The following is a 144179-nucleotide window of genomic DNA, read 5'->3' as shown; positions in this document are numbered from 1 at the left end:
TCCTTCTCTGCCTCTCAGATCTCGCTCCTGAGGACTGCAGTGAAGCGGCGCAGGCGCGCATGTGCGAGATCTGAGAGGCAGAGAAGGAGGTACTAGGATACAAGGGCGGGCCAGACGGGTGAAAGAGGCGTGTTTGCGCTACCGCTCTGATAGTCTTGGAGACAGGGAGGGCTGGGCAGGCAGGGAGAGCTGACCAATCCAAGCAGGCTTTGTATACAACAACCAGCCAATCGCCGGTAAGGTACATCGCTTGCCGTGATTGGCTGGTTGTTGTATACTGGGTACCACATACAGTACAGCACCAGTATCTGTACCTGTTCATACAGTATAGCACCAGTACATACAGTACAGTATACAAATGTCCAACAGTCAAAACCCCATCACGGCTCCACCAGCAAGAAGAAAGAAATATGAAGCCAGTTTCAAACTTAAAGTTGTAAACTTTGCCATGGAACATAATAACTGCGCTGCTGCAAGACAATATGGAGTAACAGAAAAGATGGTTCGGGACTGGAAAGCAAATGAAAAAGCATTAAAGAGTATGCCAAGGGGTAAGTGTGCATTAAGAAGAGGCATTCCACATTGGCCAGAACTCGAAAAACATGTAGCAGACATGGTGAATGAGCATCGCCAAAACGGTTATGTAGTGACACGAAATAAAATACATTTGTTTGCACTTCAGTGGGCCAAATCTAACCCAGATCACAGCAACAGATTTAAGGCCACTGTATCCTGGTGTACTAGATTCATGGGAAGGCATACTGAGTACTGAGGGGTACTGAGACAAAGGATGAAAATTGCCCCAAAATTACCTGCAGATCTTGATAGCAAAGTAAATAGTTTCCATCGATACGTAATACAACAGCGCACTAAACATGGCTATGCGTTAAGTAGTATTGGAAATATGGATGAAACTCCAATGAATTTTGATATGGTTAGAAATAAAACTGTCCATCAAACAGGTGAAAAAACAATTTTAATTAAAACAACAGGACATGAGAAGTCCAGTTTTACAGTGGTACTAGGATGCACAGCTGATGGCGCCAAACTGAGACCAATGATTATTTTTAAAAGAAAAACAATGCCGAAATTCAAGTTCCCTGTTGGTTGTTTTATACATGTGAATGAAAAAGGCTGGATGGATGAAGAAGGGGTAAAGCTATGGCTTGATAATGTATGGAGCAGGCGACCAGGTGGACTTATTCAAAAATGTAGTCTACTGGTGTGGGATATGTTCAGGGCTCATTTAACTCCCAGCACCAAGCAAATGCTTGCAAGACTAAACACAGATGCGGCAGTTATTCCTGCAGGATTGACATCGTTGGTACAGCCACTGGATGTGTGCCTAAACAAGCCATTTAAAGATCGCATTCAAGAACAGTGGAATGAATGGATGGTTAGCGGCGAAAAGTCGTTCACAAAAGGAGGAAACATGCGTGCTCCACAGTTGGATGTTTTGTGCAAGTTTGTCATAAAAGCCTGGAATGATATTGATGCAGAAACAGTAATCAAGTCTTTCAAGAAGTGTGGCATATCAAATTCATTAGATGGTATGGAAGACGACTACTTGTGGCAAGATGAAGAGGAAGCCGAAGCTGAGACCACACCATCTGATACGGAATTCGATCCATACGATGACTGCCTTACAAATGTATCACAAGATGTCATTGATGTACTTATGATATCAGATGACGAACAGGAGGATTTTGAAGGCTTTTAAAGGGAAACTGTCACGCCAGCAAAACCTGTAAAAATACCGTAGCTTGCAGTTATGATGGGCGTTGCTAACTCGCCAGGGACTTGCCCGGCACTTGCTCTCTCTCTCTTGTTTGTTATCTTCCTCCTATCATCATCAGTTCCAGTTTGGTTGACAGCTTAGAAAACAAACAGCATGGCAGCTCCCATGGGTTTATTGTCTTATCCTTCCTTTCAGTTTTAGAGTGAATTAGGAAAAGTTTAATCCACTTCCACTGTTTTATGTTTACATGTTTGATGACAAACAGCCTTACGTTTATAAGTGACAGTTTTCCTGCTAAGTACCTGCATGTCATAAGCATTTGAATTAAAATTACCATATTGAAATCAAATCTGATATTTTTTTAATTTTTTTTTGGTGTGCGTTGGAAGAGGGGTAGTCTTATACGGCGAGTATATCCCAAACTCTATATTTTAACTGGAAAAGTTGTGGGTCGTCTTATACGCCCAGTCGTCTTATACGCCGGAAAATACGGTAGTTTAAAATAGAGACTCCAGTAATGGAGGTTACAGGGTGATGTAATAGAATGGGAATTTCCCTCTCCTGGGCTCATAGTGGTCCATTGCATATGATGTAATAATTTTACTCTTTGTGATGCAATGGTAAATTCCACTTCCTGTGGAGGATGACTAAGCAAAACTCCATAGAAATACTCTCAGACAGGAAATAGCTAGGGGTCATCCAGAGATCAGCTTGAGAAAACTCCATAGGAATACATTGGAGCCCATAGAAGTGAATGGGGCTTCTGACACATGTAGGTACATGTGACTAGGGTGTGACATCAAAAAGCTGAAAGCTGATTGACTGAGCCTAGGTGGCCAAACAGTTTATAAGGGCCAGAGCCAGCAGGCTAAAGCTCTGTAGGGGACAGGGACCAGCAAGAGAATGGAGCTCTGCCAGATACCTGCAAGGAAGAAAGCACTTATGGACCACCACCAGCAGCAGAACCCAGCAAAGAAACAGCTGCTTAAAAGACAGCTACCGCAGCAGCAGCAGCACACGCAGGGTTCCAGGGTTGCCCTGGCAACGGCCGCTTCTGCTTCTGACCAGCAGGAGGCCTCTGCAGCAGCAACCAACAGGCCTCCTCTCTCCTGCTTGAGAAGCCACTTTACCTCAAGAGGAGGCAGCAGTAAGCACCTCAGCAGCCAGTAGTCCACAACTTGACAAGGAACAACACTCCCCCAAAATTGACCGAGCAGAAGGACCAATTCCTGGACGGTTCACAGGGATTTTAGAGAAGCCTCTGTAAGTTAAATCTTTTTCTATTTAACATCCCAGAGCGTATGGGTTTCAAGTGTAAATAAAAGTGGATGCCTGTGGTCTGAATGAGATCTCCCTACCCATCTAATAATTGCCTGAGCAGCACTTGTTGGATGCTTAGTTTTAGTATTGAATGTTAATTGAGATGTTTAATTATTATATTATTTTAAGGTATAGAGTATTAAGTAAATTATTATATTGTTATATTTCAAACTGCAATTGTAGTACTGTCTTTATTTGCTGCACTGCTTCAATTTTTTATTTTAACCTATTGCTTCTATCTCTTCTCTTTTATTGTAACTGTGCACTTCTAAATATACATTATTTTTGTTTCCAAAGAATATTATTGTTTGTTGCCTATTCTTGATTGGAGGGCCGTATCCATGTCTTTCAGCGGAAAGGTAGCTAGTTGAGGCTTTCCCTGGAAACTCCTTAGGGTGGGCCACAACCTTAAATACCGGAATAGATAAATTAAGAATAAAGGATTAAATTAAAAGTAGTGTTTTTAGGACTTAATAGAATTAGATTCAAATCTTCCGGTAACAAAAGAAGCTACCTCTACAAATAGTTCAGGAATGGTACCAGGAGAAAATTACTGTAGATAATTTTCTTTAAACTAAAGGATAAGCTAAAACTAAATACATATATAGGGTCTTTGGCAATAATATACTGCCTACTCTTACTGGGGAATGGCTGACTGACTAGCTGCAAGTCACTTCCTTCACTAATTATTTTTTAATACTAAGCACCATTTTTATTTATGGGCAACATCACTGTGAACAATACACAATATTAGATTTTTCTTTTCAAAGGCACAGATTTTGCATTGCATTATGACATCTGATGATTTTGCAGGTGGGAACCATTGTCTCCATATAGGAAGATGCAAAACACACCTTTACAAATGTAGTAAATAGATTTGCTCTAACTGGATCAACTGAACACACTGCTGCCACAACAACTCAGCGCCATTTTCAAATAGTTCTATTTGGTTCCTTGTAGAGCAATCTTTTTATACAACTGTTTGGGAAATCAGAAGTGTTCTTTAGAATCTGTATCCTTCTATCCTCATGCGTACTTTTTTTTTTCTAAAGGAAAACTATTGATTTATTCCATCCGATAGTTGTGGAGATTAAGGAAGAGGGGAACACGCATCAGGGCCCCAAGAGTGCCCTGCGTAATCGCTACTTCCCACCACCCAACACAGATGTAAAGAGGTTGAGTAGTGTCCGCAAAAGAAACCAAAACAACTAATTATTCCTCAAAGAAAATTTTTAATTACTTTCAACTATGAAGGCAACACAGACAAAATAAGAAAAGCAAGATTAAAGACCAGCACTGAATAAGGATTAATATAAATGGCAAGTTATACTGAAGACAAGCACAAGTACATGTAAAGTTATTATTCATTAGCTATTTACTACTATCTTAACACTATAGTATTGATTCAACTTGAGATCAATTCTGCCCAAGCAACCAGACTTCTTCACTCCAAAACCTTACCCTACATTTTCCCGAGAATACGTTACCCTTCAGTCGACCGCTTTCTGCACTGGCCAGGCACAGATAGTCGGTGAAGCGCAAGTCCATTCGGTTCAGGGTGTGTTTGTGAGCCCGACCAAAGAGATCTTTTTTAGGTCAACACACACACACCTGCGTCTTTGCACCTTTTTATACATTACTTGTTGGCAGTGTTTTAAAGCAGGTCAACCAATTAAGGTGGTCAAATGTTTTAGTGTGTTAGTTTGCGGTTGTTTTGATCTTATGAACTGTGCACCTGTGCCCAGCTCATCTTTTCTTTATGTGGCCTGTTGTCCTAATTGTGGTCAATTTGCTAGATTCAAAAACATTCGAGTCAGCTTAAAAAAGTATCTGGTTGCAGTACATAGTAACCACAAGTCCATATCTAATTTCAGAGAGCTTTCTTTTTGCTCAATCTTAGTCTATAAAGCTTCCTAGCTAGGTTTTGCTTATGCTTGTAGGATTTTATTGCACTCGCTCTTTGCAGCTCCCGGATGTTTTAGGCCTAACACTGACAATACTGTTCATTTTAAGCTTGACAATACTCTTGTTTGAATTATTCATAATAGTTACATAGTAAATTGCTTACGGATTTTGTAATTGATTCTGTTAGCATTCTTCTTGCCAGGGAAAGCACACATAACCTTGTAGGTGGTTTCAACAATTTCAAAGCTTTAGGGTAAGAATTTCAAAGAGGCCCAGCATTATCCTGTCTAACAGACTTAGATGCAAATCCCTAAGTGTGCAAATGCCTAGTGGAAATGACATTTTCAAAACCATTGATTAATGTGAGCAGCAACTAGAGTGGGTCAAATAACTAATTGTTCAGTTCAGTGGCAGTTTTGAAAAGTAAAAAAAAAATCAGTTCTGGTTGAACCGAATTTGAAATTTTTCAGAATTTTTGGAGAATTGAAAAAAGGTTTGAATCTCTGCTCTGCAATAGACCCAAAACAAACATGGATCTCCCACATTCCAGGTGAATGCCTGACCTACTGGGGTACCGGTTTTAAGGGGGGAAGAAGTCAGTGCCACTTCTACCTCCACTTCCTCTTCCAACCATTTCAGAATGACCAAAACTAGTCAGATCAAATTTGTGAATAGTTTCAGGTCAATCAAATCTACATTTTTTTTTCTTGAATAAACTTTTTTCTGAAAAAAATATCTCCCAGTTCCAACAGCAAGTTACCGAACTGTCCAGCTTCAGGAGAGTGGGAGACAAGGTTTCCCACTTATGTTATCTGTCTCAGAGATCTCTCGCAGTCTAGCACAATGTTGCAACAGTAGTACACATGACACAAAACGCTGGTGCAAACTAAGTTTGTCGAACACCTTACGTCCAGAGATCACCTTCACTCCCTTCTCCCTCTGGTACAGGACTGGAAGCATGCTGGACCCCTGGGTCCAAGTTGGCTGAGTCAAAAGCCTATACATAATGATACATCAGTCTCCTCCATTCAATTATTTCTTTATCTGGGCCTGTAATTCATGGAGCTGTTTGATTAATTATTCAAATTAATAAATCTTATCATTTTTGTTCCTCTCCTCTGGACTCTCTCCAGTTATTTCACATCTATCCTAAAGTGTGTTGCCCACAATTGGACACAATACTCTAGCTAAGGCCTCACCAGTGCCAAGTAGAGCGAGACAATTTCTTTCAGTTTCTTACATAAACACTCCTGTTAACACACCCAAAATATTAGCCATTTTCACAACTGAATCACATTGCTGACTAATATACAATTTGTGATCCATTACAACCTCCAAAAACCTAAGTATCGAAACATAACGGGCACTTGTAATAGTGCAACACACACTGACTGCAAAGCTTTTATGGAAGCCAAAGCAAATTACACTCAAATTTCTCCCAGGAACATCACCACCAAATTATATAAACACTTGCGCAATCTCACCATGGAGAAAGATCATTCACTCAGTGCAGTCTACTCCATTTCTGGTCAGCTAATCAACACAAAAGCTGAGTGCATGCCACGCTGAAGTGAATATTTCAGCCAACTGCTAAATGCACCAACAATTTCTTTGGTCCCTGACATTAAGGCCATTGTTGAGCTGACCCACTCCACACAAGATGATCCTGGTGAATTCACTATTAACAAAATACACAGTGATAAAGAAGCTTAAGGGAAATAAGGCTGCAAGAATCTTTGAAATTCCTGTGGAATTGTTAAAAAACACATGACCAGTTATTTTTTTGTGGCTGAAGATGCTGTTCAATATTATCTGGAGAATAGAGTTGGTCACATCCATATCTAGCAAAAAAAGCATAATTTTACCACTTTGGAAACATAAAGGCAGAAAATGTAAGTATCATGGCATTCTTCTTCTATCCATCACAGCCGCTGATATCTTAAAGAGCAAGAGAGGACCACAACAAGCTGGCTTCACTCCTGGCCATTCCACGACAGAGCAGATCTTCACATTGTTCCATCTTATCAAGAAGGTATAAGAATTCAAGAGCCCCATTGAGATTGTATTTACAGATATCAAATCTGCATTTGATTCTCTTGACCAGAAATTAAGTACATTTATTTTACACATATGCCTTGATGATAAAAACTTCACCAGTCAATTTTGCAGATGCCATAGCTCTAGTTGTTGAAGTAGCAGATAAGATAGTTGTGTCACTTGACGCCCCGGAAAGCTCAGTGGCAAAAGTTGGCCTGAACATTAATTGAGGTAAAACTTCTGGTCAGAGATTTTGCACATGCTGCAGATTCCAGGAACTTCATGGGTGACCACCCAGTTAAGATTGTCAGTGATTTCACCTACCTTGGCTTTCTTGTCAATAACAAGGGCAGGATCGAGAGAGAACTTGAAGCCCACACTGCAAAAGGTTCTTCAGTAATGGAGGCCTCACCAAGAACATCTTTCACAAACCAAATACCATAAATAAAGAGAAGAAGCTAAGGATATATAATGCTTTGGTGCTTGGTGCTTTTTGAGGTGTTTTTTCTACCTGTCTTAAGAGAGGCTGCCAATCAAGAATTTTCCAATATTTGAAATGCCACCATCTTCTCTTACTGTAAAAGAGGTTGAATCCAATATTCTGACCTATGGACTGAAACATGGCACCTCCTTGTCAAAGACTGAAAGGAAGCTGGATACCATTCAACTGAAGCATCTCTGAATGACTGAAAAACATCAAATGGAACAAATTCAAGTCAAACTAAGAGATCCATTTTCTAACTAAACAGGTCCCGTACTGTCTCAAACGGTCACCCAGCACTCTCTAAGGTGATAGGTCATCTGCTCAACATTCCTACCAACTTCCACATGAAAATCATCTTTGACTTTCCATCAATAAAAGCAGGATGGAAGAGACCCCCTGGAAGATCAAAAAAGTGACAACTGGATGGCATCAACAGACATCTGTCCCTCACAGGCATCCTACCCCAGATTTGGCTCAGGACAGAACATCATGTAGGAGCATAATGCAGTCAGTGGCCTCTACACTGTCCATGCAAAAGCATCAAAACTAACCAAACACCAAGTGCTTTTGCAGTGCTTTGTAAATAAAATATTAAAACATGTTTAAATTTCAATTTCATGTTTAAATCATGATATATGATATATTTTATCACACCTCATTACAATGTATTACTGATATGCTATGATAAATTGGAATTAGAAACCTGATAGTAATAAGCAACCTACAATCTAGCTCCGTAAATAAGTGCATTAGGCTGTCTCAACTAAATGCTGCTCAAAGAGAAAAAGGCCTTTCTATAATTCCAGGGAAATTGTGTTCTGTTCTCTCCTCTCCCCCCAAACCCACCCCACTAAAGCCCTTCTTTCCAATTAGGGTCTCAGGAACCTTGCTTTTAGGGAGACCCCATCCTAATCATATTCCCATATACATTTTAGTATATAGGGGTGTAGTATTTCCCTCCCAAAGTTTTGGACCAATTTGTGTCAGTCATTCTTTAGGCAGACAATATGCTTTTGCTGCCCCAAACTCCTGTAGGTTTGAAGTACATGTTGGAGGATTTCAGCTCTTTTTGCCAGCAGGAACACCTGATCAGAAAACTAAACTAATTCCCCTAGCCACAGACTAGGCTCTATAAATGGAAGGTGGATATATTGAACCAGTCAGGTTTTTCCCCTATCTGGGTACTCATTTCACATATAATGGCCAATGGCATAAGAGAAGGTATATAGAGGAAATAAAGAAGAGAGTTTTAAGTTCTATTCAAATAATATTTCATTGGGTCCATGGGGGAAATTTAACAACTCTGGCTCTCAGAGTTTTCAAGGCTAAAGTCCATGGAAAGACCTGAGGGTGTTAGAATGCAAAACAAATTTTTAAGGAGAATATTCACCCTCCCAAATAGCTGCTTTACTTAGGGCAGAGACAGGGGAGAGTGCAATTTCAACTAAAGCTCACTGCCTTTATACTGATTATTGGCTGCATATTCAGCATATGAATCTACAGCATCTTCCAAGGTTATGTCTGGAGGAACAGCTTAACAAGACACTCCCTACCATTCCCCTTGCTTTTGCAAATCCGTAGTTCTTCATATTCCTTGGGCTTCTTAGAACTTGACCTGGCTTGGGTGTGAAATCTCTAATCAAGCTTAGAGCAGTAGATATTTGCAAACAACCAGACATGACAGTTGTCCATACAATAAATATGTCTCCTTGGCTTTCTCATTTAAAGGGTATTCATAATTACAATAAATATTTTGAATAATATGTTAAGGAGGGCTTATGTAAACAGCCTATTTGAAAGGGAGTTATGCTGGTATTGAGAGACATAATTGTCTTTGTCCATGGCAGTCTGGCTAGTTGAAGATTTTCCACACTATATACTTTTTTTTGTAACCTGTACTGTCACTTGAGAAATAAATACCCCAGTTCCTGTCTTAGATGCCATTTACTGCATCAAAAAACAGAATACCTATTATCAAGTGAAAATGTCTTGATTATATTGGCTGTATTTGCCTGGTCAGCAACAAAAGCAAGAAAAAAGTATGTGAAAGACCTCTTATGATCTTGATGAAATATTGTCATTTAACCCTTGTTACTTTATTTTTGTATATAGTTTCAGAGAGGGGGAAGGGTGATTTTAGGAGACAAGTTAATCTCATGTTTTTAGTATTTGTATTTTTAAAATTTGTATCCATTTTTTTTAGCTGTGTTGATTTTAAAACATGGATTTATCTTTTATATGTTATGATCTAAGGCTAAGAAATTTGATTCCCATATTAGTTTATATGGGTATAAGGCTTTGAAATGAGGCTACCTTATTTAGCAATTATCTCCAGGCTGATTTGCAAGCTGCCATCACTCCTATAAACAGATTCCATTTACTTGCATAACTGGCTTGAATTATAACAGATCAATTAGCTGCTGCAAAAAAGGTGCTTTGTCTGGGACAAATGGTTTCTGGGCAGGGAGTTTTATGGGTTGAGAAAATTACTGCACTATTTTGTTTAATTTGTTTGAACATTTAATGGGACATCAAAGGTGCCTGAAGATTTTGGAAAGACATTTAAGATTAAAAAAACCAACAATTCAAATAAATAAATAATACACTTTGGAACACTGCTGCTATTCACAAAGCTTTTGGACCTGACACACAAGGATTAATTTTCAGGCTTTTATTGCTTTGTCAAAATCTTAAAATTTCTCAGCTGTTCTTATTTAATATTTAAAGTAGGGATTTATTTTTAAAAATCTGATACCCCTGCAAAGTAAATTCCTGATTGTGAATGTAAAAAATGTCTGCTGTTGAGATTGCATTCTTGTTCTCCCTGTTATGTACTGACCTAAAGAGAATTTTAATACAAGCCATAACTGACTTTTATTTTACACAGTTACTTGAAACAAGACAAGATTAATAGATTTTAAGGCTAAAAAGGACCTTTATGACCATCTAATCTGACCTCCTGCATAACACAGGCAATAGAACTTCACCTGGTAATTTCTGCATCAAGCCCATATAAGGGAATAGAAAAGTAAGTGGAAAAAATGAGGATGTATTAAATGACAGATGAGGGAGAGGGAAAAATCAGAAGTCAGCTCATGATTCTGAGCAGCAGCAGCAGGACAAACATCAAATTGGGTATGTGGATCAAGAACTTGAGAGGTAATGTCTGATCCTAATCACTTGGCTACACCAAATAGGAATTCCCTCATTCAGTTTTCATCTTTCTGACAGTTCATTAAACAAGACAAACAGATCGCTCCATTTACATCATTCTTTTTATAATGGTTAGAAATTTCTTGTTTAATTAAAATACTTTATTTTCACAAATACAATTCTCTGAGTCTTTTCTATGCTGACAGCCCACACACGACCTTACACACCATGTGCACAATTAACATAGAGCTTATGTTGTGTTTAGATCCTTGTGCTGATCCTCTACACTGGGATGAATGTCAGTCAAATGTATACTGTGTTTCTCAGCATTTCTGTGAACATACAAAAACTCTACTCCAGACTGAATCAATCAAAAAGGCAGTAGCAGGATATGAGAAGCAAAGCAGTGTTTTTAAACGCTTAAGTGTAAGTAAAAATCAAGCCACAGAAGGAAGTTACAAGATTGCAAAGTGCATTGCAAAAACCAGAAAGCCGTTTACAGATGGGGAATATATAAAAAGCTTTTTTCAGCAGTTTGGTGGTTTTGTTCAATGATTTGCCAAATAAAGATGAGATCGTATCTAGAATAAAAGAACTGCCTGTCTCTGCCAGAACAGTTGAGAGATGCGTAGGCGAAATGGCAGAAAATATTAACGAAAAGCAGACAACTGCATTAAAAGACACAGCAGTGTTCGGCACTGCAGTTGATGAGAGTGTGGATATAAACGAAGTTCCATGTTTGGCAGTTGTTGCAAGTTATTATGCTTCCGATGAAATCCAAGAGGAACTTTGTTGACTAAAACCACTGCATGGCACAACAAAAGGGGAAGATTAGCAGAAACGTTTGTAAACCATTTTGAAAGACTGAGGAGTTGACATCAGAAAAATATTTTGTGTGACAACAGATGGTGCTCCTGCCATAGTCAGAAAACAGAAGGGATTTGTAAAGTTACTTGAAGATCAAATTGGCCACCTGACAGTCAAATTTCCCTGTATCATTCATCAAGAAAACCTGTGTGCTAACATTTCTAATTCAGAGCTTAATAATGTGATGAATTCAGTGGAGCAAATTGTGAATTTCTTGCTGCTTGATCTGCTTTGACTCATAGACAGTTTCAAGCACTGCTAGAAGAGATGGACAGTGCTTATAACTACATTCCACTTCATAGAAATATTCGGTGGCTAAGTCGTGGCAAAGTTTTGGTGTGCTTTGTAAATTGTTTTGATGCAATCAAGGCCTTTTTGTTGGAAAAAGGAAAAAACTACCCCGAACTGCATGATGACAAATGTAAGTGACTGTGTAAGTTTATGTTTCTAACTGACATCACCACTCACCTAAACGAACTCAACCTCCGTCTCCAGAGTGCTGGGCAAATGGTTCTCAAGCTTTATGAAACCTGGAAGGCATTTGTTGTAATAATAGCAGTTTTTTCTCGAGATATTCGAACTTCGACTTTCTGCTACTTCTAACACATAAAAGAGCTATTGACACGTTGCACTGTCAGCGTCGATGAGATTGGAATGTACATGCAAGAACTGGAATCAGAATTTTCTGACAGATTTCAAGATTTCCAGTGATTTGGCCCAATGCTTTCTTTTCTAATTAAACCTGAAAAGTTCAACGAAAGCGATTTGGATTTGTCTGTATTTCAGTGGATGGGTGTTCAGGATTTCGAAATGCAGCTCATTCAGTTAAAAAGCTCAGAATTGTGGGCATCAAAGTTTGGAGATTTGCGGAGTGCACTTGAAGCTACCGAGAGAGCTCACGGGGCCTCTATTGTGACCTGCTGGATGTCCCTGCCAGTGAAATTTAACTGTTTGAAGAAAATTGTGTTTGCAATGCTTTCAGCATTTGGATCCCCATGCCTGTGCAAACAGGTATTTTCACACATGAAATCTGTCCTCTGTCCCTCTCGGAGCCAGTTAACAACTGATCACTCAGAAGCCTGTGTGCAGCTTAAAGTATCCAAATACGTGCCAAACATTAGAAAACTCAGCAAGGAAAAGCAAGGGCAAGGATCACACTAAACTGTTAAGATCTGCATTTTAATTTAATTTTAAATGAAGCTTCATAAACATTTTAAAAACCTTATTTACTTTACATACAACAATAGTTTAGTTATATATATAGAGGGAGACCTCTGGCTGCTTCCCCCAATCAGCCTAGCATTTCTCCACCACAGTCCTCTCCAGGGCTGCTTTAACCCCCTCAGGTCAGGAGCGGGGTGACCACCCTGCTACAGACCTCCTGAGGAGGTCTCTTCCAACCTTAATATTCTATGATTCTGTGATAAAAGAGAAGAGATAGAAGTAAAAATAATAAAATAAAATAGTAAATGTTACAGATACAATGTAAAGGAAGCAGAACGATAAATAAAAGCACCACACAGCAATAACAATTCCATTTAACTCTATAGCATATACTCTAACAATATCCATTACATAAACATTCACTTAATACTCTATAGCAGGGGTGGGCAACCTTTCAGAAGTGGTGTGCCAAGTCTTCATTTATTCACTCTAATTTAAGGGTCTGTGTGCCTGGAGAGGGCTGTGGCGGAGAAATGCTAGGCTGATTGGGGGAAGCAGCAAGGGGTGGGGCCATGTCCCAATCAGGCCACAGCTGGCCCTATAAGAGGGCTGAGGCCAGAGACTAAAAGACACTCTCTCTAGCTCCCTAGAGAGAGAAGGACCTGGCTGTCTGGGAAGCTGAGGAGGGTACCTAGGGTGGAGAAGTGCTGGGGAAGGGCAGAGGGAGCTGGGGAGCTCCAGCCTAGCAAAGCCCCAGACTGCAGACCGAGTTAAGGGCCCACAAAAGGGTACAAGGGCTGCAGAGGGGCAGCCTAGGACTAGGAAGAGGGTCCAACCCCACCTTGCCGGTCTGCCCCAATGAGCGGGGGAACTAAATGGAGACTGGCAGTAGCCACTGATGCAAGGTGGGGATAGGGGGTTGGGGGTTCCCCTGGGAGGGGAGACCCAGAATGAGGGGTACTGCAGTGGGCAGAACCCCTGGGCAAAGGGCACCGGGGTCTGGGAAGCACATGGGGCCAGCGGCAGGCGAGACACCGACCTGCATAGGGCACTCTGGGCTGGAAGAGCTAATTCCCAGGACGACCAGCAGGAGGTGCCACACCGGTGAGTCGTTGCCCCGCCACAAGGTCATCTAGTCCAATCCCCTGCTCAAAGCAGGACCAACACCAACTAAATCATCCCAGCCAACACTTTGTCAAGCCGAGCCTTAAAAACCTCTAAGGGTGAAGATTCCACCACCTCACATTCCAGTGCTTCACCACCCTCCCAGAGAAATAGTGTTTCCTGATATCCAACCTAGATCTCCCCCCACTGCAACTTGAGACCATTGCTTCTTGTTCTGTCATCTGCCGCCACTGAGAACAACCTAGCTCCATCCTCTTTGGAACCCCCCTCAGGTAGTTGAAGGCTGCTATCAAATCCCCTCTCTTTTATCTGTCCCCCTCAGCTTAGTGTCATCTGTGAACTTGCTGAGGGTGCCATTAATCCCATCATCCACATCATTAATAAAGATGTTGAACAAAACCGGCCCCAGGACTGACCCCTGGGGCACTCTGCTTGATACTGGCTGCCAACTAGACGTCGAGTCGTTGATCACTACCGTTGAGCCCGACAATCTAGGCAGCTTTCTATCCACCTTATAGTCCATTCATCCAATCCATACTTCTTTAACTTGCTGGCAAGAATACTGTGGGAAATGTAGCAAAAGCTTTGCTAAAGTCAAGATATATCACATCCACCTCTTTCCCCATATCTACAGAGCCAGTTATCTCATTATAGAAGGCAATCAGGTTGGTCAGGCATGACTTGCCCTTGGTGAATCCATGTTGACTGTTCCTGGTCACCTTCCTCTCCTCCAAGTGCTTCAAAATGGATTCCTTGAGGACCTGCTCCATGATTTTACCAGGGACTGAAGTGAGGCTGACCGGACTGTAGTTCCCTGGGTTCTCTTTCTTCCCTTTTTAAAATATGGGCACTATATTTGCCTTTTTCCAATCGCCCAGGACCTCCCCTGATCACTACCAATTTTCAAAGATAATGGTCAGTGGCTCTGCAATTACATCAGTCAACTCCTTCAGCACTCTTGGATGCATTAGATCTGGACCCATGGACTTGTGAATGTCCAGCTTTTCTAAATAGTCCTTAACCTGTTATTTCACCACTGAGGGCTGCTCACCTTTTCCCCATACTGTGTGCCCCGCACAGCAGTCTGGGAGCTGACCTTGTCTGTGAAGACCGAGACAAAAAAAGCATTGAGTACTTCAGCTTTTTCCACATCATCTGTCACTATGTTGCCTCCCCTATTCAGTAAGGGTCCCACACTTTCCCTGACCTTCTTCTTGTTGCTAACATACCTGTAGAAACCCTTCTTGTTACCCTTCACATCCCTTGCTAGCTGCAACTCCAATTGTGCCTTGGCCTTCCTAATTGCACCCTGCATGCTCTAGCAATATTTTTATACTCCTCCCTAGTCATCTGTCCAAATTTCCACTTCCTGTAAGCTTCCTTTTTGAATTTAAGCTCACCAAAGATTTCACTGTTAAGCCAAGTTGGTCACCTGCCAAATTTGCTAATCTTTCTGCACAATTTTATTGTAACCTCTCACTTCTAAATAAATATTATTTTTATTTTCGAAGAATTTACTGCTTGCTGCCTATTCTTGATCAGAGGGCTGTATCCGTGTCCTTCAAGGAGAAAGTTAGCTGACCTTGGTTAGCGGCTTTTCTCTGGAAAATCCATAGGGCGGGCCACAATCTTTAATACTGGAATAGGCAAACTGAAAATAGAGTTTTAAATTAAAAAGAGAGTTGGGTTCAAATCTTCCGATAACAGTACTATCTCTGAAAAACAGCATTGCCCTACACAAATCCATAAGTATGGTGAGAAAGAGAATGCATGCACCTCTGGAAAACGTTTCCTTCCCCAAAATTATTTCACTGCCTGGACAAATCAAAATGGTCAGGTGTATTTCCTGTAGTTTGAAAGGAGAAGTTATGACAAAGTTACAGCATATAAAATAGCAAATGGTATGATGATAGCAATGTAAGTACAAAATCAAAAAGATTACCAATTATCACACTTCATGGCATAAACTGATCACCGTGTGTGGTCAGGAAGAAACTATGGCATAGCACAATTTAGTGTATTATGAGAGGATACGTCTTCCTCAGAAATATTTAGCATTAGCCATAGCAGAGAGATTACAGTACTACAGTAGGTTATTATTTGTACTGTGGTAGCATGTAGGAGCCCTATCAGAGATAAGGAATCCAAATGTGCTAGTCACTGTATAAACATAAAAAAAAGAGCATCCTTGCCCCGAATGGTGTGCAATATAATGGAACTACTAGTTTAATTCCAGTATGGCAGTGCACCTGTTCACATCACATCCCTGCTTCTCAGACGGTTTTGTCAATCTTTTTAAAATTCTGTTAAATTACTTATACCTGTCATACTAAAAACCTCTGACTTGACATACTTTCATATAAAAGTACAATGAAATTGAATTATTTTACCATTAAATAGATTAACCTTTTGAATGTAGTGATTTACAAGCTTACATAAAATTTTATCGTTACTCATCTTCACTATACCATTCTCTTTTAGGTTAAAATATTCCCTACAGTAATGTAGGGAAAGTGACAAAAGCATAGTCCAGGGGATATGGTGCAGAAGTTTGAGAATGTGTAGACCCGTGTTCTATTGCTGCTTATGCCACAGATTGGTAAGTTCTTTATCTTGGAGCCACGTTGATGAAACCATTGATAATTCACATGGACAATACCTATTTTTAAAAAAGATCTAGCATCTGCGTAAGCAAACATAGCAGAAATGATAAATTTTTAAGTGTTTTCTTGGAAGAATAGGTAACCCTTTAGACTATACCACCATACTGTACTATTTGGGGAGACTTTTTGTTATATATCCAATCTGGCAGTACTGTGATTCCACTCTGTCCATCAGGGATTAGTGGGAATGTAGCGAGAGATTTTTGCCTCTGGCTGACTGAATTACCTTATAAACATCTTAAATAAAAGCTTGCAGAAAAACCTGAGAAGGGGTTTCCAATTTGGCGAAATTATAACTCTTAATTAGACAATTAAAGAGTGGTGATAGTATCAGGACCCTTTGAAATGCATAAAACAGTAATTAATTTTAAGATTAAAGTTTTAATTAAAAAAGAATTAATAGTAGTTTAAAATGAGAAAATCCAGTAATGGCAGATATAGGAATGATGCAATGTAGGTACATTGTTGCATCGTTTCCAGATGATGCAATAGAGGTACAGTGTGCATCATTTCTGGATGATGCACTAGAGATACAGTATTGTATCACTTCTAGTGGGGAATGACTCAGCAGAAAAGCCCTTCCATAGGGATACATAAAAGTTCCTGTCACATGTAGGTACATGTAGAAGTTTGAGAATGTGTAGACCCGTGGTACACGTGACTGGGTGGGGCTAGGGGGTGGAGGAAAGAAAATCTGGAAGCTGATTGGCTGAGCCTGGGAGACAAAGCAGTATATAAGGCTGACAGCTAGCGGGCTGACCTTGTAGTGGGATTGGAATGTTGAAGGAGAGCAGAAACTGTGAGATACCTGCAAGGAAGAAGCCCCACCTGAGACGTAGTGGCAGCAGCAATAGAACTCTACGGAAGAGAACCTACCTGCAAAGGAGCAACAGAAGCAGCAGCAGCAGCAGCAACCATAGAATTCCAAGGTTGCCACGGACAACGGCTGCTCCAGCAACCCAGCCAGCAGGGGGCTGCAGCAGCAGCTACTCCAACAGCCAAGCAGGTTCTGTCTCTGCCACTGGAGGACAACTTTTACCTCAGCAGCAGTGAGAGGCTACCTCATCAGCAGTGAGGGAAGGAGCAGACTGAATTGGACAATGCCCTTACTGACAGAACAGAAGGCTAGTTTGATCTGGGGAGCATTCTGTATAACAGAGACAAGCACCCTGGTAATATCCTGGAAATTCCTTTAGGGTGGATCACTACCTTAGTTACCGTGTTGGATAATTTGTAAATTAAGGTTTTAAATTAAAAGCATTATTTTTAGGTAGCATCATGGGCTTAATATAATTGGATCTAAATCTTCCAGTAACAGTAAATTTAAAGGAAGAAGAAAATGGAGAAGAAAGTAAGAGGGAACTAGGACTGAAACTTGAATTTCATGTGCATTTAAGTATCTCAAACTCCCACTCTCTTCCAGAATGCTGCACACATTAGAAAATCATTATTCCAGAGCAGTCAGTCAAATTGAATTGGTGTTCAGGTGACAGGGTTTGAAGAGGATGCATAAGAGACATCAACTGTTAAGAAGAAATCAAAACAAGAATTTCCTTTCAAGATTGGTGGTTATCAGATCCTGAATTTAAAAACCAGATTGCAAAAATAATGAGCAAGGGATTGCCTGCTACACATTGCATCCAGTTCCATTTTCTGTAAGGGGGAAAAAATGAAGGTGCTGGTACAATCAGAAAGCACATCGAAAAACAAATTGCTGCTTAGTGAAAACCTCAGAAGTGAAAATATATACCATTCCAATTTCTAAGGGTCCTCATGAGACATATATTAATATACACAAACACTGAAACACACACCCAGAAATGAGCATGAGAGAATTCTATGAAATAGCAAACATCCCATCAGTCCTGGGATCAGTTGATGATGTCTGTTAACACAGGAATTCAAGAGAAGATGCATATGCCTACATGAATAGAAGCGGCTCTATTCATTGAACATGATGGCTGTCTGCAATGTATTTCTGATAATCACAGACATGGTGGCCAGGTGCCCAGGATTATATCATGTCTCTTACACCTAGTCAATATCCAGCCTTGTTGTCCAGGCACTTCATTGCTTGCATGATGATCGTGGGGACTGGCTGATGGTATGAAATGCTTCTTATCCCTATTCTGAAATAACGTTGCCTCTGGATCCCCATTCCACTATGAGCACAGTCCATTCCACCAGTCACTCTCCTCTTTTCCTGGACTAACCCTCATAAATGTTGACTTGTACTGTCATTTCACTTTACATTTGACCTTCACAGAGGACATAGGATACTGTCATTGCACTGCCTCCAAAATATGATATAACATGAACCATCACTGAAAGAGCCTTTGACATATTGAGCATACATTTGGCCTTATCAAGATTCATTTCTGAGCCTTACAATGCTGTGAAAACCAACTGTTGCTGGCATCCACAAAGAAGTTTCAGGTATTTGGTTGCTGTGCCATGCTCCACAACCCAGATGGGGCCCATCATATATCCCTCTTCGAGGACGCCAGAGTGCTTCTCAGATGAAGAGGTTGAAGATGATATGGATGAGGCATCTGTGCCTGGGCCTGTGGATACACATTGGTCCTTGGACATGAAGGCACATGTGGTGGAGACTTTCTTCATGTAGGGAATTGCATGCACCTGATCCATGCTCAGTTCCCTATAGTATCATTTTGCCTGGACATAGATTGGCTCTGTTACACTTGTGCTCACACACAGGTGAGCCAACTATTGGGAAGGAAGGCAGTGCAAGTCATGGATGTGATCACAGTAAAACACCAAAATATCCTCAATTTGAGAGAGCAGGGAGAACAGTCACTGTGGGCCCTGGCCAGCACTATGACAGATTATAAAGACATATTTCAAGGAGATGGACACCCAGATGGCAAACTAAAGTTAGAAATAGACCCCAATGTGAAGCCTGTGAGTCTACCAAAATGTAGAGTTCCATTAGCTTTGGCAGAACCACTGAAGAAGGAACTGGCAAGCTTGCAAAGAAGAGGCATCATTACACCTGTTGAAACTAGCCCAAAGTGGATCATCAGCCTTGCAGTGATAAGAAAACCTTCAGGTAAACTGAGGATCTCCAGTGAACAGAGCACTGAATAAAAGTCCCTACCCTTTACCAACAACCGGGGACATATAGCCCGATTTTCCAGGGCAGAAGTGTTCACTGTTTGTGATGTCAAGAATGGGCTCTAACTTCTGATAGATTGAGCCAGATACGCCATCCAGCCACTTGACAACCTTTGCTACACCTTTTGGCAGGTACTTCTGGATACAAACAGCCTGACCCCAGAGGTGTTTCGGTGTAAACTGAACCAGGTACTAAAGGACTTCCAGGCATTATGACTGAGGCTAATGACATTCTTATTGTAGGTGAAGGAGATATCAAGGAAGAGACAATCCAAGGCTATATACCAAGCTGCAACAATGCCTAAACAGGTGCCAGAAGCGGGATATTAGGATGAATGCAGATAAGCTGAAGAGAACTGAGCTCTTCAAACCCTGTCCCCTAAATCATACATCTGTTGACCTCCAAGGGATTCCAGTCTGATCCTGAAAAACAGAGCCACTAGGCAAAGCAAAGGATGTGAAGGAAGTCCAGCAATGTGTAGGGATGTCTATCTTTCCAGATTCTGCTCACATATATCAGAAACCTGTGAACTTTTGAGACTTTTAATATACAATGATGCAGCATGGGAATCTTTGGGCCAGAGACCCAAGAATAGGCATTTGAAAGAGTAAAGAAAATCATTAATGAGGCACCGGTCCTAAAGTACTATAATTCTGCAGAGCTGCTAGAGCTACAGTGTGATGTCTCAGGAGGAAGAATAGGAGCAGCACTGATGCAAAGCCTGTAGCCCACAGCCTTTGGAAACAGAGCCCTGACAAACACAAAGTGGATATGCTCATAAAGAAAAGAAGCCACTTACTCACTGGGCTCTTTGCAGCAGACTGATTCTATCAGTTCATCTTTGGGGATCTTGGGTGCAGTCTGATCAAACTCTGAGACATCATCATAAAGAAGATACTGCTGAGTACAGCCAACTGACTGCAATGCATGTTATTGAGACTCTAGTGCTATGATTGGAGGATAAAGTACTGGTGGCATATAACCTGCCAGAGTATAACACAGATAGCTCTGTGAAACAGGAGACAAGAGTCTATCAACATGCTACCATACCTTCACATCTTTGATGGGAGGCTCCAGGCAATCCAACAAAGGACCAACCAGGATGAAGTGCTACAGGCAGCAAAATGACAAACTCCAGGGTTGGCCATAACACAAAGAGCAAGTGCCACAGGAAGTTACCCTATACTATCAGGCAAGATACAAACTGTGGGTGCAATACAGAATTTTGTTTAAAGGGTAACAATCCCATCAGATTTAAGACCCAACACGAGACAGATACACACTTCACACCAGGCCTGAGATGAGCCAATAAGTGTATTATGATGTTGGAAGGTATTAATGGCTGTCATCAATCACAGACCTGTTAAAGCTGATGGGTGTACTGAGCACTCTTTAACCAGGCTAAATGGAAGGAGCAATTAAATGTCCCTTTGTCTAGTGACAGTTGAAACTATACAAGCCCCTGCCCAATGTGCTACCTGGAATAGCAAGGCCTGAACAGAAGCTAAGCCATGTGGGCTGAGGGGTTTAGCTGGGAACTGATTGTAAACACCAGGGCTGGGGCATTGATTGGTTACAGCTGTGTGTGAGACAGAGGGCAACCAGACAGCTAAAAGAAAACCAACCGACAGGGAGAGAAACAGTGGTGAGCATGTCTCTGTGAGGAAGCCAATTATAAGGAGGATTTTTCAGCTGCTTTCTGTATGTTGAAAAGGCTGTTCAGCACTAGGTGCTGTCCAACATCAATGGTGCTGATCTGTCACCATCAACTGAAGCAGAGAAAAGAACGAGATTTGGGCTTATGTAAATTAGCAAAATGGGAGTGGTGACAGTGAAACAATAAGGTGTATATAAGTATGTAATCTGTTTGGTAATTATAAGAATTTAAATAATTAATAAAGATAGTTTTAAGCAGTCACAGTGGGGGAAACAAAATGGTAACCACAAGGAATCAGTGGTGAAAACCAAAATAGTGACCTTAGAATGTTCAGCCAATGACAGGCAGGCAGACTGGGGTGAAACAAAGATCAGTCAGGTAAAACACAAGTCTTCAAACAGGTCCAGTTCTAAAGGTGCAGGTTTTCAATCAGGTCCATATTCTAAAGGGCTCAGTGCTGATTAGTGGGTCAACTGTATATAAGCCAGAGTGCTGACAGCTTTCTAAGTCAGCCTAAAGCAAGCGGAAATTGGCTTGTTTCTGGAATTAATTGGCTTATCATTTCTTTAAGTAGCTTGTTGCTTGTTTTGGGGATTTTACAGGAGGTGGCTGCTGCCTTTTTTTTTTTTTTTTTAATTTCCTGCAGTAGAGCGTGATTGACTCCCGGCCCATTAGCTTAAAAAAAAAAAAGAAACAAAGAAACAAAGCTTTAATGGTGATTATGCAGGTTACAATCTGCTTTAAAAAAAAGAAAAAGAAAGAAACAAAGCTTTAATGGTGATTATCCAGGTTACAATCTGCTTAAAAAACAAACAAACAAACAAAAAAACGCTTTAAGAGCTGCGAGCTTCTGGGTTTTTTTTCCTTTCACTTTTGGGCAGTTTGGAACTTGTTCCTCCTGAGTGTCGGATTGCTGCATGTGCTTGCTTCTTGCATACCCTGCAGTGCCTACTCTCCCTCCACTGACCTCCTGCCTCGACTATTATGTAAAGGGGGGTTGGCTGGTTTGGTACAGGGGGGGTTTGTGATCAGGGCCGGCTCCAGGCACCAGCTGAGCAAGCTGGTGCTTGGGGCGGCAGATTGTTGGAGTCGGCATTCCCCCCAATCCTAGGGCGGCATGGCCGCTTTTTTTTGTTTTTTGTTCTTGTTCTGCTCCGGCCGCCTTGTAAGGGGCGGCGGCACCGAGAACCAGAGCAGTCCTCTTCCTTCCCTCCCCACCGACCGGAGCGGAGCCCTCGCAGCAGGAGGTGGCGCGGCAGGAGGTGGCGCAGCGGGAGGGGCTGCATGGCAGCACCCCTGCTGTAGCCCTGGCTGCCGCCTTCTCTCTCTCCCACCCACTCCCCCCTCCCGGACAGTCCCCCTGCACCCGCACTCTGGCTGCACCGCAGGTTTTTGTTTTTTTTTTTTGCTTTGCCGTTCTGACCACCCCGTTTTTTTTTTTTTTTGCTTGGGGCGGCCAAAAAGCCAAAGCCGGCCCTGTTTGTGATTTGTTTGGGTACGGGGGGGTATGGATAGCAGTTGCATGTGCTTGCTTGCTACTCACTGCGTGCTGCATGCCCCCCGACTACTCCATGTGGCTGGCTGCCTTGGCCACCTGGACTAGTAAGTACAGGGTGGTTGATTGGTCTGGTACAGGGGGGTTGTAGTACTGAAAAAATACTTTTATTTCTATCTACTGTATCAATGTCCAATATTGTTTGTTGGTACAGGGATTGGCTTGTTTTGAAAGGCAATACAGCTTTTATTATCTTGTGAGACTTGGCAACCACTCATTGGAATGAGAGGAAGGTGCACTGGAGCGAAAGGAAGAAACAGATCAGAAGAAGAAAAGTCACTAAAAGAGCTAAAAATCAGAGAAGAAAGAAGGCAGAAGTAGCAGCAACACCAGGGTTTGACAGATCAGAAAGACCCTTTCAGAGGGAGTCAAGACATCAGAAGAAATAAGCTTAATGATTTTTAGCCTTCAATTGAAGCATGTATTTGTATGCATATGCCTGATTTAATAAAGCTAGATGTCAGTCTGTATATGTTTAATACCTTGCTATCAGCATTCTGCATGTGACTGTCCATTGCATGCAGAATTTAACCAATCAAAACTTTGTCAATTGTATAGTATCATAATATTGGGTATTTGAATATTATATTGAATATTTGAATATGTATATGTTGATAGAGTTTGTTGGTATTCTAATTCATGCTGTTATGTTTAGTTTATTCTTTCAGTATATGCATTAGACTTATTGTATTAGGGAATATTGTGTTAAATAAAGGTTATTTTGTTTTTGAAGAAATTACTGACTGAGTGTTAAACCTTTGAGAGGAAGACTGAATCCATGTCCTCCCAATTGGGTCATTAGAGTAGAAAGGCCATTGTGGGGTGCCTTTGGTCTGAATTTTGAGGTAGCACCAAGGGAGAGCTTCTTTTGTGTGCAGAGGGTATTGTGATCAACAGGAGACTCTACAGCCTTATAAAATCCCAACCCAACCCTGGGAAAAGGTTGGAACAGGCCTGTTCACTTTCAATGACAGGAAATACATTGTCACTGTATTTTACTACTCCTGTTTCTCATTTGTCAGATGCTTTCACAATAAATCTTTTAAAAATTGTTTCTGCAATGGCCTTCAGAAGATTCAGTTTCTATGGTTCCTTTTACTGAGACCAGAAGAAATTGTTATAAAATATATCCATCTGTAGTATTAAAACAGCTTGAGATTCAACCCTGCTCCCATTGACCTCAGAGAGCTGATGGAAGCATATGTGATTTCCACAAGAGGAGATTTCAGTGCCAACTGCACTGTGAAAAGGACAGACTTTGGCAAGTGTGGCACTTCCTTCCCTAGGTACCCAGGGTTGTGAAGCACCTCACCAATACCTGCTCTTAATGCGAGGAACTCTTGCCTGTGCCTTCTACAGATCAGCTCCCTGAAACTACCAGCCTCTGGCAACACAAGCTGCCTTCTAGGTTTCTGCAAGCATCACTTTCTCTGTATAGGTTACTGGCAGGCACACACCAAGCCACGAGTCCTCTGGGTGTCCCTCTGGAGTGCTCAGCTCTTAGATCCACTATTCTAAAAAGAATAGTACACAATCATAACACATTTTCTCTAGACTAATGTTAACTAACTTGGCATTCCCCATCTCCTCCAAGATAGCTTACCCCAAGTTCTTTCCTCTGCATTTTCAAACAGTCTGGTTTAGGGCTGCCAAGCAATTAAAAAAATTAATTGTGCTATTAAACAATAGAATACCATTTATTTAAATATTTGTGGATGTTTTCTACATTTTCAAATATTGATTTCAATTACAACACAGAATACAAAGTGTACAGTGCTCACTTTATTTTTGATTACAAATATTTGCACTGTAAAAAACAAAAGTAATCAATTCACCTAATACAAGCACTGTAATGCAATATCTTTATCATGAAATTTGAACTTACAAATGTAGAATTATTTACAAAAAAACTGCATTCAAAAATAAAACAATGTAAAATTTTAGAGCCTGCAAGTTCACTCAGTCCTACATCTTGTTCAGCCAATTGGTCAGATAAACAAGTTTGTTTACGTTTGCAGGAGATAATGCTGTCTGCTTCTTGTTTACAATGTCACCTGAAAGTGAAAACAGGTGTTCACATGGCACTGTTGTAGCCAACTTTGCAAGATATTTACATGCCAGATGTGCTAAAGATTCCTATGTCCCTTCATGCTTCAACCACCATTCCAGGGGACATATGTCGAAGCTGATGATGGGTTCTGCTCGATAACCATCCAAAGCAGTGCGGACTGATGCATGTTCATTTTCATTATCTGAGTCAGATGCCACCAGCAGAAGGTTGATTTTCTTTTTTGGTGGTTCGGGTTCTGTAGTTTTTGCATCGGACTGTTGCTCTTTTAAAACTTCTGAAAACATGCTTCACACCTCATCCCTCTCAGATTTTGGAAGGCACTTCAGAATCTTAAACCTTGGGTCAAGTGCTGTAACTCTCTTTAGAAATCTCACATCAGTACTTTCTTTGCATTTTATTAAATCTGCAGTGAAAGTGTTCTTAAAATGACCAACGTGTGCTGGGTCATCACCCGAGACTTCTAAAACATTAAATATATGTCAGAATGCGGGTAAAACAGAGCAGGGGACATACAATTCTCCCCCAAGAAGTTCAGTCACAAATTTAATTAATGCATTATTTTTTTAACAAGTGTCATCAGCATGGAACATGTACTCTGGAATGGTAGCCGAAGCATGAAGGGGCATATGAATGTTTAGCATATCTGGCATGTAAATCCCTTGCAATGCTGGCTACAAAAGTGCCATGTTCTCACTTTCTGATGACATCATAAATAAGAAGAGGGCAGCATTATCTCCTGTAAATGTAAACAAACTTATTTGTCTTAGCGATTGGCTGAACAAGAAGTAGGACTAAATGGACTTGTAGGCGCTAAAATTTTACATGGTTTTGTTTTTGAGTGCGGTTATGTAACCAAAAAAAAATCTACATTTGTATGTTGCACTTTCATGACAAAGAGATTGCACTACAGTACTTGCCTGAGGTGAATTGAAAAATGCTATTTCTTTTATCATTTTTACAGTGCAAATATTTATAATCAAAAATATATATACAAATACAACATAAAATACAATATATATGAAAACGTAGAAAAACATCCAAAATATTTAATAAATTTCAATTTTATTCTGTTTACAGTGCAATTAAAACTGTGATTAATCACAATTAATTTTTCTGAGTTAATCGCGTGAGTTAACTGCCATTAATCGACAGTCCTAGTTTGGTTGCTACCCCTTTCATAATTACAAGTCTGCCAGAAGCATGTTCTCACAGATCGAAGAAATAATTGGGAGTTCAATCTGCACCCCCTACTAATAATCCCCAAATCCTTGTTTTAGTTTGGAAACAGGATAAACCTCCAGCAGCTTGTTTCTGCTTATGTGCTTCCTTCAAGTTGATTTCATATTCTTCTATTAGCATTTAATTCAGTATTTAAATGTGCCTGCATTGTAAATCTTAGAATACGTCATTCACATGTACTTCCTGTTTAGTGAAACCATTCTGAGGCATGTCACTTTACATGCTTTAAAAAACATAATTTATGTACAGATACATAACTCCTTAAATATCATCCATACATCTTGTAGAGATTAAGAGGGTGGACCTGTATGACACACGCTTTCATGAGATCTTATATGGTATTCTTTTGGTGAAACCAGGAGAGCCCTGTACCCTTATATATTCCAGGTCCTTCTGAGAATTGACATCCAGAGGTTCTAGGGTCACAAAGTGTCTAAACATATCCTGACACCCCAACAGCCCTCTCTTAAAAAAAGAGACATGATAGTGTTTTGAGGTATCTGCACATTATAAACCAACCATCCGATATGTTCAGCAACATGGGGATTTTCCATGTATACAGCCCAAATGAAGTCTCCAGATCCACAATAGCCATTGTGCAAACTGGTGCCACCCATCAACTATTTTCTTCTCTTCCACTGAGCTGCACCAGCAAATTCAACTTCTTTTGACAGCTCTGAATCACCACCTCTTAGCTTATGCTGCCATCCTCAGAGGGAGAAACACACTTTCTAGAACCTCCCCAATAGAGAAAATATTTAAACTCCCCAGACAGAAGAAAGATCTATTGGCCCCTGCAGACTACGTGTATGGATGGCACAAAGCTGCATCCTGTTAATGTGCACCTAGCAGGAAGTACATTGCAGAAGTCAGGAGGGCACAACAAATTGCATACACAGATATGAAACTACACTTGTCAGTTGTGCTGGTAATATATCTAAAATTCTAACCAAAGGTAACAAATTGCTTGCTGATATCCCTAGTCTGGTTTAATATGTAGAAGTATTTTGCTATCCTTTTTGAGATCAGAACTGCAAAATTATACTCATGTTGTAAAGTATTATAAATTACATTTTATATTTTCAAAAAGATGTTTGACATGTATCTTCTAAATGAATGAAATAAGGTGGATGAGGCAATATCTTATATTGGACCAACTTGTGGTGAAAGAGACACGCTTTTGAGCTAACACAGTTCTTCAGGTCTGGGAAAGGTATTCAGACCCTCACCCCTAAAGGCTAGGTGGAAAAGACTGTTTGGCATAAAGCATTAACCGGTTTTAAAAGATCATGCAAGGTGAAGTGGGCAGTTAACACATCTGCAGTCAAAAGGCAAAGGAAGGTTAGTGTGTTTCAGATTGTTGTAATGAGCCATAAACTCATTTTATTAAAGTTCATGATTTTTATTGTCCAACACTGAATTTATGCTCCCAAGATCATCTTTTGAAGGTGCTGTGCAGGTTTCATTTGAGGATGAGAACAGAATAATCACACATAGAATGATCATTCTGTGAAAACGCTTCACCCAAGGGGGATATGGTGCTTCTGTCTTTTATCAGTGATTGACTGAAAAGTTCTATCTACCTCAAAAGCTCGTTTTACTCACCAACATAAATTGGTCTAATACAAGATATTACCTTACTCACTTCGTCTAATATCCTGGGGCCAATAGGCCTACTACAATACTGCAGATATCTAAACCTGTTTCCCTGCCCTACAGAACGGCTGGCTGTGATCAGAGACTGACACACACACCCCGCCCTAGGCTGGTTTCCTTCCTCAGCCCATTGCTCCCCCAGGCCGCGCGCGGACCTATAGCAGTGGCTTATTTGGGAAGCTTTTTCCTACGGCTTAGGCCTTCCCCCAGAACACGGCCGTTGTCCCTCCCGATCTCGGATATAAGGACCCAACCTCCTCCCCTCTGAAGCCGGCCGGCCCGCTCCAGAGCTCTCAGGGAGCATTCAGTTCGGGGGCCCCCGCCCCCTGCGCTGCGGCTACAAGGACCCGGCCGGCCGGCCGACATCCATCCATCCATCCGGCCGGCCGCCCACACACGCTCTGCAGCACATCCTCTCCCTGCTCTACTAAACTGAGATGCCTGCGCAAGCGCGGGTCTCCCCTTGATATAGTCACTGCAGCGCATGCGCGTCGCTGCTCTCTCAGTCACTTCCGGTCCTTCCCATATGTTTCCGGGTCACACTCCCGCTTCAGCTTGAATTGAAGTCGGTTCAGTTTCACTCTCAGCTCGGTTAGTTCTGTTCCCGGGGGCCCTGCTCGCCCGCCGGGGGCGCGTTCTTGTCTAGTAGCAGGGTTCCTGTTCTCCGTGAGTGCAGTCCCCGCGGCTGGGCCGTGGACCGGGCCGGACCGGGCCGGCGCTGGGAGGGGTGATGGGGTCAGAGGGGAAGCGGTAGGTGGCTGGAGCTGTGGGGGGAGAGAAGGAGGAAGGATCGGTCTAAGATCGAGCGGTGCTGGGGTGGGTAATGGAAGGAGTTATTGGGGGGGGGTGAGGGCGGTAACTTTGGTCGGAGGGGGCTGTGGTGGGTCGCAGGGGGAATGGGGATGTTGGTCTGGGACCGAGGGAAGTGTGGGTGTAGTTGGGTAATGGGGGGATATTGGTCGGGGGAGGAGGGCTGTAGTTGGGGTGTGAGGCTATGGTGCCATGGGAGTACAGGCCTAGGTACCCAGCTTACATTGCTGAATAAGACAATGTTCCTTTCTTTGAGGCTAAAGATTCCAGTTTGGGTACAAACTGATTTTTTGGGGGGAGGGAATAGACTTTTAAAATTTAAATCAGGTTTTTTATTTAAATAATTAGATTTTTCTTGTTAAAAATCTGTTTAAAATGAAATTTGAATTTAATGTAAAATTATGTTAAGGCCTAAACTAATCATGATCTCTTAAAACACTTAAATAAATAAAAAACTATGCTGAATCCACGGGTTTCTATCAAAAACTTAGTTAAAGGCTTCCTGTCTGTATAAAAGAAGAGTGAGGGAGGAAAACATTTATTTTGAGGTCCAACTTCATAAATATGGCATAATAGGCCACGTACTGTATGAAGGGCTTCATCTTGTAGGGGACCCAGGAACTGTACTATTGGGTGCAAGAGACCTGCAAAGGCATAACAGGCATTGGAACCTGGTCTGTCTCTCCAGAGACCATCTTGTATCTCATCAGGGTCATTCACTGAACTCACCTTGGTGGTTTCATACTCCCATTTTATAGCTTCTCACTACCTGAGCTCTGATTGACTCAATTATCAAGTTATGAATATTTATAATTCCACCCATTGTGGAAAGTTTCCAGCTCATGGAAAAACACTGATTTTCCTGGTAACTGCCAGCCCTTGCTTTTGGGTGGTTCTGGGTATTCAAGTAAATGGCCTTCCTCTGTCTCCTTGCATACATACACAGCGATACAAACAGAAATTCACTAATTTCTCAACCACCTCTCTCTGTCTCTAAACAAATAAAATATTGCAGTGCAAAAGCAGAATTTGTGGAAGTGCTAAACCAGCTTTTGACAGAAGTAGCCTCTTCTCCAGGCACAGAATGAATTAATTAGTCCAAATGAAGAAAATATTCTAAGCAGGGAGACATGTCTTTCTCTTCCAGTCTATGAATAAAAATAAGGAGGGAGGGGATGAGAACTATTAGTTTTAAAAGTTTGAAGGACAGCCTAAGTAATTTAGGATACTGTTTCATTTTCAAGACAACAGATGGTCCTGTGGCACCTTTAAGACTAACAGAAGTTGTCAAGGCTGCTTCCCCACTCTGAACTTTAGGATACAAATGTGGGGGCCTGCATGAAAACTTCTAAGCTTAATTACCAGCTTAGATCTGGTCCACTGCCACCACTCCCAAAGTGCTAATTCCCTTCCCTGGGTAGCCTTGAGAGACTTGTCACTAATTCCCTGGTGGATCAAGATCCAAACCCCTTGGATCTTAAAACAAGGAGAAATCAATCAGGTTCTTAAAAAGAAGGCTTTTAATTAAAGAAAAAGGTAAAAATCATCTCTGCAAAATCAGGATGGAAAATAACTTTACAGGGTAATCAAACTTAAAGAGCCCAGAGGAATCCCCTCTAGTCTTAGGTTCAAAGTTACAGCAAACAGAGATGAAACACTCTAGCAAAAAGGTACATTTACAAGTTGAGAAAACAAAGATTAAAAACTAACACGCCTTGCCTGGCTATTTACTTACAAGTTTGAAATATGAGAGACTTGTTCAGAAAGATTTGGAGAACCTGGATTGATGTCTGGTCCCTCTCAGTCCCAAAAGCAAAAAAACCCCAAAACAAAGAGCACAAACAAAAGTCTTCCCACCAAGATTTGAAAGTATCTTGTCCCCTTATTGGTCCTTTGGGTCAGGTGTCAGCCAGGTTACCTGAGCTTCTTAACCCTTTACAGGTAAAAGGATTTTGGAGTCTCTGGCCAGGAGGGATTTTATAGTACTGTACACAGGAGGGATGTTACCTTTCCCTTTATAGTTATGGCAGAAGTATTGGAGCATAAGCTTTCGTGGGTGAATGTCTTGTGTCTGATGAAGTGGGCATTCACCCACGAAAACTTATGCTCCAATACTTCTGTTAGTCTTAAAGGTGCCACAGGACCCTCTGTTGCTTTTTAAAGATTCAGACTAACACGGCTACCCCTCTGATACTTTCATTTTCAAGAGACTTAGGCATCTAGGAACTTAAGCTCACGTAACTTTCAATTAGGACAGTGGTTTTCAAACTGTGGTCCGTGGACCCCCTGGGGTCTGCAGACTATGTCTAAGATTTCCAAATGATTCTGCATCTCCATTCAAAAATTCTTAGGGGTTCACAAATGAAAAAAGGTTGAAAATCACTGACTTAGGCATATTTGAACATTTGCTTGGGCTGATGTGAAATCCGTATAATATACAGTCTACAGCCAGGACTGGCCTTGTGGGTGAGCGACTGCCTAGGTGCCGTGGTCAAGAGACAAAGAGCTGGAGCGCATGGGGTTTGAGGCTACGGAATGGAGCTCGGGGCAATGTTGGGGGAGGCGGCGGGGCTTGGGAACCAGGGGGGGAAGCCCGGTGAAGCAGCAGGGCTGATGGGTACATGCTGTACTATCTCTGACAGCTCACAGCCTGACTGTTAAGTGAATGCAAGTGCCATAGGTACCAAAATACAAGTTTGCCCAGGTGCCATTTTCCCTAGTCATGTCTATCGTTAATCCCTCTGTTCCTTTAATAAATTATTTAGTTGTTAAATGTGTTTTGATAAGAGAAGTTTATGTATCCAAAATATAAGTTGGTTTTGTTTAATAAAAATAAATTGTATATGATGTGTGGGTTTAATTACATTCCAGTTACCATCCTAATGCAGCTTGACACATATTACGAGCATAAAGTTAATTATCAAGTAAAAAAGCAATATATCCATTTTCTAACTCTAAAAATGTACAGTTAAGAATCTGAAAATATTAAGCTATATAATTGCTTAAATGTACATAGTTATAGTATATCCTCCTGAGGTAACAAAAAGATATATAAAATTAGTATAAAGATTTTATTTAGTTTTAAATCAACATATTTTGATTATATTGAATATAATTATATCAACCAGTGCAAATGCACCTTTCATTAGAAAATAATTGACATACAAATGGAAAAGATTTTTTTTTTTAAATGGAGGCTTTCCGCTTGATTTAAAGTGCTGATTTAAATCAATCCACCCTGAAGGATTCCAGTCTGCCAGGTGTGTTTCCGTATTACGCTGTGGTTTGCCAACCGTGGTTCCTGCTCCACAAAGGTCTTGAACTTTCTTGAGTTTTATGTTGAAGGAGGGGTTAACTTTCTGTGTATGTGTTACTTCAGCCATCTCTTGGTTTGGTACAAACAGGACTGACTAATTGACTAAGTGAATTTACTAAGAAGTTTTGGTACCTCATTGTCACAAGCAATGTATGTTTTCATGAGTACTAATGAGTGGCTGGCGGGAATTGATGGTGTGAGTATAAACATTTCTTCCTATCTGGTCACTAATCTATCGGTGGTATTCATTGATATTATAAAACTTAAAAAGAAATAGTAAACATTTTGGTATTTTCTGTCGGTGACCTATATTGTTGCACGCATAGAAAATTCTACATCACTACCTACCTATGTTACTTGAACAATCTCATTTTCTATTCACCATTTCTAGTGTGATACATATATAGAGATCAATATAGGTAGTTCCTGGTTTAGGGATATGTGATTGGAAGGGGCCTCTTGGGTCTTTGAGTCTAGTCTCTTGCTCTCATAGGCAATCCTGTTATATAATCCCATTCATAAATATATCAAGCTCCATTTTACAACTAGCTAAGTTGTTTGTGCCCCCTTCATTAGAGTGCTTTTCCAGAACCTCACAGTTCATATGTACTCTTGTGCCAACATTGCTGTTAAATATCTCTTCTCCCTCAATGATGTGTTTATAGACCATAATCATACCTCCTCTCAGCCTTCGTTTTTTGCTAAAAAGCCCAAGCTCTTTTGGTCATCTTCAGAAGATAGGTTCTTCATTCCCCTGATCTTCCTTAGTAGCCTTTCTCTGCACCTGTGTCAGTTTGAATTAATCTGTCTTGAATTTGGGTGACCAGAATGGTTTGCTAAAGCTATATAGAACTTCCAGGTAGTGCATCTGTAGAAGCTCTTCCATATGATTTGTTTTAGGAGAAATTAATATACAAGCTCTTCAGTACATTCTGTACTACCTCTGACATCTCAGAGCCTGACTGTTTAAGTGAATGCAGGTAGTCTATAGTTAGTGGGTTTGGCGATAATCAGAATTCCCCAGAGTACATGGCTCAGTAGCCTGACACAATTGAGGCACACCAGTTTTGTAACCAACTGTACATGGGGAGTGATGTAGCTAGTATCATGTCTGACCATCTTTGACTGCCCTAACCTGGGGTCAGGTACCCATTTTACAGTAGGGTGAGCTGGAGGTGGCCTTTCAGTGTGAGGGTGAGCAAGACTCAAACCCACAACTTTCAGCAGCATAACCACTCAGCCACTATGCCTGGTAGGGCGTTTGTCCTTACCTGGTATAAGGAACAGTCGCTTACTCAGAAGTGTTAGAGGTGTAATTACATCATGTTGTCTTCTTCCAGGCATGACCTCTTCCTCAAATCAGACAAGAATACCTGTGTATGTTAGTTATGGATTAAAACTTACATTTGTTCGAAATCCAGGACTTACTATATTCAGTCCTGGACCAATGCCAGAAAACACTGCTACAGAGAAAAATGTGATATACTTTTGAAGTCTAGTATCTTGTGACACACCTTCACTTCTTATCTTTCCAGTGGGATAAAGATTTTCTCTCTTTAGCAGATCATGTGCTATTGGACCTGAATAGAATATCAAGGTTGGAAGAGACTTCAGGAGGTCACCTAGTCCAACCCCCTGCTCAAAGCAGGACCAATCACCAACTAAATCATCCCAGCCAGAGCTTTGTCAAGCCTGACCTTAAAAACCTCTAAGGAAGGTTCTACCACCTCCCTAGGTAACCCATTCCAGTGCTTCACCACCCTCCTAGTGAAAAAGTTTTTCCTAATATCCAACCTTAAACCTCCCCCACTGCAACTTGAGACCATTATTCCTTGTTCTGTCATCTGCTACCGCTGAGAACAGTCTAGATCCATCCTCTTTGGAACCCCCTTTCAGGTAATTGAAAGCAGCTATCCAATCCCCCCTCATTCTTCTCTTCTGCAGACTAAACAATCCCAGTTCCCTCAGCCTCTCCTCATAAGTCATGTGCTCCAGCCCCCTAATCATTTGTTTTGCCCTCCGCTGGACTCTTCCCAATTTTTCCACATCCTTCTTGTAGTGTGGGGCCCAAAACTGGACACAGTATTCCAGATGAGGCTTCACCAGTGTCAAATAGAGGGGAATGATCACATCCCTCAGTCTGCTGGCAATGCCCCTACTTATACAGCCCAAAGTGCCGTTAGCCTTCTTGGAAACAAGGGTTGACTCATATCCAGCTTCTCGTCCACTGTAACCCCTAGGTCCTTTTCTGCAGAACTGCTGCCTAGCCATTCGGTCCCTAGTCTGTAGTAGTGCATGGGATTCTTCCATCCTAAGTGCAGGACTCTGCACTTGTCCTTGTTGAACCTCATCAGACTTCTTTTGGCTCAATCCTCTAATTTGTCTAGGTCCCTCTGTATCCTATCCCTGCCCTCCAACGTATCTAACACTCCTCCCAGTTTAGTGTCTTGCTGAGGGTGCAGTCCATGCCATCCTCCAGATCATTAATGAAGATATTGAACAAAACCAGCCCCAGGACTGTCCTTTGGGGCACTCCGCTTGATACCAGCTGCCAACTAGACATGGAGCCATTGATCACTACCTGTTGAGCCCAATGATTTAGCCAGCTTTCTATCCACCTTACAGTCCATTGATCCAACCTGTACTTCTTTAACTTGCCGGCAAGAATACTGTGGGAGACTGTATCAAAAGCTTTGCTAAAGTCAAGGAATAACACATCCACTGCTTTCCCCTCATCCACAGAGCCAGTTATCTCGTCATAGAAGGCAATTAGGATAGTCTTGCCCTTGGTGAATCCATGCTGACTGTTCCTGATCACTTTCCTCTAAGTGCTTTTGAATTGATTCCTTGAGGACCTGCTCCATGATTTTTTCAGGGACTGAGGGGAGACTGACTGGCCTGTAGTTCCCCGGATCCTCCTCCTTCCCTTTTTTAAAGATGGGCACTACATTAGACTTTTTCCAGTCATCCGGGACCTCCCCTGATTGCCATGAGTTTTCAAAGATAATGGCTAATGGCTCTGGAATCACATCCGCCAATTCCTTTAGCACCCTCGGAGGCAGCGCATCCAGCCCCATGGACTTGTGCTCGTCCAGCTTTTCTAAATAGTCCCGAACCATATACTTTAATGATATAATTATGATTAAACCTGCCAGTCTTTTGTTTCCACTTCCTGTCATTGATATCACTTCTTAGTTAACTTCAGGCACTCAAGTTCAACCAGTTATGGAAGAACAAGAAGTTCTCAAAAAAAATTCTTTGTAAAAATTACTTAAAGGTAAGATAGCTCACCTTGTACTGACAACGCTATGCAACTCTTGATTTTTTTGCTTTCTCAGATAATCATAAAAGAAGCTACTGGCCATGCCCCCATTTTCCATTGGGGGACAGATTAAGTCTCTAATCCTGCAAGCATTTATGTGTGAGTTGTCCCCTTGAACTCATTTGAGTTCATTGGAAGTATTAATTCATAAAACTGTAAGTGTTTGCAAGATCAAGGTGTAAGTCTTTAAAATGTTGGGATCTAGAGTACTATCTTTCAAAAGGAAAGTGTCTATCCTTTTATTCTCTTACTCTTTCACAATTTTGCCCTTTGGAGTAGGTTTTTTTTTAATTAATGGACCAATAGGTTATGTTTACTGATCAAGTTTTGTTTCCTGGTCTTCTGTAGCCTTTTCAGTGAGCCTAAATGTTGCAATTTGTTGCCCAACTGGAACCTGAGGGAAGACAGATGACTTGAAATCCCCGCTAAAGTCATTGACTGAATGCATAAATACATAAAAACATGCATTATATTCTAGAAATGTGAAGCTGGATTTTTAGATCTGCACAGTCTTCTAAAGTAACATCTAAGGGTAAACTAACCCTACCTAAATTTTTGTTCTACTTTTCATGTTATGAGACTAATAAAACTGTTTCAATGTTTTTCCTCGTTTTTTTCCTGTAAGCTGTTCACCATCACAATGAGACTGGTAATTCTTGATGACTATGATTTGGCAAGTGAATGGGCAGCAAAGTACATCTGTAATTGTATTATCCAATTCAAACCAAGTCAGGGAAGATATTTTACGCTTGGCTTACCAACAGGTAATAAGTTTTGTGTTGTAAACTCATGTAATTCAGTAACTACAGAAAATGTTTGGTTCCTAGTTAACCACAGCGATAGGTGTCTTAGAAATTAGATAGGTACATAATTGCATAAAAGTTCAGACATGCCTAAGTCAAACTTTAAATGTTATGTTCTTGTAAATATTTCTGTGTGCCATAGTTCAGAAAAGTGAAAAAAAAAACTCATTTCCCCCCCCCCCCCCCCCCTGGGGAGAAGGATGAGGTTTAACACAACTTTAAATATATAATTGACACTGGGTTTACAAACTAACATGGTAGCGTAATTTGACTTGTGAAGAGTTTATGCTTTATAATTTTGCAAATGCATCTAAAAATGTCTTACTGGCATACAAAACATCAGAATAATAAGCTTATTTTATACAGGGAGCACACCTTTAGGATGCTACAAAAAACTGATAGAATATCACAAGAATGGAGACCTTTCTTTTAAATATGTAAAAACTTTCAATATGGATGAATATGTAGGTAAGTTATGTTTCAAATTTTAAGAAATACGACCTGTTTCCATTTTTTTCTGCATTAAAACTATAAATCCGCGTCTTGTTTTTGAATAAAGCACAGGACTGAGAGTTATGACATTCACGCCTCTGCTGCAAGTTTTGTGTAATGCTAGACAAGTCTCTTTAACCTCCCTGCCTCAAGATCTTCATCTGCAAAATCAAAATAATACTTTACCCAATTTAAGTGGATGTTGAGCCTAAATTCAATGTTTGAAGTGTTTTGAAACTTTCTTATGAAAGGTACTTAGGAACAGATTATTGGGCCAAATTTTCCCGTCTTATATTTTGTATCATCATGTATGCCTGTGCAAAGTGAGTGTAAAACACTATCCACTTAGCACTGTTGTATACATAAGGTGCATGGAAATAGAGAATCATATCCAGTCTATAAAATGCTTCGGTTTATTTGATCCGGTGAGACAGAATTTAAGAAATTCACTGCATATTTCTTGTCCACCATATGTTTTCATGTCAATCTGGAACCTTAACTTTAGTAAAATCCATTTACATTTCGCTTTAAATGTTGTTTCCAGGGCTTCCAAGAAATCATCCAGAGAGTTACCATTCTTATATGTGGAATAATTTCTTTAAGCATATTGACATAGATCCTAATAATGCTCACATCCTTGATGGGAATGCTCCAGACCTACAGGCAGAGTGTGATGCATTTGAAAAAAAAATTGAAGAAGCTGGGGGAATTGATCTGTTTGTCGGAGGTATGAGAAAACACTCTAGCAATGATCGCTTGTCATGGTGTTAATACATGTATTGAATCCCTTTATGTCAGCACATCCAAAACATATCTAAAAATGTATTTCATTTTGAAGCAGACAGTTTAAGAAAGGGAGGTTCCTACTACTAACATAGAGAATCAGTTTGAACCTGAAATTATAGAATTGTTAGTGTCCAAATTTTAATAACTAATTTAATAGTATACTAGTTCTCACTCTTGCCTTATTTTTTTAATTAATAAGTAAGGAAACTCTACCATGAATCTTTGCTTACAATATTTGTAGCCTTATCAAATTGACTCTTTTCCTTTTTTTTTTTTTGTCTTGTTAAGGCATTGGTCCTGATGGCCACATTGCTTTCAATGAACCAGGATCAAGTTTGGCTTCAAGAACAAGGTTAAAGACTTTAGCAATGGATACCATTTTGGCAAATGCTAAATACTTTGATGGAGACTTATCTAAAGTGCCAACTATGGCACTAACTGTTGGTGTCGGAACAGTGATGGATGCTAGAGAAGTAAGAACTCATTGTTAATTTAATTTGCATGTGTCTGTATTCAGGATGCTACGGCAAAGCTTCATCAGTACAATTACACGCAACGTTACTTTTTGTCATTTGATTATCATAGAGCTAATGTGAAGGATCTTGAAATGAATAAATCACCAGTTAACAGTATATTACTGAATCTGCAACTAAATTTCAATACTTTTTTTTTTTATATTAATTAGAGATTTACTTAAACTGGGCATCTGGTAGTAAGCAATTATTACAAGTTTTTGTGGCTTCTTTAGAATGCTACGAATGGATACATTTCTTAATGGTGACATGTAGTGTTCATTCCTTACTGTGTAAACATGGCAAAAATATCAGTCTAAGCATTTAGATGGTCTGTTGAGAATGCCCATAGGGAGTAAAGGATCCGTTTTAATAGTGCCTGATTTTTCAGACTTCTTAAATGTTAATACCAATAATACTCTGCTCTTCCAAACCATTTCTGAACCAGTTACCCAGCATTGATTTGCATATGTGGGGAAAGTGTTTTCTGTGTTATCTCAGGGTGAATTTAAACCAATATATATTTATATATATTGCCAATTTATATTGGCATCACCCCATGACACATTATGGTATTCTGGGATTTTTTCAGTTTAGCTTATGTTGCTTTAGAACAGGCTTGTACTACACAAAAAGTACCACACTTACAGCAGAATAAGTGTGTCAAATTTATAACTTGTCAAATTTACCTGTACAGACCACTGTACTTTTGGAGACCTCTGTCAGATGAGATTTAAAAGAGAGATCCTGATCACTTATAGTGACTATAGAACCTGTAGAATTCTTCATTTAAAAAAAATCGAAATGTCTTAGCCATATTCTTATTCATATTGTCCACCTAAATTCATCCTGTAATTTTAATAGGGAGTTACAGAATTAACCACTCTGAAACTGTTGCTTAGGTTTCCTGTGCTGCTGTTACTGTTTCTTCCCAGAGGTGGCTATTTCAGTGATGACTAAACTAATCCCGTGTATAGCTTCTGTATTTTTTTTAAAAGCCCCATCTGGTTTGTAAGATTTTTATTATAAGGAAGATTTGTACAACCATCTATGGAATGTAAAGTAAGTGTTGTCAGGTTATGTTCTGAATGTCTTCTTGGACTGGCTTACTGAGACAATAAGTACATTACTGGTAAAGTTACTAGAACTTGATATTTTAGCTTTTACAGGTCACCTTTAATAACTCTATAGTTAGGGGCTATTGCATGAAAGTATAAACCAAAGGAGTTTTCTGGCATACTTTCTGACTTTCACTAAGCACTACAGTAATAATAATAATGAATACTCTGGATAATTCAATGTTACATTGTATGATATCTACGTGTATAGATGTGTCATCTTGAATGCGGAACTTCTGGCAGTTCTTGACTATTAGGTATCACCTTTTTCGGCTGACATCTCATAATGTGGAGTCAAGTGGGAACATGTTAGTGCTTGGATATTGGATATGATGATGGGCATGTTAAAACATGCTGGTATATTTTTCTCTGAAAAGTTGTAGGTTTTCGGTAGAGTGTAAGTTAAAGAACTGTTCATCTTAAGATGTTTAAATATTGTAGGCTTCCATTATCTAACTAGTAATTAAAAACTGATTTGAGAATTTAAGGTAAATGGAAAACTCACTCTTTTTTGTGTGTTGGTTTTTTTTGGTTCATCTTCCAGGTTATGATTCTCATAACAGGTGCCCATAAAGCTTTTGCTTTGTACAAGGCAATTGAAGAAGGGGTCAATCATATGTGGACAGTTTCTGCTTTCCAGCAGCACCCCCGCACTATCTTTGTATGTGATGAAGATGCTACTTTAGAACTAAGAGTTAAAACTGTGAAATACTTCAAAGGTGAGCACTGAATTGAAACAGAATAGGTTAAAAATGACTGGGGTTATAGGTTAAATCCTAGTCTCCAAGTGCACCATGTACATTTGAAAATAGTTGCCATATTCAAATATGAAATGCTGAACTCTGTATTTGAATATAATATAATACTGTGGCTAAGAGGCTTAGCTGCATTCCTTTCATGCAAGAAGCAAAGTACAGAATCCTTCATTATTATGTCTCTCGTGTAAACTTTCTTTGCATGTAATCTATTAGCCATGTGTTCTTCAACAGCAGCATCTTGGAAACATGACTTTACAGCAGGGCCAGATCCAGGAAGCAGGTGCTTGGGGCGGCCAATGGAAAGGGGCGGCACGTCTGGGTCTTCTGCGGCAATTTGGCGGCGGGTCCCTCAGTCCCTCTTCCTCTTAGAGCTGCCGCCGAAGTGGAAGAGAGGGAACGAAGGACCCGCCGCCGAATTACCGCTGACGATTGAGCTGCAGCCGATCAGCTTTATCTTTTTTCCTGCTTCACTGCTTGGGGCAGCAGAAAAGCTGGAGCCAGCTCTGCTTTACAGGACATAGCTTGTTGCTGTAACTCATTGATTTCAGAAACACTGGAAAATGAAATTCAGGTTATAGAAAATTTAATGGTTAATTCCAAATCATTTCAAGCTACTGCTTCTGCTATATTTTATTTTTATTTATTTATTTATATATATATATATATTTATTTTATCTGCTGTATTTTTCCATTTGACTTATTTGTCATGCATTGTTCAGTAAACCAGAATTTTGAAGTTGCTAAGGCCCAAATGTATTATTCAAGCCTTTGCAATCATTTGTGAAGACATTTTGCCTACTATGTAATCTAGTGAGATTCCTATGTTGGTTTTGTATGTCAATAATTAGATCGAGTATATTTAGTTTAAAGCTGTTCCCTTAGCACTAATTACACTACCTTGTTTATGTTTGATCCTTAATGCACTTTCAATGAGTGCCTTTTTAAAATTATACTTATGATGTAAATTGCTGCTTATAACAAAGGCTGTTTCACAGCAATCAGGTTTGTTGTATTTTTCTCTTACTGATTAGGCTATGGATGTTGAGGATAAGAAATTACTGTAGTCATTTTCCCAGTGTTAATGTTATGGTAGATAGAAATTGAAGTTTGTTTATTTTTTTGAACCTCTTTCTCTCCAGGGCATGAACACTTACTATTTTGAGGTGTCCATGAGATCTGGGCTGCTAGCTTTTTAACTTTAATTGAAAGTGTTTTGTTCTTCCAAACACACAATTCCAGGGACATTGTCAACTTAAGAAAGGCCACACTTTGGGATTTCCAAAAGCCACTGGGTTTTCTTTTTACCTCAATATCATTGGTAGATTACTTCTTGACTTAAATTATGAGTATCTCACTGCTCTGTTATGTGTATATTTTGGCTATTTGTTGAAAAAGTAAATTTAGTCCATATCAGCATTGAACTTCTTTGAATGTAGTTTTTATCATTAGTCTTTGTAATCTAGAATTCTAGTCAAGATTGCCTGAACATACTGAATACTAAAACTGCTTCCTTTGACTCAATGCACTAGTTAGCGTAGCTCTTGATTAATAATCTTGTCACTTACAAACATAAACATTGTGTATATGATGAATGTGTTCATACTTGTTCTTAATTACTCTGATCAGTTACACTATAATTTACTGCTTCTTTGTGTATGTAATTTTTTGAAATATTCTTAATCGTGTTAAACTTACAACCTCAACTTATACATGGGGAGACAGAAGTCTCACTTCAGGCCACAGAGGAAAGGCAATGTCTTCCAGGATTAGTCATTAGGAGTTCCTGAATCCTGGTCTTCTGATTATTAACTCTTTTGGGGGCTTCAATAGATATGTTTCAAAAATGACTATCGTATTTGTTTCGCTTACCTACCATTCTTTCACCATCTCCAACACTGAGTCATTTTTGTAAAATTTGGTACTATACATCGAACCTTAGCACAGTAACATCTGCATATTGTTTACAACTGGAGCAGCTAGTTCTAATGGTAGCCCCTCATCCTCTTTTCACTCATTCATAACTTTCCAAAAACCTCACCTTTTGGGCCATAATCTTCCATACTTGATGTCTAATGTTTTTTTTGAAAGTACATGGGTGGGGGGAAGGGGAACTTTTCATCTGCCTTTGCTGTAGAATGCAAAAAAAAATTATGTATGCCCAAAATAAATTACTGGACTCTTAATCCGGTTACAGCAAAAACAGTTGAACTGTGAACACTGGCATATAAATAATCCTCATAGGAATGGAGTGAATGCTTTAAGTTCTTAAACTTTTAAGAGCACATTTAAAATGTGTACTATGTATAAACACAGAAAACTTCTGAATCTGTAGGATACGCTTTTAGGAAAGAGGGACTGTGGTTGCCTGAACAACTCAGGAAGTACATGCTTTCCATAAGAGGTTAACAGGAAAGTAGACAATCCAGTTGCTCTCTGTTCACTTGGCCCTTATCCAACCCATCCAGTTTCTTAAGCCTCTTCTCCTCCTCCAGGTAATGTTTTAAATGCATAATCATTTGGATCATCTGTTTCAAGTACCTTGGACTTTGTGCCCAGAATGAACTGGGTCTTGTAAAATTAGGAAACCTGAAGTCTGTAACCAGGAAGTGGGTCCCCAGTTGATACCTCTTGGGGGGGGTGAGCCTGATGCTAAACTCTGCTGCCTCTGTGGAGAATAGATCTTCACTCTGCTCTCATATAATAGGTGGAGCTTGTAAATATCAGACTTGTGCCTCTAAATGTGCTCTTCTTGAAATGCACATCTACTAATGGGAAAATTAAATATACTTCATAAAAGCAGCAGTGCAGTCCTTATCAAAAAATACTATTTGTGCCTTCAGGAAACACAAATTGGGACATATGATCCCCCTCCTCCGCTTTCCTCCTTTTTTTCAAACAGAAAACCAAATGCAAAAAGTGTAGATGCATCTTTAAAATATGGCTCCACTCTGAAGAACACACAGGGAATTTGTTGCCAGGAGATATTGTGAAGGATAAAACTTAGTGATCAATGGCTCCATGTCTAGTTGGCAGCCGGTTTCAAGTGGAGTGCCCCAAGGGTCGGTCCTGGGGCCGGTTTTGTTTAATATCTTTATTAATGATCTGGAGGATGGTGTGGACTGCACTCTCAGCAAGTTTGCAGATGACACTAAACTAGGAGGCGTGGTAGATACACTAGAGGGTAGGGATCGGATACAGAGGGACCTAGACAAATTAGAGGATTGGGCAGAAAAAAACCTGATGAGGTTCAACAAGGACAAGTGCAGAGTCCTGCACTTAGGACGGAAGAATCCCATGCACTGCTACAGACTAGGGACCGAATGGCTAGGTAGCAGTTCTGCTGAAAAGGACCTAGGGGTCACAGTGGACGAGAAGCTGGATATGAGTCAACAGTGTGCTCTTGTTGCCAAGAAGGCTAACGGCATTTTGGGCTGTATAAGTAGGGGCATTGCCAGCAGATCGAGGAACGTGATCGTTCCCCTTTATTCGACATTGGTGAGGCCTCATCTGGAATACTGTGTCCAGTTTTGGGCCCCACACTACAAGAAGGATGTGGAAAAATTGGAAAGAGTCCAGCGGAGGGCAACAAAAATGATTAGGGGTCTGGAGCACATGACTTATGAGGAGAGGCTGAGAGAACTGGGATTGTTTAGTCTCCAGAAGAGAAGAATGAGGGGGGATTTGATAGCAGCCTTCAACTACCTGAAGGGGGGTTCCAAAGAGGATGGAGCTTGGCTGTTCTCAGTGGTGGCAGATGACAGAACAAGGAGCAATGGTCTCAAGTTGCGGTGGGGGAGGTCCAGGTTGGATATCAGGAAAAACTATTTCACTAGGAGGGTGGTGAAACACTGGAATGCGTTACCTAGGGAGGTGGTGGAGTCTCCTTCCTTGGAGGTTTTTAAGGCCCGGCTTGACAAAGCCCTGGCTGGGATGATTTAGCTGGGAATTGGTCCTGCTTTGAGCAGGGGGTTGGACTAGATGACCTCTTGAGGTCCCTTCCAACTCTGATATTCTATGATTCTATGATTATAACCACATTCAAAGAATTAGATAAGTTCATGGAGGATAGGTCCATCAATAACTATTAGCCAGGATGGGCAGGGATGCAATGCCATGCTCTGAGTGTCCCTAGCCTCTTTGCCAGAAGCTGGGAGTGGATGACAGGGGATGGATCACTCAATGATTGCCTGTTCTATTCATTCCCTCTGAAACACCTGGCATTGGTCACTGTGGGAAGACAGGATATGGGTCTAGATAGACCATTAGTCTGACTCAGTGTGACTGTTCTTATGTTCTAAGAGTGGCTGTAAGTGTCACTGTGGATTTCTCATCAATTGTATCAAACATATTTAGTAACATATTCCTACTTACATTTTTTTTAAACTGCTAGCCCTAGAAATACAGCCTCGGCTCTGAGCTTTGCTTTTTCCACCTCTCACATCAGCACTAGTAATAAAAGTTCTTCAGAATAAGTAATATGCTTCGCTAAACCTGAGCAAGTTCACTGTCCTCAGATAATGTGTACAATCATATATTGCCTTCATTAGGTTTGCACAGAAAGAACTGGCTGAAGTTTAGTAAACAATTCTCTTGATCAGGCACAAAATGGAACTGTATCTTCAGCTTGATTTCCTAATTGTGTCCGTGCCAAAGTGTTAACATGAGTGAAAATTATTAGTAAAAACTGCACTTTGACATTAAATGAATTGATGACCCTGAATGACATTAAATGAGCAGATGGTGCATAAGTAAGTTCTGTGATATGGTTCCTTTTCAAAGTAATCCATGATATAAGGTTGCATACTTGAAGATTAAAGGAAATACATGCTACTGTTTCTGTAGCAACAGTTAATTGACCACTTCATATGCATGTAGTATGTTCTATTTGTGTATTCTTGATCTTTCTTGATAATTGGTCTTTGTTCTGAGAGTTTGGTACCATAAGGTGTAGTAATAAACTTCTTCAGCCAATAATGTTAAAACAGCGTTATGAGTGTATCAAAGTATTGTATAATCTTAATCCATAATTTTTCATCACCAGAAATTAAGAGACTCGTACAACAATATTGTGCACTCTCTAACTTGGTCACAAATACATAGCTGCTTTTGTTAGTCTTTATCAGTGTGTACTTGAAATTCAATTGAAACAAGTCTTAAATAATGGTTCTGAATGCAAAACTGATAATTGATTGATTACAGAATTTACATTCCCCATTCATATGTAGTACTGGTATAATGTCCATGAATAGCACAGAACAATATGTTTCTCCTTCTGCCGAACTGAATTAATAGCTAGGTGCCAATAGTTGATTTTTCTTAATTTTTTTTTTGAGTGCCCATTCTGTTTTTCTCTACTTCAATGCATAATGTTAATGTATATACCTATGTGAAGTTAAAAACAGCAAATACACAATGTAGATAGAAAATGTGTGCTGATAACTAATGTAAAACTGGCACTGTTGCTTTTTCCTCCCCAAGGTTTAATGCATGTTCACAATAAACTTGTGGACCCGCTGTACAGTATGAAAGAAGAAAACTGAAGGAGGAATTGAGGAACTCCATGTGGGTAAACAGCAACGTTTTTAGGTAGCAGTCAAAGTTACTGCTATGCAATATGCTGAAACCGGTTAAAATCGGAAATCTTAAGTACTGTATTTTTTAAAAAATCCAGTATCTATACATTTACATTCCATCTCTATATATTGTTGTATTGTGTATTTTGTTTTAATATTTTGTAGATGTGACTCATTGGCTGCCACAGTAAGTAAACAAGAACAGAGCAAATGTAAATGGCAGTTACATACTATGAGAAATAACAAACAGAAGTGTATTCTTAGCACAGCAATGTACTGTTTGACTGTGTATGAGAAAATTATACTTTAGCTTAAGCAAAATTCCATGGCTCCACCAGTGCAAAATACACTTCTCATTTTTTTGTCTCCATATAGGCAAAATGCTTTGGGGCTTTCACATGTCAAACATTACGGACTTGAACAGATGCACAACTTTGGTTATGAAATGCTCTGTTTATATCTAATACACTTTGCACTTTGGCTGCCTTAAATTAATCTTATGCCAATAGCTTCTGGCCGTTTAAGTCCTACTGTACAATACTCAGGCAAATAAAAGTATGAAAACTGCCTAAAAATGTAGAGGACCCTTTCAAACAGTAACAATAACTTATTCTTCAATTATGTGCACATTATACTTCCGCCATAGCACTTTTGTTACGTTTCAAGTTTATTTAGGAATTTTATATTTTGGTAATTATGAACTCTCTAGATAATGAATACATTCAATGTGTTCCTTTTTGGAGATGAATAGCCTAGTTACATTAATGACTGTGAGCCAATAATTGTAAAGGCAGGTTAATTGCAGTAAGAATGGCTAAAAATCCAAATGGCTAGTATTGAAACAAGTCTGACTGTAAACAGAACTACTTTACAGTACAATAATTACTTTGCATCTGAGATTGCTATAAACCAACTGTTACTAAGAATACCACTCTTTTCTACTGTTACTCCAAGTAAAGCTTAAATTTACAAAAACCTTACCATGTTTGTTTTGTTTTTGATGTGAACTGTGGTTTGAGAATAAACATTTCAGGTTTCAAAAACAACTTTAGTGACAGGGTAGTAGTGTGCCTTTCTCTAGGTATGGACAAAGCTAACTTATTGTGCCAGACCAGCTCCTTTATACCAGCAGTAAATTCCCTTTTAAAATATCCACTGAAAGAGATGGGCTGGATCTGATGGTATGTTCCTCTTCATCTATTGTAATATTTAAATAGAAGTCTTAGCTTTCAAACTAGTAATTTTCTACAGTGGAAAAACTGAAATCCATTCCTTAGCCATAAATGTGGATTTATAGGTGAATAGGCTCTGAGCAGTAAGCTGCTTTTTTCTGCCTTTCTCCTTTAAAACACATACTTTAATAGCAAAATTATACTCAAGTATCAAAAACACAAATCAAGTCTACTAGCCTCTTGTTAACTACATTTATATAGAAAATAAATGCAAAAATAACCTCTTTTTTGTTGAACTGGCTGAAGAATCCTACTTCAACACTTCCAGATAGACTTAAGTGTGATCCACCCTACTACAATGACCTGTGTGTGTGAGAGCTGAGGATTTTACATGCTTCAGATTTGTTTTTTTGCTATTCATCTACTAGAAGGGTTCTCAAATGTGGGGGGTCATGATTCCTTAAGGGGCTCACCAAGTTATTACATGGGGGGAGGGGGGTGGCAAGAGCTGTCAGTCTCCATCCCCAAACTGCTTCATCTCCATTTATAATAGTGTTAAATATAAAATGTCTTTAATTTAGTGGGGGGTGGAAGAATCACCAATACAAATGTTTGAGAACCACTCATCTACTAAAACTGGCCAAACAGCTGCTTGTTTAAGCATACAGTTTTTCTAAAATAGCAGCCAGTGAAGATAAGTTGTATAAAGTTGTGAAAAGGATTAATTTCAATCCTCCAGCTGAGAATACTTTCTCACAGTAATAGTAACATGATTGTTTTATAGCTATAATTAAACATTGACACTATTACCTCCTTTGGTATTGTTTAGATTAAAGCAGGTGGTTATGTGGAACCTCCTAATCTGTTCACTTTAAAACACTGTATGAAGCAAGTTTTCTAATTGAATGAATTTGCTTAGAATCTTTTCAAAGGACACTTGTCCTTCAATTTGTCTGGACTGCATCAAGTTTAGCTGGAGCCTAGTACATCTGACAAAGTGGGTATTCACCTACAGAAGCTTATGCTCCAATACATCTGTTAGTCTTTAAGGAGCCACAGGACTCTTTGTTGCTTTTTACAGATCCAGACTAACAGGGCTACCCCTCTGGTACTAGTACAGAGTACTTAGCTTCTCACCTGTAAACCAAAAAACCCTCTTTGCTCGAGTGATGTGCTATAACACATCTACAAAGCAAGTCTGTCCCCTTCAACAAGCTGGAATTAAGGAATTCATTCCTATAAGCCTGCAGTTTTCTAAACTCTGTTTTAGAAGTTGTTCCTAACCTTATGTTACAAAGATGAGGCATGTCCATACCATTTGCTGAATGTGAGTTTCCCCTACAGACTGGACTAGAACCAAACTAAAGACTAATTATGCAACAACTCCCTGCCCTACATACATATTTTTTTTTAAACAGACATCAGATACTTCAGAAGCATCTCATAATTTATGGTAAGAATGTGAAAGACAACTAAGTGTATGTCTTCACTCTGACCTAGACAAGGGCTATGCCCTGGGAGCTACCACTTACTTGTATCCATGAAGTAGGTGATAGGAAAGAGTTAAATGGGATCAGTAATGCCTAGTATCTAGACTTCTGTGGTGCTGTTTTCAGAAGCTTTGAGGTCTCCTAATATTGGGCCACCTATCTGTTTCAGAGAAAGGAGCTGTGTTGGGGTATACGATTTCTCTCCTAATTGTCAGTTCATAAATAACTGTATTTTACACTTGCTGATGGAGTAACAGTCTAGCTTCTGTTTCACTAATATGGAGCTGGTTTGTCCTTTTCCTTGTACTTACATAATCAATTATATTGCCCTGAACTTCAAAGAATGTACTTCCAGAAATTTGAGATCCAACATGCACCATCTATTATTTCTTATGTTGAGAGTTAGAAAAGTAAGTTGGGGGTTGGCCACACCTGCAGTGCCTTGAAGAACACTCCTCCTGGGATTGGATTTTATGACACCCACAATCATTCTAGTTGAATTTAATTGTACACATTACAAAATAGAGTATGGTAATAAAATCTGAAATGTAGAATTCAAGTACATTCTTCCAATTAAAATTCATTCCTCATACCTGTAACCAGCTGTACAAAATTAAATATGACAAGTCTCACAAACATACCCCCAGCAAGAAGTTATACATTAACCTCATGCGGCCATTTGCCCAGCAAAAGTTAGATAGAAGCATCACAGTTGCAGAGTTTTGATCTCCAACTATTTTTCAGATTGTCTCTTTAGAACACTTATAAAGGCATCTTTGGGCACTTCCACGTTGCCAATTTTCCTCATCTTTTTCTTTCCTTCTGCTTGCCTCTTCAAAAGCTTCATTTTCCGTGTAATATCTCCACCATACTATTAAAAAGGAAAGATGTGTTAACTTGGGATATTGTATAGATCGTACAGTGTAAAACCATTAAGAGCTATGCTATACAGTACAGTAACTCACTTAAAATCATCCCAGTTAACATTGTTTCGATGTTAAATTGCTGATCAATTAAGGAACATGCTTGTTTAAAGTTGTGAAATGCTCCCTTCTAAGTCCTTTGGCAGACACCTATTTTGTCCACTGCTTGCAGAAAGAGCACTCTTTTGCAGCTAGCTGGTGGGTGGTTGGAACCAGGGTGGACCAGCAGCCCTCCCTATCAGCTCCCCACTCCCTTAAGTTCCCTGTGCAGCAGCTGCCTGGAGTTCAGCTGTGTCCCTCCCCACACTGCCATGTGCTGCTCCTGCCCCCTGCCTTAGAGCTGCTCCCAGAGACTCCTGCTTGCTGTACGGGGGGAGGAAGTGGAGGGCTAGTGTCAGGGTATCCCTCCCTCCCCACTGCTCCTGCACCCCGCTTACCCAATCTTCCATAGAGTGGGGTGGGGGGAACACACTACCACACTACAGAGGGAGCTTCGAGGCAGTAGCTGAGGTGTCAGGAGGTCTCAGCAAGCTGATTTAATTAACAGGGCAGTGTACTTAAGCCTGGGGTCAGCTACTTAAAGGGGAAATGCGCATTTTTCCTCACACACAAATGTAGGGGCCTGCATGAAAACTTCTAAGCTTAACTACCAGCTTAGCTCTGGTCCGCTGCCACCATTTCCCAATTAGATTCCCACTCTGGGAAGCCCTGAGAAAACCTTTCACCAATTCCCTGGTGAATACAGATCCAAACCCCTTGGATCTTAAAACAAGGAGAAATTAACCATCCCCCCTCCTTCCTCCCACCAACTCCTGGTGAATACAGATCCAACCCCCTTGGATCTAAAAACAAGGAAAAATCAATCAGGTTCTTAAAAAGAAGGCTTTTAATTAAAAAAAAAAAAAGGTAAAAATCATCTCTGTAAAATCAGTATGGAAATTAACCTTACAGGGTGTCTCTCTGTCTGCCCTCCCTCCTTTCCTGCTGCCTCCTAGAGTGTGAGAGTTAACCCTTAAGGGCTCAGTCAATTACTAGTTCATTTAGCAGTGAGGTATTCCCTGGAAAATATCCCACCCTCTAACTCCTCCACCTCAACCAAGCTTCACAATCATCATCACTGTGTACCAGTATTAAATTGTTTAAAACGTAGAGAGAGAGAGAGTGTGTGTGTATGTATGTATATATAGTCTTTTGTCTGGTGAAAAAAATTCCCTGGAACCTAACCCCCCCATTTACATTAATTCTTATGGGGAAATTGGATTCGCTTAACATCGTTTCACTTAAAGTTGCATTTTTCAGGAACATAACTACAACGTTAAGTGAGGAGTTCCTGTATCAGTAGCTATTTAGCCATCAGTTTTTGAAAAGACTAAATTATATTAGATGTAACCTAAGCTCAATCTAACTCCCACCACTCATCCTAAATTACCAATATTTAAGAGGGAGAAGAGGAGCCAGTGAACAACCTGTAATTTAGGCATTAACACAGGCAGGAGCTTGTTTCTTCCATTATCTCATTTGTCACATGAGCCTGTCAAGAGAGGCTATATTGGTTTGATATCTACCATGACTAAGGAAAGTAAAGTGTTTTTCTGTAACTCATCGTGTCCTTAGACCTCTGACAAGCATAATCAAATTTTTCTGTAATTCTCTCTAGTTCTGTGAACAGTTAAGCACTACATTCTTTAGTCTGTATTATCTTGGTTGAGCAATGAAAGAGCCAAAGTCAAGCCTAGTCACAACCAGTCTCTACAGAGAAACTCACTCACCTAAGTCATTTGGGAAAGACTTGGGGATAGTGAATCTGAGACTCTTAGGTATATAATAGATGTGCAGCTTTGAAAAAGCTGTCAGTTTCTCTAAACCACAGTGTAAATATAGTGCAAGCAGACACAATAGAATACAAAGGGAAAATTGTATTTTAGAATGAAAATCTAAACAATGTAATTGTATAAATAAGAGGACCTTGAACGTGAGAGAGACAAGTGAGCCAGAGAAGAGCAAAGTACAAAAATGAAACTGGTGCGGAGAGGGACATGGGAGAGTAAGGAGACGGACCATACCCCCTAGCTGGGCCACTGAAAGTGTCTATATTCAAATATCAGAAATCCCCCCCTCCCCAAATTGAAAAATACCTACACATTTTGCCAGAACATTCTTTCTGTAAGCTTTCACTCTGTAAGAGAGAAGATACCATATACTATCTGTATACATCAATATGTCAGTACATTTCCAACACACGAGCCCTAATATATTCCAAGAAGTAGACGGTACTAACCCAAATCTATGGGTGGAAAAATGTTTTGAGGTAGTTTTTCCTAGGATGCTTGGGTATTGTTATACAGATCACCAGTGTTTCTTTTAAAATCCTCCAATCCAAGTCAGCTAGGAGGCTAAGCCTCAAACTGATATTTTTGAATTCTGGAAGCATCCATTAAAGGCTAGCACAGTACAATCCCTTTTCTAGTTAACGATCTTACCTGTGACTTATTTCAAATTGACTTTAACACTCAAAATACTGTAACTAAGCAAAAAATAGAACCTAATGGAGCCAGTGGCAGTGTGTTATTGCAAATGAATGGATGACAATGCCCTACCATCTGTATGATTAGCTTATTAAGTATGTGCTATGATTCTTACTATTCATACATTTTAGCATATATTACAGTCGTGGTTCTCAATCTATTTCCACTTGGGACCCAAAAGCCACCCAGGGTTACTTACTACTACCCAAATCCCACAGTCCTTTGCAGCAACAAAAGCTGACTGCACTGGGGTCACGCCAAGAAACCATGGTTGGTTTGGAGTGGGAGTACTGTAGGTGCTGGCAGGGAACAGCTAGCTTGCAAAGCCTGCATTAGACTTCCTTTGGAGTGGAAACAATTGCCTTGGCTCAGTCCCCAGGGTCCTAGTGTTTACCACGTACTCAGCATGGTGACCTGATTTTGTTGGTGGGAGACTATTCTACCTGTCCCAGAAATCTCACACTTGTGATTTACTGTGCTTGATCCATTAAGAAACATTTTCTTATCTGGTTTTATACAGAATAAAATTACAATATGTCAATTATTTCTTCAACTTTATTGACATCAAAAGAATATTAGATGGAAATTTGAAGAGCAAATATTTGTTTTATTTTGGGAGACTAGTACTATATAAATGAGAGAAAAATGTAGGCCACCACAAGTAATTTTCCCACTGGCTGCAAATGAGGGGCAGTATCTCCTGCTGTTTCCCCCTAAACAGGCTAGATTTTACAACAAAATCTGTTTGTTTATGGCTGTGGGGACAAATTTTAAAAATATTTAGGTAAATAAGAAACATTTCCTCATCATATCTTAAAAAGATAGCTAAACCCAGGAAAAAAAGATGTAACTTACGTTTCTCTTGCAATGACTTTGCTGCCAAGAGCAGCCTGGATGGCTATTTCAAACAACTGTCTAGGAATAGCATCTTTTAAACGTTCACACATGGCTTTACCAACAGCATATGCTTTGTCTCTGAAAGGGAAATTTACTATGGTTTTCTGACAGAATAAACTTACGAGAATTATCATTAACAGTTTTCTAGACAGTAAGTATTGTTTCTAAAAAGGGTCTATTTCCCTATTAAAATCAAAGATATTCTGATCATAGCATAATAATCTATCCAAGGTGAGGAGAAAGACTATTGCACCTACAATCTACTAGTTCATACAAGATAACTAATCATTTGATTAGGGTTACCATAGTTAAAAAAAAAAAAAAAAAAAAAAGGAGGACCCCCTGGCCCCGCCCATTTCCCAACCCAGCCCCGCCCAACCCCGCCCCTTCCCCACCCTAACTCCGCCCCCTCCTCCCTCCCACTCCCAGCCACACGAAAAGGGCTGCCCGAGCGCTACCGGCTTCACGGTTTGCCAGGCAGCCCCCAGACCCTGTGCCCCCGGCCGGCGCTTCCTCAGCTCAGCTGGAGCCCGGGAGGGGAAGCGCCCAGCCGGGGGCGCAGGGTCTGGAGGCTGCCCGGCAAACCATGAAGCCGGTATCGCTTGGGCTTCGGGCAGCCCCTATGCCTCCGGACCCTGCGCCCCCGGCCGGGCACTTCCCCTCCTGGGCTCCGGAGGCATGGGGGCTGCCCAAAGCCCGTAGCGCTCGGCTCTTAAACAGAGCCGAAGAGTCGGGGAGGAGCAGAGCCGCCGCGGCCGGAGGCTCTGCTCCTCCCCTGACTCTTCGGCTCTGTTTAAGAGCCGAGCTGCCCGAGCGCTACCGGCTTCGGGCAGCTCCCATGCCTCCGGACCCTGTGCCGCCGGAGCCCAGGAGGGGAAGTGCCTGGCCGGCGGCTGGGGTCCGGAGGCAAGGGGGCTGCCTGAAGCCCATAGCGCTCGGGCAGCTCGGCTCTTAAACAGAGCCGAAGAGTCAGGGGAGGAGCAGAGCCGCCGCGGGAGGGGAAGTGCCCGGCCGGCATTTTCCCAGACATGTTCGGCTTTTTGGCAATTCCCCCCGGAAGGGGGTTTGATTGCCGAAAAGCCGGACATGTCCGGGAAAAACCGGATGTATGGTAACCCTAAATTTGATTACTTAAAGCGCTTTTCAAATAATCTTCAGTAATTAAATTTGTAGACTGTTATAAAACATGTATCATACTGAATACTTAACCCAAATAAGTTTAGTATAGTTCAGAGCATTGTGATGCAACATATACAAATTGAGAATTCTGGTCCTTTTTTGACTTCCTCAAATCCCTGAACTCGATATTAAAAGTTAATAATGCCGTTATAGCAAAGAGAATGTGTCTGGCTATCCTGGGGGTATGTTTGAAAGAAATTTAACTTGTCTCAGTGGTTCGAGATGGGAGGATTTTATTTGTGGAAGATAAGAAGTGTGGGTGATAGTGTGTTGAAGGGAAACTCATTTTTTGGGCAAGGTGGAAAACTTCAATTGGCATGCTTGTACATCTTTTTTTTAAAATGTATAGCTCAAACTTTGGCTAGGAGCTTAATAAATTGAAATAAAGGGGCTGCCTCTATGGATTGAGGCATAATCCAGACATAGCTATAAGAATATTATAATTTCAGCAGTTATTTCTTAGATTTTTATAAGGGTAGGGGGATTTTTATCTATTAGAGGTTGAATAGGTCAGTACAGTTCTCTCAAACATTTACTCACAAACCAGTTACATTCAGAAACATTTTTAAATGTTTCTCTTAATTTATTAGTAGACATTATCTAAAGGCATTCTGCATTAGCACATATTTCAGATTTTGAAGGCATGAAATGACAGAGATAGCAAATTTACATTGAAAAGCTCCAAAAAGGCTAGAAAACAAAGGTACGTGTTGACAGTTTTGTTATGGTCTGAAAACAAAGAAAAATAATTTTATATTGTCCTGTATCAAAACATTTTATAGCAAGCAGTAGCTGAAAATATATGCTTTAGAGTTTGATACTGTAAATTTGGGCTTCCCTTTATCTGTACAATAGATAGCTGCAGTTTAACGCTATAAATATATATATTTAAGATGTGGATGGGTGTGTATATTTATGATAGGAGATGCTGGTAGCAATCCCCGTATTTAGGTTACCTAACATTTCCATTATAATATATGCAATCTAGTTACAGCGTGCGGAGAGAGATTGAAAAGATGCAGCGATAAGAGGAAATGATACTGAGTGGGATTTAAGTGTCAATTTCAGGCTAACAGAAACAATGATTTCAAGGTTAGTTCTGATGAAACGAAGTAGTTCAGGAGTGAGTTCCCAAATAAACAGAGAAGTGCGTGTTTAAAAGCAATAATCAACTATAAAGAGTTGCAGAAGAGAAATAAAATGCCAATTTTTTAGGAACATTGTGAACAAGTGGGAAAATGAATAGGAATATGTTTAATGTGAGAGACTAGGGAACCCATGGAAAATTCTGAAAGCCAGAAGATTAAATCAGACTTGATTGCAAGGATGAATGAAACAACCTTCTTGGAGCAAAACAGTTTGGCTTTGTTATTCTGACCCTCTGAAGTTAAGAAATCAAAGAATTTAGGAAAGATGGTAGTTTGTCATAACAGAAAATAACTAAAGTGTAAATATGAATTTCAGCAACTGCAGATTAAAGTTCAGACATCCTGGAAGGAAGAGGGGGGAAAAAAAGAAGAGGAAAATTAAGGACACTACTAAAGATGGTAGTTGGAAGAACAAGTGGAAAGTTATAAAGACTCCATCAGAAATGAAAGCAGCAAATAGAAAGGTAGGATTCCACCAAGGAATGCAGAAATCTGGAAACTTGTCATAACTACATTTAAGAAACCTGGTTCATTAATATAGAGCTTAGTACAGTAAATGTTATTTTCTGAGATAATGGGGATGCTTTGGCTTCCATTTTCTAAATGTTTACCCTATATGTGATCTCCTATTTTCCCAATATTCTGTGACCTCTCTTCTCACCTTTGAGGCCTTCAAACTTATTGATTTTCCAAGTCTCATTGGTCAATTTACTCCCCTCACAGCTCAAAACCAACAAAAGGTCAAATGTGAGAGAGACTATCTTAAAAACAGGACAGAGACTCAACATGAGGAACACAACCAAAACATCATGTACTGCAGGAAGCTGCAACAGGATGCCTGACTTTACAATGTATACATTCCTCTGCAACTTCAAAATGTTGCCTCTAATGTCTCGTTACAGAATTAAACTGAGATAATATTAAATGTATATGGCATTGACATAATCTGGAGCATGAAACAACTGACAACTTTCAATTGTGGACCTTTCGTAAGTTTGATTCCCTTATTTTCAACAATCCTCTCCACAAGATCTGTTCCCCACTTTTTAGTCTTTGCCCTATTTTAAGCTTTCTTCGAATGGTTAACATTTTTTTCCTTAATGTGAACCTTTTGCTTATAGGCAATTACCCTGTCCTCCTTTTAAGATCTTCTGCTTCCTGTTTTTCTAGTTAACAATTTGAATCTCTTTCTAAAATCACAAATGTGATAATTCTCTCCTAATTATAAAACATCTCTCTTCCTTTGCAGATCATTCCTGAAGGTGGTGGCATGATGAAATCCTCATTGCTCTTTCACCAATATATGCTGAAAATATAAAGAAGAAACCTTTTCATTCATTGATTGGGATTCTCCAGTTAATCTACTTACTTGTGTACAACAGTTCCCAATTCTTCAACAGAGTTTCCATTTAAAAGAATATCCATTTTGACAAGGTCTGCTGCCTGGTATCCTGCATCTTCATAATCAAAACTAAAGGGGGAAAAAATAAAAGTCAACTTCAACCTTGTAATTGATACTATATTCTCTACTCCAGGAATCCTTTAGGCTTTTAGCATTTGTTTTATATACACATTTTAATAAAACACTTGGATTTTCATTACAGGAGGGGTACTGCCATTTTTTAATGTATTTTAGTAAATCTGTTCTCTCTCCAAAACTGAATTATAAGTACACTGTGGGGAAAAAGCTTGCTCTAAAACACAGGCAGACAGCACCCTTTCTTCTAGCTACTCAGCAGGGGTTAGTCAGGACCCACCATCCCCACTGGATTCTCTAGGAGCCACTCAGGGATACCAGATTCCTTCCCACCAAGACAACATGAGGGCAGCAGTGTGAGGAGCTTCTTTAGACCAACCTTAAAACCTCAGCTCTTGAAGCTTCCCCTCCAAGTCACTGCAACAGTCTTTATACATTCTGATGTCATGAGAATCCTAAACCTCAAAACAAACTCTGAAATGGTTTTTATATGCACTCCATTTGACTAATCAGTTGCTCTCCTCCTACTCCTGTCTGGTTCCAATGCTCAATTTGCTGCCAGACCTCCCCTCTCTCTTTCCCTCTTTCTCCCCATCTCTCGCCTTCACGTCCACCCCCCCCACCACACCCCTTTTTAATCACCTCCCTCCATCCTCCTCTGGCTCTCCTTCCCCTTCATTTTTCTTTCTATCCACCCTCTCCCACTCCCTGTTTTCCTTCTCCCTACCAGTTCAGCCACACAACACACACAAAACCCCAACACCCAGTCATAATCCTATATTCATAAAACATATTTAAGAACAAAACCAAAAACCCCACAACAACATGCAGAACCACCAATCTTGAAATGCTGTCACTGTAAATCAAAGAGTTCTCTCTTGCTACCCATTGAATTATATGAACTTTGATTAAACTGCAATCTTTTTAGGCGGGGAACTATGATTCTTATGCCAGTAAAGTGTCTAACACAATTGTGGATATTAAAAAGTAAATCATGAGACCAGTATCAAAGCCACCTGTTCCTTCCAGAGTTTTGGGAAGGAGGGATAGCTCAGTGGTTTGAGCATTGGCCTGCTAAACCCAGGCTTGAGTTCAATCCTTGAGGGGGCCACTTAGGGATGTGGGGCAAAAATCAGTACTTGGTCCTGCTAGTGAAGGCATGGGGCTGGATTTGATGACCTTTCAGGGTCCCTTCCAGTTCTATGAGATAAGTATATCTCTATATATTATTATAATGCATCTTACTACCAAATCTCCTGAGATCATATTTCAATAAAAAGAGGCATGCAGTGTTTGTTGGCTTACATCCCATCTATCTAGCAACATATTCCTTTCAGCTACACTCCCAAAGGCTACTGATAAGTATCTGCATATTTTTATAGCTACCAGATGTAAAGATTATTTTACCTGAAGGAACAAAATTTCATCTCAATGTGCAGAAAATTATTTGCTTAATTCCCAGAACAAAGTTGAGAATATACGCTTTCATCTGGGTTTCAGACTTGTATTAACGAATTAACATTTTGAAAGGTTTCCTTCTCACACTGGAAAGAAGAACTAATGGATAAAAGTACATTGTCAAGGGTCCCTTTGACAAGTAGAGAATGCTAGTTCTCACATTACAGTACACTGGACACTTGCACAATGTACAGCTGGCAAGAGGATAGTTATATATCACAGTAAATTAACTAATTTCTAAGCTGACTGCCACTGATTTTCATAACATAACCTGATTTATTAGGCTGGAATTTTCAAATCCCTGCCTGCAGGTCTGAGTCTAACTTAATGAAGAACTGATAATAGGAAATTCCATTCCCAATAATGATCACAGTACCCAAAATGGGTGCAAGCTACTGCGCTTCCACCTTATACAAGGTTTCTCTCTACAATGTGTGTGTCATTTAGTCATTGCTATTTCAGAACTGTGAATGTCAAGAGTCTACAAGTCAGGTTTCTTCTGTTCTATTCCCATTTCTGACAATGATATTCAGTATGGCCTTGCCTTGCCTCTATGCCTCAGTTTGCTCATCTGCAAAATGGATTTAATATCTTCCTATTCCACAGGAATGTTCTAGAGCTTCTATGAAATGAGCTGTTTTAGTAGAATTTTATTAACATTAGATTTTAATAATTTTATTTCCAACATTGTTATACATTGCCCTCACTAAGTATGCACAATATTCATAGCACACACACCCATATATAATATTATAAACAGACAGACAAGTCAAGCTCTCTTACATTTCACAAAATCTTATTTTTGGTGAAACATTCAACATCTACTGGTAACCTTCTTCCCACCCTCCCCTCTCCCATCCCCCCTTTTTTTAAGCTTTCTGGTAGCAGTCTGAGCAAAGATGTATTTGTTTTAATCAAACATGAACAGAACAGTAAGTTTATCCAATCCTTCAGTGTTATATCCCTTGTCCTTGCCATATCCTCATCCCCACCATCTGTCATCCCTTTCTCTACATTGTAAACTCCTTGAGGAAATGCTATTACACATGGATATGCTTCCCTGAATACAGCGTTTAAAGATAATGAGAGTTGAGCACTTACACTGGTCTACAATTTTTGAGAAGTCGTCTGCTTCAGAGATAAAATGTACTATTTATTATGTATTTTGATGTGCTGAATTCAAATATGACAATTAAAACAACTGATTGGCTACTGTTTCTAAGATATTTAAGTTTTTACATTTTATATCTATGTATATTGTGTAGATAGAGTTTTAATCATAAATTGTAAACCTAGGTCTTTTCATGTGTTTATGGTTGCTTTACATGATAATATTTCACCTGTCCTGTTTATGTAACACTTTAAGAATCAGCAAAAGGGTTATATAATTAAAATTTATTATGAAACAAAAGGCAAAAAACTATTATGTACATAGTTTAGTCCTATTCAGTGTCTACTCGGCGCTTCTTGGCTTGTCTCTTGTATTCATTAAATGGAGCATCTCTTGTCACTGTCCAGCAATAGTCTGCAAGCATTGATGGGCTCCATTTGCCCTGATAACGTTTCTCCATTGTTGCAATGTCCTGGTGAAATCGCTCGCCGTGCTCGTCGCTCACTGCTCCGCAGTTTGGTGGGAAAAAATCTAGATGAGAGTGCAAAAAATGTATCTTTAGTGACATGTTGCAACCAAGGCTTTTGTATGCCTTGAGGAGGTTTTCCACCAACAACCTGTAGTTGTCTGCCTTGTTGTTTCCGAGAAAATTTATTGCCACTAACTGGAAGGCTTTCCATGCCGTCTTTTCCTTGCCACGCTGTGCATGGTCAAATGCATCATCTCGAAGAAGTTCACGAATCTGAGGACCAACAAAGACACCTTCCTTTATCTTAGCTTCACTTAACCTTGGAAATTTTCCATAGAGGTACTTGAAAGCTGCTCGTGTTTTGTCAATGGCCTTGACAAAGTTCTTCATCAGACCCAGCTTGATGTGTAATGGTGGTAACAAAATCTTCCTTGATTCAACAAGTGGTGGATGCTGAACACTTTTCCTCCCAGGCTCCAATGACTGTCGGAGTGGCCAATCTTTCTCGATGTAGTGGGAATCTCTTGCACGACTATCCCATTCGCAGAGAAAACAGCAGTACTTTGTGTATCCAGTCTGCAGACCAAGCAAGAGAGCAACAACCTTCAAATCGCCACAAAGCTGCCACTGATGTTGGTCATAGTTTATGCACCTCAAAAGTTGTTTCATGTTGTCATAGGTTTCCTTCAGATGGACTGCATGACCAACTGGAATTGATGGCAAAACATTGCCATTATGCAGTAAAACAGCTTTAAGACTCGTCTTCGATGAATCAATGAACAGTCTCCACTCATCTGGATCGTGAACGATGTTGAGGGCTGCCATCACACCATCGATGTTGTAAGCAGGCTACAAGATCACCTTCCATGAAGAAGAATGGAACAAGATCCTTTTGACGGTCACAGAACATGGAAACCCTAACATCACCTGCCAGGAAATTCCACTGCTGTAGTCTGGAGCCCAACAGCTCTGCCTTACTCTTGAGTAGTTCCAAATCCCTGACAAGGTCATTCAGTTCACCTTGTGTTATGAGGTGTGGTTCAGAGGAGGAGGATAGGAGAAAATGTGGGTCCTGTGACATTGATGGTTCAGGACCAGAAGTTTCATCCTCTTCCTCCTCTGACTCAAGTGAGAATGATTTTGGTGCATCAGGAACCGGCAGTCCTTCTCCGTGGGGTACTGGGCGTATAGCTGATGGAATGTTTGGATAATGCACAGTCCATTTTTTCTTCTTTGACACACCTTTCCCAACTGGAGGCACCATGCAGAAGTAATAATTGCTGGTATGATCTGTTGGCTCTCTCCAAATCATTGGCACTGCAAAAGGCATAGATTTCCTTTTCCTTTTCAACCACTGGCGAAGATTTATTGCACAAGTGTTGCAGCATATGTGTGGGGCCCACCTCTTGTCCTGATCTCCAATTTTGCAGCCAAAATAAAGGTGATAGGCTTTCTTAACCATAGTGGTTATACTGCACTTTTGTGATGCAAAAGTCACTTCACCACAAACATAGCAGAAGTTATCTGCACTGTTCACACAAGTATGAGGCATCTCTGCTCACTTTGGCTAAACAGAAATGTGTCCCTTTGCAAAAATCAAACACTGACAAATAACAGAGCACGACACTGTATGATTTCTAGAGCTGATATAGGGCAATTTGTTCAGCAGAGTGATGTAAGCTTCGTTATGATTGCACCGTCCATGACTTCTAGGAATAACATGATGCAATTCATATCATGTATGACGCAATACCAGCTTCAGATTGCATCCTTCATTGTTTTGCCTAAAAAGCAAGTACTGTCCACACCCAGTCATAGATTTATTCATAGATCCAGTCAAAGATGTATTTTAGTCATTTCTGGTTTAAATTGAGATCCCTTCCCTTTATAACTCACTTATTCTCCGCCATTCCCAAGTCAAGGGTCGTATATACTGACCCAATAGCATATCTTGAAAACTAGAGCCAATCAACAATTTTAAGCATCATTTTCGTTCTCAGTGACCCAGAATTAGTAAAGTTTGACTACATTTATTTCAGAAGCATTTTGGCTGTAGAGCAGTGTTACTTCCCATTTGTGCCTTTGAATATCTCACCCAAAATTCTTAAACTGTATTTTGAAAAAGAAAAAGTTACCTAGCATATCCAGAAGAGAGTGATTTCAGAGCATCATAAAAATCCACCACAATTTCATTCAGTGGGAAGATATATTTCAGCATAACCCTGTGCTCATCAATGTACATCATGTCCTTCTGAACAGCCCTGCGAGTCTAATAAATTTGACACTTTAAAAGAATGAACTCTCCTCAGTAGAAAAATCTCACAACACAAATACAGAACAAACAGGCAAATATGGAGCTATTATTACACAGAGAGGTTCTGGCAACAAGCCATCAGACAGTTCCAGTACTTTTTTTCAAAAAAATTAGTTTTGTTTAGATTCCCAGAATTCATGGAGAATTACAGCATCATAATTCAAGAAGTGGCCATTTTTGGACTAATGGTCTAGGGATCCTTCCCATGCATATATTTCCTAATGCCTCTTGCCTCATCACTGAAAATCTTAAGAGCTTCTGCTGCTGCTCCCTAATGTCCTAATCTTGCAAGCAGTTCTTCGTGGGTGGGCTTTACACCTACAGGCAGCCCCAATAAAGTCAAGGTTGTTAGACACAGGAGAGCTACCCATGCGGGGGGGAGGGGCGGGGAGAGGGAGGGGCGGCTTGTAGGATCAGGGCCCAACTCCTTTCAATAGTCTTTTATTTTTATGTATTTATTTTACTATACAATGTCTTCATCCCATATATACTTTGGGCACTAATGTAACAAACATAGTAGTATATTGTCCTGAATTATGTATACTGTAATTTTGTATACTACAGAGCATTTTGTGACAAAATTTGTATATACAAAACCATATAAAATACTGCATTTATTTATTTTTAATGTACCCATTTTTTTTTTTTTAAATCAAGTAAAATATTGCAAATGCACAGGGGGAGGTGTTTGGGTAAAGAATTAAGCTTTTAAAATGTGTACTGCAGATGTAATCAATTAAAACAATCTGTTTTCTACCAGAATGGGATTATTTGAATCAATGGCTAGACTTTACATCATCTTGCTTTGTTCCACATCTGTACATGGCAGAGTCAGGTAAAGCATACCATATCTACACTTGTCAGAGAGACAAGAAACTGCAAAACTCCCTAAGTTAAGCAAGAGAAACTACTGTTTTTCAGGTCCATGGATAGAAATTATGTTTCATTAAATTACTCCTACATATGCTGTACCTAATACCACCAGCATCTCCCATTGGTGATTCCCCTCCTTAGTAGTGAAACAAACTAGCAAAACCCCCTCTCTTTTATTGGGAGCTGGAGCAATTGTTCAAAAAGACTCTCCGGGGTTGAGCTTGAGCAGCTATCTTTCACTGGATGATCTTGTATGCAGTGTTGTAGCCGTGTTGGTCACAGGACATTAGAGAGGCAAAGTGGGTGAGGTAGTATCTTTTTTGGGCCAACTTCTGATGGTGAGAGAGACAAAGTTTCGAGCTACACAGAGCTCTTCTTCAGAAGTTGGTCCAATTAAAGATATTACCTCTCTAGATGACCTTATAATTCAGAAAAGTGATATCATTCATACCTTACCATTTTAAATCTTGATTTTATTGAGAGTATTATTACTAAACATTCCTATGGTGCCCATCACTGTGGTATCTAGACACCACATGTGATTTAACACTGCAATCACAAAACTAAAATTCTATACAAACCTGACACAGAGTTATGATTTTTCCAATATATTCATCGGGTGTTATGATAGTCCCCAAAACGGTTGGTTCCAAATATTCTGATACTGAAGATTTATCAGGAAACTCAGCAGGGTTGATAACAGTAATCTCTTTTCCGTGTTCCTACAAAAGGAAGGACGTCAACCGAATCAAGAACTTGCTTCCACAAGAGTCCCTTTACAAGTACTTCTAGTGAACTTTATTCTCTGACCACTGATTAGAGGAAAGACATTTCTGTAAATTTATTTATGAAAATAAGAACATTTACATTATCATTCCTTATTTCATAAGTTTTTGATGTTCATTAAGTACAAGGAAGCAGCAACATTAGAACGTTAAGCTATCTTTGAAGCATCAGGTATTAATGATTGTCTGGTACAGTAAGGCAGGTAATTATATCCAATATCAAGTAGATTAAAAAACACAAAATTTTACCTCTATCTTACTATTGTGCCAAAAGTAGTGGACCAAAATAGAGTGTTTACTTTTTAAAAAATAGGCATCATGACTATGATTCAAATTCTGCAAGCATTTCTCACACAAAACTCCCAGAATCAACAGAAAGTTAAATCAATGTTTATTTTGAATCAATAAAGCATTGCTGCAGAGCATCTATAACCTCTCTTCAGAATGTTGTGGTGGCTTACAATAGACTAATGTATCATTTTTGTTCATTCTGGTTAATTTAAAATGCACTGAAAGTAAAGGGGAAAGATAATCAGTGCTCAATTTTTCTATTTATTAAATTGAGTTAGTTTTAATTGTAAAAAATCTACAGGGATGTTACAATGGATGAAAAATTGTCACAAAAAACATATAGACTCATAGACTTTAAGATCAGAAGAGACTATCATTATCATCTACTCTGACCTATATATATATATGACTTTTTATACTGCACTTACGAATATCACTAGCTCCCATCCTATGTGTCCATGGCAGTATTTCTATAAGACTTTTCCCATTTAAAATACATGAAAAAGGGGGGAAAGCATCACAAAATTCCATTCCAAATAAAATAAATTTTATTGCAATTGTTTGGAGAAACACTTGTGGGTAATGTGATTATCCCAAATTCGTGGCAAATATGATTTTAAAGCACAACCAGACAGTCAGTCAAGACATAAAAGTACTTGAACGGCATATTTTTAAATGTCAGCCATCTAAATTAGTATGTTTAGATACTAAACTGAAAAACTGATTTATCATCAATTCAGAAGTATAGGAATAAAATACAATGTAATTAAAATCTCCTAAATACCATACAGTCTTGTTTACCATCAATGGTTATCATAATATGAATGTTAGATTAAAGGAGCAGCTGAAATGTAAGCACTGTACCTCTGCAAAAGATAGTTTTAAAAGCCTTTCTTGTTTTCACTATGAAAATTCATGCACCGTCCAGGCAGAATGTAGAAAGATTATTATGAATATCAATGAAGAAGAATTTCACACAAAAACTACATTAAAAGATCATTAAGGCTGAAAGATGATCAGTGAATAAAGCATTTGCTCAATATTTATTTTTTATCCTCATTGTTCAATATGAGGTCCCCTTGTCTTCACTGCATAACATCCAATCCCCACACTGAAGAAGGGCACTTTCATTATTCACTACATATTGACTAAATTCTGCAACAAGTAGAAGGCAAGAGTCTCAAACGCTGAGTTACAGATTAATGCTTTACACCATTTGACTGATGGGATTCCAGACTTTTAGATGGTATAAAGAATTGGTTCTGGTTTTAAACAATTTGAGATAGCAGCCACCAAAATCAGTTCAAAATTGAAGTTGCTGGGAAAAGGCAAGATAATACTCAGAACATGTTATTCTGAAGTTAGATATCTTGACCTAGTAAGCTAAGAAATTAATGGTACATTTTCAAGCTGTCCAGCACTGTATAGCATTCATTTTTATCGCCCTAATGGTTTGCAAGACAATGGACCTGACATCAGTCAATAGTCCCATCACTCCAGGAGTGTTATTTTATCATTGGTCTTACAAGTTGTGGACTTCAGGCCAACACAACTTTTAATCCGTGTGACCCACACTTTTCTGAAACAGTCACCCTTTAATAGAGGGGTTATGTGTTATCTAAAGGGATGCACAGAACCACATGGACTATGATAAGAAATTGCTTCATGGCAGGACTGTATTTCTTCCCTCATCTTTGAACTCCAGTGAATGCCAATTTTAGTCACCTTCAGGAAAGTGAGAAGAGATGGAATCCCATTGCACACTATGTTTGTGCTGAACTGTAACTGAAAGGCTACAGCTCAGAAGAAAATGCAATTTCTATATTTTGCATAATTGTATTGCTAGAACCATTATTTGTGGAACCCATGATGAGGTGTATTGGAAAGTAAATTGCTCCCATGGAACAGGTACACACTAATTTTAAATTAAAGTCAATGGGAAATTTATGAGTTCTTGAGCAGCACGCTGCAGAAATCCTTCACTTTACATAAGATAGCACTAAACTCATGAACAACTGAAAAATTTGCCATTTTATTCTTGACTGTATTCCAATTAAAGTAATTCCACTCAGTGTCTCCTGCCAAAACAAAAATTATACAGATGAATCACAAAAGTCTTTTCATAATTCAATTCAAATCTTGTTACAGCTTTTGGGGAGAGAAAAATGTGGGAAATATTGTCACTGAGAGGAAATGGTGTCCGTATAATATCAGTCACTCAGCACTAAGATCCGAAGTCACTTAGAGACAGGATCTCTCACAGACAGCACAATGTAAACTTAATTACCTAAAAATAAAATAATGTTATTTTGAGTGCTGGATTTCATAGCCTGAAGTTAGGAAGTGCCAGAATTAAAGTTGCCTGCCTGTGCAACATTAATTCTGTCCTCTTGTGCAGATGCATTATGATATGGGTCTTGAGTTACATGACCACAAATTATGTTTTCCAAACATAGGGTTAAATATGCAGTAGTCCCATTTTACAGACATCTTAGCTGAGTAGATAGATTTGGAAAAATTTTATAGACAGTGTGACTGAATGGCCAGCCTGATACTAGGGTCCTGCCATACCAGAGACCTAGATTCTAACTCCAGTTTATGTAAACTCTCAATGGATAGGAGGCCTTGTTCAATAATAAGGGTTTTGAAGGGCACAAGTCAGTAGAACAAGTGAGACTTGAGCTCACGTCTCTTTGGTGCAGAATCTATATTATCAGTGTCCCAGTAGTGTTCTGTGTGTGGCACATGAGCACATGTGCCATGCCCACAGAATATAATTTTTTTTTTTTTTGTCTGTGAAGGAGTTAAGGTTGTTACCCACAAAAAGCAAGAAAATGCTAAGTACAGCCCCAGACTAGGAGAAATAGCTCAAACACCTTTACTTTTGACCTAATATGAACAGCTTGTCCCTCCACTCACAGGCACACAACTTACCATTACCACAACTAGTGTAATACCACATGCCACACGTTGCAGCCTTAATTCTACCTCGTTTGCCCCCTTCTGCACACATCCCTTTTCCAGATATTTTCTCCAATACTAGCAATTGTGGATGTTTGGGTATGCTTTAGAGGGTAGTTTAGCAAGGAGCGGTGTATGCTGAAGGGTGGATAAAGGGAGTCTGGAAGGTTGGCATCTGTAGAGGAACAGTTACATTTGTGATGTGTGGTCTGTAACTGTAATTGTGATAATGTACCTGTGGGTGCAAGGATAGATGATATGTACTGTTAGGCAGCTTAACTTTTTGTTTCCTTGCTTCTATGGGTTTGTACACTAGGCATGTTAGGTGTGTAGCAACCCTAACTACTTCAAAACAAAGTTTGTATATTACCTGCCTTGTTTTGTTAAGCTCAGTTGGAAGTTGACACTGGATGAGGGGGCAGACATGGGGGGAGGGCAAAAGTGCAGGGGAGAGAATCCTTTATCTGTCAGCAGCTCCAAATGAACGCTTCTCTGTTGCAGTACAAAATCTAACAGAAGAGCATGTCTCCATGTGGAGAAGGTTTTTCCTCATCAATCAGGTTTGCATGCATCCATCCCCATGGATAATGCATGATTATGGAGTTATGACGAGGCACTAGGGCTGTCGATTAATTGCCGTTAACTCATGTGTTTTTCTACATTTTCAAATACACTGATTTCAATTACAACACAGAATACAAAGTGTACAGTGGTCACTTTACATTATTATTTTTTATTACAAATATTTGTACTGTAAGAATGATAAGCAAAAGAAATTTTTTCACTTGACCAGAGCTCAGAGAGCCAGGAAGCAATTCAATTCACCTCATGCAAGTACTGTAGTGCCAATCTCTTTATCATGAAACTGTAACTTATAAATGTAGATTTTTTTTGTTACATAACTGCATTCAAAAACAAAACAATGTAAAACTTTAGCTACAAGTCCACCCAGTCCTAGTTCTTGTTCAGCCAATCGCTAAGACAAACAAGTTTGTTTACATTTATGGGAGATACTGCTGCCCGCTTCTTATTTACAATGTCACCTGAAAGTGAGAACAGGCGTTCGCATGGCATGTTTGTAGCCAGCATTGCAAAGTATTTACGTGCCAGATGCACTAAAAATTCATATGCCCCTTCATGCTTCAACCACCGTTCCAGAGGACATGCGTCCATGCTGATGACGGGTCCTACTTGTAACAATCCAAAACAGGTGACATTGTAAACAAGAAGCATTATCTCCTTCAAATGTAAACAAACTTGTTTGTCTGTGCGATTGGCTGAACAAGAAGTAGGATTGAGTGGACTTCTAGGCTCTAAAATTTTAGATGTAAGTTCAACTGTCATGGTAAAGAGATTGCACTACAGTACTTGCATTAGATGAATTGAAAAATACTATTTCTTTTGTCTTTTTACAGTGCAAATATCTGTAATGAAAATATAAAGTGAGCACTGTACACTGTGTTGTAATTGAAATCAATATAGTTGAAAATGTAGAAAACATTCAAAAGTATTTAAATAAATGATATTCTATTGTTGTTTAACAGCACGATTAATTGCTATTAATCTTTTTATTGGCTTGACAGCCCTACCAGACACATATAGAGCATGCAGGGTTTTTCACAGCAGGACAAACGCAGGGCATAAATGGCAATTTTCAAGAGCTCATAACTCAGCAAATTTCGTATATGTGCACATGGAGCCAGCAAAAAGAGCCTCCTGGTTCCCAGGACTATCCCCTGCCCAATTTCAATGCAAGCTACAGAGACACTGGAACTCTTTTTTTTCGGGGGGGGGGGGGGGGAAACAGGGAGGGGGCGAAGAGGAGGAGAAAAAGAACCTACAGCCTGAAGATTTTTTCTAACGTATAGTGCTAAGGAACCTAAACAAGGGAGACGATGCTGCTGCTTCACCTATAAGAAGATACTGATCTATAATTTATTTTACTGGCTTAGAAAATGTTTTAGGCTGATGTTCATTTCAAGCTCCTGTAAATAAATTAAAATACCTTTATCAATTTTGCTGAGGAAAGAACAGCCTTATATGGAACAGTGGGTGCAGTCAAAATGACAGATGCATTGTATTCTTGCTCCAAGCGCTGATTAAAAACTTCCAGATGTAGAAGACCAAGAAACCCCAACCTGAAAAAAAAAAAAAACTTTGTTATTCAAAATGTGCACCGTATTCCTACGGTATTATTTTACATCATTAATACAGTACTAGGAGACTAAATGATTTAGCAATGTCAAGCACAGTAAAGGCAATCCTTAATCCTGACTAATGACATCTGTGCCATTTGAATCCGGGATAGAGCTGAGCAAATAATTTTTTGGGGGTTTTGTTTTTTTTTGGTGTGGTTTGGCCAGCAAATGGGGGTGAGTGGGGGGAGGGGGTGTTTCAATCCCCACTCTGGAGCAGGGCATCTCCACCCACCCTCATGAGTATGCTAACCACCAGGCTATAGGCAATTCTAGAATGGGTTGCCCTCAATTTCTCCGGTTCCATTTTGTATAAATACTCATTGCGCCAGAGAGTGAAAATGGCTCTATAGCCTGGCAATTACGGCACTCACCTGGGTGGTAGCTAAGGTAGGTCAGAGATGTGGATTCAAATCTCCTCTATGCCCAATTATGTTATAACCCTTAGCCCAGTGGTTAGTGAGACAGACATGCAAAGAGACACACCCCAAAAACTGAACTTTTTTGTAAATCCACTATTCATCTGAGAAATTTCTCCCAACTCTACTCCAGGGCTTCTCTTGAAGGAAGACTGCCAATCAAGACAAATTGTGTGCTGTATACGAATATGGACTAGAATTAAGATCAAGTACTCACTTTAGGCCTAATATTAATTAGAGTTAAAATCCCCAGAAGTAAAAGATCTATACCATCAACAAGTTCCCATGTATATTATAAGACACTTCCTAAAATTAAAGTGTAGTAATTGTTTCTCACCTCCATCCAGCTCCTAAGGCAAGGCTGCTATCCCGATGAATAGTTACACTGGAATCATTTAGTGTCAGTTTTTCTATAGCACTTTTCAGGTTGTTATATTCCGACTGGTCTACTGGGTACATTCCTGTAGAAACACATTACGCTGTTCACATTCAATCAAATTTGACATGATAAAGAACCTGATCTAGCTGAACCAATTAACCCGTTTGAGCCATTTAGCTACATCTTGACAGTTTATCTTTCATTTAAATCCCTAAATATAAGTAATGTAATGAATAGGGAATACCTTTCTTCCATTCCAATTCACCTGTCCTACAGAAATATGCATCTCATATGAAAGAGTTCAAAAGAATTGAATGCCCAGAGATGTTCATATTCTTAGAAATTCACCAGGACGAGGTGAATACATTTCAACTGCAACTTTAAAATTTTAGAATTACTTCAGATAGAACAGTGGTTCTCAAACTTTTGTACTGGTGACCCCTTTCACATAGCAAGCCTCTGAGTGCAACCCCCCTTATAAATTAAAACACATTTTAATATATTTAACACCATTATAAATGTTGGAGGCAAAGCGGTGTTTGGGGTGGAGGCTGACAGCTCGCAACCCCCCATGTAATAATCTTGCAACTCCCTGAGGGGTCCCGACCCCAGTTTGAGAACCTGAGATAGAAATATCATGAAAAATTGTTACAGTTCAAACCCGACAAATAAGATTAACTATATGGGAAACTGAAAGGCCCTGAAAGATAATAGGCCAAAAATGTGTGGGTGTAACACATTTGCAGCATTACTGGAGGGCATCTATCAATTGTAAGGGATTAATACTCAAATGCTTCCCAAGCAATAAAACAACATCTGTAATTTTACATAACTCCTGCTGTAACCTGCCCTACACATATAATTTACACCACACAAACAGAATTAATGCCTTTTGATGAAACGCTCCTTCCAAATACATGTGCAGCAAAAGGCAAGGAAGTAATGTGCCACATCAAATCATTAAAAGTGAAAACATTTAAATAGTGAAACTGTCAGAGTGACGAACAGTGCTAGTTACAGGATCTGTTGTGCCTCTATGGCACAGCCATGTCTTGGGACCAGTGTAGATTGCTCTGCACCAAGAAGCTCCCCTTCTGGACACAGGGTACCTCCTGGAGTTCCCTCAATGTAGGGGGTATCTTAGCATTGCTATCCTCAATGGTATTGGTGCTGGTACAAGTCTGAAGGAAGTGCAGAGGAGTGAAAACAACATGGCCCACCCTCTCTGGTGCACATTGAACATGGCAGAAGTACCACTGTACTACTTCTCCATTTACCTGCACATGCCCATGTAAGGGCTTGGCACAATCTGGGCCATAAGTGTTTACTGTATTTTCCAATAAGAGCTTTATAGGAAGTATTCATAATTAGATTTCATAAAGCACAATCACGTCTTCTAAAGAATGTTTATGTTAAATGTGCTTGCTAATATTCCTTAATGAGGGGGTGGAGCTGACTTAGTCTGGCCAGATTTAAAAGCCAGTTACTAACAAACACTGGAGCAGTGAACAGTATCTAGGAAGAGAAAACAATGATTGTTACTGAGGCTCCTACTGAGGAAAGAAGATGGTTAGATGCAGAAGCTGGGGGACGTACATCATCCTTGAGGGAGTATCTGGTGGAAGCTACTTATGCGTGAAACGTCACTTGGCAGAGCGGATCCAAGGATTAGAGATGAAGCTGGAGATGATGATGGAATTTAAAAGGGGATTTGAAGGTATAATGCACAAGAGGACAGAGAAGGTGGTACAGCAACTAAAGATCTGCGGACACCTGCCAAACAAAAGGAGCTAAAGGGAGGACTGCCAGATCCATGGGAAAAATGTAACCATAAAGACAAAGCAGAGGAAGAGACCACCTAGCGGTGGTGAAATTGAGTCGAGTAACAGTTTTTAATTCTCATTCTTCAGTGCAGCAAAACAGGCAGAAGATGTGATGGCAAGAAAGAAAAGAAAGGAAGCCAGTTCCTGCAGAAAAGAGGAAGAGATGATGGACCCGAGCCTAAGGAAAATGGAGGATAACATGCAGAATTTATTTGGGTCACAATCACTTTGAGGAAGGATTGTAAAAGAGGTGTGTTGGGATAGTGTTAGGGGTCTGTTATAGTTTCTTCTCCCCCAAGGGTCAGACTCGGATATGGATAGCAAGCTCTTTAGTATCAGCGATAAATAGTTTTGGAAATTATATCATAATGGGAGACTAACTTCCCTGATATAGATTGGAGAATAAATATTACTAACACTCTTAGGGACCAGTTATTCCTGGATGTGATAGATTACAGTTTTCTTCTTCAAATTGTCACTGGACCAACAAGAGGTGATGCAATTTTAGACTTAGTTTTAGTAAGTAGAAGAGCTGGTTGTAGGAAATAGCTTTGGATCAAGTGATCACAAATTAATATATTAAATAGAAGGATAATCAAAACCAGGTTGTCAACTATGTTTTTTTATTTTAAAAGGGCAGATTTTAACTAATAACCTTAATTTCCCAAAGAAGTCAACTGGACTGAAGAGCTCAATGACTTAAATGTGGAGGCTTGGAATTTCTTCAAATGAACTATACAAAAACTATCTAAGAAATCTGCATCCCAAGGAAAAACTTGTAGGGAAAGGCTCCAGGTCCAGCTGGAGGAATAACCACCTCAAAAAGGTTATTAAGATTAAGGGGAGGCCTATAGGGATGGGAAAGGGAATTACCAGCAAAGAAAGATACATCATGGAGGTTAGAAAATGCAGGAATAAAGTGAGAATTTCTAAAAATCAAGCTGAATTAGCTCTTGCCAAAGAAATTAAAATAAGAGGGTTTTTAGTTATATAAATAAAAAAAAGAAAAAGGAAGGATGATGTTGGCAGCTATGCAGTGTAGATAGGAAGAAGACTAAAGATAATCTAGGTATGGCCCCAAAACTAAATGAATACTTTGCCTCAGTTTTCAATTATTATGATCATATGGAACACGTGCATGAAGGCACCATAACTGATGAAAATGAATGTCCAGAAATGGAAATTACCACAATTGAGGTGGAAGAAAAACTTAAAGAGCTTGATGCGTTCAAGTTGGGTGAAACGGGAGTGGGGAAAAACAGATAAATTCCCTCCCAGAATACTGAAAGAACAGGCACGTGAGATTGCGAGTCCAGTAGCAAGGATTTAAGGAAATAAATCTATCTACTCAGGGGTAGAACCATATGACTTTAGAACAGCTAATGTTGTACTTATTTTTAAGAAAGGGGGAAAAAAAGTGATCCAGCAATTACAAACCTGCTAGACTGACCTCAGTGGTATGCAAGGGTTAAGAATAAATCTTGAAGGAAAGAATAATTAAATTCATACAGGTAAATGGTAAAGGGTTTACCAATGGTAGATCATGCTGGACTAACCTAATTTCATCTTTTGAGAAAATAACGTTTACTGCACTTTGCTTATCTAAAAGATGGAATAAAATTGAACTTCAGTAAAGCATTTGACCACACATAAAATTATTAGTTAAATTAGGGAAGATGGGGATCAGTACAAGCATTGTAAGGCGAATAAGAAATTGGCCGAAGGGGAAACAGCACTGGGTTGTGCTGAAAGGTGAATTATTGGACTGGAGAGAGGATACTAGTGGAGTTCCTCAGGGATCAGTCTAGGGACCAATCTTACTCAATATTTTTATTAATAACCTTGGCACAAAAATTAGGTATCTGCTAATAAAATTTGCTGTTGATACAAGTTTGGAGGCATCGTCATAAAGAGGAGGATCAGATTATTACACAAGATTATCTGAATGATCTTGAAGATTGGAGTGACAGAAATGGGATGGAATTCACTAGTATAAAATGCAAGGTCAGAATTTACGCTACAACCTGGTGGCTAATCAGTTGGAAATGACAGAGGAGAGAGACCTGGGTGTGTAGGTCGATCAGAGGATGAGCAACAAACATGATGCATCTGTGAAAAAGGTAAATGCAATCCTAGGACATATTAGGTGAGACGTTTCCAGTGGAGATAGAAAAGTATTAATGCCATTGTACAAGGCATTGGTCAGACCTCATCTGGAATACTGTGTACAATTCTGGTCAACCATGCTCAAGAAAGATTAATTCAAACTGAAACAGGTGTAGACAAGAGCTACTAGGATGAACAGAGAAATGGAAGGCCTATTTTATGAGATGGGACTAAATGAGCTTGGCTTGTTCAGTATCACAAAAAGAAGGCTGAGAGTCTATATGATTGTTCTCCATAAATACATTAAGGGGGTAAGTACCATGGACAATGAAGAGCTATTTAAGCTAAAGGACAATGTTGGCACAAGAACAAATGATATAAAATGGCCATGAACAAATTCAGACTGGAAATTAGAAGGTTTCTAACCACCAGAAGGGTGAGATTCTGGAACAGCCTCCCAGTAGTAGCTGTGGGGGCAAACACTTTAGTTTTGAGAAAGCAGGACACATTTAGGAGTGCAATTGTATGACAGGTTTGCCTGTGATGGTGGGGGACAGAGAACAGCAGCCCTGCGGCTCACTTCCAGTTTATGTTACGAAAGCTTCAGGGTTCAGCCGGCCACTTGAAGGGGTCAGGAAGTGAAACCTTTCCCCCCAACCCCTATGTGCCCATATATTCTGGGAGGCTTTTTAATCTTCTTCCTCAGAAGCATCAGGGATGGCCACAGCTGGAGACAGGATACTTGGCAGGGTGGGCCAGGGCTCTGAGGTGGCACCAAGCATTCTCTCTCGCTCTCTCTCTCTCGGGGGTGCTTGGCTACCTGGTTCTTGCTCATATACTCAGTCTAACTGATCACCATAAGTGGGGTCGGGAAGGAATCCCCCTCCCCAGGTCAGACTGGCAGTGATTTTGGGGTTTTTTTGCCTTCCTCGGAAGCATGGGAGTGTGGATCCCTTACCAGGATTATTTGGGTATATCTCATTCAATCGTTTCCCTGCCACTGCAGGGGCCTCATGCACTGGTGCACCTTGGTCTGTCCTATTCGCTTGCCTCTGGCACTTAATAGTCTAGTTTCCTGTGGGTCTCATTTATTTCCACTGTTAGATTTAGTGTGTGGGTCCTGGGTGGTGGTGGTGGCCTATGATATGCAGGAGATCAGACTATCATGCAGGAGATCATCAATTTTCAAACTGTGGGTCGGGACCCCAAATGGGGTCGCCAGGGCTGGCTTAGACTTGCTGGGGCCAGGGCTGAAGCCTGAGCCCCACTGCCCAGGGCCGAAGCCAAAGCCTGAGGGCTTCAGCCCTGTGTGGTGTGGCTCAGGTTGCAGGCCCCCTGCCTGGGGCTGAAGCCCTTGATTCAGCTTTGGCCCCCCTGCCCAAAGCGATGAGGCTCGGGCTTTGGCCCCCCCACCCGGGGCAGTAGGGCTCGGGCAGGCTCAGGCTTCAGTTCCCCCCTCCTGGGGGCGCGAAGTAATTTTTGTTGTCAGAAGGGGGTCACGGTGCAATGAAGTTTGAGAACCCCTGGACTAGATGATCTAGTGATCCCTTTTGGCATTAAACTAGGACTCTATACATTATTCCATTAAAAAATGTTAGAAGGACATTATTAAGGTTTCAAAGTTAAACCCTCAAAAGTTTAAGCCAGAATTAACTGTTTTAATGTTTGTGCTTAACATGACCCACATATCAAGAGCACACAGAACCAGACTGTAGTGGAGTTCAGCATAACTCATGATTTGAAGGAGCAGAATGCTCAACAAAACAGCAGCGGTTCCATGGTGCCAGGCAAATTGTTGTTGAAAAGCAACTAAATATGTATCAATGAGTTCCTGCTCCATTCCTTTGCGTTTCAGATGGGTAAGTCACTCCTTCCCCTCAAACATAGTTAAAGATGCAAATGGTCAAACAGCAGCCTAGCAAAAGCCTAAGGGCCTGTGAGGAGAATAGAAGACACTCAGATTTTTTCCAACTTCAAAGGAAAGCAACTGTCACAAAGGTAAGATTGATCTGAAGATTTTAAAGAAAGGAAGACTTGTATGTGAACTCCCTTATCCCTGAAATTCTGGGTTTTATTTTTTGTTTGGTTTTGGTTTTATTACTTTTACATTAGATCCACAGTTATTTCATAAAGATATATTTTAGCTTCATATCTTGGCAAACAAGAACTGGACTGCAGAAACACACTGCAAATTAGCCCAAGATAATTAGCTTCTTTTATAGCCTCCAGTATGCTCATGCATCTGAGGAAGTAAGTGAACTTTTTCCATTCTCTCAACACAGGTTCAGAAGATAATTAATGCGGCTCTTTTCTTCTGCTGCTTTTCCTTACAATTATTTCCCCATCTTCTGTAGACAGAAATATTTCCTCCTGTGAACCTACTAGAGCAAGCAGTGACAGAAAGTCAATGTCACTACTGACATGCTTGAAGTTAAGCACACACTTAAAGGATCATTTTAACAATCAGTTTTGGTCACTCATCACTTTTTTTTTTTTTTTTTTTTAAAGGTGTGGAACAAGGGCTGCTAATGATAAAATGAGGCTTTTCCCATAGAAAATGGTTCACAATAGACAGCAGAAATTGCTTATCAGGAGGAACAAGTCCAAATTAGTGACACGATTCTTGAAGATGTACACGTTTATTTTCAGCCATGACAGGCCTATGTGAGCTAAGATGATCCTTCCATAGTGAAAATAAGTGTTAGCCTCTTATTTAAAAGCAATCTGCAAGCTCTCTTAGTCTTGTCTAGGTCAAACACAGGAAAGTTTTACAAGGTTATATAGGCATCACATACCACTCTAGAGTAACTCTGCTAGTGTGCTTTCTTCAAATCCCCTTAATGTGGATGCATGTTCTTAAATTTCAGTTGCTTGAGTAGCTCTCCTACTCTTGTATGGAACATAAAACTGCTTCCAGTTTTTGAATCAATATACTCCTCACCTGCAAAGACCATTGGTTTCGCTGATTTAAAGCCAGGCAAAGGCTCCACTGGCTGCTTATGTAAATACAGCGTGTCTCCTATTTGGGCTTCCGTAACCTCTTTCATCCCAGCAATCAGATAGCCCACCTGTCCAGCATATCTAAATAAAATTGGCATTATATGGAAATATTTATCTTGTTTAACAATATTTCAAGTTTCTCCCTCCGCAGTTAGCCCCCTCAGGAATATAAGCACATGTTCTCCCCCAAAGTGCACATACTCAACCCAAATTGTTCCTCCCTTGTTTACATACCCCTAGAGACTCTCTTTACAGATGGATCTAGGACCTAGTTACTATTCGAGGTTAAATGTCTATTTGAGGCTGAGTTTTTGGATTTCCAGCCCTACGCTGTTTCAAGGCAGGGGCTGGGAGGTACTTTTCTGACATGTAGGACACAGAAACCAAAGTAGTATCCACACACTACAAAGTCAGTTTCAGATACAAGGAAAGGATTGCTTGGGCAAGAAGCAATGTCACCCCTCTATTTGCCCTCAAACCCCAGTAACTGCCTGGGTTGTGGAAGCAGGTGGATCACCATCGTATGCTGCTGGTGGTGGTATGGGAATCCAAGGTAGATGGTTAAATGTAGAGTTGTGCAGTCAGCAAAGCAGGTAGTTCAGACTTCCCCAGCTTCACTGAAAACCTCTGAGAAGGGCCTTTAATCAGCATTCAGCTGCAAATTTTGTCAGAACTTACCTTCACTCTTTGGCTACCTGCTTTCCCTCACACTGCAGGGGAGATGAACTACTTTTCAACAGCAGTTGCACCTGTATACTTACACTAAAGGCCTTCCCTGTTTAGTTAGATAAACGGCTTCCTGCCTCACTTGCTTTGACCATCATCAATCACAGACCACTCTCCATGCTGTTCTGCATTGCAGTTATGCACAGAACTTCAATGGGTGTCCCAGCAGCAACTATAAGATGATCCCCCCACCTTCCATTCTTACCCAAGATAGCCTCTATGGATGAATTGGAGGCTCAGTCTACATGTTCAGCATGCTATTCAAGCACTGCTCTGATGGCTTTTGTGTCCGAGATATCAGATCAGTGCCCCCCAGGAAATTTAGGTGGGAAAGGACCGGAAAATAGAAAAACCCAGTACACAATTTACTTTTGCTCCATAACAAGTGTGAGCACCAGAGTTATGAGTGCTTTCACAATAATTAAAATACCATCAGTACTTAGGCTGCCCATTTAGCTGTAGACACCCTTTAAAAAGAAATCATGTTTCCCTACTTTAAATAAATAAAACCTCTACCTATTTTTACACCTAAAATGCCCATTCCCCTTAGACTCTCTCTACTAGGGGAAGAGAGAGTAACACCAAGTAGATGGCCATGATTGTTAAAGAAGCTAGCAGGATGCTCCCAGACCAAATGGCCTTTATTCTCTTATTATTATTTTATTTCAAGGGGTTGTGATTCACCACCACAGGAGTAGTTATGCATTCTGAAAACCTTTTAAAACCATATTTATGATTTTAAAATATAAAATCAGACTTCAGGATTTTTAGAGGGTGGCTCATTTCATTTTGTTCTTCCAGTTTCATTACATTAATGTGATATCACATTGTCAATCGTGTTGGTTTGATGGCAATGCATTGTGTTGTCAAATGGGAGGCATAGTGCGTCATTGAAAGTAAAACTTTTATCATCTATTACACACTAAACATATGTGTGAATTGACTGATCATTAAAGATGCAGGATTGATAACTCAGGAAGCTGAAGGTGTTTTTCCAAAAGTGTCTAAGTGACTTCTGATCATAAGTCCCATTGAAAGTCCATGATGTTTTTCACTCCTAAGACACTTAGGCATTTTTAAATCATCTTTTTAATTGAAGAACCGATATACAATGAGCAACAGCTATGCAGTAAGCTCCTAACCTAAACTTGTGCCTAAGTCATATTGGTAGCTCTATAGATGAAAGGGTAGTTCTGTCACCAAATCCATTCAGTCCTTGATTTCTCTCTGCTCACACTGCAAAGAAGGGTCCCAACAGTGAAGCTGGTGGTTTGCATGTATGTGTTGTGGACACTTGCTTACTAGAATTGACTGAGAATAGCAACTCAAGCCATGAAGCTCCTAGACAAAGAATTTCAGAGTGGGATTTTCAAAATGCTCAGCATTGGCCTAAATTTAAATGGAACAGTGAGAAACAATGCTGAGTGCTTTCAAAAATCCACCCCGTCTCAACCATCCAAGGCTGAACAGATGATCTAGAGATTCAAGACATTATATCAGATTATTCTAATACTCATTTATTATGTTTTTTTCCCCCAAAGAACTTCTTACTTACAATTTATGAGTTGGCTGTTCATTTGGCGTCAGAATTCCTACTTCGTTAACTTCATAGGTCTTCCTTGTGTGAGCAGACACAATCTTATGTCCTTTCTGAACCTCTCCACCAAAGAGCGCAATGTTAGCTATGACACCCCTGTAGTGGTCGAAGGTGGAGTCAAATACCAAGGCTTTCAATGGGTCTCTAATGTTAACACTGGGTCTATTAAGAAAAATGTAAAAAATACATTTAATATGTATTAAATAAGAACATGAACTGTAGACTTTTTCATTGAAAGTCAAATGTAAATTCATCTGTTTCAAAACATTCAAACAAAATGTTCATACAAAAATAGATGCTAATCTAAAGTGCAGAAAACAAAAATCTTGAAGCTGTGTGAAATTGGAGATTTGCTATTTATGGCATACAGAATATTATGAGAAGATTTTTAAGCCATTCCATATTTCCATGTCTGATCATAAACCTATGCCAGCAGACTGATCTCTTAATAATATTAATGTTCCAAATTAAGTGTATTTTGTTCTTGTTGCTAAGCTTTATTTCATGATGGCAGAAATTAATTTTAAACCATTAAAGTGTTTTTTCCCCACTAAAGTTTTGATCATCAAGAATATCACACTGATACAGTTCTTCCATCCCCCACTGACTTCATTATCGTTTAGGTTCTGTTTGGCATTTATCACTGTAGATATTACCCAATAAGAAACAAATAGAATTAAAAGCAAAATGCTGATTTAAATTTGAACTGGGATTTAGCAGCCTTTCTTGTCATGCTGACAATGGTCAAATTCCCAAATAAAAGTCTCGATTAAACTGCAGTTCAGGCTGTAAAAGCTGAAAATGCGTATTGGTAACTCGGGGCCCTGGAACAATTATGTAACGTAATGTAATGTAACTAAACAATGTAATGCTCAGAAGAGAGTGAAAATCTAAAACATCTGATTAAATATAAATATTTCAGAAATCTGTGCTTCCCTGGATTGATCTCCAGTTACTTACAAAATAATATCTGGGGGAAGTACATCATTTCTAAAAAGGAAATTTAAATAACCAATCACTAAAATGGTCTTGCTTTCTCTCTGCTCCCTTGTTTGTGGGCTTACAGCAGTAGTGTTAGAATGTAATGGATTTTCTCTCTCTCTCTCCACTTCATATAATGTCACCTATGTTAATGGTTTTTGTGTTACATTCATCTTTAATAATTCCCATATATATGGGGGTAGGGGGGAAATACACACACGGTTGAAAGGATTTACCAAGCAATGAAAAATCTCTTTTCTCCAAATTTCATTCCTCAAAATGAAATGAAATCTTGTCCTAGTCACCTCAAAAACAGGAATCCCACCCTCCCAATCCAATAACAGCAAACTACAAGTGAGAAATTTCATGCAGAACAGATTTGGTATAAGGAATTTAAAAGGGCAGCTCAAAAATCTGTCTAGTTACCAAAAGCTAGTTACCATCATAAATGAGCAAAGTCTACCACTGGCTCCATAAAACTCATAAAACACCAAAACTTACGGTGGAACCTTTTCAATAACTTCCTGAAGAACCTTTTCCACATTAGTTCCTAGTTTAGCAGAAATCTAGAACAAGTTCAGAAAAAAGTTTTATTGGGAATAAGTCTGCTGATATGTATTATCTATTAAATTGAAAATGAATGCCATCTTAATTTTGACATGTTAAAAGTATGATGCTTAGCTACAGACTCAATGGGCAAGCTTCTGGGCATGTTAACTCAAGCCTTTGTTAAGCTCTATTAAAGGAACCTGATATGTCACAAACATTCTATAGTACAGAAACAGACACATCTCATGCAGAAGAAGAGATGTCAGAGAAAGAGAACATGATAGAATCTGGTATACACACAGTACAGGAAATAATTTCAAAATTTTCGTTGAAGCCTCTATCCATTAGTCCCAAATATCTGATACTTTATTTCAAAGTGTTTTCATTACTCTTCTGTTTTCTAGATGGACGTTAATCTCAAAAAGGACCTTTTCCCTCTCCTTAACACAGTAAGAAGAAATATATAGTGCATGTAAAAAAAAAAAAAAATTCAGGAATCGATTAACTTTTTTAAATATCAGAGAGGTAGCTGTGTTAGTCTGTTACTTTTTTTTAAAGAGTGCACATTTTTCATTTGCACTCCAAACAGAATTTTAAGAAGTCTAATAATCAACCAGTTGCTAAACATCCAGATTTTTAAAAAAAAATTTAAAAGATCTTACCCTAATACATTTATCTTTAGAGATATCAAATAGCTTTTCAATTTGTTTCTCAACCCTTTCAGGGTCTGCATTCTTCAAGTCAATCTACAAAACAATATTCTTGTTACACATTTGAAATACAAGTCTCTCTCTCACACACACACACACACACTTCTTGCATGTCAGAATTCTAGTTCACCAAAATAAAATTAAAAAAAAAAGGGGGGAGGGATCATGAATACTGCAAGTAAATAAACGGCTGTCTTTATCAGAAGGATCCATATTAAAGCACACCCTAAAATGAGTCTTAAAATAGTCCTCCCATCTTTTAGAGACCTGCATATAACAACAATTCTTGTAGAATAGTGCTAACAAGACTGCTAGTAAGGTATAGACAGGGCACAAGTTTCAAAATCGCTTTATAAACTATGCTATAGCCCAGCACTGTAAAGTTCTATTTGCTTATTCACCTCTGGCAAGACTTTTTTTTTTCCCCCTTTGGTGCCTTTGAAGGGGATGCTTTACTATAACAAAAAATGATTAATAAAAAGAAGGCAAGTAGATTTTGTACCTCAGTTGGAAAAATTCATGTGATGTTGCAAGTCTGCATCTAGCACAAGGGTAAAACACTACTCAGCCTTATTTCCAGCGCAGATATTGAGAAAATTTTACATCCACATATTTCATTTCACTTAACTAGATAATCAATAACCTATCTCCTGCTTTTCCACCCACACAACCGTACAGGTAGATCTTGTCATTTGTGGAGTGTTTTTTGTAAAAGCTCATTAAAGTATATTTCTTGAATACTGATTAGGTGATAAGCCAAATACTCTCACGCATGTATCACCTTTGAAAACAGAAGGGGGTGTGACTGAAAAAGCATGCTGGAATACAATGAACACCAGGGAGGAAGTTAAGTAATCTTTGTAGAAAGCTGGCTGTGTGATTTGCCAGAAATTAAAATAAAGATAGAGAATTTTGTAACAGACCGACGTACAGTGTTTTAAATGAGTGCATTTTCATCACGATGGGCTGCAATGTTATTAAGCAAATGTATCAAGAAAAAAGTACCATCACATTTAACATTAATTTTACCTTTCTTCATAGTTTCAGCAGAGGTAAAGAACTGAATAGAGTAAGGGAACACCATCTCACCCACAATGCTTTTTTTTGTTTCTCCAGATTAAGATTCGGAGTGAGTCAAGCTCAGAAGTGATGCAAGTTACATGTTCCTAAGTACCCTACGTTAACATAACTTACACCCCAGTGGGCTAAAGATGCACAGTAAATGAGGTGAGGGGACAGTTTAACTTACACCCTCCAGTTTGGTTTTGCCTTGACTAGGATTTAAGGTGTATTGTTAAAACACATTAGCTAGAACTCTGACGTGTCCTAAAAATCTAGCATACAAGGCTGTATTAACTTAATCTTTCATTGCTGTCACCCAAGTAAAGTTTCTACCTATCATACTGTGTAAAATGACACCTTTCACAGCAACTAAAATTCACTGCAAATAACTTAAAATACTAATATACCATATTTATTAAAGATTGGCAGCTTAAAACACAAGTAAACTTCACTCCATCTTTTTTGTTGCATCCTTCAATTTGGTGATACATTTCTTGTATTTCATAATTTTGTCATGGTTATGTAAAAATTGCTATTTTATATACAAGTCTAAAAGATTATTACCTTGTTTATAACAGGAATTATTGCCAGTTGTGCTTCAAAAGCAAGATAGAAGTTTGCCATCGTTTGTGCTTGAATACCCTGGAAAGTATTCATAAACAACATTTTATTACCCAATACTACTCTGTTCTGTGTTTAGGGTGTTAACAGATAAGCAGCCTATTTTCCTATTACACACATCCCTTCTTTTGGAGAGGTATTATTTTATTTAATTGGTTTTCAATAATACACTTTTAGATAATGGTAATATAAAAAACATGGAAATAATGTAATAGTAAATGTATTAAAGCTGAAAAATAATTCCCTTCTACAATACTGTATGAACCTAGTCCTGTTCAAAAGATAATTGGATGACACTTAATATTAAGGTTCTGTTTAAAAAAGGTTAAAAAGTAATAGATATTTGAATAAATCAATTGTTATGGAATCCAGTAGGGCAATAGGTTGCTAATAATCACCTATAACACCTTCTACTGATGTATTTATAATTAGAGCTGTACAAATAACTGATTTGTTAGTTGGTTGGCAGTTCTGTAAAAAAAGTCATTTCTGGTCAACCAAAACTGAATTTTTTTTAGAATTTCCGAAAATTTGGAAAAAATTTCAGGTCAAACAAAACATCCAATCCAACCTGCAACAAAAAATTTTGGTATTGGGCACTGTTAAATTTAATTTAGACTGCTAGGTAAGAGATTAAGTCAAGGACCTCCATGGTACAATTCTCCAAAATGCTTCCAGTTACACATACACAGATCCAGAACTGCAAGGTTTCAACAAATGGATGAGAGGATAGTATAGGGAAGAGAGTTTTAGGTTTATTACTAACTGGGGAACCTTTTGTGAAAAGAGGAGCCTATGCAGAAACGATGGACTCCACCTAAACCAAAGAGGAACAAAACTGCTGGCATGTTAAATTTAAAGATTGTAGAGGATTTTTTAAAGTAAGGGCAGGGGGAAAGCCAACAGGTGCGGAGGTACACACTATTTGGGCAAAGACATCCTCTAAGAATGAATTTATTAAAGGGGGAACTCTATATCCAAGTAAAGAGGATAGGAAAGATGTTAATAAAGTACAGATAGGAGCTAGTGTGGAACAGTCAAATGAAACTACAGTTCCATTTAAACATCACACATGAAGGCAAGCAATTGAATATTGACAAAATGTACAAGTGCCTATATACAAACGCTAGAAGTCTAAGTACTAAGATGCGTGAATTGGAGTGCCTAGCATTAAATGAAAATATTGATGTAATAGGAATCCCAGACACTTGGTGGAATGAAGATAATCAGTGGTACACGGTAATCCCAAGAAACCAAATACACACGAATGACAGAGTGGGGGAGGAGTGGCACTGTATGTGAAAGAAAGCTCAGAGTCAAACTAAAAATCTTAAATGACTCAAACTCATTTGAAATTCCATGCTTGAACACTAACAGTATAGCAATAGGAATATATTACCTACCACCTGACCAGGTGGATGACTGACTGTAAAATGCTCAGGGAGATTAGAGGGGCTACAAAAACAGAAAACCCCACAGTAACAGATTTCAACTATCTTCATCTCGACTTTGTACATGTCACCTAAGAAAGGGATGCTGACACCATAAATGACTGCTTCCTGGAGCAGCTTGTCCTGCAACCCACAACAGGAGGAGCAATTCTTGATTTAATCCTAAATGGAGCAGAGAATCTGCTCCAAAAGGTGAATATAGCTGAACTGCTCAGTAACAGCATCTATAATGTAATTAAATTTAAACATCCTTGAGGGGAGGAAGGGGATGAAAAACCCTCACCACAGTAGCATTTAACTTCAAAAAGGGGGATTACACAAAAATGAGGAAGCTACATAGACAGAAATTAAAAGGAAAAGTCATAAGGGTGAAATGCCAGCAAACTGCGCAAGGCTATTTAAAAACACTGTAAGAGAGGCGCAAACTACATGTATACCCCAAACAAAAAAACAGTAAGATAACCAAAAAAAGGCCACCATGGTTGAACAGCAAAGTAAAAGAGGCAGTCTGAGGCAAAAAAGCATTATTTCAAAATTGGAAATCAAATTTTACTCAGGAAAATAGAAAGGCGCATAAACTCAGGCAAGTCAAGCGTAAAAGTATAAAGTAACAGGCCAAGAAAGAATTTGAAGAGGCAATTGGCTCAGGACAGAAAAATGAAGAGCAGAATTTTTTTTAAGTACACCAGAAGCAGGAAGCCTGCCCAAAAATCAGTGGGGTCACCAGATGATGGAGGTGCTAAAGGAGGACTCAAGGAAGACAAGGCCATTGCAAAGAAGCTAAATGATTTCTTTGCATCGGTCTTCACTGAGAGGATGTGGGGGAGATCCCCACAGCCGAGCCACTTGATGTCTTGGGTGACAAATCTGAGGAACAGTCACAGATTGAGGTGTCAATACAGGAGGTGTGGGAACAAACTGATAACTTAAACAATAATAAGTCATCAGCACCAGATGATATTCACCTAAGAGCTCTGAAGGAACGATAATAGGATATTGCAGAACTACTAACTGTGTTACATAGTCTATCACTTAAATCAGCTCCTGTGACCAGCCAGATACCCAGACTGAGCAGCTGCCAGCCAAAGGAGTGGCTGCAGGCAAAACAGACAATTAGGGCGGTGGCTGAAGACAATTAAGGTGGTGACTGGACCATCCAGTCAGGGCCCAGCCGGCCAATATAAAAGGAAGCTGCAGATCAGAGTGAGTTAGTCTACTACAGGGAGCCCTAGGGAGAAGACTGGCATCCTAGAGGGCTACAGTACTGGGGGATAGGCAGGTGCTAGCAGGGAAGGAGCAGCTCGGCTGTGGACTGCCAAGCTGCTGTGAGAAGTGGCTGGGCTCTTGTTGGAGGAGTCCCCCCGGGGGGACCAGACGTTGACATGGCTGGAGGGCTGTGCCATGAAGCAGATGACAAGAGAAAGGAGCTGTAACGGGTGCGGAGGCGAGGATGGGAGAGCCACCACCACCACCTGAGGGTGCACCAACTGGGACTGAGCTTATTCCGGAGATGCCCAGTAGGCGGCGCCAATGTGGTGAGTGACCCAGTAGCTAAGTCACACTGATTTTTTTTAAAAAGCTCCAGAGGGGATCCTGGCAATTACAGGCTGGTAAGCTTAACTTAAGCATCAGGCAAACTGGTTGTAACTATAGTAAAAAACAGAATTATCAGACACTTAGATGAACATACACCGCTATACCAATATACCGCGACCCGATATAACACGAATTCGGATATAACGCAGTAAAGCAGTGCTCCAGGGGGCGGGGCTGCGCACTTCGGTGGATCAAAGCAAGTTCAATATAATGCGGTTTCACCTATAATGCGGTAAGATTTTTTTTGGCTCCCGAGGACAGCGTTATATCGAGGTAGAGGTGTATGTTGGGAAAGGGTCTACATGGCTTTTATAAATGGAAATCATGCCTCACCAATCTAGTATAATTCTTTGAGGGGGATCAACAAACGTGGCTAAAAGTGATCCAGCAGATATAGCATACTTGGGACTTTCAGAAAGCTTTTGACAAGGTCCCTCACCAAAGGCTCTTAAGGAAAGTAAGCAGTTCTGGGATAAGGGGGAAGGTCCTTTCATGGATCAGCATCTGCCTAAAAGATAGGAAACAAAGAATAGGAATAAATGGTCAGCTTTCACAATGAAGGGAGGTAAGTAACCGGGTCCTCCAAGGATCTGTACTGGGACCTGTGTTGGTCAACATACTGAAAAATGATCTGGAAAACGGGGTGAACGGTGAGGTGGCAAAGTTATCAAACAATACAAAATTACTCAAAATAGTTAAGACCAAATCTGACTGCAAAGACTTAAGAAGAGATCTCACTAAGCTAGGTGACTGGGCAACAAAATGGCAGATGAAATTCAGTGGTAAGTATAAATTAATGCGTATGGGAAAAAATAATCCCAATTATATGTACAAAGTGATGCAGTGTAAATTATCTGTAACCACTCAAGAAAGATCTTGGAATCATCATGGATAGTTCTCTGAAAACATCCACTCAACGTGCAGTTGCAGTCAAAAAAGCTAACCGAATGGTAGGAACCATTAGAAAAAGGATAGATAATAAGGCAGTGAATTATGATATTTTCTATCAATATGTACTCAATATATTCATAAATGATTTGGATCATGGCATAGAGAATACACTTAAAGTTTGCAGATGATATTAGTGTTTGAAACATGGTTCTAATAGCTAATAATCATTTATTAACCCTTTATAAACTATTTATAAATGAAACCTTAATATAAAAAGTGTGACAGATAATTGTACAAATCAATCTCATTTCAATGTTCTATAGCTCCATTATTGGGAAGCACTTCAGATTTCAACTGCACATCCTATTTGAAATTAAAGTTTAATTAAAAACAGTTTAACACTATTTACCTGCCCACAACTATTGACTTAGGTGCGCTTTCAGAAATATAGCAAGATCTAATGTTCTCTGATATCCTGTTGCTTTAACAAGATGAATTTTCCTGTAAATAACTGTTTACTAGATATCTATTCTGGCCCTCTAAAGAGGCACAAGCACAAATGTCATCAAAGTTATGTTTTTAGCAATACTATAGTATAGCTAGAGTTAGGAATGTCTCCCCAAAGCAAAATTTTAAATTCAAAATCTCTAACAGTTTGAAGTGCTGCTGACTGTATCACAAAACTAAACAAAATGAGTAGACTCGTCTTACACTGGTCTGATTTGCATTGTTACTGCATTAGAATTCCAGAATCAACTTGGCTCGGGGGCTTTATCCTGTGAGCTGCTGAGCACTTCCTGGAAGAAGCTGAGTGCCTTCAACTCCACAGACTTTACTGGAGTTGAAGGCACTATTCAGCCCAGAGGATGAGTTCAGCACTTTGTAGGAAGCAGGGCACTAATCTTGCAATATTACTGGTTAAGCTTATTACATGTTCATTTCATAGGACGAGCGTATCCACAGGCACATATCTAATTGGTACTTCCTAAGTCGCTTTCTCATTCTTTGTCTGGGGTGGCAATAGCACTTTTTCCAAAGGGTAAAAGGGTAACAAAAGTGGAAGTTTAAGCGACTTAGGAAACCTCATAAGGTAATACTTTTTACTATGTAGAACAGGAGAATTTGGAACTCTACCTCATTTGCATCCACTACAAGAATGACACCTTGACAGGCAGACAGTGATCGTGAAACTTCATAGCTAAAATCTACATGACCCTGTGAAGAAAAATTGATATTTAGAACTCCAAGTACAACTTTAACTAGAGTCATTTGCCGTCAGTCTCTGGTTGATTTCATCTGTATGATATTAACACATCAGCTCCAGCCTCTGTGGAGGAAAAATATTCAGGATTAATTTACAAATTTAATACCACAGAATAATGGGCAAACCTAACATTTCAAAAGAGTAAGAGTATTTTAAAGTAAGGACACTTAGGTTCCTGTGATTTTTAGCAATATTTATACTTAACTTACTGGTGTGTCAATGAGATTTAAGAGGTAGTTCATTCCTTCATAACTGTAAAAGAGAGATGCAGTCTGTGCCTTAACTGTGATCCCTCTTTCCCGTTCCACTTGCAGTTTATCCAGCACTTGTTTATTTTGGTCAGTTTTAGCAATTGTTCCTAAAAACACATGTTTTAAAAATTGAATTTTACACAAGTATAATTTTGCACTGTCCAAAAGGAGTATGGTAGCTTCTATTTAGTTTCTAATAAAGACCATTGCAAACTATTGAGTGATCCAAGGGGAAAGGATTCCTTCTCCCAAAATTTAAATATAGATCTAAATGGTGACTTTTTACATAAGAGCAAAGCTTGACAAATCCACTTTCCAAAGGCACCCAGGACACTTTCCGTCATGAGTGGGGCTGATCTATCAGTTTATGCAGAATCTAAGCTTTCAATTAAAATAAAATTGTTTCACGATCTTGTGATTACAAAAATAACTTCCTGTAACGTGAAATGATTCTTTCTGAATCTACAGACACCCTGAGGGAGGCTTAAGACTTATAAATCATACTCCAGACCATAGCCTGGGAGTTCCGTTGGGGTTGAAGGAATCCTTCCCCCTTGGGTCACTCAATAGCAGCACAGTTCCTCCATGTCTACTAGAAATCCAACCTCACAAATGAAGCAGCATCTCTGCCACTTGCACTCTTTCTACCTGGGGCGTGAAACAGTCAGCAGATCTGCATAACAACAGAGACTTCACAGGATCTGCACTGAATTCTTAATGTGCACACTGCAGAGCCGGGTCAACAAATGGGGGTGCATTCCCAGCATAGACTTACCTAGAATATAATATAACCATACTGATTTCACTACAAGCTACACCTCCATAGTCATGAAACAAGGTCCACTATTTGCTTGTAAGAGTAAGAGTGATGTGAACTAGAGCAGGTTGAAACATTTTAATCTAAATGAAATTTCTGTGTAATGTGCTGTATTGTTAATGCCTAAACGTTTTGTAGAGATGTAGCATTTCCACAAAATTTTTCCAGGAAGGTTTTTGAGCCTGGGGCACATAGAGAGAAGAACTCTGCTCTAAATCAGACAGAGCAGAAAGATGAACCTGGACCTCCCACATTCCAGCCCAGTACACCAAGCTATAAAGTGTATAACGCATACATTCCCCTGACCACTCCATTTTCACAAGAACATACAAAAGATTTTTTTGCTCCAAAGTCAGTCAGCTCTATCTCCCATCAAAATGGGAGGGATAACCATGAAGTACCTGTGTTAAGTTTTACCCCCCAAAACCATTGTCTTAAGTTTCCAGGTTTCAACAGTCCCCTTCTGACTGCCCAAAATTTTCTATGCCCTTCAAACTCTGACTATAAGTACAATAAATATCGTAGGTACTGACCTACTTATCATTTGTCAGGAGTTGCACAGAGAACACTAAATTTCTAAATATAATTGATTCATCCCACTCCCCAATACATCCCCTCCCTGGTTCTTTTCCCACCCTCCTCTTTTGTTTTGTTTTGTTTGTCTAGTTGAGATTTGTTTGCAATACACCAAAATCTATATTGCTGTACAACTGATGATGTATGTGCATGAGAAGCCCAGGACTAGAACAGCATGGATATTAGAGACGCTGTGGTAGAATTGTACTAGGAAGTCTGCACAATACCTGCCCACATGAGAAGTAAAGGTAACTAAAAACACATCTAAAAATCGCAATGCTTACCTGTAATTTCCAATAGCCTGTCTGCTAGAGTGCTTTTGCCATGGTCTACATGAGCTATGATACTGAAATTTCTAATATTTTCAACAGGAAATATAGACATATCCAGTTTTTCCTGAAAAACATAGAATGTAGAGATTCCTATTCACAAAGAGATTAGGGTGTAATTTCACAAATCAGGATGTAAAATGATACTTGTATACATGAAACTAGTAACTCCTCATTTCTTTGGGTTTTTTGGAACTTGAAAAATAGTTTCATCCTTATTTCTCCCCCATCTCCTCTTCCTCTCTGTTTCCCCCACAGGGTTTGCATTGCCACTGAAGGCTGTTTCCGTAACTTGTACAAACATTTGTGAAATTAGTACACGAACAGCTACCATTAAATCTATTTACATTTTTGTCCCCTGATAGAACATTCATTAGAGTATTTTGAAACAGCTTTGCAAGTGTTCTAGCATTCTAAAATAATTCTGAGGACAAGCTACGGAAAAGGGTAACTAGTGCAACTGTTTCAGACACTAGGTAGCTGAGATTAGGCTATGGCTCACCTATTCATTCTGTCAAGTTTCATTTCCAGCTACAAAAGTGTACAAGTCTGTCGCATCTTACGCGCATTTAACATGCGCGATTTCAACTTTACGCTGTCGGCAAAAACAAAACAAAAAAAGAGAAAAATAACAATTTTAATACTATACCTGTAGCGCGGGCGATTTCGCCTGCCATTGAACTCAATGGAATTTTGGCTATATGCGGTTTTCGCTTTACGCGCTAACCACGGAACGGAACCCCCGCGTAAGATAAGACAGACCTGTAACCTGAGAAATTAATTCCTCTACACAATTAGTCTTTTGGGAACAGTTCCCCCAATAATTACTAAGTATCAATTCTATTCGAAACTACCAAGAGGAAGGAGGGTTAGAGGGCAAAGAAAAGACACACAAATACTTTTCAAAGACAGATTGAACTGGCAAGTTGGTGACCAGGCACTGGAGAGAGAAAGTTAGAAAGAGGGGACAGATGGAAGAGGACCAAGTCACCTAAACCAAAATAAAATAAATCTGGACATGGTCCTTGCTTATGACCCTCTGTATATATTAGTCAAGGAGTGTCAAACTTATTCTGGAGCAGACTGAATTCCATTTTTAGCTGTAGTGAGAACCAGGGTATAAATTGAGGCCAGCATACTATGAACAATCCGAAGTGAAACGCCCACTGTTATCAGCAGGTAGTGTGCAAAGACTCAGGGAAGACTCTGCCTCTACGTATTAAGATTTTAGTTAATTATTCAATATTTTATTGACCCATTCAGCAAGAAAATATGCTCAGGTTCATGATCCCTCCTATTTCTGTCTCTTCCTTCCTCATACTCCTTTGGTTTACTACCTCCTCTGCTTCTTTCTCCCATCTATATCTCTTTTCCTGCAGCAATTTACCCCACCCAACCCTTTCCCCATCCTATCTGCTAATACATGCAAAATAAAATAATGCTGCCTTATAAAGTGACAGTCTTTGGTATTAACATCCCAATAAGTTTAATTGACGTTGTGGGGTGTTAACACCTAACAGCTACTATTCAAATTGTCTGCAGACTCAGGAAAAACAACAATGTATAAATGTTTACATTTAGAAAATACATTTATGACTATGACAACAAGAAATTTATTTTAACCTGAATAAAAGTTTAAATTCTGCAGAATATGACTATGTCAGCAGACAATGTAAGTACATCAAGTGATCAATCAAGTCCTTTTTGGTGGGATGTTATAAATTTCTGAAGCAAACCTTGCTCTGTGGCTGACTTTTAATCTTCCTTAGCTACAAAGATTGTGCAACTGTGTCTCAGGACCGAATTATGTAAATTTTTAGGCAAAAAAGTCTTCCACTGACTTCCATGGGTGCTAACTGTATAAGGACTGCAGGATCAGACCCGAAGTCTCCTATATATGGCATTTTGTGGGCCATGTAACAGGCACTATATTATGCATGCTGTAACTCATTTCCCCCCAAAAAACCAAAACCATGCACTGTTTAGGGCAGGGATCGGCAACCTTTGGCCCGCGGCCCACCAGGGTAAGTCCCCTGGCGGGCCAGGCAGGTTTGTTTACCTGCCGCGTCCGTAGGTTTGGCCAATCACGGCTCCCACTGGCCTCGGTTCGTTGCTTCAGGCCAATGGGGGCGGCGGGAAGCGGCGCGGGCCAAGGGATGGACTGGCCACCGCTTCCCACCGCCCCCATTGGCTTGGTGCGGTGAACCGCGGCCAGTGGGAGCCGCGATCGGCTGAACATGCGGACGTGGCAGGTAAACAAACTGGCCCAGCCCGCCAGTGGACTTACCCTGGCGGGCCATGGCCAACGGTTGCCAATCCCTGGTTTAGGGACTGCTTAGTCTCCAACTGCACTGAATTAGAGTACTATTAGAAGCAAAAAGCAATATTGCTGCTGGAATATGCTATCACATTATGTTCAGCAGAAACAATGGGACCTGTTTTTGTTTCTTCTTTACAAGGGAAAAAGTGCATAAAAAAACCTCAGAACAGTAAATAGATAAGCTACCCTTCCATGTCTATTGCCAAACATTTTGGAGTCTTTTAAGCTATAGTAAATACTAGCACTCTGCTTTGTTTTAAAAGTATGCAAATATTGACTAATCACACCTCAAATACCCACAAGTTCAGTAAGACTTCCCATCTTACAGATGGGGAAACATAGATGAGGTTACACTGACCTGCCCACCTAGCAAGTGAGTGGCAAAGCCACGATTAGGACTCAAGTACCTAGGCTCCCAATTTGAGCTCAGACCATCAGACATAGTTGAGTTTCAAACTTTATTTCGAACCAGAGCAAACAATATTAAAATCCAACTGACTGAAAATAGGCAAGCACCAAAACAACATTTTTGGGAAATGACTGATATGGATATATTATCTTTGGAAGCAGTGAACTGACCATAGTTATGCTTACAAACATGCCAGCTCAATACTGTTGTTCTGTATTCCAATCAAATTAGGCTCGTTTGTTACATTCTTGTAAGCCTTCTTAATGTTTAAAAGGTGCTAAATCAGTCATTAAACTTGCTGTAAATGTTGGACATACTGAAATTTTATGAAAAATACAAAACTTGATACTTTTCCTGTGGGGTGACAATTACATATTTTGTACAATTTACGTTTATTTAAATTTCTTCAAATACAATTACCTATCATCGTCAAGATAATCAACTATTCAGGATGCAGAGTGGTAGCTGTGTTAGTCTGTATCAGCAAAAAGAACAAGGAGTACTTGTGGCAGTTTATGGAAGTATTGCAAGATCAGCTGAGAGTTTTAAGAGCGTAGCATAAACCACCTTTTACTAGAACTGATGTAATTTAAGGTAAGGGTGAAAACACAGAACACAGCTATACATAGCAGTGCCAGCCCAACCATGAAGACTCCCCATTCTCTTACTCATTAAAGTAAAAGCTTGAGTTGTGTGTGGGGGGGTTTGTTTTGTTTTTCTGAGCTGGAGGAGAAGAGAGGGAGCGTGAACCATCCCAGCTTCCATGTATGGAAAAGACTCAAATTTCTTTGATGTTCCTGCTTGTTCTCTTACTAAAGACAAACTTTTTAAATAAAGGACACTGGAAATTGAACCAGGAACCACAAATAACTCCTCACTAAAACATTCCGTATCTACACTGCAGCTACTATGCTGCAGCTGTGCTGCTATAGACTCTTCATAGGTCCATGTAAAAGGTTGTTTGTTTTTTTCTGTCAATATAGCTAATTCTCTCAGAAGCAACAACTAGATCATTGACTAACTACAGTGGGGGCTGACCTAACTACCGTATTTTCCGGCGTATAAGACGACTGGGCGTATAAGACGACCCACAACTTTTCCAGTTAAAATATAGAGTTTGGGATATACTCGCCGTATAAGACTACCCCTCTTCCAACGCACACCAAAAAAAAATTAAAAAAATATCAGATTTGATTTCAATATGGTAATTTTAATTCAAATGCTTATGACATGCAGGTACTTAGCAGGAAAACTGTCACTTATAAACGTAAGGCTGTTTGTCATCAAACATGTAAACATAAAACAGTGGAAGTGGATTAAACTTTTCCTAATTCACTCTAAAACTGAAAGGAAGGATAAGACAATAAACCCATGGGAGCTGCCATGCTGTTTGTTTTCTAAGCTGTCAACCAAACTGGAACTGATGATGATAGGAGGAAGATAACAAACAAGAGAGAGAGAGCAAGTGCCGGGCAAGTCCCTGGCGAGTTAGCAACGCCCATCATAACTGCAAGCTACGGTATTTTTACAGGTTTTGCTGGCGTGACAGTTTCCCTTTAAAAGCCTTCAAAATCCTCCTGTTCGTCATCTGATATCATAAGTACATCAATGACATCTTGTGATACATTTGTAAGGCAGTCATCGTATGGATCGAATTCCGTATCAGATGGTGTGGTCTCAGCTTCGGCTTCCTCTTCATCTTGCCACAAGTAGTCGTCTTCCATACCATCTAATGAATTTGATATGCCACACTTCTTGAAAGACTTGATTACTGTTTCTGCATCAATATCATTCCAGGCTTTTATGACAAACTTGCACAAAACATCCAACTGTGGAGCACGCATGTTTCCTCCTTTTGTGAACGACTTTTCGCCGCTAACCATCCATTCATTCCACTGTTCTTGAATGCGATCTTTAAATGGCTTGTTTAGGCACACATCCAGTGGCTGTACCAACGATGTCAATCCTGCAGGAATAACTGCCGCATCTGTGTTTAGTCTTGCAAGCATTTGCTTGGTGCTGGGAGTTAAATGAGCCCTGAACATATCCCACACCAGTAGACTACATTTTTGAATAAGTCCACCTGGTCGCCTGCTCCATACATTATCAAGCCATAGCTTTACCCCTTCTTCATCCATCCAGCCTTTTTCATTCACATGTATAAAACAACCAACAGGGAACTTGAATTTCGGCATTGTTTTTCTTTTAAAAATAATCATTGGTCTCAGTTTGGCGCCATCAGCTGTGCATCCTAGTACCACTGTAAAACTGGACTTCTCATGTCCTGTTGTTTTAATTAAAATTGTTTTTTCACCTGTTTGATGGACAGTTTTATTTCTAACCATATCAAAATTCATTGGAGTTTCATCCATATTTCCAATACTACTTAACGCATAGCCATGTTTAGTGCGCTGTTGTATTACGTATCGATGGAAACTATTTACTTTGCTATCAAGATCTGCAGGTAATTTTGGGGCAATTTTCATCCTTTGTCTCAGTACCCCTCAGTACTCAGTATGCCTTCCCATGAATCTAGTACACCAGGATACAGTGGCCTTAAATCTGTTGCTGTGATCTGGGTTAGATTTGGCCCACTGAAGTGCAAACAAATGTATTTTATTTCGTGTCACTACATAACCGTTTTGGCGATGCTCATTCACCATGTCTGCTACATGTTTTTCGAGTTCTGGCCAATGTGGAATGCCTCTTCTTAATGCACACTTACCCCTTGGCATACTCTTTAATGCTTTTTCATTTGCTTTCCAGTCCCGAACCATCTTTTCTGTTACTCCATATTGTCTTGCAGCAGCGCAGTTATTATGTTCCATGGCAAAGTTTACAACTTTAAGTTTGAAACTGGCTTCATATTTCTTTCTTCTTGCTGGTGGAGCCGTGATGGGGTTTTGACTGTTGGACATTTGTATACTGTACTGTATGTACTGGTGCTATACTGTATGAACAGGTACAGATACTGGTGCTGTACTGTATGTGGTACCCAGTATACAACAACCAGCCAATCACGGCAAGCGATGTACCTTACCGGCGATTGGCTGGTTGTTGTATACAAAGCCTGCTTGGATTGGTCAGCTCTCCCTGCCTGCCCAGCCCTCCCTGTCTCCAAGACTATCAGAGCGGTAGCGCAAACACGCCTCTTTCACCCGTCTGGCCCGCCCTTGTATCCTAGTACCTCCTTCTCTGCCTCTCAGATCTCGCACATGCGCGCCTGCGCCGCTTCACTGCAGTCCTCAGGAGCGAGATCTGAGAGGCAGAGAAGGAGGTACGGTAATAGGATACAAGGGCGGGCCAGACGGGTGAAAGAGGCGTGTTTTTCTGGGCACAGCGCCGCTCTATGTCTTTTTTCCATACCCCGGGCGTCCCGGACGCCTGCAGCTTGCTCCGCCCTTCACTTACACCTTCCCGGTGAGGCGCCCCCTCACCTCGTCATCGGGTGGGGATGCGGCCGCGGCCGTTTTTGAGCTCCCCCCACCATATGCGGCGACCGCAGATTCTCCAGTCCGGTTCGGAAGTTTCAGCACCCGCCCTATAAGACGACACCCGGCGTATAAGACGACCCCCGACTTTTGAGAAGATTTTCCTGGGTTAAAAAGTAGTCTTATACGCCAGAAAATACAGTATATTTCACAGGGCTTAAACTTTTTGTAGCCCTGGACAACATAACTAGGTCAACCTAAGTTTTGATGTAGCCCAGGCCTTATACAGAATGAGGGGTCAGGGAGGAGAAAAGAAAGCAGATGCTGGCCACTGAACATGCACAGAGATCCCTGCTATTGTCAGTGAGTACCCTTAAGTGACCTAGATCTGCTGTCCCTGTAACTATTTTATGACTGGTCTTCTCATGCTAGGGGAGGCGTGTGTCAAGAACAGGTCAGCAAGTCGCAACCATCCTTCCTATCCTATACTGCTAACTAGGAAAAGGGGTCACAACATAGAAATACTTGAGAACAAGTCATACTTGCTTAACAAGAAGGCCTACCTCACCCCGTTTAAATGCATACAGGGTTTTAATCCTCTTAAACAAGGTGAGTTAAGCCTTCTTACTAAGAGTAGAAATAAAAGTTAAAGGGCCAAGAGACATCCACTTGGGTTAAAGGGATTTCCATCCCCTACCCGACAATAGTACTAGTTTTCAAATATTGTATCTATTTCAAACAAAAAAGTTCATCACCTTCTTTTGGGAACTATAGGGTCTGGAGAACACAACATGATCCGCAGGGCATTTTTCCATGCACGGCTGAGAGCATAACAAAGCAGCAGTGCTACAGGCGCGCCGCAGCCTGACCCAGACCCCCGCTGCCCTGGTCACAAGTGACAACATGCTCCCAGAGGCAGGAATCACACGCAGCCCGCACTGAGGCAGCGGCCACGCGGGGCTCAGCCGCGAGCTCCGCAGAGTCGCCTCCGGACCAGAGGAGCTTCGGGATCCATCCAGGGACACTTCAGCGGGACCTGCCCCGCCCACGGACAGCGGACGCGGGCCAAGGAGAGCGAGCCCGCTCCCGCGCCAGCCGCACCGGCTTGTTAGCGCGTTACCCCCCGTCCCTGCTCCAGGGGCCCGGCCGCTCCCTGCTAACGCCACACGGCAGCGGCGCGATCCGCAGAGCTCCGCCGGGGGCTGCGCCCGCAGGACCGGGAGCCGGGCGGCTCTCACCGCCAAGCTGCACGAGCCAGTCGCTGCCCAGGGCCAAGGCTCCAGTCCCAAGCCGCCCCCTGCGCGCGCCCGACCCGGAAGCACAAGGGCGGGACTGGTGGCAGGAGGGACTGCGGCCTCTGTTGCAGTGCGCATGCGCGAAGTCGGATTTAAGGGCGGTTGGCGGCGCAAGCAATAGTTTTTTCTCTTGGTCCTGGGGGCACCTCTACCCTGCGGCCTTCACACAGCCCACGTTAAGGCCACTTACAGCTCATGCCTGCGGCAGCCGCCTCCGGGGGGGAGGGGATGCCTTGACTTCTGTTAAATCATACTTTAAATTATAAATTCATCAGTAAAATTTTTAGTGCAGCAATGAGAATGACATTCTTCTATACAAGAAAGAGCTTATTTTGGCCTTAATCCACAAATGGTACATACATGAATAAGGATCCATTAAGTGGATCCCCTTTCAGGATTTGGGCCTATTTTTATAAAGCTTTTCAGATGAAAGGTAATGAAGAAATATAAGGTTTATTAATAATATATAAGAATTATATCCAAGAAAGTCTCTGCTATAGAAAACTTTCCTACATATGAATGGAGAAATAAGATAACTTGGCCCAACTGTTAATTCCTTACTCTGACATCATATTCTTCCAAAACAAGGTACATAATGGACCATCTTTTTTTTGGTAGAAATCCATTTGAAGTATTACATTTAATTAATTTTAAAAATTTCTTTTATCTGTTAACCACAAAGAAAATATAGGCAGTGTAAAGGAAATGTGAGTCAACCTTCTAAATAGTTTTTGTTTTCAATTTCAAAAAATAAAAATTCCTAGTATAAAAAAACTAGGAAAGCACTTTCTCTGCTCCTATGGATTAAAGTAATATACTTTTCTTTATTACCAGGATTCTCTTAGCATATGGAACTGTCCACAGATATGTTCTTGTGATCATTTCGGATTACATTTCCTTCAGTGTTTCTGAGAACTTTACACTGGTTTTATACTATACTATGTTATGTATAGTTTGAAATTACTTGATAATAGACTTTCACTGAAATTCCTTCTGTGAGACAGGAAATCCTGGTCGAGTATTTTCGTCTCACTATTTGCCAAATCTCTTGTGTTATCAGATAGTTACATACTGTTCATAATTGTCTCACTATTGTCTTGTTTTCCCCCCATCTGTTTGTTGCATCCACCTGTTGTCTTTCATCTTATAGTTGTAAACTCTTCAGGACAGGAACTGCCTTGTTTGTATTTTTTTAAAGTGTGCTGCACAATAGAACCTTGATTCCTGATTAAAACTCCTAAATGCTACTACAGTATAAATAATAGTTTGTTACGTTGAAAGCATTTAATATTTTTATCTGATGTGTTATCTGTCTACACCTAACCTAAAGCATAGCTATTTAAGCTTGTCCATTCTGCTTTAATAATAATTTTTTTTACAAGAAGAGTACTTAAAGAAAACTGTCACTCCTATCTGTTTTTTCTTATGTTAAATATTGCAAATTGATCTTATCAAATCTTTCACATATTTCAGACTAGCTTGTGGTGATCTTTTTCTCTCTCTCTCATATCATTTTAGTATAATTTGATGATTGGTTTAACCTTGAATCTTATAAGAACCCTTCAAATCCTCCCCTGCCCCAGTTTAACCCTTATCATATATTTTTAATGTCCGTGTTTTTTTCATATATGGAAATATTGTATAAATGTTTCTCAGAGAGGCGTGAACATCTATGAGCCTAATTTCTCAGTTTAGATATATTTGATTTTCTATTCTCACTTGTCCAGTCTAATCAGGATTTCAGCTGTAATTGCATAAAATGTTTAGGTAATACCAGCATGCTACTCAACTAAGACAATTGCAAAGATTTGTATCAGATTCTTTGTCTAAAGACATGCCAAATAAAGCAAGACATACAGTATGTTTTGAGAGTAATGCCATTTTAGAGACAACTTAATAGGAGGAAGATAATGATTTAAAAATAAAATTGTGGTAGACTTTCATTTTAACTTCGTTATTTGGCCTAACAAAGATCATAATAGTATAAAACTATATGATAAATAGAAGCAAAAGCCTCACTGTTGCCTTTAATATCTATCACAAAGTAAGGACTCTTGAGATGTTTGTTTTTAACAGTTCTGCCTGCCCTGTATGTTTACCCTTGTTAATTACTACTAAAATTTGCTAGCTGTGTTTACTTCTGGAAAACCGTTGATGGGATATTTGAAGTTTCTATGATACTGAGCCCAAGCATAAACTCAGGGTAGCCAGAAGTAAGTATAGGGCTATAGAATACCTTCCCTTTAAATCCTACCGTCACCATCTTCAGGCCCTACAGCATGACTCATCTCATTCCCATAATCTTTTCCTAAATAACTATAAAGCAGATATCTGCAAAGCTGAATAAGAAATTCCTGTTTTTATTGCATGGTATTTGTTACTTGAATAATACAAAATATTGTAAACAGACAGTATTGCCTGAATTTTGTGGCTTGCTTAGTGCTAGTGCAGAGGGTGCACTTGTGCTTTGCATAGTAGCACAGGGGGCATGCAGTTGCTCAGAGCTTTCACTAGTGTAGCTCAGTACAGTGTGCAGATCACACCAAACTCCGCTAGTAATTGGATAAGCAGACCCCCACGGAGCCATGAGATGATATAGGGGAAAAGAAAGGTGTTCTGGAAATGGAGAATGGGTATGACAACGGCTGTGAATCCAGAAAAGCATGATCTGTAGGGTACAAATGAGGAGTATATCAGTCATTTTTCTGCAGCACGTGGATAAGTTAGATGACTTGCAAATGTTGGTTTAACTGAGTGTAGTGTTGCAGAACATATATACACACTTTCATTGCAAGAGCCATCCAGTAATAGCTGGTACCCTACACCAAATGTAACATGAGAACAACCACCCACCTTCCATTCAACTGAGAACTCACTTAGTATACAGCAGTATCTGTTCCCAAAGTACATACAATGGATATTGTCTTGATACATCATAAGACTGTTCAAGCAGAAGAAGGTACAAAATCACCAGACACAGTGTTTCTGAGTGTGTTAAAGGGATGTGTTCATGAATTTACGTAGGCCAATGGGGTGAAGCACCACAACGCTGTGTACACAACATAGCATGTATATGAGATCTGAGAGGAGCCCAGAAAAACAGCTCCCACCGATGAAGCTAAATATTGCATTCAGCAACTAACACACAGTCATTACATGTGCAAGTAAACACTACAAGATGTATATCAAGGATCACGGAAGGAAGTCTGTGAGGAGATGATACAGTATACAGCATTGTATGGCTACACAACAATCTGCACAAAATAATCATATTACAAGGTGCAGTATTTTAAACACATAAGCACGGTAAGTGAGTAGCAAATCACTGAGTCAGGCAGAAGCATGGTAAGATGGTAGAAAGTCATTGTCATGTCATCCATCTTCACCTACTATTGCTAGGGCACATAAATATACAGTATGTAGGCAATGCTGAGATTGTTAGGCAGTTAATACACAATCAAACAATCCATGAGTAAGGTCATAAAAATATGTCCCAGTCAAAAAAACAAAACACATGCTAAAGTGTTAGAGCAAGATGCTTCCCTACATATAAATTTACGAGTGGTACATGGCTGGAATTTTGGGTCTTTATGATCCTGTTATGTTTGATGTGAATACCACTTCAATTAACATATTCTGTACCGCACTAGCCGTTATTGGGGATATGAAGGTACTGTAAATAAAAGTTGTCTATGTAAATTGTTTTAGTTATGTTGCATAACATGAAATCAGCTACATGTTATGAAAAATTCTGGTACTTATTGATATTCAGGATTTAAAATATAAAATCCACAATATTTAGGATAAATTAGCTAGGTCCATACCGTGTAATGCAAATATATATTGATTTAATTTCCTGGGTAATTCGCAAGGTAAATGAGAGTCACTTCTCTACAACTAACAGTCACGGAATGAATTGACATCAAATGTCAGATGTTCAGAACAACAACTGGGCAGGCATAAGGATAACTTGAATTAATCTCACAGAAGTGATATAACACTTAAATGGAAAATACCATTTTCAGCTGGGGATAGCTCCAAAATCCATATTCATAGGCTTTAACCAGCTTTGCCAAGGAGCTGGATTAAGGAGGGGAACATATACCTTTTGACTCTTGAAAGAGAGAAAGAAAAGACTACTGAATTTCAGCCCTTAGAACACCCTGGCCATGAGGTATGTGAGACAAGATACTAACATATATCCTCTAATATTTAATATATGAGTAGGTGGAATGCCAAAAGACCACTTTGCAAATCTTTTACAGAGGCAGGCCCCTTTGGATCAAGACCCCTGGTCTGATGGGCTTTGACTAATAGGGAACAAAGGACGCTTTCAATAAAGCGTGCTTGAAGAAGAGCTCCGTTAATCCATTGGAAAATCAGTGCTATGGAAGATGCTTTCCAATTTTGTGTTGCTCCAAAACACACTAAATGCCAATCAGTAAGTCTAAATATTACTGTTCTTTCCAGTTAAAATTTAAGGCTCACCACACTGAATGCATGCAGGATCGCTTTCTTGTCACATTTTAGGTTACGGATGAAGGGAGGAATGCCTCTTGATCAATGTAAAAGTTGCATTTCTCAGCAGGCCCAGAATAAGGCATAGATAATATAGGCCTGTGCCGAGGGCCCCAGCTTCTGGAATCGTGATGATGTCAAGAATCTTAGCTTTCATTTTTTTTAAAAACAGGTAAATTCTGTAGCCCTTGTGGTTGTGAAGAAATGCTTGAAATTGTGAGTGTAGCCAGCCTGAAACAATCATTCTGGGAAATGTGAACTGCCCCGAGCATCCTTATAGAACATTAACCACGCCCAAAAGGGGTTGGAGGCAGATGCCAATGCCATCCCAACAGAGCACTGTGTGTCAGGAGGAGAAGAATGCAATGTGCCTGACCCACCTACCCCATCAGAAACACCTTGGCTGTTGGGTAAGTTCTAAGGGGGGATCTCTTGTTCCGTCTCTTCGGTCTCCAGAGTAGGGAAGAAAAAACCAATCTTTCTTCCTCACCTGGGAGGGGAGGGGGGAAGGCTGCTGCCATTCTCAGAAGGAGTAGGGGCCTGCACCTCTCCCCCTGCCTCTCTAGGAAGGGGCCCCTTTGCCACTCTAAGAGGGAGGATAGGATCACAGGGACAGAGCCATGGTAAGCCATGTCATGGTATGCTAAGACACCAGAGTACCTTAATGCTGCCCTAATTGTTAGAACCCTATTGACAGTGTGAAAGGTAAATGAGTGGAAATTTGCAAGACAAGGCTATGATGTCTTATCTTGGTGATCAGCATGAATATGCCCCCTTGAATTAAAGAAAGTCTATGGGAATAGTGAACATATTTGAAAAGGGAAGAGTGGCACAACGTTTTGGGTACCAAAATGAGATTGTCACTTAGTACTTATAAAATACAAGACCTTACCAAGTTCCCACATGGGAGACCATCAATAGATACTGTAATATCCCTAAATGCAGAAGCTTTACCCTTTAGGCATCAAAATTCCTCTTAGCTGCACCAGAGAAAATTAAGAAAATCAGATATTTGATAAGCAAAGGGGAAGTCAGGAAGGTCTCTCATATGTGGCATTCATCCTCTACAGTCCATTTGGTGGAACATCAGAGTTATTTTCTAATTTACTTTCTAGCATTCATAATTCCAGCACATCCTAGTCAGCCATACAGAAGGCTATTTCTTCCCCACATCCCAAATTAAGTTCTTAGGATGTAAAGTGTAATTAGTGGCTTTACATGAGCTAACCAGTTTGGCTTAGCATTGGTTAGAATTCCTTGGGTGTGCCTGAAGAGCATTGGCATATTCTTCTGGATTTGTGATTTCAAAATAGCTCAAACAAATTTATAGGCTGCATCATTTTAACAAACTGCATATTGAAGAGAATATTTGACCAGTAAACATTATTGATTAGAAAAGTTTTATTGCTAATGAATCCTCTTTTGCATAGTAATGTGACATTTTAAAGTAGGTTTTCACCCTTGTGTTATCTGATTAATCTTTCAGGAAGGTTCTAAACTTACAGATATTTTGCAACTGATGTATTATGGTGTGGTACATAGATAAATCAGAAGTTTAACAAAGTAAATTTTCTTATATTAGACATGGCAGTGAACCAAAATCCAGGATCTGAACACTTCCAATCTTTGAAAAAACTCAAATCAGAACTTTGTGGATTAGGTCCATATGAGTTATACTCTTGTTTATAGCTATTATTTAAAAAAAAAAACATTTAGTCGTTTAAGTGTAAAATTTGTTTAGTTCTTTATTGTTTTATTTCGATTTAATGGCTATCCTTGCCACTGCCCCCTCACCCCCCCCCCCCAGAAAAAAATTAAACCTCTAAAACTAACTTATTGTAGGTTCAGTCTGAATATCTTGTGTATATTTCTTTACTGTTACAAATAAAGATGGGGGAGACAAAAGAATGCAGTCTCTTCCATGGGCCTGTTAAAAATCATAAACTATAAAAACAATTTCTTGCCTTTAGTCTACTTCTGGTTTTTAGAGTCATTGATAGAAGTAATATATAGGGCAGTTCTGATACTCTATTACTGCTAGAGAATGGTGGGAAAAAAAACAAATAAAAAAGCCTAGCAGGATTATGAATAATCTTAGGGACAGGGAAGATATAGAATTAAGTTTTCGGGGGGGGGGTTTGGAGCTCCTTAACCAGGCATTTGAGCATTTAAGGAGTGGAATGCTACTGTTAACATTTTACTTCTATTTCAGTATGAACTTAGACACCCAAAACTATATTGCAATTTAATTAAAATAGAAATCATTTTTGCTTTTCCTTTGTCCTTTCCTTTGTTAAAACTTGTCTGCTTTAAGTGAGGTGCTGCCCTCGTAAGAGTTTGGTGATTACCAGTTGTGTGTTAGCATTACAGTAAGAAGGCTGTGAGAAGTACTGTTATTACATATGGGGAAACTGAGGTAGACAAGTCAATTTATTTGCTCAGCGCGATAGGAAATTCATTTTCAGAGCCTGAATTAGAATGCATGTGTTCCTGGCTTCTAGACCACAGAACTCTCTCTATCACATCCCAATTCTTTTAGTCACTTAATAAATACATGTCAAACTTTTAATCTATTTGGGGCCTTACTACACAAAACCTTGGCACTGCACTTACCTTTCCTTATCCTCTCAAGCAATAGGATAAGAAAAAGATGTACAACAAAGTGTTGACGATGATATCTTTAAACTGGCTAGCATTAATCTAAGCTATAGAACCAAATTCTACCTTTACATACAGGTAAACAGTCTCCAGTGATGTCAATGGGAATTATGTCTCTGAAGAAAAAAAAATAGTCTCTTTTAAAAATCAAAGCATGTTTTCCAGATCAGATGTAATTAATGTTATTGTACATCTATGTCATCCCAGTTACTGACTGTACAATTGGAAAGCAGATGTTCCAGAAGTTAATAGAAAGGGGCAAAGGAGGAATGGAATAAAAGTGTAGCTAGAGGGAATCTCAATAAATAATTTTTAAAAAGTTAACAATTCTACCACATCCAGCTGCAGAGTGCATTAATTAAAGAAGTGGCAGCTCCATAGACTGCCCAGCAGCTGAAGAGAGTGAGGACCAACCAGTTAAAAATATTTTAGTAAGGATATCTCTGGTTTGCTGCACAAAATCTGCACCAACAAAATGAAAACCTCTTCTACATTCTGAGTCTCATTTCACTGTGCAATATGGATGTTGCTATTTCAGATTTCCATTTAGTATTAAACCTTAGAAGTGATGCCTCTGTCAGTGTACATACTGATTGGTTTTGCTGAAGGACAGGTAATTACAACAAACATTTCCGAAGGGCCATTGTTCTTTTGAGCATCATTGCTATCACCAGTTTGCAAGGCCTGGAGCTGTATCATGAAGATGCTAGAGGTCTGCTCAGTGATGCATCCTGTTTTAATTTAATCTACAGATCTATCTACTTTAGGTATTTCTAAAATGCCTGTCACCATAGTCCCAATATCCAAGATTAAGAAGTATCAGAGTCTACAGAGAAAATGATGTTCTCTCCCCCTTTCCCATGAACAGGAGTGTGTGATTTTAAATTGTAAGGTTTTATATTTTGTTGGTGGTGGGTTTTTTGACAACGTTGTGTATAGGCACTATTCTTTGGGCACTATTACAGGTGCTATTCTTTCTTTAAAAGGTGTAGACATACACACAGTCAGACCTGAGCTCAACTTAACATCTACTGTCAAGAAGTTCCATAGTCATTGTCCTGCCCCTTAGGGCTTGTCTACATGGAATAATGAGCTCTACGGGGTGTGATCTCTAAAGTGCCCAAATATTTTAACATACCTGCTGGTGCCCTTTAACATAGTGCTGCTTGAAACAGAACTACATTAAATAGGGTTACCATATCTCATAAATAAAAAAAGAGGACCCTCCACGGGCCATGGCCCCGCCCATTTCCCCACCCCTAGCCCCGCCCCAACTCCACCCCTTCCCCCACCCTAACTCCACCCCCTCCTCCCTCCCACTCCCAGCCAGGGGGAAAGGGCTGCCCCAGTGCTACCAGCATCACGGTTTCCCGGGCAGCCCCCAGACCCTGCGCCCCCGGCCGGCGCTTCCCCAGCGCAGCTGGAGCCCGGGAGGGGAAGCGCCCAGCCGGGGGCTCAGGGTCTGGAGGCTGCCCAGCAAACCGTGAAGCCGGTAGCGCTCGGGCTTTGGGCAGCCCCCTTGCCTCCGGACCCTGCACCCCCGGCCGGGCACTTCCCCTCCCGGGCTCCGGCGGCTCTGCGTAACTTACACTGTATAAGTTACACAGAGCCGCAGAGCCCCCGCAGCTGGAGGCTCTGCTCCTCTTAGGCTCTGTTTAAGAGCCGGGCTGCCCCAGCGCTACCGGCTTCGGGCAGCCCCCGTGCCTCCGGACCCTGCGCCGCCGGAGCCCGGGAGGGGAAGTGCCTGGCTGGGGGCACAGGGTCCGGAGGCAAGGGGGCTGCCCGAAGCCGGTAGCTCTCGGGCAGCCCGATTCTTAAACAGAGCCTCCAGCGGCTGGGGCTCTGTGTAACTGACACAGTGTCAGTTACACACAGCCCCGGCGGCTGGAGACTCCAGCCGCCCCGCTCTGTTTAAGAGCTGGGCTGCCCGAGCGCTACCGGCTTCGGGCAGCCCCCGTGCCTCCAGACCCTGCGCCCCCAGCCGGGCACTTCCCGTCCCGGGCTCCGGCGGCGCAGGGTCTCCAGGCACGGGGCTGCCCGAAGCCGGTAGCTCTCGGGCAGCCCGGCTCTTAAACAGAGCCTCCAGCGGCTGGGGTTCTGTGTAACTGACACTGTGTCAGTTACACAGAGCCCCAGGGCTGGAGGCTTTGCTCCTCTTTGGCTCTGTGTAACTGACACTGGGTCAGTTACACAGAGCCCCGGGGGCTGGAGGCTCCAGCTCCCGCGGCTCTGTTTAAGAGCCGGGCTGCCCGAGCGCTACGGGCTTCGTGCAGCCCCCCTGCCTCCAGACCCTGCGCCCCCAGCCGGGCACTTCCCCTCCCGGGCTGGGCGGCGCAGGGTCTGGAGGCACGGGGCTGCCCGAAGCCGGTAGCATTCAGGCAGCCCGGCTCTTAAACAGAGCCGCCATTTTCCGGGACATGTTCGGCTTTTTGGCCATTCCCCCCGGAGGGGGGTTTGACTGCCGAAAAGCCGGACATGTCCGGGAAAAAGAGGACGTATGGTAACCCTACATTAAAGTACATTAGGGAGCCTTTAATGCACACCCGCAGGTTCTACACAGACCAATTAGTGCATATGTTAGTGTGCTTTAGAAATCACACCCCATAATGTGCATTATCCAACCATGCCCACAGATCCCGATAGTCTGAGCTTGGACTTTCAATCTGAATTGTCCTTGTGAACTACATTTGTCTTGCAGGGTGAGAAGGGCCCACAGGTAGTCAATCATAATCCATTTAAGATCTTTATTAATTAAGGTCAGGACTTCAAAATCTGCTCTGAAGAGAAAGGAGAACCATGGGAGGTTGTGAAGCACAAGTGTAATGTGTTGGCACCTGCCTTTGTTTCATATGAAGTATGCTACTATATGCTATTCCAACTTCAGCTTTTGGGGGGGGGGGAGAGTGTTGTTCAACATCAGGTAGAGATAATTGCAGTAGTCTAAGCCCGTGGTTCTCAACCAGGAGTACATGTCCCTGGGGGTATGCAGAGGTTTTCCAGGAGGTACTCATTTAGATATTTGCCTAGTTTTACAACAGGCTACATAAAAAGCACAACCAAAGTCAGTACAAACTAAAATTTCATACAGACAGTGGCTTGTTTGTGGTGCTTTATATACTATACACTGAAATGTAAATGCCATATTTATATTCAAATTGATTTATTCTATAATTGTATGGTAAAAATGAGAAAGTAAGCAATTTTTCAGTAATAGTGACCTGTGACACTTGTATTTGTATTCATAGATTCATAGATTATAGGACTGGAAGGGACCTCGAGAGGTCATCGAGTCCAGTCCCCTGCCTGCATGGCAGGACCAAATACTGCCTAGACCATCCCTAATAGACATTTATCTAACCTACTCTTAAATATCTCCAGAGACGGAGATTCCACAACCTCCCTAGGCAATTTGTTCCAGTGTTTAACCACCCTGACAGTTAGGAACTTTTTCCTAATGTCCAATCTAGACCTCCCTTGCTGCAGTTTAAACCCATTGTTTCTGGTTCTATCCTTAGAGGCTAAGGTGAACAAGTTCTCTCCCTCCTCCTTATGACACCCTTTTATATACCTGAAAACTGCTATCATGTCCCCTCTGTCTTCTCTTTTCCAAACTAAACAAACCCAATTCTTTCAGCCTTCCTTCATAGGTCATGTTCTCAAGACCTTTAATCATTCTTGTTGCTCTTCTTTGGACCCTTTCCAGTTTCTCCACATCTTTTTTAAAATGCGGCGCCCAGAACTGGACACAATACTCCAGCTGAGGCCTAACCAGAGCAGAGTAGAGCGGAAGAATGACTTCTCGTGTCTTGCTCACAACACACCTGTTAATGCATCCCAGAATCATGTTTGCTTTTTTTGCAACAGCATCACACTGTTGACTCATATTTAGCTTGTGGTCCACTATAACCCCTAGATCCCTTTCTGCCGTACTCCTTCCTAGACAGTCTTTTCCCATTCTGTATGTGTGAAATTGATTTTTCCTTCCTAAGTGGAGCACTTTGCATTTGTCTTTGTTAAACTTCATCCTGTTTAACTCAGACCATTTCTCCAATTTGTCCAGATCATTTTGAATTATGACCCTGTCCTCCAAAGTAGTTGCAATCCCTCCCAGTTTGGTATCATCCGCAAACTTAATAAGCGTACATTCTATGCCAATATCTAAGTCGTTGATGAAGATATTGAACAGAGCCGGTCCCAAAACAGACCCCTGCGGTACCCCACTCGTTACGCCTTTCCAGCAGGATTGGGAACCATTAATAACAACTCTCTGAGTACGGTTATCCAGCCAGTTATGCACCCACCTTATAGTAGCCCCATCTAATTTGTATTTGCCTAGTTTATCGATAAGAATATCATGCGAGACCGTATCAAATGCCTTACTTATGTCTGATTTTGTAAGCAAGTAGTTTTTAAGTGAGGTGAAACTTGAGGTATGCAAGACAAACCAGACTCCTGAAAGAAATACAGTAGTCTGGAAAGGTTGAGAGCCAGTGGTCTAAGATGTACCTGAAAGTTTGTATGACAATGTTTAGGTCCTTATCTGAGAAAAAGTGCTGCAATTTCCTAGTGAAAGATATAAAATCATTACTTGCTGCTGCAAACTCTGTTTATACCCCACAGTTTTGCATCACCTCATTGTCAGGCCATAGTAAGTGGAAGAGCCTATAGAACAGGCATCCATGGCTCTACAGGCACTTGGCCTTTCAAATAATCCCTTGTTGGAAATGTAAAAATTCCAAACACAATCTGGAATGGTTTTCTACCAGTTGTGTTCCAGCAAACCCGAGAGGATGCAGAGAAGAAGTGTAGAAACCTCAATTTTAGTCATGCGTGTAACATCTTCATGGGGAAGGTGATAAACAAAACAAGTACTCTCTTCTGCACAGGTTAGAGCAGTGTCTCACCATATCTGAAGATAGCCACTTGGAGAGCTGGCTCGCTTGCTGTGAATGCTACAGGAAGGACTTCAGTCAGTGAGATACAACAAATGATGCCATAAAGAAGGTGACTGGGAACTACTACAAAGCCGTACATGCCACAGGTGGCAGCCTATGGCAGCAGTTGCTCCTGATCCACTGGGAACAGCTACCTTCGTTTAGTTGGTAGCAGTGACAAGAAAGGACAAAGGAAGTGAGATGTTCATGTGGAGTAACCAATGGCAAGAGGCCAGACATTTTTGACATGGAAGTCTATGATTGCTGTGTTGGTTGATGGTAGTTAGTTCAGAGATAGCCATGCTTGGTGACTGCATACTCCTACACTTATCAGCACCCTACCTACTCTACACCTGTGCTGCAGAAAATTGTTCACAACATTTTTGCTTGTTGGTCCCAGGAGCATTTCTCCCCAAACTATGTTGTGCCTGTGTGTGAGAGAGACCCTCCTATATCTGTATTGGAAAAACAACAAGCTAACTAACCAGTGTCTGACAATCATGACAACTGAAGGCTTGTGTAATGTAAGGTATGAATAAAGGCACGCAGTCCCACAGCAGTGATGTCACACCCACCTGTCATTCTGCAAAGCTTGTAGTCTTAGTAATGTCCTGATTTTCTGTCACTTTGCACAGAATATTTTGGTGGCAGTAGAGAGCAGTCCTTTGATCAGTGTTCCTGATGTGGTACGTTGACCCTTTGGCACATATACAGCAAGCATGCCATGTTTTATGACATCACTGAGACTCAAGGGCTTTGACTCTTGTACAGAAGTTGTGTCCCAGTTTACAGCCCAAGAGATACCACTATTTGAGACAAAGACATAGAACAAATGTGCTGAAGGGCCACAAGGTTTCATATAATCTGTGTGTGTGTAATATATATATATAAAAATATCTGAGCCTCACAGAGGAAGTGGATCTATGAGAAGTATTTGAATGAGGAGAGTGCAGAAGTCAACCACATTCCTATGCCTGTGCATGACACTGGGCATTATGGTGGACCATACAGAATATAGGTGTTGATTTTGTGCAGTACAGATGCAAGTTTCAAGCCCACAAAGGAATCCAGCCTTCTTCTCTACCATCTTCCAAGTACACAGGGCTTGTCAAGAGACAGCAAAATAAATGTTACAACCATGAACATAACATGCATTAGTGTCAGGACATACTGAAGTCAGTGGGAGCTCCAGTGTCTCTGAAAAAGCAGGCTAATTATTTGGGTACCTAAATATGGATTTAGGCAATGAAATTTAAATATTCAAGCATGAAAAACCATGGCCTTGGGATTTAATTACTGTGCCCAAAGGCCCATCTACATAGGAAGTTTACCATACTGGGAGAATGTCCTTTAGTGCAACAGTCCCCCAACCATGGGGTAACAGTTTGGTTCCTATATTACAGTCACTATGCTTCTATTGATTAAATAGATCTTTAAAGTAATTCACCAGCCAAAGTTATTAGAAGAGGAAAGTATTGTCTCACCTTCTTTTCTTTAGGTCTTCCATGCCTGAAATGGAAACATAAATGACAAATTATGACATGGTCAGAGGTTTTCATTTTGTTGCTTGTACATGAGGTCACATTATGTGGGGCATTTCGGAGGATCAAATCAGTAATCTATGAGTGCATATGATCCATGTCTGAAGGAATAAAATCCATGTTCCCTGCTATTTCCATTTAATTCCCTCCAGACACAGATCAGGTCAAGGTCATTAATCCCTATTTTAATTGCTTTTCTCTCAAAGTAAATTGTCTGTGTTACACAGCTAGATTTATCCAATGGACAGAGGCAGTCAATTATAGTCTCATATTGCTGGTAATCCCAGATATGAGTCACAAGTAAACCAAATGCTTTTGAACATTCTGAAGAGGGAGGATTGTTTCTAAGAGATATAAATATTAAAGATATCCCAAAGGGACAGCTTGAAGGACCGTGTCTGTCCAGAGTGGTTTGATTCTTAAAATCCTACCATTTTGTGGATGATTATTGCAACACAAAGTTGTTTTTTTCCAGAGAAAGTTTAAGCAAAGATTTCCCTCACTCAATCTCTTAAGCTTACGATGGTTGGCCTATGATCGGTGACTTTCCTACAAGCAGACAATATCTATTTTGGTTAGATTGCATGATCTTCAGGGCAGGTACTCTGTCAGCCACTGTTTTGGGAAACAGCACATTTCTGGGGCATTGCTGCAGCCCTAAATGATAATAATCAGGAACTGTTTAACATAATAGAGCATGACATGTTTTCTTAAAATAAAAGAGTTTTATCAGATAAGCCTGTTTTGAAAGTGGTAAATTGATACAAACTGGACCATAAACTGAGCTCTCTTCCTCTTCTTTTAATTGCCAGGCAAAGTTTAAACTCAGACCGATTTCTCTCTCATTTGGAACCAACTCTAGCAAAGTTTACATTTAAAATGATCATTGTTCAATAAACACTCCTAAGTGCATTTTTCCCCACTGCCAGTTTTGCCTCTGGATATTCACACAACCAGCATGTTATTTGTCCTTTGCTACAAATAACTTTGTCTGCACTATGTGCGCTCTGGGTGCTCTGACATAATTGTCTGTCAAACTTTTGCTATTGACTTTTGGCCAGCTGGTGTGATCCTAATGGTATGGATATCAGCTAACAAATTACATGTGCTAATATAATATAAATAATACACACAAACTACATTAAAAATGTTAAGATTGTGTGTTAAGCATTCAAAAGTTAGGAAATGTCAATTAAGTTTGTCCATGAAACCTTAATTTGAACAAGTAATGCAAACAAATACAAGTGATAAATAACAATCATGAGAACACATTATAATATAGTCTGTAATTGCAAGATCACATACCATTTTTTCCACAACATATTTCCCCCCTAAACTCATTCTCAGTAAAGGGTGAATTATTCTTGCTGAAGCTTAAAAAAAAAAAAAAAAAAATTTCAGCTTGAGGCAGATACCTGGTATGGAAATTTTCAGCCTGAGCATTTAAGATTTGGCAAAGTTTAAAATAACAGAAAACCAGCTCTTATAATGGAGAGTGTTGGTCAACCTTAACTATAGATGGTGCTACCAATTTATGCCTTTGCTGACGGTGTGTCCTACTGCAATGCCAATCTTATTTGGAATATGATTGAGTATTCTGACAAAGTTCCTCCATTATCTTGGTGGGTCCTGCGCTTATTGGCAGATTTTCTTGCCTCAGAGATTCACCATGTGGGGTGGGGAACAGCCCAGAGACCTTCCCCTCTGGAAGAACCCACAGTCCAGGTCAATTGGGAGGTTTGGGGGGAAACCTGGGCCTGCCCTCTACTCCAGGTTACAGCCCAGGGCCCTGTGGACTGCAGCGGTCTATAGTGCCTCCTGTAACAGCTACATGACAAATACAACTCCCTGGACTACTTCCCCATAGCCTCCTCCAAACACCTTCCTCCTGGTGTCTAATAACACTTGCACGCCTCAGTCCTCCAGCAGTAGCATGCCCTCTTAACTCCTTACATCTCTTGCTCCCAGCTCCTCATACTCACACCACAAACTGAAGTGAGCTCCTTTTAAAACCCAGGTGCCCTGCCTTAATTGATTCTAGCAGCTTCTTCTTAATTGGCTCCAGGTATCCTAATTAGCCTGCCTGCCTTAACTGGTTCTAGCAGGTTCCTGATTACTCTAGTGCAGCCCTTGTTCTGGTCACTCAGGGAACAGAAAACTACTCATCCAGTGACCAGTATATTTGCCCTCTACCAGACTCCTGTACCGCACTGGGTCTGTCACAGTATACACTCTGTGACCTATGTCACTTCTAATAAGGCTGTGCCCTTTGCCTCATGATCCTGGAGGGTCAGATTCCTGCATTCTCTGCTCTCTCTGGTGTCTGTTTTGGAACCCTACTGTGCAACAATGGTTAAAGACTTGGTTCTTGATTGGTATGTTCCATTTCTTTTCATGTCCATATTGCTTATCCATGTAGCTCCGTACACAGTGCTATTAACCCTCTCTTACTCCTCTGGTTGGAAGGGGGGAACACAGCATATGTTTTTGTTTGCTTGAAGCTTTCATCCTACCTGACATAGTCTTTCTAGTGACTACCTGACAAAGTAGTCATGAACTACATATGTGCAGCTCATGGGCCATCCTTGGTTCATATTTCTCCTACCAGTGATTCAGTTTTGACTGACTGTTTTCCTTCCACTGTAACCTGCATTGTATCTGTGCATTCCAGTTTTTGACAAGGTCAGGATCCACTCAGCTAAACAGAAGTTCACCAGGAGTCCCAGATTAATCAGTGAAAACTGTCTCTGGTGTTTTAGGTTTATTCACAAGATTTGGGTTCCCCACTTCCCCCACCAGGTGGAACCAAAATAACACTAACCAACAGTCTCTAGCCATATTTGGTTCACAAAGTGTAACATTGTTTAAATTCTAAGCAAGCAATATAAACACAAAGCAATATATACAAAACATCTTGTGTCTCCAGAGTTCCCTGTCCTCGTTTACAAACAACCAAGTTATTTTTCCCCTTGAAAGCAGTCCAGTCCTTTATAAGGCTCTGAGTCCAACTATGCTCATCTGCCCTACTTAAGTTCAGGTAGGAAGCTGAGATTTTACTCCAAAATTCCCATGCTGCTGTGCCTCCCCTTAGGAGTATGAGGCCTGTGTATGTATTTTTTCCATAAATTAGAACAAACCTTCTGTAGTTTACACTCCCTTTTGGCAACTCTTAATCCATTGATTATTAACACAGAACCCTGTAGCTGTTCTTTTCTAGCTAATGTAGTGTTTGCACATGCTATTGTAAAGAAATCATTACAGTGCTACCTTAGAAGTCTCATAACCTCAGTGGAAGGGTATAAGAAACTTCCATTAAAATGCTACCAAGTCTCTTGATCCCAATACAACTTCAGTGGGATCATTATGATTATGTAGGACGTGTTATTCGAGCAGTTGTGGATCCACTAAGAATGTTGTGAAAAGCAAAAATACTATGCAGCCTATTTTTCAAACTTTAACTTGAGTATCTTAATAGGGTTTTTCAAAATAATGTCACAGCTTTTCCTGCAAACAGTCCCAGGAGTTTGTTCAAGGTTTCTTCTAGAAACAGTCACAGATTATTTGGTAAAACACCATACCTCTATTAATAGTGGATAGAGCACTGCACTGGGACTCAAAAGACATGGGTTCTGTTCCCACTCTTCCACTAGCTCGGTGAGTGACCTTGGGCAATTCACTTCACTTCTCTGTGCCTCAGTTTTTCCATCTGTAAAACAAAGAGGATACTTCTTTCCTTTGTAAAGCACTTTGAGATCTGTGGATGAAAAGCACTTATTACTTCTATTATGAATCTATTTGAAATATTACTTTTATTACTGATTACTTTAATATACATGTAAATACAACATAAAGAGAAAACAATTACAATGGAAACAAATACACTTCAAATATTAACCATGCTGTTCTTTTCTTCCCTAAATATAAATCTCTGTTTTACATTCATAGAGTGTCATAGAGCTTAGGGCCAGAAGAGATCATCTACTCTGATTTCCTGTGTATTACAGGCCACCAACAGCACCCAGCACCTGCACACTAAACCCAACAACCAAAAGTAGACCAAAGTATTACAGCACATAGGAGATGAAACTATTATGTGCCACAGGCAAAGAATAGGAGGGACTGAGGTGCACCAATGCTTGAGGCCTCTGCAATGGCAGGGAAATGATAAAGTGAGATATAGCCAGATATTACCAGCCAGCAACCCACGCCCACACATTAGAGAGCAAGACCCCCTCCCCAAAGGTCTCTGTCACTCCAACCCCTCATAAGGCGATCAGTTAGACCCTGAACATGTGAGCAGGAACCAGCCAGGTAATCACCTGAGACAGAGAATGCTCAGTGCCACCTCAGAACCCGGTCTACCCCACCCAGTGTCCCATCTCCAGCTGTGGCCATCCCTGGTGCTTCATAGGAAAGAGACCAAGCTCCCTGCCCCCCACCAATAAAACCCCAAAACAGAATAAATTTTTGTAGAAGGGGGAGAATCTCCTCCCAACTCCTGCAGGTGGCCAGCTGAAGTCTTGAAACATTAAAGTTCTTCTGGGGTTTATATTCATTTTCTCCTTTATATGCTTATAAACTGATGTAGGTGGTCATTTTGTCATTTAATTTCCTCAAATGTAGAGGCTGGTATAGATCACATCTGCAAAACACAGAAACAAATACATTCTCAGGGAGCCAAAAGGGATAGACTCTAAGGGGGCAGCACAAAGGAAAGGATCCAGCAGAAAAGTTTTCATCACCAATTTAATTTAAGTTATTAATGGTTGCGTAGGCCTTGCTGGAGCCCTCCCCTATCCTCTCCTAGGCATGGTTAACACTCTGAACCAAAGGCAGTGAACCAGAGGTGTACACTGGGGAGGGGGAGGGAAGTAGGGGCACAGGCCCCCTAATCAGAGGGGGCACAGAACTCCTCTGGGGCTGAGGCGGGAAGAGCGAACTCCTCTGGCCCCAGACCAAAGCAGGAGTTGACAGCTCCTCTGACCATGGGGCCGCGAGGTGAGAACCAGCTCCTCTGGCTGCTGGGGAAGGGGTGGGGGAGAAGCCAGCTTCTCCACTTCAAGGACACAGAAAGTGTCCCTCCAAAAGTGGCCAAATTTTTATTCCTCTGCATTCCCTGAGTGAACCAAAATAGGCCTTGTCAGAATAGTAACATCTAGGTATCAGCTAACCAAGTAAGCACATTCCTGATAGGAGAGGATGGTACAAGAACACAACCCCTCACAAAGATAAGGATAGGATGATGGGATAAGGGATGAGGCTATTTTTTGCGAACTATGAGGTACAAGATGGTAACAACATCTGGAGTGTAGTATGTAACTTGTTCATATCAATGTATAAAAAGTCATTTTTGTATTGGTCTCGGGGATAACATCATGTTATGTTGATTGTCATAGGCATATATGTGTTAGCGTACCTGTAGCTTCTATGGTGCGCTAGGACAATGCTTTGTTGACAATAAACCTGGTCGAGCACCTTTGCCACAGAACTGAGCCTGAGGTCTTTCTCTAGGAGTAACATCAAGATCTGCTGAATCAACAAGCTGCAAGCTATGCTGGTGCAGCTAACGCAGGAGCACCATGAACAGCAGAGGAGCAATGCACAGGCGCACAGCAGCACTAACAACAGGTGGTTCCTCTGCAATTTTTAGCCCCCCAGCCCAAGCCCCGCCAGCCCGAGACAGCTGAGAAATGCCAACTGCAGCCATGCTGTGGGCCTTTTATCACAGTGTAGACGTACCTTAACAGGCTTGCTAAGCATCGCTAGTCAATCATCTAATTTCCTGTATCCTTTGTGTATACGTCTGCCTTGCTTTATAAGTTCTTTAGAGCAGGAACCCATATCTTCTACCTGTATATTCAAAGTCTATCAAACTGTTTGTGCTCTGTAGATATTCATAAGTGTGAAGTTACTAGTCTGGGTATTTCTGCAATAATTTTTTGACCCGTAGCATATACTCAGTTAGCAGGCATATCCTGGGAAAAAATAATAATAATTTAGTATTCACATTTAAATACTAAATAAATAATTCAGAAAATAATTATTTAATAGCAGTATTAAACTACATAACTATTAAATAATTAAATTACCCTATGTTCTTTAGTGGCAAATTTTAATAATGTTCCATTTATAAATATAATATATTTATTGCCTGTAAATGTAAGTAATTAACCTTACTTTTCACTATTGAATTATTCCTTAATGTGATTAATTGAATCATTTGAAAAACCTATTGAATAACTGATCTGATAATCATAACTGATTCTCCATGCTAACAAAGAAACTTATAATATTGAATATAGTATAAGATAGCAGCTTTATAACCCAAACAATACATTTCAGTCATCACTCTCTCTTGTTCTCACAAGAGCGAATAGAAATGTTTAATTACAATTTTTCAAAATCAGATTTTTTTACCAAACATTTCCTTTTTGAAAATTTCCCTGTTTTGCCGTTTGCTCACTGAAAAAAATGAAAATTTAAAATGTCTGTTTTTGAAAGCTGAAATACTTTGTTCCCCTTTCTCTTTTTAATTTTGCCACTGAAAAAAATGGTTGGGGGGAAGAGAGATGGTAGAAAACACCGTCAAACAAATTTTGATTTTGAAAACCAATACCATTTTGATTTTCTCTTAGAAAAAAATCTCATTTTTTTCCCCTCACAAAACATGCTTATCATTTTCTAGTGGCTCCAGTTTTCACCTTCCCTTGGAACAGACAATAAAATGTTCATCCTTATATATGACAGTTTGTTCCCAAGTTATTAACATTTTCCATATTTGTGAATAGAAGAAGTCTCTAGATTAGATAGGTATTATGTGATGAGGGCTGCACAGGTAATTACTTCAGTTTAAAAATACATCCAAGTGTATCATGGCCTCCTTTGTTGTGCTTGGAGCTATTTTTAACAAGATAACATATTGTGTTCATTTTACCTCAGACTCCCTTCCATCTTCTGTTTAATACTTCTTTCTGATCCCGTCTTAGTCTAAGATTATTCTTTCAAGAATGGTTCTCCATATCTTCTAACCTCTCTTTGAGTATTCTAATTTCTTTTTCTTAGATTTTAAAGCCAGAAGGGACCATTGGGATCATCTAATCTGACCTCCTGCATAGCACAGGCCATAGGATTTCCCTGATTTAATTCCTGCTTCATATCCAGTAGCTGTGGTTGTAGAACATATCTTGATTTATAATGTCTAGCGATGGAGAATCCACCATAAGCCTTGGTAAATTGTTCCCATGATTAATTGCCTTCACTGTTAAAAATGTGCACTTTATTTCTAGTCAAGATCGTGTCATACCTTTCTCTGCTAGACTGAAGAGCCCTCTATTACCAAATTTCCGTTGCCCATCTACATATGTATAGACTGTGACCAAGTCACCTCTTAACCTTCTCTTTGGGCTTGTCTTCATTACCTGCCCGGATCGGCGGGTAGAAATCAATCTCTCGGGGATCGATTTATCGCGTCTTATCAGGACGTGATAATCGATCCTCAAATCAACGTGTGTACTCCACCAGCCCAGGTAGGAGTAAGCGCTGTTGCTGGGGTAGCCGCAGCGGTCGATTTGCCGCCGTCCTCACAGTGGGGTAAGTCGGATCAGATACATCGAATTCAGCTACGCTATTCCTGTAGCTGAATTTGCGTATCTGAAATCGATCCCCGCCCCCCATAGTGTAGACGTAGCCTTTGATAGACTCAGGGAGCTCAATCTATTTAGTTTATCACTTTAAGGCATGGTTTTAATCCTTTAATCATCCTCATTGCTCTACACTGAACCCTCTCCAATTTTTCAACATCCTTCTCAAAGAGCGGGCACCAGAATTGGATACAGTATTCTATTGGTGAGCGCACTGGTGCCAAATAACAAGTATAACCTCCCTATTCCTAATTGATATTGTTTATATATCCAAGGATTGCTTTAGCCTCTTTATCTGCAGTGTCTCACTGGGAGCTCATGTTCAGCTGATCATCCAGCATGACCCCTAATTTTTTTTCAGAGTCACTGTTTCCCAGGATAGAGTTTGTCATTCTGTAAATATGGCCTGCATTGTTTGTTCCTAGAAGTTTGATTTCAGAGGTGAGTGTGTTAAAATGCATATTGTTTGATTGCATCCTGTCCCCTTCATTATTTACCACTCCCATTAATCCTCCATAGCTGAGGCCCAGTTCTCACAGTTAGAGATCCTGAGTGGTGCCAAGCACCTGCCTCTCCAGTGGATTTTAATGGAAGTTATGGGTGCTCAGAACTTCTCAGTATTAGGTCGTAAGTTACTTCTCAATGTGGCAAAGTCTCTCAGCACTATATTAAAATCAATCCTTACCCCTAGCTGGAAAGTTGGGGTTATTTGGGGGGGAGAGGTTGGAGATGGGGAGGGGGGAATGTCCTATTTTGATTGACTAGGGTGACCAGATGTCCTGATTTTATAGGGACAGTCCCAATTTTGGGTCTTTTTCTTATATAGGCTCCTATTACCCCCACCTCCATCCCGATTTTTCACATTTGCTGTCTGGTCACCCTATGATTGACACAAATTATTTTTTTTAACTTTTCAGCATAAACTGACTTCTAGAGTGTCAACATCGGGCGATTTGGTGTAAGTCCATAAGAGCCCTGCCCTAATCTGCTGATGCCATTCTGGAATTTGTCATCTTTTTCAACCTCAAACTGACAATGTTAACCAAGCAAGCACCATTCCCATGAATTAGTACAGTGCTTGTGTGCCTATTTAGTAATGTAATAATGAAGTTTCTTTTGATGATGTCCAATGTGAAATTCTATTTGGCTTCCCAGAACTTAGAAGATTTCCTCATACTAGTTTGACATAATACTGTCATCATGAGATTAACTTTAACCACATAATTGTAGAACTTTGGCAAGCTTTAGTTATTGTGGGGTTCCATAAGATAGTGTAAAATTTGGGATTTCTCTAATACAAGTCTCAACATCATTTTAAGGTACACAGGTAAAAAAAGTCTGGGCATACCAGTAAAAATTGGAGAAAGAAACAGTTCGGAAACACAAACTCTTATTTAAACAAAGATTTGAATAGCAGTGTGCTGTAACTCCCCCATGTGGATGGTGGAGGCACAAACTAAAAGGTTCCGAGTTCACTCACAGTAATTCTGTTTGAAGAGATTACAAAATGCAAACTAGGAACCTTTTAGATCACACCTGCAGCATCCACACAATGGAGTTACAGCACTGGACTTTGGTGCGCACTGCTATCCACACTCCCGTGATCAGAACTGTGGGGCAATGTAGACAAGCCCTGAATAGCAGCCCTAATAAATATTACAGTTTAAATTACTTTTGAAAACCCTTTTAATTAGCTGAAACTGACATTATATTTTTCTTCTACTTTCTCCTATCCTTCATCTCTCAACTATTTTTCGGGAGGCATATATGCAGTGAAAGTGTAATAGGTCAGTATTTTTCTTTTCTTTTTTTTAAAAAATGAAATGGCACCTATATTATGCTAGTTTTAAAGTACTGTAGGGCATGTATTAATGGACCATTAATACACCTCTTGTGAAATTGAAGTAATCTGGCCTTTAACCTTGAATAGTTTAAAATGCACCTGAGGCATAGATTAATGACCCAGTAATACATCCCATTTAATGTCCTGTTCCTTAATCAGCCCGAGTGCTCATCAAGACACAATCAGGTAAATGGTTCAAGAAAGGCAAAGATTGTTATGATTGGCTAAATATCTGGTGCTAAAATGCATGCCAATCGAGAGTTATCTTTGGGGATTGCTAAAGTACCCTATTTGTAAATCCTTACCATACTAGAAGTTTTGTAGCAACCCAGGTTATAGAACACACATCCATATGTATATTCATTTATGCAGCATTTATGAAAGTTATATGCATGCTATATATTATTACTATTATAGTAGCACCTAGAGGCTTAGTTGAGGACTTCATTTTACTGCGTTTTATATAATCATGTAGTAAAAAAACAGAGACTTTACCCCTGAAGATTTTATAATCTAAGTTAAAATTGGGTTTTAAAATCCTAGAACTTTTTTTCCCCCAATGATTGCTTAGTATTGTTGTTAGTGAACTCTTACATATGGTATTAAGTGTTGTCCATGATACTGACAGGTTCTTTTCAATCATTTGCATCTGTTCAAAGGACAAATTTAGAACATTATAAATAGCACAAGCTCATCTCTGTTAATGCAACAGGATATCATAGTTGTTTTTCCAACATGTAAGTTCAGTGTACAGGAGGATTTTTTACTTAATATATTGAGAGGTATGTTACCTACATTTAGCTCCAAACTGTTTAAGAAATTGAATTTACACCTTCTATAATACATGGATTTTAGTATACTTTGAAAAATAATGACTTGTGAAGTTATTTCATACTTTAGAGCAATGTGAAAAGCAACTCTGCATAAGATGTGCTAGAAATTAAATTTATAAAGATTTAGATTGTGTTCTAAGATTTATTACATTTGAGTTCCTAATTTTGATTGTACATAACTCAGAACTAGTGTCAGATTTCTAATAAAAAAACACGTGTTACTCAATTTAGCAAACATAAATCAGTTTTTCCTAAATTAGGGAAACCTATATGATTTGTTTATTGTTAAGAAAACACTGATAGATGATGTGATTGTTACTTTAAATGTTTCTGATAAGTGAAGGGATTAGGTTCTAGCAGATTAGTCTGATTATGGGATGTAATATGAAACTTTTGAATACACAGTTCACATGCACCCCAAGGAATTACTGATATTTTTAACTTTTACCTTAATAAGTTGTTTAGGCAAAGAGCTTTTCTGTGAGCAGGATGTGCTTGATACATGGACAGGCTAGGCAGCAATTGTACAGTAATCTAGGTGAAAAGCATATTTTGAATCAGGAATGTGGGAGACAGCAGAAAGCAGGGCAAGGTGAGGAACGCAGGAATAATACACATCCTAAATCAAATATTAAAATCCAGTAAGAAGTCAAATAAATCGGACACGGTCATGGTTATGAGTCAGGCTGCTTAACTTCTATAAATATTTTTAAGAGTTTAACCTTTTAAATGCTGGCATTTTCTAGCCTGCTTGCCAAATGAGTACATTCATTTACACATTTGGGGCAAACTCTGCTCACCCATTGGTTCTGCAATGCCTGCATGCACATGAACTAATGCAGTTCTTCTGAGCAGGAACTGCACGATTTTGGGAGGCTGTACAAGGGTCAACATCTTTGTCAGTCATGGGATATCAGCATATTTGTACTAATTGTACATCAGAAACTCAGTCTTTAATCTTGTGGTGGGCCCATTCAAGAAAACGGGATTACATATGTGAGTAAGAGTGCAGGTTTGGAACCAGTATATTGGACCATAGTTACTTGTAATTAGAGTGGGAGAGGCACCTCAGTCAAATTTGAGAGTGCAACTGACTTACTAATGCAAGATGTATACAGTGTGTAGAATATTTTATTAATTTCTATAGTGCCATAAACATGCATGACACTTTACAGAACAAATAAAACATGGCCCCTATCATGGGATCAGCTCACTGCTAGTTGTGCCTCCTCCTGACGATCCTTGGGATTAGCTCTTCCAGCTGCCGCATCCTCCTCTGGCAGTGTCTCTCTCATCATCCTCTCATCCTGCTGCCTCTCTCACTCCAGGAACTTCAGCCTCCTCCATGACTCGGCCCTGCGGGTGGGTCACCCCACGTATTTCCCTTCCTGGGGTGATGTAAAAAATCTTTCTCAGACAAACTATCCCAGGCAGTCTGCTGTCCTCTGCTTGGTCTGTGCCACAACTGCAGTGGCTGGTAGGGGAACTAGTGTAAAACCAGTGTAAATGAGAATTGGTTTTGTATATCTAGTTTATTACCCAAATTATACAATATTTCATCCCTTTTTAGATCACCACTTAAAATAAATACATGTTCTCCAATTTCAATACTCCAATTGGAGTATTGATATATAGAAATCATATAACCAAGTTCTGTAAAATTTCCATTTCCTAGTTTTAAGCAGACCATTATTTTATGATACTCATGCAGTATATTAAAACAATCAATACTTAGAAAATAGTTATATATAACTATACAAACTGAACATCAATAAGTTAAGGCTAGAAATTAGACGAAGGCCTTCCAAAGGGAGCAGTGGGGGTAAAAAACTAATTTGTTTTAAGACTGAGCTTGATAAGTTTATGGAAGGGGTGGTATGATGAGATTGCCTATAATGGCATATGGCCCATCCATGAACTATTAGCAAATATCTCCAATGGCTGGAGATGTGACAGTAGATGGGGAGGGCTCTGAGTTATTACAGAGAATTCTTTCCCAGCTGTCTTGCCCACATGCTCAGGGTCTAAATGATCACCATATTTGGGAACAGGAAGGAATTCTCCCTCAGATCAGATTGTAAAAGACACTGGGGGTTTTCACCTTCCTCAGCAGCAAGGGGTGTGGGTCACTTGCTGGTTTGAACTAGAGTAAATGGTGGATTCTCTGTAACTTGAAGTCTTTAAATCAAGATTTGAGGACTTCACTAATTCAGCCACAGGTTCTGGGCCTACTACAGGAATGCGTATGGGGGTCAGGTTCTATGGCCTGAGATATGCAAGAGGTCAGACTAGATTATCATGATGATCCCTTCTGGCCTTAAAGTCAATGAGTTATTGTCTTCAATTCCTAAACCACTTGTTTTTAAAAAAAACTTTTACCAGTCTAACTAAGCCACTGATAATAGCTCATCTCACTAAGTCTCAGACATGGCCATCATTTTGTTTTAAAATAGGAAAATGAATCTTTCTAAACCAATGTTGACTGAGATGTTGCCTATGAAGATGACTAATTACTGAGTTACTTTTGATAATACTGCCAGGCAGACAGTCATGTGAGATTTCTTCAGAGTTAGTAATTTTTTTCATCTCCTTAAGTTTTTAAAATAATACACACTAGCACACATGAGAGCTGGCAGGTAAGAAATTATTTCTGCAGTGATACCAAAAATGAGCTCAAATTCAATCTATTTCTGTCACTTCAAATTAATGTTAGTTCACCCAGAGAAACTGCACCTCTAAGTTTGAGGCACTAGAGTTTACCATTCATTATTTGTATTTAGTACTTCTAAAAAAAAATAGAGATTTACTTTAATGAACATTATTTCATCAATATTATAAATCTTTTTTTCCCCAGAATGTCAAACTTTGAGCAATCTGAATCAGACTTTTACCAGTCTAACTATGCCACTGATATTCAAGATCAAGGTTATAGCGATTTAGGGGCCCATGAAAATCTTTATGGAAGCCAAAAGTAAGTACCCCATGTAAGAAGAAAATATTGATTTATTTTTAAAAAAGGGGTTTTCATTCAGCAACAAAGTACAATGTCTAATTGCCAGAAATGATGTCAAAATGTTCAATGGCATTTAAGGTTTTATGTGGCTAGCTAAATGGATGCAGTAGCAATAGAAACACAGAGAGAGGCTCTGATAGAAGGAAGACTCTGAGAAGTTCCCATCATCGAGTTTTCCAAAAATGATGTTCATACAATTATAGAATATCAGGATTGGAAGGGACCTCAGGAGGTCACCTAGTCCAACCCCCTGCTCAAAGCAGGACCAATTCCCAACTAAATCATATCAGCCAGGGCTTTGTCAAGCCTGACCTTAAAAACCGCTAAGGAAGGAGATTCCACCACCTCCCTAGGTAAGCCATTCCAGTGCTTCACCACCCTCCTAGTGAAGAAGTTTTTTGCTAATATCCAACCTAAACCTCCCCCACTGCAACTTGAGACCATTACTCCTTGTTCTGTCATCAGGTACCACTGAGAACAGTCTAGAGCCATTCTCTTTGGATCCCCCTTTCAGGTAGTTGAAAGCAGCTATCAAATTCCCCCCCTCATTCTTCTCTTCTGCAGACTAAATAATCCCAGTTCCCTCAGCCTTTCCTCATAAATCACGTGTTTCAGCCCCCTAATCATTTTTGTTGCCCTCTGCTGGACTCTCCAATTTTTCCACATCCTTCTTGTAGTGTGGGGCCCAAAACTGGACACAGTACTCCAGATGAGGCCTCACCAATGTCAAATAGAGGGAAATGATCACGTCCCTCGATCTGCTGGCAATGCTCCTACTTATACAGCCCAAAATGCCATTAGCCTTCTTGGCAACAGGGGCACACTGTTCACTCATATCCAGCTTCTCGTCCACTGTAACCCCTAGGTCCTTTTCTGCAGAACTGCTGCCTAGCCATTCGGTCCCCAGTCTGTAGCAGTGCATGGGATTCTTCCGTCCTAAGTGCAGGACTCTGCACTTGTCCTTGTTGAACCTCATCAGGTTTCTTTTGGCCCAATCCTCTAATTTGTCTAGGTCCCTCTGTATCCTATCCCTAGCCTCCAGCATATCTTGCTGAGAGTGCAGTCCACGCCATCCTCCAGATCATTAATGAAGATATTGAACAAAACCTGCCCCAGGACCGACCTTTGGGGCACTCCGCTTGATACCGGCTGCCAACTAGACATTGATCACTACCCGTTGAGCCCAATGATTTAACCAGCTTTCTATCCACCTTATAGTCCATTCATCCAGCCCATACTTCTTTAATTTTCCAGCAAGAAAACTGTGGGAGACAGTATCAAAAGCTTTACTAAAGTCAAGGAATAACACATCCACTGCTTTCCCCTCATACACAGACCCAGTTATCTCCTCATGGAAGGCAATTAGGTTAGTCAGGCATGACGTGCCCTTGGTGAATCCATGCTGACTGTTCCTGATCACTTTCCTCTCCTCTAAGTGCTTCAGAATTGATTCCTTGAGGACCTGCTCCATGATTTTTCCAGGGACTGAGGTGAGGCTGACTGGCCTGTAGTTCCCCGGATCCTCCTTCTTCCCTTTTTTAAAGATGGGCACTACATTAGCCTTTTTCCAGTCATCCGGGACCTCCCCCGATCACCATGAATTTTCAAAGATAATGGCCAATGGCTCTGCAATCACATCCGCCAATTCCTTTAGCACCCTCGGATGCAGCACGTCCGGCCCCATGGACTTGTGCTCATCCAGCTTTTCTAAATAGTCCTGAACCACTTCTTGCTCCACAGAGGGCTGGTCACCTCCTCCCATGCTGTGATGCCCAGTGCAGCAGTCTGGGAGCTGACCTTGTTCGTGAAGACAGAGGCTATGTTGTCATAGCAGATGGGATTTTGCCCAGGCCCCCCCACTTAATCAGAGAGTTTGTAGAGGCAAGGTGATCTACGAAAAGTCAGGTTAATCACTCTCCCCCATTCCCTTTGGGCTCCCTGACAGCACAACTCCTTTGGATTCCCCTAGCCACCACTGCCTATGGGACACACACCCCACAATCCCTTTCCCTGCTGCCTTCAGCCAATCATTTTCCCAGCTGCATATCCCCAACACCATTGCAGCTAAATGGAATGATGCCAGGGAAACAATTAATTCTCCCAGTCTGCACAAGTGATCCAAGGATCAGGCCCCCTCCATGTTGAAAATCACAGGGAATAAGAATGGTTTGTGGGTTAAGACCGGGGATCAGGGGATCTGTAATCAGCTCCCAACTTTGGGTGACCTTGAGCTAATCACTTTATTCTTTCTGTACCTCATGCCACATCAGCAACATGGCTTTTCTCCACCTTTTGTCTGTCTTCACTATCTAGAGTATAAAGTCTCTGGGGCTGTTTTACTATATATATGTGCAGTGCTAAGTCCAATGAGGGCTTAGTCTTGGCTGGGGCCTCTAGGCATTACAGGAATACAAATACACTATATAATAATAATTAGGAAATAATTGGGCCTCATGTTATTAATACAGATTTTTTAATCACACATTGCTAGAACTTTTTACAGGTGTTTAAGAAAAACATACATTCAAATATAATTATATATATTCCATTAAAATAGATTAATAACTTGAGGGTGTCATTGAGGCTGCAAAAGTAAAAAAAACTCAGGTTGACCTTGCAACCTTAAATGCTAGTGTGTGCCTGTATTATGATCATTTGTAATCATGAAATTAAAGATAATTTTATCCTGGGGACCTCTTCCTTATTCAGTGTGCTGGGTGAAGGACACAATGCAAGGGGAAGGAGTGCAGTGTATTTAGATAGGGAGGGAGCTGGTAGTCTGATCACAGAAGAAATACACCAGTGGACAGCTTTGGGTTATTGTGAGGTTGATTGTCACAAGTTGCCTGTTTGACTGACTACTTACCCAGCTGTCTAACTGTACTTATTGTTGTAGGTGCCAGGCACAGGAGTCGCCTCAACCTGGTGCTTTTGTTCCTCTAGAAATGCTTTCGTCTTCTCAAAGTTACATAGGCCAGATTTTGCAGCCAACATACAATCCAGAGTTTTTATCCCACTCTAGTTATGCTGACAGTTTTGATGAAGAACCTCCTTTGCTAGAAGGTAAAGAATTAAAATATTAACTTTGTGTGGTTACCAGCTGTATATATGGTTCTTTTTGCTAACTCATGAAAGTCACTAGAGAAACATTAATATCCAGTAGAGCCACCGCCCCCAATAGTTAGACTTGATATTGGCCTGTACCTCTCCATCACTTCAACCAAGATCCCTGAATCCTCCAGGATGGATATCTGCCAGCAGCTGGATCCTGCAGTTCTTGCACACTCCAAATACCCTTTAGTGGGGATTTCAGGATCAGGTTTAGAGAAGAAAAAAAGGAGACTGTGTCCAAGTTCCTGCATTGCATACATGCAGGCAGATCTTTGTACAAGTGCCCAGATCCAAGTCACATATTAACAGGTATTAGGTATTGTCCTAAACTGGAAGTAATATTAAATCCCCTAGCCTCTTCAAAATAAATACAAACAACCAAACTTCACCTCATTTACATTTGCTTTGACATACCTTGTCTCAAAACCAGACTTTTTAAAAATTCACTTGGTAAACTTTTGTATAAGAACTGTAACTCTTGGTTACTTGACAACACACAATCAAAATCCTTATTTGTGCATTTTAAGAAATAATCATCAATCCTAGACTGTCAAATCAGAAAAAATGACTGTTGATTTGTTATCTTGTATTTCTAACATAGGCACATGTTTATGATTGGAAGGGCAGTGCCACAATTTGCATAGAAAATAAAAGTATTAATTCATTTTTATGGCACATAGATCATATACTTTACTACCACTAGGTGACAGCATAACAATAAATTTTGTATTCAGGCTTCATAGCAATTTTTCCTTCTGTATTTATATCGCACAATAAGACATCATGTGAGGGTACCTATAATTAATAAACATGTATTATAATAAAGTTTGCATACCTAGTAATAAATTTACTAGTTAAAAAGATTTAAGGCAGCTTATTTCAGTGGAAAACTGGAGAAAGTTTGTGCATCCTGCATACCTTCACCTAGTTGACCATTAAACTGTAAAAAAGGTACTGTTTAATATAAGCAAGGTATGCTCAAGCCTTAATACTTGTAGCTAATAAACAGGTGAAGATTTCTTTCTATTTACAGAAATATTGCTGCTTTATAAATAACAAATAGATAAGGGTAAAATTGGACTTATTTGTCACTGATTCAACATAATGAAGCAAAGTAAATTCTAGGCACATTCAGCTTGCACCATTGAGGTCATTGGGATTTTTACCATTGACTTCCATAAGAGCCATATTAGAGTGCCTATTGTAAATAGAATGTAGAAGTCCCAAACCTGCAAGCAGCAAGCACCACACGCAGTTCACCCTACAACAAGGCTGTTTTGATCCACAAAGTTCCAGAGGTGTTCAGAGCTGGGGTGTGGGTCAGGCCCATTTCCAGTTAAAATGTGTATTTACAGTAACAAAATTATAGTATAGACAGTGCATGCAAAATATCTGGCTTCAATGTTCTCTCTCAAAAAAATGGCCTGGCAGAGTGCAAAACATGGACATCTGCTTTTTGAATTGGGTGTTGGTCCCACAAATGCTGGCTATCCAATTCCAATATTGCCCTAACCCGTACTGGAGCATCACAGGAAAAAAGTTACTCCTGAGAGTTTTAATATTTCTGCAGAGATTAAGGATGAAATCCTGGCCCCACTGAAGTCAATGACAAAACTCCCATCGACTTCAATGGGGAAGGATTTCATCCAATATCGAGTGATCCACAGGAATAATCGTGCAAGTGCAAAAAGCCCATAAAATCCTACATAAGTTATTTTTGCTTTTCCTCGAAGAGAAGTGTGTCATGTTTTTAAATGCCTCTAGCAGTACAGCATTCAGACACTTCTCTTGTCAGATTTTCACAATTAAAGCATGTATCTCTGCTGTCCTTGATGTTCTAAAAAGCCTTGAATTCTGCAGTTACTGCAGATCAGCTTATTATTTGAGGTCTCAATTAATAAGATTTTAGAAACATATATATTGTAAAAATAGGAAAACCAAACATTATGTGGACAGTATTGTCAGTATTTTTGGTCCATCACATAAGATTCAATTTAATAAATTAATCATCCCAGCTTGAAGTCAGAATTCAGTCCTAAAGACACTGTATGAGCAGCTACTGTACATTCTACTGCATTCTTATTTCCTTGTGGGGGAAAAAAAAAAGCAGCTCATTTTGTTACTTTGGACTTGTGGTATCTAGTGGATTTGTATATAAAGGCTTCTAAAAATCATGGATAATCATGGAACTTTCCTTTTGCAGAACTTGGAATTAATTTTGATCACATATGGCAGAAAACATTAACAGTTCTAAACCCAATAAAACCAGCGGATGGCAGCATTATGAATGAGACAGACCTGACTGGGCCTATGGTTTTCTGTTTGGCCCTTGGAGCTACACTGCTACTGGTACAGTAAGGCAGAAGTCATGAGATTGTAAAGTTCATAACTGTAAAATAACAACTGTGTGCAGTTTTGGAAGATGCTGAGCAGGTACAAAATGAAATGTTTGCTTCAGCGTCTATTGAGAGTGGATATAAGAACATCTCTTTGCTGTACAGCTTATACATACAGTATTTAAATATAAAATTACACCTTCATGTAACACAGGTAAAATGCTTTCAATAAAAGTATAAGAGCAGGGCATATTTTCTGGGCATATGTGCCTATATAGAGAGAGATTTTATACAATGTATGTGTCAAGGGGTTCCACTCACTCACAAGGAGTCCACCACACGGAGCAGTTTGCAGGGTCAAGACCTACGTTACAGTACTGCCAACTCTAGCAATTTTAATGTGACTCTAGCCATATTGGGGTGTTTTTACCTGTCTCATGAAAACATGATGAAAGGTGCCAAGTCACAATTTCCCCCTTATTCAAAATGGCATAATTTCCTATTATTGTCAAAGTGCTGAAAAAAGCAAGATGGCCACCATTTCCCTACAGTCTACCTGCATGTGGAAGTGAGACTTCTCCTAACAAGGTTGGCTGCAACCTCCCCCTGTTTCCAGTGAGATTGAAGCCATCCCCACAAGCAAAATGGCTGCCACTTTGTGGTTCAAGGGGCTAAACAAGACACAGGGACTGTGAGGAGCAGCAGAGACACTGTGTAAGTTGGATGGGGAGAGTGAGGGGGAGCAGAGCACTGCGGAATGCAGGAAGCAGGTTTAGGAATTGCAAGGGAATAGGGTAAAGCAGGGATTGGGGAGGAAGAGGGAGCCGGGGGAAGTGCAGAGGACAGTGATGGAGTGGGAGACTGAGGGGATAGAATGGTAGCTCCCCCAGAAAAGGCAGCAGTGGTAGGTACGAGAAGTCCCCTCTGAGCAGCCAGGGGAAGGCAGTATTGCCAACTCTTGTAAATTGTTCGTGAGTCACAGGATTTTGGAGCGATGACGTGAGAAGCTCCTCTGATCCCATGATTTTCAGAGCTGGGCAGAGTTGTGTGTAAAAGACTTGGACCTAAGGACACAGACCTGTCCTGCCACCGAGTCCTGCCTTCCTATGTGGGCTTATAGCAGAGAAAGGGTTCTTAGGCAGCAGGGGGCAGGGGAAGGGTGAAGTCAGAGAAGTGGTGCTGCTGGGTCCCAGGTAGAGAAGTCATGGGGCAGCAGGAGGCAGCAATAGGAAATGGATGGCAGTTCCCTTATCTTAGGGGTGAGGAGAGGGTAAGTGAAGTCTATATCTGAGCAGCCAGAGAGGCATGCAATTTTGTGTGCATTAAAGGTTGGCTTTTCAACCTGCAATTATCACACACACATTGGCAGAGGAATAGAGGAGAGTTAAAGTCAAAAGACAGATGAATAAATGTGATTTGATTATGATTATTATTTTTAAAGTGCATGCTTTTTGGTCCAGTCTTATGATTTTTGAGAATCTGACTCATTATTTTTGATCTGTAGGGGTTGGCAATATTGAAACTGGAATGGGAATAGGAAGATGTTCCAGAATGACACACACCCTCAGTTTTGGACCTCTGTCAATGTTATTGTGGGGAAGGAAATAATTCTTTAAAATCTCTCCTCGTGCAACTAGAAGTCAGTACAAAAGGAAAATGTGAACAATCTTCAAAATATCTTCATTTTCAAAACTTGCAATACTTGTCAATTAATGTTGGTAGTACTTTTTTTTTCAGATTTCCTTGCAAGCATAAAAAATGGGCTGTATTTAAACTTCTTCCCTTCTTTCTTTCTCTCCCACCCCCATCTCCTGCCTCACCCCTCTCTACCAACTAACAGCTTTTTGATAGCAGGAAAGCTGAACCAGAAGCTACCAAAGACTCCTAGTTCAACTATTGATCAGAGACATGGGGCTCCCCATTGTTACTAAAGCATTGCACTGGTTGTTGGCAACTGTTTATCTGAAAGGGAGTGAAAACACATGCATTTTGAGGAATGGAGTGCTTCCCAAGCAATGGAGCGCTCTAATTCGGGGGTGGGGGGGGACTCTAATCTCTATGATAAACTGCTGAATCCGAGGAACCTTACAGATCCTAGGAATAAGTGCCTTGAACATGCAAACTTCAATATAAATAGCGACTATTGTTATTTCCAAATCAATTAGATATACCCATACTAGCTCGCATCGAGCTACTGTACTAAAAGTAGAAGTGTAGCTGCAGTGTCACAGACAGCTAGCCTTCCAAAGTACGAGCCTAGCCAAGATCTAGCCCAACTCACCACTGTGGCTACACTGCTATTTTTAGTGTGATAGCTCGATCAGAATTAGCGCAGATACATCTACACCAGCTGGAAATTACACCTCTGGCTCCAGTGTAGAATACTGTGTCTTTCTCCATCCTAATAGATATCATACTGATATTGGTTAGGGCACCTTCCCTCTTCTCAAACCTCTATTAGAGCCCTTTAATATTAACCTAAAATATATGCATATTTTTAAAACTCTAATTGCTACATCAGATTACTAACAACTACCACTGGAGTCATTGCAGGTTTTTAATAGGTTTAACTTTTTCAATCGTTTGGGGCAATAGTTTCTATAGATCAGCTGATAGACACTGTATTGCAGACAGATGCAACAACAATAATCAACTAATATTTTATATCGTTTGTTTCAGAGTATTTAATTGACACAGCCCTACTTAGAAGTTTAATCTAAGATTAACAAATTACTGTGACAGAGACAAAAGAAGGGAGGTTAGCAGCTAAGTGAAAATTCCACTTCGAGCAATGTTTGATTTACAGAGAATTTATGTCTGGTGCAGTAGAAAGGAAGGGGGGGAAAAAAGGATATAACTGAAGATGATGGCCCTGATTTTCTTCTCAGACCATTTTTGCACCAGTGTAGCTCCACTGAGTTCAATGGGGATACTCCCCACGTACATGAGATCAGAATCAGGACCTATTAGTTTGGCAGAATTTGAACTGGGATGTGTTAAATTTACTGCACTCAGTCTTGCAGAAGGAACAAAATTAAAATAAAATTAAAATATTGAGCCTGGATTCTCCACTGCCTTTCATCCTGTGATCTCAGACCTGTGTTAAGTGGGTAGAAAATGCTACCACTTGTGTAAGTGAATGTAGAAGTTTGATTTGGTGGCATTTTATACCCACTCTTCACAAATGTGAGTACGCAAGGTGCAGAGCAGTGGAAACCCAGGGCCCCTGGGTTTGAGTCTGCTGTCTGTCACCTCCAACTGTAATGAGATATAGAGCTTTTACTTGTTGGTCACTGTTTCAAATCTGGCACAGATCAGTGGTGCCTGCAGCTTGTTGCTATCTAATCTAAAGACTGTAGATTGGCCTATTGGAAATGATGGTGGTGAGGTCAGTGCAATTTCTATTCTAGTCTAATTCATATAGGTACTTATACCATGCTCATCACCATAGTATCCGAGCACATTCCAGTAATGTGTTAAGCAAAATGACTAACATCTCTCATATGTTTGTTCTCTCATCCTCTCTCCAGGGGGAGAATTGTGTGTGCAATAGAATATCTTCTTTGTGATTTTTTTTTTACTATCTATACAAATATATTTTATATATAATGTATACTCATGTTGCTGTATGTTTGTGTTAAAGAAAGCAAGGTCAAAGAAATGTGCCTTTCACTTGAAGTGGAAGGTGGTGTGGTTTGTGATGGCACTTAGTTCCTTGAGGAGTTAGTTCTACAATCTTGAGCCGGCCTCTGAGAAAGTTCTGTCTCCTGCATAGACAAGCTTTACCCTTATGGTAAGAAGTTCCATTGCACCAGAGGCGCAAAGTTGATGACCTCAGGCTACATCCCAGAACTCTAATTATTTCCTAAAAAAACAGTTGTCAAAATCTCAATACTACCCCAACAGTCAGCATTCAGTCCACTTGTTAGCAGCCTGAGAGGCCAAACATTTCATGGGGAATGGGTACTGAGCTACTCTCTCACATCTAGAGGTGATTCATCTAAATTAGAGTTGGAATGGCGTGAGTAAATTTGTGCTGTGGTTGCTGCCTATATTGTACTTGGTTTGTGGATAAATTAGAAGATAAAAGTCTCCAGAGCTGTCAGGCCGGGTACCTTTCACACGCATTACATTCACTAAAAAGAAAATCTGAAAAAGAGCTGAAGAATCACTCACTAAGTGGAGCAAAAAAAAAGATTTGCTGATAGTTACTAGAAAGATTAATGTGGCAGGGAACATATACCATGGAGCAGCGAGTCATAATACTTTTTGCTATACATGCTAGGTTTGGGTTCAGGAACAAACTGTGACTTCCCCATGGCAGCCAAGGGAAGGAAGGGATAAATCCACCCTGAAATTCAACATACGTTCCCCAAAGGTTCACAAACTTTTATCAAGCCTGGTCAGAGTTTTGGGTTTGTAGCGGAAAGAGACTCCAAGTCTTGCCAGGTTTGGTGTTTCATTATGAAAGATTTAAACTGCTGTAATGAAAGGATACATGATGTCCCCAATGCACAAAGGAAAACAGAAGTGTTACTATCTACTAAACAGATTGTGGCCTCGGTAATTTTTAAGAAAACAATGATATATAATTACAAAAAAATAGTACTGCATCCCCACTAACCAATCTAGTATGAAATGTCTCAAGTGATGGGGCTCCCACCACTTTTCTTGGGAGACCCACGCATCACATCTCCTAGTCCAAAAGATTTTCCTGATATTTAACCTAAAGTTTAATTTCCTTATTTTTATCTTACGACTCCAAACACCTTCCTGAGTCTCCCTAACCAGTTCCTGTCCTTCCTTGGAGCCTGATTAGTACAAGGAAATGTAGAGTTGGGTCCTGTATTTCTATCCATTCAATGCAAATTAAAATATAAATTATTAATGAAACATTTATCTTGGGATATTTTTATTTGAGGGGAGAAAAAATCCCCAAATACTGGCCTTGATTCTGATCACACATAAAATGGCATAAATGAAGTCAGTGTAAAACTTGTATAAGCGGAAAGAGGATCACACCTCATGATTTCATTCTGTTTCCTCCCAGTGTTTCATGATTTATGGTGCATGTATGCTGTTTTGTACTTACTCATATTTATTTCAGGCAGGAAAAGTTCACTTTGGCTATGTATATGGCATCAGTGCTGTTGGGTGCCTAGGAATACATGCTTTACTGAATCTGATGAGCATAGCAGGTGTCTCATATGGCTGTGTTGCCAGTGTACTGGGATACTGCCTGCTACCCATGGTGGTCCTGTCCAGCTGTGCAGTCTTCTTCTCACTACAGTAAGTATCAGAGTATTATGGCAGAACCCATAAGGATTACTGTAATAAGTGTTATACACAATTTTTAATGCGAAGACTAGAGGACACTTTATATTGCCAAAAATTGGAAGGAAAATATCAGTACATGAAGGAACTAAAAAGAATGTTAGTATTTTCAGGTGGAAATGGACAAAGTGTGTGTGTGAGAGAGAGGGTTTGTGTGTAATTTTAGTTCTAGAATGGTTCAGAGATCTGTCCCACTCTATATAAGCCCCAAAATTTAGTGAATTTGGATAGTTCCAGTTTGGAATTACAGTATCTTTATTTAAAATAAAGTTGTGCTCAAAACTGAGGTCGCCTTTGATTTGACAGATCTCCTTTACTCTGTTTTTTGTTTTGTAAAACCACAGCAGTAGTAGTTCAAATCCAGATTTCAACTTTTTTGTACCAACCCTCAGTGTTTGGGTGGGTTTGGATAAATGGTTTTAGTACTGGCCCATCTCTAATTTCAGCTGCCTTCAGTAGCATAAATCTACTATCCTCTGTGATGCTGGCAGACCAGGTGCCAAATCTTGCCAAGGCTATAGGCCTCAGCCAAGCACTGACAAATTCATGTGTTAGTATGGTTAAGATGGCTATTGGCCTTATAACAATGTGTTTAGTGTTTAGACTTTATTAATACTTTTAAGTTGCTGCATGCATTAACCTCGCTTATAACTTCTTTATCACCTGCTATAAGGTAATATTTAAGTTTTTGCTTTGTAACTATAAAAAATGTTTGCTCTGAAACTGTGAACCCAGTTAGGAGGGATTGTCTCCTGCCCATCAAAGAGGTCTATCAAAACTAAATGGGCCATCACAATACAAAGACTTCGTTAATTGCCCCTATACACCCATGAAGAGGTTACAATCAAAAGGGCTCATCCCATCAGCTTGAATTCTGGAAGAAGGAAATAAAAATAACTGACAAGAATTTTTTTCATCTTTTTTGCTGTTTGGATTCTCACAGGGATGGAGCTACAAAACTGAAGCAGAGATCCCTAGGGTCAATCTTAGCCCTAAAAGTCATTCAGAGCTGACCGATTACTATAACTCTGTCACCTTTTAAAACCATAAGACTGTAACTCATTTGTGTATTTATGCTTGCCTGCTTTAACCTTGTAATAATCTTCTCATTTCTTTTCTTAGTTAATAAATCCTTAGATAGTTTACTATAGGATTGGCAACAAATGTTGTCTTTGGTGTGAGATCTAAGGTACAACCTGACCTGGGGTAAGTGACTAGTCATTTGGGACTGGGAATAACCTGGATATTTTGTGATCTTTGGTGTAGAGCAACCATCCATCACTAAGTCCATCTTTCCTGGGTGGCAAGATAGATTGGAATGCCCAAGGGAACTGTATGTGACTCCATGGTAAGATTTCAAAGTGGTAGCTTGTTAGTCTGTATCAGCAAAAACAACGAGGAGTCCCTGTGGCACCTTAGACACTGTCCATTTATTCTTTTGCATAGAGATTGTCCGGTTTGGCCAATGTACATGGCAGAGAGGGATTGGTGGCACATGATGGCATATACAGTATCACATTGGTAGATATGCAGGTGAACGAGCCCCTGATGGTGTGGCTGATGTAGTTGGGTCCTATGATGGTTTCTCTTGAATAGATATGTGGACAGATTTGGCACTGGGGTTTGTTGCAGGGTTTGGTTCCTGGGTTGGTGTTTTTGTTATGTGGTGTGTAGTTGCTGGTGAGTGTTTGCTTCAGGTTGGTGGGCTGTCTGTAAACAAAGACTGGCCTGTCTCCCAAGGTCTGTGAGAGTGAGAGATCGTCCTTCAGGATAGGTTGTCACACCTATGAGAAATCAGTCAACCCTTAATGACTAGCCTAAGGTGCAATAGAGCAGGTGACTGTAATTAAACTGTAATTGCAAGTCTTTTTTAAAAAAAAAAAATAGTATATATCGGACTGTCTTCCTGTTAGACTGTAAGCTCTTTGAGACAGGGTTTGTATCTGCCTCTGTACAGTGCCAAGAACAAGGAGGTCAGGGCCCTGATTGGAGCCTCTGGGCACCCCAGCAGCATATATAATAAATAATATCTCCCTGCTTATTAAACTTAAAGCCAGTCTATTTTGTTTTTTATTTTGTTTTTAACACCAAAAGGTATGGAATGTGTCTTGCATAGTTAGTAATCTGTAGCTAGAAAATGTAAAGCTGCCCTCAGTTACTTTATTTAGAAAAGCAGCAATTAAGTATAAATATTGTTTTTCAGCAAACGGTTTTGTTGACATAAGCATTTTTAGCACACTGACAGTGCCCTTGCCTCACATTTTCATGGAGCTGTTATGGTCTATCCTGGCCATAATCCCTGTATTCAAGAGTTTCTCTGTTCTCCCTGACATAGACATTCAGGGAACCCTCTGCTGTCTCAATAATATGCATATTTACTTGATTAACCTGTTTAGTAATCTGGATTTATAAAAGGTGCACATGTGTATTTATTTACAGGACAGATGGGGCTAACTCCAAAGCAGCTGTTACAGTTGATCAGGGTGCTGGTGTCTGCTTTAGAAAATCCCCAAGTACATACAGTACATTTGTAATATGCTGTAAACCTACTAAAAGTCTATCTTTAGAAATCCAAAAATATTTACAGTGGGAGCTCTTAAAACTTGACAATTTTATCAGAAATAGCTAAGATTACATCCGTATCTGCAATGTTCCCTTGTGCGTCCTTACCTACAATAGGAAATGCCTTAAATACTACAAATACTGAGGTCATCTAACTGCAAGCTATTAAAGGCAACTGGCAGTTTTCAAGGAAACGTTTATTTGTTTTTTAAATAGAACTGATCAAAATCAGCAGAGTTCTTTGGTCAAAGTTTGAAATTTTGATGAAGCATTTTGTCAATTTCCTATTTTAAATTTTGTAAATAGCTTAAGTTTGGTCTCTTTTCACAGAAAATTTACCTAAGATGATGGACAGATAAGATACAAAGAGAGAGAATTCTGTAATTGAAACTGAGCTCATTCTCTTAGCAAAGATAGCAGTTAGGTCATGAATTTTTGAATTTTTTCATATTGAAAAAAATTATTTTTTTCCACATTTTTTGATGCAAAATTAGCAATTTCATTTTAACTTTGAATGAATCAAAATTCGGGACAAGGAGGATGCAAAATGGCACCAAAGAAATGGCCAACATTTTCAAGGAAAAATGTGTGAAACAAAATTCAATTTTTCACAGGGCTACTCATGTCAATCTAAGATGGCACTGTGCCTAATCACAAGCTGATTACATTTTCTAGGGGTAATAGTGTCTGATAAGAATAGATTTAAATAAGCAGTTTGCTGATCTCCCCGCCCCACCCCCCCAAACCCTTCTTTAGACAAAATCCTTAAACAGAGTGATTATCCCATTTACTTGGGCTGTGTGCTTAGGCAAGTGAGAATGGGGCTGAAGAATGGAATCCTGGGGCCCAGTTTGCAGCAACTGGTGCAAAGATATGGGCACATCTACAGGCTATGTGACAACTTTGTGCTCTGGTCAATAGGTCCATGCTGTGTGCAGATCCAAAGCTGAAAACCTGGTACTAACCTAGCTGTCCCACAAATCCCCTTCCATGTTCCTGTGCAAATTGTACCTTGGAGCTTGACTCCATGGCACACAAATGCAGCCTGCCTGAATAGGCTCTCTTGTCCAGTCCTTCAATGCGTCATAAGCACAGCATTTTTCTTGCCTTTTGAGACTTTTGTGCTCCTGGAAGGTGCCTGAGGAATTGGCCTTCAAAGACACCACTGGCACCAGGGCCATATTGGTGCTAAACTATTTATTCCAGCAGGAATGTGCTGTTAGACTGAGAGCTAAATCTCTAAGTGCACCTAAGCAGCTCTTGGCTGACTGGGGCAAAGGTGACTTTATGCCATCTTTCCAACACTATCAATCCTGGAGCCAGCCTGGGGTGGCCAATTTGGCCCCCAGTGCAAAGTAGAGCAGCCACAGTTCTACTCTAAATTGCACCAATTTCTCAATGCTTCCAAAGTGCTATTATGCTAGATGGGAATTGCTACTGCCCAGTATGCACTGCTACATCCTTTCCAGTTTTGTTCAATATCTTCATTAATGATCTGGAGGATGGTGTGGACTGCACCCTCAGCAAGTTTGCAGATGACACTAAACTGGGAGGAGTGGTAGATACGCTGGAGGCTAGGGATAGGATTCAGAGGGACCTAGACAAATTAGAGGATTGGGCCAAAAGAAATATGATGAGGTTCAAGTACAGAGTCCTGCATTTAGGATGGAAGAATCCAATGCACTGCTACAGACTAGGGACTGAGTGGCTAGGCAGCAGTTCTATAGAAAAGGACCTAGGGGTTACAGTGGATGAGAAGCTGGATATAAGTCAACATTGTGCCCCTGTTGCCAAGAAGGCTAACAGCATTTTGGGCTGTATAAGTAGGGGCATTGCCAGCAAATCAAGGGATGTGATCATTCCCCTCTATTGGGCATTGGTGAGGCCTCATCTGGAGTACTGTGTCCAGTTTTGGGACTCACACTACAAGAAGGATGTGAAAAAATTGGAAAGAGTCCAGCGGAGGGCAACAAAAATGATTAGGGGGCTGGAGCACATGATTTATGAGGAGAGGCTGAGGGAACTGGGATTATTTAGTTTGCAGAAGAGAAGAGTGAGGGGGGATTTGATAGCTGCTTTCAACTACCTGAAAGGGGGTTCCAAAGAGGATGGATCTAGACTGTTCTCAGTGGTAGCAGATGACAGAACAAGGAGTAATGGTCTCAGGTTGCAGTGGGGGAGGTTTAGGTTGGATATTAGGAAAAACTTTTTCACTTGGAGGGTGGTGAAGCACTGGAATGGGTTACCTAGGGAGGTGGTGGAATCTCCTTCTTTAAAGGTTTTTAAAGTCAGGCTTGACAAAGCCCTGGCTGGGATGAGTTAGTTGGACTGGTCCTGCTTTGAGTAGGGGATTGGACTAGATGACTTCCTGAGGTCCCTTCCAACCCTGATATTCTATGATTCTCCTGACACGCCTCTAGTGTGTGCTCTATGCCAATGGGGCAGAGAAGGAATGATGTAAGAGCCAGTGTGAGTGATCACAAGTGAGTGATACAAGACATTGTCTTTTCTCAAGCTCATATGCCTTACCAGACATGGCCTCTAGACCATCAGGCTGCCTTGGTAAAAAGAGCAAATCTGCATAGCTCTATTTAAATCATAACATATTGTGCATGTTGATTTTAGCTGCTAGGGGACTTCTGTTCACTTTGAAATTTAAAAGCTCAGAGCCCAGGTTTGCTTACAGCCCTGGACAAAGTAGTTGGAAGCTTGCTAGTCTTCCAAGTAGAACCATTGATGGAGTTGTTGTTTCCATCTGAAATGGAGCAATCAAGCAATCAGTTTTGCTTGATGTTTTATTGTTTTAATTCACTGCTTAACCTTGACTTTCATTACATACGTCATTCCTTGTTTTTACCAGTGACTACTGCCTCATTAACAACAAGATCTTAGAAGACATGAACTAGACTGTGATAAGACTTCATTCTGCACATATTAACCAGTGGACTCTCTTTGTTTTATTTTTCCTTTATAGGGGGATACTTGGAACTTTGTTAGCTCTGATTATTATTGGATGGTGCAGTCTGTCAGCTTCCAAAATTTTTATCTCTGCGTTAGCCATGGAAGGACAGCAGCTTCTCGTGGCTTATCCCTGTGCTCTACTTTATGGACTTTTTGCACTTCTGACTGTTTTCTGAAATTTACTTTGTAGCAGCCTGATTATATTCTATTTGTGTGGGTGTTTTTACTTTTAGTCTTTCTAGATTCATATTAAATTCCATTAACAAAAATAGATTATGCTTTACCTTTTATTTTCTTAATGGATGATGGATAAAGAAATAAAAACAGGACGATAACTTTAATAATGACATTCTAAAAGTGTCAAACCTTAAAAACATTTTGCTCAGTAAAAATAAGACATCTTAGGGAGGAAATATGCAAAATAAAATGCAATTTTAAAAAATGATGTTGTGTACTTGCAGCGTTTTGATGGGGATAATATTTATTGCAGAAGGGGTAAGTGAAAGGCAATAACAATGCAGTATTTTATAGGCATAGTAACTCAAGTGAAAAGTTTAAAGTAATTGTTTTAATGTAAGTAATGTTCAATTTGGCATTTTACATGAATATTAAAAAGAAGTCTTTCCTTTTTTTTAAAAAAAGAGGTTGAACGGCCTTTGTTTATAATGTTGAAGAATTGCCAAAGATGGACAGCAAGAGCAAAGTTGTTACAATACAAAGTAAGCAAACTAGGAATGTCATCCTGTTTCGTTTTTTTTAAGAAATGTGGCTCTGCAAAGCCTCATTGTACTGTACATAATGTACAGTAATGCTGGAGTCTAAAATTGCCACTAAACCGCTGCCTGCTGTCACTGCAGAAAAAACACTGCACAAAGCAAAGGTAACTACTAAATATGTCTCCTGAAAGGCAGAACTGCATTTGTGCAAGCAAAGTACAAATCTCACCCATTTTGTATACAGAAAAAAAAATCTATTCACTGTTGTTAGTATTACAGCAACCCAACATTTTTGTAACAGGGCTGGAGCACAGAATGCATAAAATATTTCAAAAAGTACTATTGGGAGTATCAAGCCATCAGACGGGAATAAAGATGTCTGGGTATGCTTAACATTTTAAGAGGCAGAATCCTGTATTAGTGAAAGAAACTGAAGAATGTAGTCATAAAAAGGCTCGAGAAACAACACTGTAAAGGCAGAACTGAATAATAAACATAATAATAAACTAGATTGTAATCAATGTTTTTACCCATTTTTCTCTTTGAGGAATATTTATTGATTTTCTCCAGTGTATTCATTATTCAAAACTATTCAGTGAATTTTCTGCTAAATATTTTACCTCTGTGGATTGATAGTGAATAGTTGTGTGTAGGTATTCAGTATTCACTATCTGAACTGACTAGGGCCCCAATCCTGCAACGAGTTATATAAATGTTTAACTCTGTGCTTTGTGAGTAGTCCCACTGACCTCAATGAAACTATTCAGAGTGTGTAAAACTAATAACCTTTGTAAGTCTTTGCAGGATCGGGGCCCAGGTTAGTTGTGATTGCTCAGATGAGCCACATGCTATGTGTTTCTACTTCCTTATTGAAGGAGCCCCACAAGCACTTATGGCGCATATACTTGCCTTTGCAAATTTAATAGCTGATTGTTGTGAATACTTGTGAGGGCAACTTTGAAATCTGATTTCGCTGAACTTCAGCACAACTTGATCACACTAGTGTTGCAGGAAACAAACACAAAAGGGGCACAAGCATGAACTGACCAAATTCTTTTAAAAACTCCACTGATTATTTATGGAAAAATATTTTCTGTATTCATCCACCTTCACCAAGAGGGAAAGCTACATACAGAGCTTCACTTACTTCCCATAACACAGCAACAAGAAGACAATTCAAATAAATAATTAAGGGTTGCGTTTATGTTTTGTGAGAGTTTTAGATGTTTTCAATTTAAAAAAATTAAACAATCAAAGCCTGATTCACAGGTTGTCCTGCACATTGTATAGCCATTTCCACCAATGCAAAACAGGTTTAAAATGCTTCCCTTCTGATCTGGCAGCATTTTATACCCACTTTCCACTCACTCCGCATTAGGGTAAATGACTACAGAAGGTACAGGGCAGCAGTGAATCAAGGCCTCCATATTATGTTTTTATGTTAATAAACAACAAGTATAACTTAAGGAAATAATGGACACCTTGCAACTTTGCCATCAAAGGGCCATTGACAGAACAAATGCAAACAAGAAGAGAAAATGTGTGATATGAAGTGATGCAACTATTGTTATTTGATTCTACTTATTAAGCTCCAACACGTACTTGCCAAAATGAAGACAAAACATACCCCAAAGAGCTTAATTCCAAAAGAAAAATGTGCAGAAGATGACAATGGGAACCTGAGGAAAGAATAACTTGGCATTTGCTTGTACTTGTGTTTATCACTGTTGGCTAAGCACATGAAGTAGAGTGTGTTGTTAGAGGAGTTAGTGTGCCTATAACGCAGTGTGTCATTCTTACGCATCTCAGTGTGCTTCATAGTTTTGCAGATTTAGGTCTATATTCCTCTTTAGCAGTGTGACCAGAAGCCAGTGGATGTGTGTTGTAGGGGCAGTGACTCTCTAGAATCCTCCCCTTCCCTCTGAACCTGCAAAAGCTTTTTTGCCACTAGTCCGTGGATTTGGTGGTTCCTACAGTTGAGACAGGCTAGGACTGGAAATACATGAATTGGTGACCACCCCCCTAATTTACTCATGATACCCCAGATCTTTTCCACCTGAAAGACGCATTCCAAGGTGCCAGCATTCCTCTAGTCTCTCTGATCTTTTTTGGTTCTTTGGTCAGTTTTACCAAGGTGTGTTCTATAGGGCCTTTAGTTAGTAATAACATCACTGTGCTACTCTCCCATATATAACAGCAGTGGAATGGAAATGTAAACAAACAATAGGTTGAAAATGATCAGGCCTCAAATAAAATCACTACAAAACATGCATGTGTGATGGCAGGATATCACCATCACATTGCTTTGTTTTGGACATGCTTCTCCCAAAACCAAACCAACAGCACTATGCTTTTCCTCCTCTGGACTATTTGTACCATGCTTTTTCGTTTTCCCACATCCCTGCATAAAAGATTAAAAAGTGTGGTAGGCCCTTAGTTTCAACTTGCTAAAGAGAGAATTATAAAATACTAATTGATCACTGTGTGATTTTTAATTCATGTTTTCTCCTCTCCTCATAAACACACAAAACTTTTGAACTGTTTTTTTGAGCATTGCCAACTCCAATAGTTCAATAATCATGAGTGAGAACCCAGGCAATCATTAGATGAGCCTAAAAAGCATTAGCTTTTAAAAAGAAGTAAAAATCATTTTTATGGTCTATCTTCTGATTTCTGAGCTACCCTCACTATGAATGTGAAAATTCAACCTTGAATATTTACAAACTGCTTGCACAAAAAAGCATGGTTATTTAGCCTCTATTCTCTCATTTCAAACAATGATTCCAACAGGGCACATACTGTGTACAAGAGGCAAATTGGCAGTCACATTACAAGGATATGGAGGAAAGGTTCCAGAAGATTCTGTGGAAGGTATGGTGAAATTGTCACATAGTGTGAGGCTTCAAACCAGACTATTAAGTGAATGATACTGTTGCCAGAAACTGAAAGGTTTGTTACAGCTGATGCTACCCAAGAATGCTTTGGAGTGTCCTGCTGCTCCAAAAAGTGCATGTTGCTTTACTTTTCCCCTAAAGGAGTCAGACTCCT

General features: G+C 40.1%; 3 protein-coding genes and 1 long non-coding RNA gene across 10 annotated transcripts; 3 read left to right on the top strand and 1 right to left on the bottom strand.

The window, feature by feature from the left end:
• Nucleotides 1-28282: 28282 nt before the first annotated feature.
• On the top strand, nt 28283-46240 carry GNPDA2 (glucosamine-6-phosphate deaminase 2). Of its 4 annotated transcripts, XM_054029380.1 has the most exons (8): nt 28289-28361; nt 35567-35750; nt 35844-35982; nt 36388-36489; nt 37058-37240; nt 37588-37772; nt 39474-39648; nt 45166-46240. In XM_054029380.1, the coding sequence occupies exons 3-8, from the start codon at nt 35859-35861 to the stop codon at nt 45225-45227; spliced, it is 831 nt and encodes a 276-aa protein (XP_053885355.1). In that variant the 5' UTR covers nt 28289-28361; nt 35567-35750; nt 35844-35858; the 3' UTR covers nt 45228-46240. The 4 variants fall into 4 exon arrangements, with proteins under 4 accessions (XP_053885354.1, XP_053885355.1, XP_053885356.1 ...); XM_054029379.1 differs by lacking the exon at nt 35567-35750 and having other exon boundaries at nt 28283-28361; XM_054029381.1 differs by lacking the exons at nt 28289-28361; nt 35567-35750 and adding an exon at nt 28382-28520.
• Nucleotides 46241-48408: 2168 nt separating this feature from the next.
• On the bottom strand, nt 48409-97132 carry GUF1 (GTP binding elongation factor GUF1). 2 transcript variants are annotated; one of them, XM_054029376.1, is made up of 17 exons: nt 96592-97132; nt 89632-89743; nt 87913-88061; nt 87574-87654; nt 82445-82522; nt 80771-80854; nt 80061-80125; nt 78537-78740; nt 76197-76336; nt 69285-69408; nt 68339-68471; nt 62878-63018; nt 61245-61378; nt 55964-56065; nt 52226-52345; nt 50985-51021; nt 48409-48793 (listed from the first exon to the last, which is right to left on the bottom strand). In XM_054029376.1, exons 1-17 carry the CDS (start codon nt 96739-96741, stop codon nt 48656-48658), a joined length of 1992 nt encoding a protein of 663 aa, XP_053885351.1. In that variant the 5' UTR covers nt 96742-97132; the 3' UTR covers nt 48409-48655. The 2 variants fall into 2 exon arrangements, with proteins under 2 accessions (XP_053885351.1, XP_053885352.1); XM_054029377.1 differs by lacking the exons at nt 87913-88061; nt 96592-97132 and having other exon boundaries at nt 89632-89721.
• Nucleotides 53210-55957, top strand: LOC128837809 (uncharacterized). The gene is made up of 3 exons (XR_008445038.1): nt 53210-55058; nt 55318-55583; nt 55844-55957. It is a non-coding gene; the product is annotated as an uncharacterized LOC128837809 (long non-coding RNA).
• A 23850-nt stretch (nt 97133-120982) lies between the features above and the next one.
• Nucleotides 120983-141623, top strand: YIPF7 (Yip1 domain family member 7). Of its 3 annotated transcripts, XM_054028988.1 has the most exons (6): nt 120983-121047; nt 123953-124069; nt 127008-127174; nt 129426-129571; nt 134666-134847; nt 140429-141623. In XM_054028988.1, the coding sequence occupies exons 2-6, from the start codon at nt 123954-123956 to the stop codon at nt 140589-140591; spliced, it is 774 nt and encodes a 257-aa protein (XP_053884963.1). In that variant the 5' UTR covers nt 120983-121047; nt 123953; the 3' UTR covers nt 140592-141623. The 3 variants fall into 3 exon arrangements, with proteins under 3 accessions (XP_053884963.1, XP_053884964.1, XP_053884965.1); XM_054028989.1 differs by lacking the exon at nt 140429-141623 and having other exon boundaries at nt 131063-134758; XM_054028990.1 differs by lacking the exon at nt 140429-141623 and having other exon boundaries at nt 129426-129576; nt 131063-134758.
• The last annotated feature ends 2556 nt before the right edge of the window (nt 141624-144179 follow it).

The sequence above is a fragment of the Malaclemys terrapin genome, chromosome 5 (genome assembly GCF_027887155.1).
Source record: "Malaclemys terrapin pileata isolate rMalTer1 chromosome 5, rMalTer1.hap1, whole genome shotgun sequence".
Lineage (NCBI taxonomy): Eukaryota > Metazoa > Chordata > Testudines > Emydidae > Malaclemys > Malaclemys terrapin.
This window is presented reverse-complemented; position numbering and strand designations above follow the sequence as displayed.

What these genes read in the sequence shown, in the direction of transcription:
- GNPDA2 (XM_054029378.1), top strand. Translation starts at nt 35,793, where the DNA reads ATGAGACTAATAAAACTGTTTCAATGTTTTTCCTCGTTTTTTTCCTGT. An exon ending in TACGCTTGGCTTACCAACAG is followed by an intron (nt 35,983 to 36,387) that starts GTAATAAGTTTT and finishes TATTTTATACAG; the next exon opens with GGAGCACACCTTTAGGATGC. An exon ending in CAGTGATGGATGCTAGAGAA is followed by an intron (nt 37,773 to 39,473) that starts GTAAGAACTCAT and finishes TTCATCTTCCAG; the next exon opens with GTTATGATTCTCATAACAGG.
- GUF1 (XM_054029376.1), bottom strand. Translation starts at nt 96,741, where the DNA reads ATGTTGTCACTTGTGACCAGGGCAGCGGGGGTCTGGGTCAGGCTGCGG. An exon ending in CTAAAGATAAATGTATTAGG is followed by an intron (nt 80,126 to 80,770) that starts GTAAGATCTTTT and finishes AACTTGTTCTAG; the next exon opens with ATTTCTGCTAAACTAGGAAC. An exon ending in GAAACCAATGGTCTTTGCAG is followed by an intron (nt 69,409 to 76,196) that starts GTGAGGAGTATA and finishes GTGTTTCTACAG; the next exon opens with GAATGTACCCAGTAGACCAG.
- YIPF7 (XM_054028988.1), top strand. Translation starts at nt 123,954, where the DNA reads ATGTCAAACTTTGAGCAATCTGAATCAGACTTTTACCAGTCTAACTAT. An exon ending in AATCTTTATGGAAGCCAAAA is followed by an intron (nt 124,070 to 127,007) that starts GTAAGTACCCCA and finishes TTATTGTTGTAG; the next exon opens with GTGCCAGGCACAGGAGTCGC. An exon ending in GCAGTCTTCTTCTCACTACA is followed by an intron (nt 134,848 to 140,428) that starts GTAAGTATCAGA and finishes TTTCCTTTATAG; the next exon opens with GGGGATACTTGGAACTTTGT.